Source organism: Narcine bancroftii, chromosome 3 (assembly GCF_036971445.1).
Source record: "Narcine bancroftii isolate sNarBan1 chromosome 3, sNarBan1.hap1, whole genome shotgun sequence".
In the NCBI taxonomy this organism is placed as follows: domain Eukaryota; kingdom Metazoa; phylum Chordata; class Chondrichthyes; order Torpediniformes; family Narcinidae; genus Narcine; species Narcine bancroftii.
In genome coordinates, this window is record NC_091471.1 from 325,582,063 (window position 1) to 325,723,408 (window position 141,346).

Consider the following 141,346-nt stretch of genomic DNA (forward strand, 5'->3'; position numbering starts at 1 on the left):
AGGGGAGTGATGTCAGCGCAATTCCTAAAGGGGAGTGATGTCAGCGCGATCCATAAAGGAGAGTAATGTCAGTGCGATTAATAAAGGAAGTTATGTCAGCGCAATTCATATAGGGGAGTGATGTAAGCACGATTCCTAAAGGGGAGAGATGTCAGTGCGATTCTTAAAGGGGAGTGATGTCAGCGCGATCCTTAAAGGAAAATAAAGTCAGTGCGATTAATAAAGGAAGTGATGTCAGCGCAATTCATAAAGTGGAGTGATGTCAGCACAATTCTTAAAGGGGAGTGATGTCAGCGCAATTCCTAAAGGGGAGTGATGTCAGCGCGATCCATAAAGGAGAGTAAAGTCAGTGCGATTAATAAAGGTAGTGATGTCAGCGCAATTCATAAAGGGGAGTGATGTCAGCACAATCAATTACTTCAATACCTGAGCATGTAGCTAATAATAAAGAACGATCAGATAATAATCTACTTTTATATTCAGCATGAATAAATCGACCTTGTAGTTGCGCAGAAACCAAAAATAAATCAATTCTAGAAAAAGAATTATGTCGAACCGTATAAAAAGAGAAGACTTTTTCAGTTGGATTTAACTTCCTCCATATCTCAACTAAGTTCAAACCCCTCATTATTTCAAGCATTCTTTTTGCCATTTTAGTTCTTTTCACAGTTTTTTGGAGATTTGTCCAACAATGGATCTGGACAACAATTAAAATCTTCCCCAACCACAACATTTTCATTTGATTGATTCAAACTTAGAAAAACATCAGTAATAAATACTTCATTATCTTCATTTGGTGCATATACATTCATTAATATCCAACTAATAGAAAAAAAAATTATAATTTACCTTCAAAACTCTTCTGCATTGGCAGAGAAAGAATCTAAATCAAAAGGCACTTTTTTTATTTCCCAAAATTGCAACCCCTCTAGTTTTTTAATTAAAAGAAGAAGCAATAACAGTCCTACCCAATCCCTCTTCAATTTCAAATGTTCTTTCTCTGTCAAATGGGTCTTCTGCAAAAATACAATATCCACATTCAACTTAATATAATCTGAAACACGTTTCCACTTTATCAGATGATTTAATCCCTTAACATTGAAAGTTTTAGAATTTAAATTATTCATTGTATCTTATCGAGTGGCACCCTTATACTAAATGTGGCTCCTTCCTAACAATAACCCTAAAAAGAACTAAAAAAAAGAGAAAAACCCTCCCAAAAAAAAAACTGCAGTAGCAGTACTTCCCCTCTATTAACCCGGTGCGGTTAACTATTTATCATTGGAGATTTAATGAAATGTTGTTAAAAAGATCTGTTAAATGTATAAGAGATCAAATTATTTTTTATTTACAAATGAATGAAGGTTCAGTACAGAATAAATTTGTTTTATGGGATGCCTTAAAAGCATACTTGAGAGGTCAGATTATTAGCTATACTGCAAAGATTAAGAAGCAATATTTATTAGACAGTCAAAATTTGGAGAAGGAAATTGAAGGGTTAGAAAAGAAATTTCAGAAAAATTCTACTGAAGATGACAAGATACAATTATCCAAATTGAAGCTACGTTACAATACTTTGCAAACATAAATATGAAAAAATGATTTTGCAATCTAAACAATGTTAATATGAATTGGGGAGAGGGTGCATAAAGTTTTAGCATGGCAATTGAAAACTGAGCAAGTATCGAGATTAATGCAATTAGAAAGAATGCAAAGATTACATATAAATGAGAGGATATTAATGAGGAATTTTTAAAATTTTATCAAAGTTTAAATACAGCAGAGGGTAATCAAGAAACAGATCAGATTGATTCCTCTTTATCTAACTTAAATTTACCATTATTGAGTGAGATGGATATTAAAGATCTAGATAGTTCATTTACTGAATTAGAGTTAAAGAAAGCATTGCAGTCGATACCTAGCGGGAAATCTGCAGGAGAAAATGGATTTACAACAGAATTTTATAAAGCATTTAATGATTTATTATTTCCATTATATATAGATGTATTGAAACAAGCAACTGAAACTGGTTTATTTCTGGAATCTTTTTCAAGAGCATTGATTACTGTTATTCCGAAAAAAGATAGAGATCCTTTAAAAGTGGCTTCATATAGACCAATATCATTGTTAAATGTGGATTATAAGATTGTGGTGAAAATATTAGCTCATTGGTTAGCATATTTTTTGCTAAAATTGGTACATATTGATCAAGTAGGTTTTCTTAGAGGTAGATATTCTGCAGATAACATCATCAAATTGACTTCATTAGTAAATGTCGCTAGACAACAGGTTAATCAGCCAATGGTGGTAGCGTTAGATGCAGAAAAAGTGTTTGATCAAGTTGAATGGAAATTTTTATTTAAAGTATTAGAAAAATTTAATTTTGGTCCATTGTTTATTGGTTGGGTTAAAGCTTTATATACGGTCCTACAGCAAGAGTGATGACAAATGGTCAAATTTCAAAATCTTTTAATTTGTCTTGTTCAATTAGACAGGGTTGTCCCTTTTCTCCCACTTTGTTTGCTTTGGTAATAGAACCTTTGGCTCAAGCTATACAGCAGGATTTTAGTATTAAAGGAATTACAGTAGGAGAACAGGAATATAAAATTAGTTTGTTTGCAGATGATGTGTTATATATTTGACATATCCTAAAGATTTGTTAAAGTCTTTGCAAAACTTGTTAAATAGATTTGGAATGTTATCAGGCTATAAAGTTAATTGGGAAAAAAGTGAGATGTTACCTATACCTGCTGAAGACTATGTAGAATGTAGGCAAATTATTAGATTTAAATGGTCTAGTAAAATAAAGTATTTGGGAGTTGTGGTGAATAAAGAATATCAAGATTTATATATTTTAAATTATATACCATTATTGGATCAGATTAAAGCTGATTTAAGTAGGTGGAAAGATTTACCATTGACTTTTCAATATTCAATATCAAAGAATTTTTAAAGGAAATAAATAAGGTAATTCAGATATTTTTATGGAAAGGTAAATTGTCAAGAGTTTCTATGCAAAACTTAACCTGGAATTATGAATTAAGTGGTTTACAATTGCCAAATTTTCAAAATCATTATGAAGCTGTGCAATTCAAATTCATTAATAGGCTACTTGATACTGAGCAATCCCCAAGATGGGCTAAAATTGAGATGGATCCGATTTCTGAAAATAATATTAGTCATTTTATCTATAGTTGGAATCCTTCATTGTTACAAATGTTTAGGTTATCTGTGTTACGACATATGACTATTTGGTACAAACAAAATCAACTTATAGGTTTTAAAGGGAAAATATCTATAAAATCACCATTATATCAAAATAAATTAATTCCTTTCTCTTTACATAATTCTTATTTGAAAGATTTGGAAATGAAAGAAAAATTGTAGATAAAGGGAAGGGGTTTATTTTAGATACGTATAGGCTGTTGCAGGACAAAATGGAGAAAGTTGATATATATAAAATGAAGGAGAAATGGGAGAAAGATTTAGACATTGTTTTGTCATGGGAAGAATGATCAAATATGTGTTCTGATAGTGTTACAAAATTACTTAATGTAAGGTTAATGTATGGTTAATTATAATTTTATGCATCAACTATATTTAACCCCAGAAAATTGAAGAAATATGGATTTAGTATAACAGATTTATGTTTTAGATGTAGGGAGCAGAAAGGTACTTTTGTACATTCAGTTTGATTGTGTAAGAAAATTAAATATTTTTGGGAGGAGATTATAAAATATTTGAGAGATTTGTTTAAAATGGATATTCAATTGTATCCAAAGTTATGTTTGTTGGGTTATGTTAATGCTTCATTTGTTGACTCAAAAATACCTAAATCATATTTGGCTTTTCTAAGATTAGGGTTAGCAGTAGCAAGAAAATGTACAGCTGTTCCATGGAGGAATGATGTACAATTAAATTTACATAGAGGGCAAATGAACTGAAGTTTTATTCATGTTTAGAAAAACTAACATATAATGTAATAAATAATTACTCTTTTTCTATTGATATGTGGGGCTTATATTTGAAATATATGGCTATAAAAATTAAGAAATAGTGGTAAGGTTGGCACTCAATCAGGGAATATTTGATATATTTTTGTAAGGTTTTGGGAAGGGGGTTTGGGGAGGTTTTTTTTTCCTTTTGATTCTTGGGTTTTTTATATTATAGGGGGGGTATAGTTATAGTTACTTTATATGCATTTGATTTTTTATGTAATTAGAAAATATTAAATAAAAAGGGGAGTGATGCCAGAGTGCCTCATATAGGAGAGAGATGTCAGTGCTTCGTAAAGTGGAGGGATGTCAGCACCTAATAAGTGTGAGAGATGTCAGCGCATCGTAAGGGGGAGAGATGTCAGTGCGATTCAAAAAGGAGAGAGATGTCAGCGCTCCTTATAAAGTGGAGAGATGTCAGCGCCTTCTAAAGGGGAGAGATGTCAGAGCCTTCTAAAGGGGAGAGATCTCAGCGCCTTCTAAAGGGGAGATATGTCAACGCCTCATAAAGGGGAGAGATGTCAGCACCTTGTAAAGGAAAGAGTTTTCAGCCCCTCATAAAGGGGAAAGATGTCAACACCATTCATAAAGGGGAGAGATGTCAGCGCTTCATAAAGGGGAGGGATGTCAGCGTGATTCATAAAGGAGAATGATGTCAGCCCCTCAGAAAGGGGAGAGCGTGATTCATAAGGGGCAGAGATATCAGAGGGCCTCACAAAGGGGAGTGAAGTTAGTGCGCTGCCGAATCATTGTCTCTCTGGAAACATGCCAGCAATATGCTTGTCAACCCACGCATGTCTTCAAAAGTGGGCTTCTCCTGGGCAAAGATGGGGAAATTGCATCATTCTTTGCCGGCCACTTTGTGTAGCAATTCTGCCTGTCCAGCTGCGAAGACCAAAAATTACATTTTTTACAACATTGCAAATTCAACATCATGAAAGGGCAATCAACTATCACATTATCCTTGCCTTTAATATGAGTTTGTTGTGGTGTGAGCAGAGAGACAGACACAGCCACCACGTTGAGGGTCGTTAACGACAGTCTTTATTCAAATTCAGCACACCTCTTTAAGGGCAGCATGAGCTCAGTCACCTGGTGCATTGTGACATCATAATCGCTGCCCAGGGTGCGCAGGCTGGAAGGGATACTGGAGTCAGAGAGAAACCTCTGACGATGCCATTTCCCCATGAATTCTCCAGACTCCAGGAGTTGGGCATCATTCAGTGGTCAGACAGCGCTTGGGCGGCACCTTTGCACATGGTCCCGAAGTCGTCAGGGGGTTGGAGGCCCTGCAGAGACTACAGATGGCTAAATGATGCCATGACTCCAGACAGGTACCCGGTCCCCCATATCCAGGACTTCACGGCCAACCTCCATGGCGCACGGTTCTTTTCAAAAGTCGATCTGGTGCTCGGATACCACTTGACCCCGGTCCACCCCGATGACATTGGAAAGACCGCCATTATCACCCCTTTCGGTTTGTTCGAATTCCTCCGGATGCCATTCGGGTTGAAAAACGTGGCCCAGATGTTCCAGCACCTCATGGACACAGTTGGTAGGGATTTGGACTTGTCTTTATCTAGCTAGATGACATCCTGGTAGCCAGCCACAGCTGCAAAGAGCACAAGGCCCATCACCGTACCCTGTTCACCCAGCTGGCAGAATTCGGCCTCACGGTCAACAAGGCACAAGGCCATGCTTTAACATGTATTTAATTTCTTGATCTATCAGTTTACACTTTTCAACCTTCATTCTACCTGGATGTTGTTCAATAGGTTTTGCATCTCCAACCAACATCATGAGAAGCCATTGACATTCTCTGTGACACATCTGGAAACAAATTTCTACAGTTTAAAGTTAACTGTTACATTTGTTCCTTTTCCTGAGACTGTAAATGAACCAACTTTTCCTCCAAGTTTTTTCAAAATATTCGAATTAGACAGTTTTAAGTGACCCTCCCAGGAATCAGCTTGTAATGTTTCATAATCCTCAAACTCTTCAGTTTTCAACACCTCTGAATAAGGTTTTAACATGTTGACATAGCCACTCTGCATTTTATGTCTCCGATCAGGAGTTTTATTCTTCATTTACCTTCGATTCTATCTCATGCAGTCATAATAATTTTGCTCTGAGGATTAGACTTTATTGGGAAGAGAATTTACACTGTATCCCCAGTTTAAAAATTCTGTCACATGCCTTTTTATTGTACCAGACTTTCATTTTGTCTTGAGTCATTTTCAAATTCTCCTCAGCTATTTACATACCCTTCTTCAAAAGATCTTTGTAACATAATCTAACAAATTCAATTACACATCCTTATTAACCCAGTCTTCCTTCAACAACATTAAATGTCCTCTAACTTCATGTCCAAATACCAACTCAAAATGACTAAAACCTAATGATTCTTGTACAGTCTCTCACTGCAAACAAGAGCAAATGGACCCCCTCATCCCAATCCTTCTCATTCTCAAAATAACAGATTCTCATCATGGTTTTTAGGGTTGAATGGAATCTCTCCAAAGCCCATTGAGATTCTGGTTAATATGCAGATGACAAAATCTGTTTAGCTCTCGATTTATAAACTGACGGCTGAAACAATCCTGACATAAAATTACCTCCCTGGTCTGTGAATTTATTTAGGCAGTCCAATTAAAGTGAAACATTTCACAAGAGCACTTAACACAGTCTTAGCTTTAATATTTTTTAAGTGGTATGGCTTCTGGAAACTTAGAAGCTGTACACATGATAGTTAACAAGCACTTAGGCAATGGGCCAACACAATCCACAATAACTTCAGAAAAAGGTTCTCCAAAAGCAGGAATGGGTTTTAAATGGGCCACTGTGGGACCTTGATTAGGTTTTCAGGCAACCTGACAAGTGTGACAGGTCTGAAAAAAAATGTCATAATGTGATGCTTCTGCGAAAATGTCATAATGTGATGCTTGCAGAAGCTGAAGGAAATCACAGCCACCACGTTGAGGGTCGTTAACCACTGTTGTTATTCAAATTCAGCCCGGCCCTTTAAGGGCAGCAGGAGCTCAGTCACCTGGTGCATTGTGACATCATAATCACTGCCCAGGGTGCGCAGGCTGGAAGGGATGCTGGAGTCAGAGAGAAACCTCTGATGACGCCATTTCCCCAAGGCTGCCCCGACACGTGGCAATAAAAGCGGAGCCAGTTCGCCATGAGGATGTGCACTGCCACACACCCCCACCCCCAGAACTGACTACACATCCTGTCATTTTGGCAGCCAGCCCCATCGCTTGGGCTTGGTCATCTGCACCAGCTGTGATAAGTCCAAATGAGCAGCTTTTAAGCGGTCCACGGTTCTTCCCTGCCCCCACATCTAAAGTAAAAATCCCACCCGACCGTCGGAGAACCTTGTATGGCCCTTCGTATGGGTGCTGCAGCAGGGCCCTATGTGGTCCTCTCCAGACGAACACAAATTGTGTCACATCCAGATCTTTTGGTCACTGGTATGGTTGGAGGTGGCAGGGTTAGGTTGCCCAGTTGTTTATGGAGGTCCACGAGCCGCTCACCTTCGTTGTGCATCGTCTCAGCCTCCAGGCTGAAGATTTCGCCTGGCAGGGAGAATGGCGCGCCGTAAACTATTTCTGCTGATGAGAATTGCAGGTCCTCCTTGGGCAACGTCCTAATCACAAGGAGTACCCAGGGCAACTCGTCCACCCAGTCGGGGCCGGAAAGTCTTGCCATCAGAGCGGACTTTAGGTGTCGGTGGAACCTCTCTACCAACCCGTTAGACTGTGGGTGGTAAGCCGTGGTGTGGTGCAGTGTTACCCCTAAAAGCCTTGCCAGCTGCAACCATAGTGTGGATGTAAATTGGGCACCTCTGTCACGCGTGATATGCGCCAGCACGCCAAAACGAGCAATCCACTGGCTGACCAGGGCTCTAGCACAGGTCTCCGCTGATGCCTCACGGACCAGGATGGCTTCTGGCCACCTGGTTGCTCTGTCCACTATGCTAAACAGGTACCACGACTCCCTGGACGGGACCCACAACATCCATGTGGATGTGCTGGAACCTCCGTGTTGCCGAGTCGAAATGTTGAACAGGGGCCTGCATGTACCTGTGGACTTTAGACGTCTGGCACCTGATGCAGTTCTGGGTTAGTGATGCCACCTCCTTCATGAGGCCATGCCAGACGAATCGATGCACCACCATACGCATGGTAGCTTTTACTGAGGGGTGGGCAAGATCATGGATAGAGCTGATGACCCTTGTCCTCCCCTCCTGTGGGATTATCGGGCGCGGTGAGCCAGTTGAGGTGTCACAGAGCAGTGGCTGGGCGGAGTCAGGAAGCTGGATATCCTCGAGCTGGAGACCTGAGATGGGAGTTCAGAGAGCTTGAGTTTCGGCGTTGTGCTGCTGGGCCTGCGTTAGTTGTGCGTAGTCGAGCCAGGAGCTAGCGTGCTGATGGCCAGGCGGGAGAGCACATCTGCGACCACATTGTCCTTGCCCATCCGGTGCCAGATGTCTGTCATGAATTCGGACACGTAGGACAGGTGGCACTGTTGCCTGGCCAACCACAGGTCCTTGGCCATAGCCAGTGAGGGGCTTTGATCAGTAAAAACGGTGAAAGTTCTGCCCTCCAAGATGTATCAGAAGTGGCGGATAGCCAGGTAGAGTGCCAAGAGCTCCTGGTCAAACACACTATATTTAAGCACCGGCAGCCACAACTGCTGACTGAAAAAGGCCAGTGGGCACCAATGTCTGTCCATCCACTGTTCCAGTACTCCCCTGACCGCCGTGGTGGAAGCGTGAACTGAGAGCGCTGTGTGTGCTTCCGGGCGTGGGTGCACCAACAAAGTCTCCTCTGTGAGGGCCTGTTTCGTTGCAGCGAAGGCCTCGACCACCTCCTCCGACCAGGCCAGGGTCTTCTCTTTCATTGCGATCAGCACGAAAAGAGGATGCATGATGCGGGTGGTGTTGGGGATGAATCTATGGTAAAAATTTACCATTCCCACAAATTCCTGCAGGCCCTTGAGGGAAGAGGGTTTGAGAAAACACTGGACGGCTGCCAATTTCTCCAGTGGCGGAGCTGCCTCAGACACTAAGATGGTGTGCCCCAGGAAATGCAATGTCTGTTTCCCAAAATGGCATTTGGCCTTGTAGACCGTAAGGCCGAATTCTGCCAGATGGGCAGCACTTGTGAGCTGTCACTCCCCAGCACTGGTGATAAAAGCACTATGTTGACTGGGTTTCCTCCAATTTGTGCTTGGGGGTATCCTGTGGATGGCGGGGCCCCGGCTTGGAGACTTAGCTGAGGGCTGTTTCGTTCTCTGGTTTTGCGTGCCAGAGGGCATCTGCCTGGGCTGCAGCCTTGCGGGGGTCAAAAAAGTCCTCTTCGGACAGATGGAGCTGGATATCTTTTGACATCTGTTCAAGTAATATCTGACAGAAGAGGAAACACAACTCATGATCCTCCACCAGGGCCAGCATTTCGTCCATGAGGGCTGAGGGGCTGCAATCCCCCAACCCATCCAAGTGTAAGAGCCTGGAAACACGCTGCTGGTGAGTGAGGCCAAACTGCCCCAAGAGTAGGTTTTTGAGGGTGGTGTACTTGTCCACTGCTGGTGGCCGGTGAATGATGGCATCCACCCTCGCCGCCGTGTCCTGGCCAAGCACGCCCACAATGTGGTAAAATTTTGTGATGTCGGCTTAGATGTTGCATAGGTGGAATTGTGCCTCCACCTGCCTGAACCACATACGTGGACAATGGGGCCAGAATGGGGGGAAGTTTGAGGGCTACAGCATTCACCTCGGCTGCATCCATCATTCACTGGGTCCAGATAGACATCTGGGTCCGTCGGGGTCGCCAATGTGGCGGTTGCAGGAGCTAAAGGAAATCACAGCTACTACACCAATGGTCGTTAATGACTGTTTTTATTCAAATTCAGCATGCCCCTATAAGGGCAGCATGAGCTCAGTCACTTGGTGCATTGTGACGTCATAATCGCTGCCCAGGGCACCCGCTGGAAGGGATGCTGGAGTCAGAGAGAAACCTCTGATGACGCCATTTCCCCGTGGCTGCCCCAGCATGTGGTGATACAAGCGGGGCCGGTTCGTCATGAGGATGTTCACTGCCACAATAACATTTTTTCTTAAACTTGCATTTCGAACTCCCGTTTCGTAAAATGGGATTATCACTTTAAGAGATAGTATAGACAGGAGGAATGAATGGTCATATTAACATTCCACATAAGCACATCACAAGTAGGTCACAGTCCAATAACAATTCTATACATTGAAAGAACTGAGGGAAGGTTTGTCACAGTTTGTTCCAGATTCAATGCATTTGCAAAGACACTGATTCTATGAGAGAGGATCATTCTGACTTCAGGAGAGAGAGTAGTTTTTGACGCAGTTCTTGTGGCCAGACATTTTTGTGCAATTCTTTATATTTTGAAAATTTTATTTATTAAATCATGATGGATATGTTGAACATACAATTAATTATTGCAACTTTAAAAGAAATACAAAATACATATATGATATTTTTAAAAATAAATGAATCCCCTACAACCCCCCACCCCTTCCCTAACCCAGCCACCCCTTCCCACCCCACTCTAATCTACACCCAAAGAGAAGAAAGGAAGAAAGAAAGAGGAGATCACATAAGATAAAATTTGTCAATTAATTACCACGCTTCGGAGCAACACCACTAACGTGCGGAAAGGGGATTTAATAATTCAAGGCTATAGAATCAAAATACAGGCTCCAAGTTTCACAAAAAAGGAATAATTATTGTGAAATTTTGTCATCTTTTCCAATGGAATCCAAGATCTCATCTCCATATGCCATCTCATTTTTCCTAATTGCCAAACCAAAAAAACAATTTGAAATCTATTTAATTTCAATTCTCAGATAATCCTCTTAATATTACCCAACAAGAACACTACAAGATCTAATGAAAATTCACTTTCAAAATTCCTTGAGTTTATTCTAAAAGGGTTTCACCATCTCACATAACCAAGTAGAATGTAGAAAAGAACCTACATCCTTATGACATCTAAAACATAAATCCAAAAAAATATATTTATATTTCCTTAATTTCTCCAGCGTTAAATATAATTGATGAATAAAATTATAATGAACCAATTGATACCTTACATTTACAATTTTAGTCATAAATTCATCTAATCATTTTGAGAAATACATATACTTAAATCTATGTCACATTTTAATCTAGATTTATGACTATCTGGCTTAAGCATTTTATCCTGTAATAAAGTGTACATCTCAGATATAAATTCCTTCTTGCCACCTTCAGTAAGTAAAATTTCAAACTTAGATTGTCTAGGTAACCGTAAATATGTCCAAAATTATCCAATGGTAAGGCTTTAATTTGATAATAAGAAAAAAGAGTATACGAAAATATATCATATTTCTCTTTCATTCTTTGAAAAGAAATAAAATATTCTGCACCAATTTAATACACTTTGAGTCCCATAACTTCAAAAGTTGATTATTAAGTGCAAAAGGTAGAAGCTTATTTTGATACTAAAGAGTTTTACCTGAAATCTTACCTTGAGTACCTATGACTTATTTTTTTTATATACCATAAATCCATTAAGTCTTTCAAAACAGATAAATTATAAATTACTTAATAACTTAGGATTCCATCTATAAATGATCTGATCCATCTTCTTTTCACCAAACTGAGATAATTCAATATTACCCCAATCAAAGGTTTATCCACTTCAAACATCCTATTAATAAATTTTAACTGAGCTGATTCATCATAATTTAGAAAATTAGGAGGTTGCAAACTTCCTTCCAAGTTAATCTCGGTAATGATACCCTTACCATTTTATCTTTCCATAAAAATTCCCTCACCAATGCATTTAAATCCTTAAAAAAATTTTGAGGAATCTTACAAGGAATAGACTTAAAAAAAATTTGAATTTGAGGGCAAATATTCATTTTATTAAAATTAACTCATCCTATTAATGTAATCGGCAAATCTTTCCACCAATTCAAATCATATTTAATTTTAGACAATAAAGGCAAATAATTCAATTCATATAAATGACTAAATACACCTAAATTTCATCACTGACCATTTAAATTTCACAATGTGCCAATGCAAAGAATAATCCATTTCAGCTAAAGGCATAATCTCACACTTTTCCCAATTAATTTTATAACCTGATATTTCACCATACTGCTCCAATCTATCATGTAAATTCCTCAAAGAATTCAGAGGTTTTGTTAAATATATAAAAACATAATCTCCAAACAAATTTATTTTAAATTAATCGGATTTCACGTTAATACCTTTAATATTACTATCTTGTCCAATCACCTGAGCCAAAGGTTCAATAACTGATGTAAATAGAACTGGTGATAAAGGGCAGCCTTACTTAGTCGATCTAGTGTAGATACCTGTCCATTTGTCATGACTAGCAGTAAGACTTTTATATAAAGCCTTAATCCAACCAATAACAAAAGAGCCAAATTTAAATTTCTCTGAAACTTTAAATAAAAATCTCCACTCTACTCTATCAAAGCCCTTTTCAGCATTGAACAAAATAAGCATTGGTAGGTTAGATTCCTCCTGAGAAACATTAATGAAAGAAATCAACTTCACAATATTATCTGCCGAATACCGATTTTTAATAAAACCCACCTGATCCAAATATAAAAATATTTAGCTAACCTATTAGCCAGATCCTTCACACAATTTTATAATCAACATTTAATAAAGAAATAGACCCTATAAGATCCTGCTTTCAATGGATCCCTATCTTTCTTAAAAATAACTGAAATAATTGCTTTAGAAAAGGAATCCGGAAAAGAATGAACCTTTGTTACCTGCTTCAGTACATCCATCAATAAAGGAATTAATAAATCCTGAAATTCTTTATAAAACTCAAAAATAAAACCATCATCCCCTGAAGACTTCCAACTAGGCACAGATCGAAGTGCTTCCAACACTTCTTTGGCAGTAAAAGAGGCATCCAAATCCCTAATATTCTTATCACTCAAAAAAGGTAAATCCAAATCAGATTTTAAAAATTATCAATTTTAGCCTCATCTTCCAATACTTTTGAAGTAATCATATCTAATAGCATGTGGCGGCTCACCACAAGGCATGCTAACCGGCCCCACTTTAAGCCACGTGGCAGGGCAGTCGGCAAAAATTGCGCCGTCGGGGGTTTACCTTCCTTCCAGCACAGGGCTCAGAAACCCGTGGTGACACCCAGATGACATCAGCGCCCTCCAGCACGTTTCTCATCCAGGTCCGGGCTGGGAGTATAAGTGCAGCCCAGCAGCCTGCAATAAACCAGTCTGCTCACTGAGCTCAACCCATCTGGTTGTGTGTGTTATTGCAGGAACAGTGTAGCTGCTGCTAAAATTGGTGACCCCAACTGGTTCAAATCTCTTTGAACCCATCATGAGCAAGCCTGGGATCAGCCCTATAGCTGTGAAACTGCCTGAATTCTGGGTTCAGGAGCTGGAGACCTGGTTTGGCCATGTGGAGGCTCAGTTTCACCTCTGCCACATTTCGTCCGACACGACCAAATTCTACCATGTGGTCGCTGCCCTGGACCAAGCCACCGCCAGATGCATGCTGCACCTTGTTCAGCGCCCACCCACCGAGGACAAATATGAGACCATCAAGTGAGTGCTTACCGGGTCCCTCGGACTATCCAGACACTAGTGTGCCACTTGGATGCTGCACCTGTGTCATTGGCCGGCCACTGTTAATGGCTGTGGTGGCTGGCCAATGATACAGCCTCCTCTACCTGCAGGATTCAATCAGCCACCAGCAGTTCCTCATTGACACTGGAGCCCAGATCAGCGTCAACCTGGCCATGGCCGTCGAATCCAGAAACCGACCTCGTGGACTTCCCCTCCATGCAGCCAAAGCAATGGCAATCTGGGCATATAGAGACAAGACAGTCTACTTACAGATCGGCCAACGGAATTTCGCATGGAGGTTCACCGTCTCGCCTCTCCCAACTGCCATTCTGGGTGCAGCCTTCCTCCTCGCACATGGGCTTCTGGTGGACATTGGAGATAGGCGCCTGATGGATGCCCGTACCTTCCAGGCCATTCACCTCGATGCCTCCCACTCAGAACAATCGCAGATGGCCACGATCAGCATGCTCAGAGACGAGTTCCAGCGAATCCTGGATGAATTCCCGACATTCCTCAAGCCACAGTTCTCCACTGCCTTGCCGCACCACGGGGTGTTCCACCACATTCCCACCCAGGGCTCACCAGTTCACGCCAAGTCATGCCGGCTCTCACCTGACAAGCTCCAGGTAGCGAAGGTGTTTTCTCACCTTTTGGAGCTGGGGATCATTCAGCGGTCCGACAGCCCATGGGCCTCGCTGCTCCACCTGGTCCTGAAAGCCTCCGGCAGCTGGCATCCCTGCAGAGACTATCAACAGCTCAATGAGGCAACCGTTCCTGACCATTACACCATCCCTCACATCCAAGACTTTACGGCCAACCTGCATGGGGCAAGGGTTTTCTGCAAGGTTGACCTGGTGCGCGGATATCACCAGATCCCGGTGCATCCTGAGGACATACCCAAGATGGCCATCATCACCCCCTTTAGCTTGTTCGAATTCCTGCACATGCCATTCGGGCTCAAGAACGCCACTCAGAACTTCCAACGCCTCATGCACTCTGTGGGCAGGGACTTGGATTTCGTCTTGAGATTTGTCTAATAATGGATCCAAACAACAATTAAAATAATCTCCTTCCATAATTTTATCATATGCCTGATTTAAATTAAGAAAAGAATCCAACATAAATTCCTCAGCATAAACATTCATTAGTCCAACACTCAGAAAGAATTTTTACAATTAACAATCAAAAGCCTACCAACTGACTCAATAATTGATTCCAATTTTTTTATTAATCAAAATAGCCACACCTCTTGCTTTTGAGTTAAACAAAGACACTATAACTTGTCCAACCCAATCTCTTTAATTTCTGATGTTTCTTCTCAGTCAAGTGTGTCTCTTGCAAAAAAGCAACATCAACCTTCAATTTTTAAAATATACACCAACACTCTTTTTCTCTTAATCAGATTGTTAAGCCTATTAACATTAAAAGTAGAATGAGTCCACCTGCAAATTGGAGGAACACCTCACCTTCCAACTGGGCCCCCTCCAACCGGATGATATTTATGTTGACTTTCCCTTCCTCACACCTCTAATTCTCCCCCTCACCTTCACCCCCTCCCTTTTTCCTCTGTCACCTTTCACAGAGCCAAAGTCTATTCTCACCTCTCCCCTGATCATATCCTTTTGTTGGTGTGGGCTGCTCCCCAGCCAGCACTGTCTCTATTCTCAGATTTCCTATTGCCTGCTTATTTTTAGCTTCGACCTTGAAGAAGGGCTAAGGCTTGAAACGTCAATCATGTAGTTTTACCTCCTGTGGATGCTGCAAGTTCCACCAGCATCTCGGTGTGTTTCTACCCCCATTTGTGGCCCCAACCACCCTCCAATCCGAGCTCGACACCCCGACCATGTTCTGTCTCCAAGGACCTGACCTCCCTCCCATCCAAGCTCCCACCAACTGCCACCCACCCCCCACCCCCCAACCTCACATGTGAGCTCCCGATGTCCTGGCCTCCCTCCCATTCAAGCTGCCCAGTCCCCAAATGATGCTGCAGTCACTAGTAGTTTGTATGTAATAGTCGAAACCCTCCCCCCCCCCACTAAAGTTTACACTAAAAACAATTGGTCCACAAAATGCAACTATTACACGTGTTGATACGTAAATCACTTTTCGTCCTCTGGGGTTCCACACAGAAAAGCCCCCAACTTGGTTGACCTTGCCTCGTAATACACGTTCTCCAATCCTCGTGAGTCTTCTCTGCACCCCTCTCTAATGCTTCCCCATCCTTCCTGTAATGAGGAGACCAGAACCAAGCTGCAGTCTGGCCCAAGTTTTACAGAGTTGCGACTGTACCTGATGGCTCTTGAACTGGTTGGCGCGATGCTGTTTCCAGCACCAGTGATCGGGACCAAGGTTCAAATCCAGCGCTGTCTGTAAGGAGTTTGTACATTCTCTCCATGTCTGTGTGGGATTTCCCTGGGGGCTCCGGTTTCCTCCCACCCATCAGAATCGTATGGGGGCCTGTTACCATGCTGTATGGCTAAAATTTATATGCCTGTACAAAATTCAAGATTCCTTAATTGTCATTTAATAGCTCAGAACCTGTCTTCTTTTCTTTCTTTGGCTTGGCTTCGCGGACGAAGATTTATGGAGGGGTATGTCCACGTCTGCTGCAGGCTCGTTGGTGACTGACAAGTCCGATGCGGGACAGGCAGGCACAGTTGCAGCGGTTGCAAGGGAAAATTGGTTGGTTGGTGTTGGGTGTTGGGTCTTTCCTCCTTTGTCTTTTGTCGGTGAGGTGGGCTCTGCAGTCTTCTTCAAAGGAGGTTGCTGCCCGCCGAACTGTGAGGCGACAAGATGCACGATTGGAGGCGATATCAGCCCACTGGCGGTGGTCAATGTGGCAGGCACCAAGAGATTTCTTTAAGCAGTCCTTGAACCTCTTCTTTGGTGCACCTCTGTCTTGGTGGCCAGTGGAGAGCTTGCCATAGAACATGATCTTGGGAGGGCGATGGTCCTCCATTCTGGAGACGTGACCCACCCAGCGCAGTTGGGTCTTCAGCAGCATGGATTCGATGCTTGCAGACTCTGCCAGCTCAAGTACTTCGATGTTGGTGATGAAGTCATTCCAATGAATGTTGAGGATGGAGCGGAGACAGCGCTGATGGAAGCGTTCTAGGAGCCGTAGGTGATGCCGGAAGAGGACCCATGATTCGGGGCCGAACAGGAGCGTGGGTATGACAACGGCTCTGTACACGCTGATCTTTTTGTGTTTTTTCAGGTGGTTGTTTTTCCAGAGTCTTTTGTGTAGTCTTCCAAAGGCACTATTTGCCTTGGCGAGTCTGTTGTCTATCTCTTTGTCGATCCTTGGATCAGATGAAATGGTGCAGCCGAGGTAGGTAAACTGGTTGACCGTTTTGAGTTCAGTGTGCCCGATGGAGATGGGAAGGAGGGTGCTGGTGGTCATGGTGGGGAGCTGGCTGATGGAGGACCTCAGTTTTTTTCAGGCTGACTTCCAGGCCAAACATTTTGGCAGTTTCCGCAAAACAGGATGTCATGCGCTGGAGAGCTGGCACTGAATGGGCAACTAAAGCGGCATCGTCTGGAAAGATAGTTCATGGACAAGTTGCTCTTGTGTCTTGGTGTGAGCTTGCAGGTGCTGCAGATTGAGGATGTAAACAGCGTCTTCATTGTTGAGGTCTTTCATGGCTTGTTTCAGCATCATGCTGAAGAAGATAGTAAAGAGGGTTGGTGCGAGGACGCAGCCTTGCTTCACGCTGTGCAGAGAACAAAACAAAGGACTCTACATCACCTTTGTTGACCTCACCAAAGCCTTTGACACCGTGAGCAGGAAAGGGCTTTGGCAAACACAGAACCTGTAATATTACACAAAACCACCTCTCCCTGCTGCACGGCAGACAAAGAGTCACCATTAGTGTCACTCGGCGCCTCTTACAAAATCAAGAGTCCCTTCAGTCACTGAGTGTCCGTGGATTCACCTCCAGCGCTCCCACCCCCACAGACTCCTGTCCAATTAATCGGCCACCCTTCCTCTCCCCCTCCTTCCTTCCTCTCCCCTCTCTCCTCCCACCCCATAGACTCCAATCCATCCACCACCCTCCCTCCTCCCATCCCCACAGACTCCCGTCCACTCCATTGGCCACCTTTCATCTCCCTCCTCCCACCCCCACAGACTCCCATCCAATCCATCGGCCACCCTCCCCTCCCTCCCTCCCCCCCACCCCCACAGACTCCCATCCAATCCATCGGCCACCCTCCCCTCCCTCCCTCCCCCCCACCCCCACAGACTCCCATCCAATCCATCGGCCACCCTCCCCTCCCTCCCTCCCCCCCACCCCCACAGACCCCCGTCCAATCCATCAGCCACCCTCCCTCCTCCCACCCCCACAGACTCCCGTCCATTCCATTGGCCACCCTTCATCTCCCTCCTCCTACACCCATAGACTCCCGTCCAATCCATCGGCCACCCTTTATCTCCATCTCTCCCTCCCTCCTCCCACCCCCACAGACTCCCGTCCACTCCATCGGCCACCATCTCCCTCCTCTCACCCCCACAGACTCCCATCCAATCCATCGGCCACCCTCCCTCCTCCCACCCCCACAGACTCCCGTCCAATCCATCGGCCACCCTCCCTCCTCCCACCCCCACAGACTCCCGTCCAATCCATCGGCCACCCTCCCCTCCCTCCCTCCCCCCCACCCCCACAGACTCCCGTCCAATCCATCGGCCACCCTCCCCTCCCTCCCTCCCCCCCCACCTCCAGACTCCCGTCCAATCCATCGGCCACCCTCCCCTCCCTCCCTCCCCCCCCACCCCCACAGACTCCCGTCCATTCCATCGGCCACCCTTCCCCTCCCTCCCTCCTCCCACCCCACAGACTCCCGTCCAATCCATCGGCCACACTTCCTCTCCCCCTCCCTCCTCCCACCCCCACAGACTCCCGTCCAATCCATCATCCACCCTCCCCTCCCGTCCAATCCATCGGCCACCCTTCCCACCCCCACAGACTTCAGTCCAATCCATCGGCCATCCTTCCCTCTCTCCCTCCTCCCACCCCCATAGACTCCCGTCCAATGCATCGGCCACCCTTCCTCTCCATCCCTCCTTCCTTTCTCATCCCTTGCTCTCTCCCTCCTTCATTTCTTCCTCTCTCCCTCTCCCTTTTTCCTGCTCCCTCTCCCCTCCCTACCTCCCTCTGATCCTCTCTCCTCCTTCTTTCCTGTCCCACCCTTTTTCCCTTCCCCTCCCCTCCCTCCGATCCTCCCACTGTCTCGCTCCTTCCTTTCTTTCCCCTCCTCCCTCCTTCCTCTCCCCTCCTTCCCATTCCATCCTCCTCTCCCTCCCTCCTCACCCACTCATCCCAATTAAGACGCTCCTGATAGACCCCTGTCTTGCTACTCTTTCTCCTCCACCCCCACCTCCCCTTACCCCCTCATCCCAATTAACACACTCCTGATAGGCCCGTCTGGCTACTATAGAAACATAGAAACATAGAAGATAGGAGCAGGAGTAGGTCATTCGACCCTTCGAGCCTGCTCCGCCATTCAACGAGATCATGGCTGATCTTAAAGTTCAGTACCCCGTCCCCGCCTTCTCTCCGTAACCTTTAATACCCTTATACTGAAGAAATAGATCTAATTCCCTCTTAAATAGATTTAATGAACCTGCCTCTACTGCCCTCTGTGGCAATGAATTCCACAGATTCACCACCCTCTGGGTATAGAAATTCCTCCTCATCTCGGTCCTAAATGGTTTGCCTATTATCCTCAAACCATGGCCCCGGGTTCTGGATTTTCCCATCATTGGAAACATCCCATCTGCATCCATTCTGTCCAGTCCTGCCAGAATTTTATATGTCTCTATGAGATCCCCGCTCAATCTTCTAAACTCCAGGGAGTACAATCCCAATTTGCGCAATCTTTCCTCATAAGTCATTCCTGCCATTCCAGGTATCAGCCTGGTGAATCGCCTCTGCACTCCCTCCATTGCAAGAAAATGCTTCCTTAGATAAGGTGACCAAAACTGCACACAATACTCCAGGTTGGGTCTCACCAAGGCCCTGTACAGCTGCAGTAAGGTATCCTTGTTCCTATACTCAAACCCTCTTGATATGAAGGCCAACATACCATTTGCCTTTTTAACCGCCTGCTGTACCTGCATGCTCGCCTTCAGAGACTGATGTACAAGTACCCCTAGGTCTCTCTGCACTTCCCCATCTCTTAATCTATTGCCATTCAAATAGTAATCTCCCCTCCGGTTTGTATTACCAAAGTGGATAACCTCACATTTATCCACATTGTAGTGCATTTGCCATGTATCTGCCCAGTCCCTCAATTTATCCAAATCACACTGGAGCTTCCTGACCCCCTCTTCCGTGCACACAACCCCTCCTAGCTTAGTGTCATCTGCAAATTTGGAGATATTACATCCAATCCCCTCATCCAGATCGTTAATGTAAATTGTGAACAGCTGGGGTCCTAGTTCAGATCTCTGTGGTTTCCCACTGGTCACCGCCTGCCACTCAGAAAACGAGCCATTTATCCCAACTCTCTGTCTTCTACCTGCCAGCCAGTTCTCAATCCACATCAATACTTTGCCCCCAATCCCAATCCCTCCACCCCCACCTCCCCTTACCCCCTCTCACCCCCCCCCCCCCCGCCACATCAGTGCCGACTAATGTGCTTCTGGTTCCCCACAGGTCACCTCACCGCCCCCGATGTCCTTAACCCCAAACCCCAGATGGGCTGTGGGTGGGCAGACCAGATTCAGCTTCTGGGCAGAGCAACGAGTGGAACCCACCCCAAGGTGTGAGAGCGCCGGTCTGTTCAAGTGGCAGGTAAGATGTTCATCCAGAATGGGTGAGATGGGCCAGTGTCCGTTCTGTTCCGTTTGAAGCAGGGTTCATGCTGGAATGGGTAGCAGACTGAAGGGGCTGTTTCTGAGTTCAAATAGCAACAGGGGGAATGGGGTAATGTTCTGAGAAGGGGAATGGGCTAGGAGAAAGGAGGGATTGAAGGGCATTGAGTGTTCTGAGAGGCAGAGTTTGTGGGCCAGCATTCTGGAGGGTTCGAAGGGCACTGTGGTTTTCTGGGAAGAGTGAGCTAGCAGTCACAGGATGGGCCAAAGGGTTTGATAGTGTTCTGAGATGAGCAGGCTAGCAGAAAACTGGGGAAGTGGATGAATGGGTAGCATACAGGAGGGGTAGTGTTCAGAGGAAGGAGGGCTGGCAGATATGATGGGCTGAATGGAATTGTAGTATTCAGAGATGGCATATCAGACTAACGGACACTACAATGTTCTGACTGGGTGCGGGCTGGCAGATCAGAGGAGCCGAATGGCACCACAGATTTGAGTGGTGGAAATGTGCTAGCAGTATAGAAGGGCCGAATGGCACAGACAAACCTTCCCGTGGCAGCAGATGCCCAAAGGCAGTGGCAGGGAGATGTGTGAGGGAGATGGGGGGGGGGGGGGGGGGGGGGGGGGGGGGAGAGGGGTGAAAGGGTCAGGGTGGGGCTGTATGAGGGAGATTAAGGCAGAGGGGTGAGGGGTCAGGGTGGGGATGTGTGAGGCAGATGAGTGGAGTGAGGTGAGGGGTCAGGGTGGGGACGTGTGAGGGAGATGAGGTAGGGGAGAGGGGTGAGGGGGTCAGGGTGGGAATCTGTGAGGAACACAGTAACAAATCCGTCCCCACCAGTACTATACCCCAGTTATACAGTGACAGACCCATCCCCACCATTACCTAACCCCAGTGTTATACAGTGACAAACCCATTCCCACCAGTACTGTCCCCCAATGTTACAGTGACAGACCTGTCCCCACCATTACCTTACCCCAGTGTTATACAGTGATAGACTCGTCCCCACCGGTACTGTACCCATTACACAGTGACAGACACGTCCCCACCAGTACTGTACCCGTTACACAGTGACAGACCCTTCCCCACCAGTACTGTACCCGTTACACAGTGACAGACCCTTCCCCACCAGTACTGTACCCATTACACAGTGACAGACCCGTCCCCACCAGTACTGTCCCACAATGTTACAGTGACAGACCTGTCCCCACCATTACCTTACCCCAGTGTTACACAGTGACAGACCCTTCCCCACCAGTACTGTACCCGTTACACAGTGACAGACCCTTCCCCACCAGTACTGTACCCATTACACAGTGACAGACCCATCCCCACCATTACCTAACCCCAGTGTTATACAGTGACAAACCCATTCCCACCAGTACTGTCCCCCAATGTTACAGTGACAGACCTGTCCCCACCATTACCTTACCCCAGTGTTATACAGTGATAGACTCGTCCCCACCGGTACTGTACCCGTTACACAGTGACAGACACGTCCCCACCAGTACTGTACCCGTTACACAGTGACAGACCCTTCCCCACCAGTACTGTACCCGTTACACAGTGACAGACCCTTCCCCACCAGTACTGTACCCATTACACAGTGACAGACCCGTCCCCACCAGTACTGTCCCACAATGTTACAGTGACAGACCTGTCCCCACCATTACCTTACCCCAGTGTTATACAGTGATAGACTCGTCCCCACCAGTACTGTACTCGTTACACAGTGACAGACCCGTCCCCACCAGTACTGTACCCGTTACACAGTGACAGACCCTTCCCCACCAGTACTGTACCCGTTACACAGTGACAGACCCGTCCCCACCAGTACTGTACCCATTACACAGTGACAGACCCTTCCCCACCAGTACTGTACCCGTTACACAGTGACAGACCCTTCCCCACCAGTACTGTACCCATTACACAGTGACAGACCCGTCCCCACCAGTACTGTCCCACAATGTTACAGTGACAGACCTGTCCCCACCATTACCTTACCCCAGTGTTATAGTGATAGACCCATCCCCACCAGTACTGTACCCGTTACACAGTGACAGACCCGTCCCCACCAGTACTGTACCCGTTACACAGTGACAGACCCGTCCCCACCAGTACAGTACCCAGGTGTTATACAATGATAGACCCATTACCACCAGTTCTGTTCACCATTTATCAATTCTCTCTCAATTTTTTAAAGGGATAATTCATTTTTAATATAAGGGAATTTCCAAATTGGGAGACTGTTATGATGATAATAATAGATTGATGTCTTTTGATCAGTTAATGGTTAAATATAATATTATCAGTTATTGAAGAGAGAAATTAGGAGTAGACTGATTTTAAAAGACATCAAATTTGGAACTAATTATGGTTGATGGAATGATTAAAAAGTTTATTTCAACTGTATATATATCATTGCAAAAACAGATGGCTAAAATAGGTTTGTTCAATTCAAAATAAAAATGGGAATGAGGTTTAGATATCAGCAAAGAATGGCAAAATTTGTGTACAGAAGTTATGACAAATACTATTAATGTACGATTATAGATGACTTCATTATAATTTTTTTACATCAATTGTATAATACTCCTCAGAAATTAAATAGACAGAAACCAAATTTATCAGATCAATGTTTTAGATGTGGATTAGAAATTCTAACTTTTTTTCATTCCACATGGTCTTGTATAAAGATTAATACTTTTTGGATTTCTATTCATAAACTTGGACAATGGGGGTGGATTTTCCTTTAAACCCTGGATTATTTTTTCGTAGGTAATTTTGAAAGTGTCACCCCTGAATCGTCATTATCAGATTCTGAATTGAAATTTAAGTTGGCTTTAGTAATAGGAAGGAAATGTGTGGCTGCAACATGGAAATCTGATGTCTCATTAAATTTAGAGAGGTGGCAAACTGAAATTCTGTTACATTCCATTAGAGAAAAATTACGTATTATTTGAGGAATAAATACTCATTATTTTTTTCAAATTTGATGTCCATGTGCTAGATTTATAAAGTTATAAAATTCATATTTACTTTTATATTTTTCCTGTTCAATGAAGTTTTCCCTGAATAAATAAAATTATGATTTTGTGAGGTTTTTGAAATTTCTGAGTGTCACCTGATGCAATCCTAATTAATTAATTAATTAATGGATTGGGATGGGGTTTCAGTTTTTTTAACTTTTTATATATATAGTTTCAGCATATATTTGTTAGCAATTATTATGTAACTTCCTAGATTATTCTCCCTGTTGCTATTTGATCTTACATGTGTTGATTAAATAAAATATAATAAGTTGGATCGATACATGGGTGGAAGAGGCCTGGAGGGTTATGGAATGGGAGCAGGTCAGTGGGACTAGGGAGATGATGGTCAGCACAGACGAGAGGGGCTGAATGGCCTTTTTAATTGTGCTGAAGCATTCTATGGTTGTTAGTGACAGACGTCCCCACCAGTACTCTCTCCCCTTCCCTTTTCACCTTCCCCCTCTCCCTTCTGTTCCTCCTTTCCCCTTCCCATCTTTTCATTTAATTTCCCCACTCCCCCTTCCCACTTCCCCTCTCCCCATTCCCCTCTCCCCTTCCCTTTCCCCTCTCCCCTTCCCTTTCCCCTCTCCCCTTCCCCTCTCCCCTTCCCTTACCCTCTTCCTTCCCTGTCCCCTCTCTCCCTTCCCTTTCCTTCCCCTCCTCCTTCCCTTCCCCCTCTCCCCTTTGCCCTCTCTCTTCCCTTTCCCCTCACTTCCCTTCCCCTCTCCCACTCTCTCTTCCCCCTCCCCTTTCCTTCTCCCTCTCCCATTTCCCCCTCACTCTCCCCTTCCCTCTCTCCCCTTTACTCCCTCACTCTCCCTCTTGTCTCTCTCACACACACACACTGACACACTGAGTGAACTGTAAAATCATGTTTAATGTGGACTTCTCAGGCTGGTGGGGCATTGAGTCCGACGCAGTCCGTGACTGGGGCAGTCTGTGTGCAGTGACCATCTGCTGGGGGTGGGGGGGTGCAGATTTCACCCCTCCTGTCATGGACCAGCACTGCAGCGTGGGGGAGGGATGGGGACGAGACTCTCCACAGCTCTGCCCCCTCCCAGTATATTGACCTGTCCCCGTCACAAGGCACCAGCATCAGCCCCCGTATGAACTCCCCCACTTCTCTCGGTGGGGGAGAGAGGGTAGTGACATGTCTCTGGCTGGAACTGTGGGGGACAAAGGTCTGCACACCTCGTGGTGGTGGGTATGGAGAGGAGTGAGCTTACTGAGGGAGGGGCAAGGCACGAAACACCCCCAGAACGAGGGCAAGGCATAAAGTGCCCCTGGAACGAGGGGCCAGATATGGTGCTCCCTGGAGTGAGGAGCCCAACGGTGCTCCCGAGAGCGAGGGGCCAGACACGGTGCTCCCTGGAGTGAGGAGCCAGACAGTGTCCCTTGGAGCAAGGGGCAAGGCACGAAGCGCCCCCTGGAGCGAGGGGCAAAGCACGAAACACCCCCTGCCCCTGGAGCGAGGGGCAAGACACAAAGCGTCCCTGGAGCGAGGGGCAAGGCACAAAGCGCCCCCCTGGAGCGAGGGGCAAGGCACAAAGAAAAACCTGCAGCAAGGGGGCAGGAATGAAGGGGGTAGACACAAAGCCCCTCCTGCAGTGAGGGGACAGGCACAAAGTGCCCCCGGAGTAGGGGCCAGGCACAAAGCGCATCCTGGAGCGAGGGGCCAGGAACGAAGCGCCTCTTGGAGCAAGGGACGAAGCACATCCTGGAGTAAGGGGCCAGGTACAGAACCTCCTGGAGCGAAGGGCCAGATACAGAGCCACCTGAGCAAGGGGCAAGACATGAAGCATCTCGAAGAGTTAGGGACCAGAGATGAATGGTCTCTGAGAGTGAGGGGCCAGGTACAAAGTGCCTCTGGAGCAAGAGTCCAAATTTTAAGAGAGGAGAGGGGACCAGCATGGAAGGTCCTCCTGGGGTCAGGGGTCTGATCTGAAGACCCTCAAAGAGGAGGAGGGGCCATAGGTGAAGCTCCTCCAGTGGAGAAGACGATGGGAATGGCATGGAAGGGAAGAGATGGGGGAGCGGTTAGCAAGGCACAAGGCGAGAGGTGGTGAGCAGGAAGGGGTTCACATCGTCTGACTGAACTGCCCGGTGGAGGGAGGGCTCAGAGGCGCTGCGTTCGATCTTCGGCAGGGACCACTGCACCATCTCGATGGAGGCCAGTATCTGTGTGGGGGAAATGAGGGTAGGGTTACATCCATGTGATCAAAGCCAACTGGTCGCTGAGACCCCTCCCTGTCTCTGTAAACCCTTTCAGTATCCTACTCCCCTCACTGTCACTGTAACCCTCTCCAGTCCCCTACACTCCTCCCTGTCTCTGTAACCCCTCCAGTCCGCTACACCTCTCTCCGTAAGCCCTCTGTTCCCCTACACACCTTCCTATCTCTCCAACCCCCTCCAGTCCCCTACACCCTTCCCCGCCTCTGTAACCCCCTGTAGTCACCTACAGCCTTCCCTGTCTCTGTAACCCCCTGTAGTCACCTATAGCCTTCCCTGTCTCTGTAACCCCCTCATCCTCTACACCCCTCCCTAACTCTGTAACACCCTCCGTTCTCCTGCACCCCTATCTCTCTAACCCCCTCCTGTCCCCAACACCCCTCCCTGCCTCTTCAACCCCCCCAGAGTCACCGACAGACCTCCCTGTATGACATTTCTCCTTTTCCCTGTTCCCATCCAACTGAGCCCCACCTTGACCTGTTCCTCTGACACCTCGATCCATAAGCTCATAATTCTGTGTATGGTAGGGTAGGGGTCCAATTTAATGTGAAATAAATTCCCCTTCAAATCTTCCCCATCTCACCTTCAACATGCACCATCAGGATTGAGACTCAGACCCTGGAGATCCACAACCCAGGTCTTCCCAACCCTCATCTGCCTGTGTCCCACTGTCAGGGAACAATGTCCCTGTAAACCCCCCCCCCCAGGTCTCTCTGTTCTACAACACTCCCCACCCCCTATCTACCTGTGTCCCCACTGTCAGGGAACAATGCCCCTGTACCCCCAGGTTTCTGTTCTACAACACCTCCACCCCCTGTCCACCTGTGTCCCCACTGTCAGGGAACAATGTCCCTATACCCCCAGGTTTCTGTTCTACAACACTCCCCACCCCCTTGTGTCCCCACCATCAGGGAACAATGCCCCTGTACCCCAGGTTCCTGTCCTACAACACTCCCCTCACCTGTATGAAGAGGGGCCTTTCTTCGCGTTTGACCTTGGTACAATCAGCGATGAGCCGCTTCATGGCCTTGGGACAGGTGCTGTGGACCTTGCTGAGGTCGGGGCTGAGGTAACCCCGGCCCACCATGAAGATGATCTGGAAGGGATAAAGGAGGAGGAGAGGGAAGGAAAAGGTGTTGGAGGGGGGGAAGGGGGTGAGGAGAGGAAGGTACAGTGGCTGCTACCATTCAACATTCCCTCCCCTCCCTCCCCACCCCAGCTCAAACTACTCCCCTCCCCATCCAATCTGCCCGCACCATTCCGCATCCTTCTCTCACCAACCCCCTCCCCTCCTGCACACCCCCTCCTCTCCCTCCCTACCCTCACCCCCTCCATTCCCTCCCACCCCCACCACATTCCCCAATTCCCATCCCTCTACCCCACCCTCGTCTGTCCCTGCAATTTCCCCCTCATCCACCCCTGCTGGTTCTCCCTCTCCACGGTCCATTCCTGCTGGTTCTCTCTCCCTGGTCCATCCCTGCAGGTTCCCCCCTCCTTGGTCCATCCCTGCTGTTTCCCCCTCTTCCCGGTCCACCTCTCCCACGTCCGTCCCTGAAGGATATCCCCTCCACAGTCCTTCCCTGCTGTTCCCAATTCCACTGGTTCATCCCTGCAGTTTCCCCCCTCCGCGGTCCATTCCTGCTGGTTTCCCCTCTCCATGGTCCGTCCCTCCATGTTCTCCTTTCCCTCCCCCCGGTCTGCCGTTTCTCAGGTTCCCCCTTCCGACTGGTCCATCCTTCCACGTTTCTACTTCCACCAGTCACTCCCTGCAGCAGGTTCCCCCTTCACTCCAGCCGTTGCTACCGTTCTCCGTTGCACCCCCCCCCCACCTCCGGTCTGCACCTGCAGTTTCCCTTTTCCCTCCATTCCGTTCCCGGATGCCTTCCTCTGTTCCTGGTAAGCTGAGGTACCTGGTCCCGGTTGTTGATGTGGGAATAGGGCAGGGTGCCAGACATGATCTCGTAGAGCACAATTCCGTAGGAATAGACGTCGGACTGGAAGCTGTAGGGGTTGTTGTCCTGCATTCGGATAACCTCCGGGGCCTGGGAGACAAGTGCATGAAGAGCGGGCTGGGTGGGTGTGGGGCAATGTACACAATGATAACTGACTGTGCCCTGGGAGCCCCTCTCCACTCCACCCACCGAACACTCCCCAAGACCCTGTCTAACTCCTGTACACTCCCTGGGACCTTGTTTCCTACCCTGTACACTCCCCAAGATGCAGTCTACACAACTGTACTCTCCCTGGGAACATGTCTCCCACCCCCCTCCTTGGGACACCATCTCATATCTCACCCCTATACTCTCTAGGACCTTGTCTCTCTCCCCAGAAATTCACCAGGACCCCGTCTTCCCCCGTACACTCCCTAGCAACCCCATCACCCACCCATAAACTCCCTGGCAATCCTGTCTCCCTGCCATACACTCCCCGGACGGGGACGGGGAGTTTGAGTGGGGACGGGGACAGGGAGTGGGGATGGGGAGCTGGGATGGAGAGAGAGGATGGGGAGTGGGGACAAGGACGATGAGTGGGGACGGGGAAGGGGAGAGGGGACGGGGAAGTGCAGAGGGAGTGGGTAGGATGTAGCAGTGGGGACGGGGAGTGGGAGCGAGGATGGGGAGGGGGACAGGGTCGGAGAGTGGGGGTGGTGATGGGGAGTGAGGATGAGGATGGGGACAGACAGTGGGGATGAGGAGCTGGGATAGGGAGTCGGGATGAGGACGGTGAGTGGGGACGGGGAAGGGGAGAGTGGATGGGGACAGGGAGTGGGTGTGGGGACGGGGAGTGGGAACAAGGACGGGGAGTGGGGGTGGGGATGGGGAGTAGGGACGGGGAAGGGGACAGGGTGTGGGGATGGGAAGTGAGGATGGGGACGGGGATTGGGGTCAAGGACAGGGAATGGGAATGGGGATGTGGATGGAGAGTGGGAACAGGGATGGGGTGTGGGGATGGGGAGTGGGAACGGTGAGTGGGGAGTGGGGACAGGGAGTGGGAGTGGTGATGGGGAGGGAGAGAGGGGATGGGATGTGGAGATGGGGAAGGGGAATGGGTGCGAGGATGAGGAGTGTGGATGGGGATGGGAGAGGGAGAGGGAGAGGGAATGGGGACATGAAGTGGGAGTGGGGACATGGACGGGGAGTGGGAGTGGGGACATGGACGGGGAGTGGGGACATGGACGGGGAGTGGGGATTAGGAGTGTGAGTGGGGACGTGGATGGAGAGTGGGGATGGGAACGGGGAGTGTGGACAGGGAGTGAGGACGGGGAGTGGGAGTGGGGACGGGTAGTGGAGCCAGGGAGTGAGAGTGGGTTTGGGGATGGTGTGTGGGTGTGGGTATGGGAAGAGAGGATGGAGAGTGAGGAGAGATAGTGGGAGTGGGGATGGGAGTGGGAGTGGGGATGGGGACGGGGAGTGGGAACAGGGACAGGGAGTGGCAACAGGGACATGGAGTGGCAACAGGGTCAGGGATGGGGAGTGGGAGTGGGGACAGGGAGAGGAAGTCAGAAGAGGGATGGGGACTGGGAGTAGAGTTGGGGATGGGGAGTGGTGACGGGGACATGGAGTGGGAGTGGGAACGGGGACAGGGAGTGAGGATGGGGAGTAGGAACGGGGATGGGGAATGGGGGTGGTAAGTGGAAATGGGTCGGGAAGTAGGGACAGGGACGGGGAGTGGGGACGGGGATGGGGCCAGGATGTTACCTGGACCCGTGGTCCCCTCCATCCCCTCACTCACCATCCACAGGATGGAACCACTGGGCTGCTCCACCTGCTGGGATCCACTCCACCGCGATTTCACTGTTGCCAGGCCAAAGTCACCAATCTTCACCGTTAGCCCCTCGTGCAAGAAGATGTCTGGGGGTGGGGGTAAAGGAAACAGTTCTGGGACCAGCAAGGCCCCTTCATCCCACCCCTCCCTTCCCCCCATCCTCTTCCTCCCCACCTCATCCTTGCCCATACTACGCAATCGTCTCCTTCACTCTCTCCCCCTAACTCCTCCTTCTATCTCCATCTCCACTCCCTGTCATTCCTGTCTCCCATCCCCTCCTGTCTCCCCTACCCCACCCTCTTCCATCTAAATCCTCCCCTTCCCCCTTCCCACTCCATTCAAACCCCCTCTCTGGTCCTCCATTCCTTTTCTCCTCCCTCTCCGGTCTCCTTCCCCTTCTACTCTACCTTCATATTCTAACCCTCCCCGTCCTCCCTCTTCCCCTTCCACCTCCAACACCTCCCATCCCATCCCTTTACACTCACACATCCCCCTCTCCCATCCTCCTCCTCCTCCTACCCATCTCCCCAACTCTCCTCCCCCTCCCTCCCGTCTCCCCACCTCCCCATCCTCCTCCAACATTCTCCCCTCCTGCCCTCTCCACACGCTGTGCTTTCCCCACCCTCTTCCATCTACTCTTCCCACTCCCCACATTCCCCTGCCTATCTCTGCTAGGGGAAGAGGTATGGTGGAATGGGGGTGGGAAGGAGAGAAGTATGGGTACAGGGAGTTGGGGGTGAGTGGAGAGACATCTGGGGACAGGCAGTTGGGGGATGGAGAGAAGAGACGTCTGTGTACAGTAGGTTAGGAGGTGAGGAAAGGAGAAGAGGAGAGGTCTGGGTACAAGGAGTTGGGGGGTTGGGAGAGGTGAGTCATCGGTACAGGGAATTGGGGGGCGGGAAGAGGAGAGACGTCTGATACAGGGAGTTGGAGGGCTTGGGAGAGATGTCTGGGTACAGGGAGTTGGGAGGTGGGGAAAGAGGGCGTTTGGGTACAGGGAGTTGGGAGAAAGACATCTTGAACAGGGAGTTGGGGTTGGTGAGAGGAGAGATGTTTGGGTACAGGGAGTTGGGGAGAGGAGAGACATCTGGGTACGGTGAGTGGGGGAAGAGAGGAGAGGCGTGTGGGTACATGGAGTTGGGGGAGAGAAGAGGCGTCTGGGTACAGGGATTGGGGAGAAGAGAGATGTCTGGGTACAGGGAGTAGAGGGGAGAGGAGAGATGTCTTGGTACAGGGAGTGGGGGGCGTGGGGTGAGGTGAGGCACCTGGGTACAGGGAGTTAGGGGGGTTGAAAGAGGAGAGATGTCTGGGGAGAGAAGGGGGCGTCTGGGTACAGGGAGTTGGGGATGTTGGGAAAGGAGAGATGTCTGGGTACAGGGAGTGGGGGGAGAGGAGACATGTCTGGGTACAGGGAGTTGGGGGCGTGAGGAGGAGAGATGTCTGGGTACAGGGGTTGGGGGTGGGGAGAGGAGAGGCATCTGGGTACAGGGTGTGCGGGGAGAGGAGTGGCGTCTGGGTACAGGGAGTTGGGAGTGGAGAGAAGAGAGATGTCTGGGTAAAAGGAGTGGGGGAGAGAGGAGAGGCGTGTGGGTACAGGGAGTCGGGGGAGAGGAGAGGCGTCTGGGTACAGGGAGTTGGGAGTGGAGAGAAGAGAGATGTCTGGGTAAAGGGAGTGGGGGGAAGAGGAGAGATGTCTTTGTACAGGGAGTGGACGGCAGAGGTGACACGTCTGGGTACATGGAGTGGTGGCGTGGCCCTGTACCCAGACGTATCTCCTCTCCCCCCCACTCCCTGTACCCAGACATCGCTCCTTTCCCAACCTCCCCAACTCCCTGTACCCAGATGCCCCTCCTCTTCCCCCTACTCCCTGTACCCAGACATCTCACCTCTCCCCCAACTCCCTGTACCCAAACATCTCTCCTCTCCCAACACCAACTCCCTGCACCCAGACGTCACACCTCTCCCCCCACTCCCTGTACCCAGATGCCTCTCCTCTCCCCACGCCCCTACTCCCTGTACCCAGACATGTATCCTCTACCCCCGCACTCCCTGTACCCAGACATCTCTCCTCTCCCAATCCCCCTAACTCCCTGTTCGGAGACGTCTCCTCTCCCCACTCCAAACTCCCTGTACCAAGATGCCTCACCATTCCCCACACACCCAACTCCCTGTACCCAGACATCTCTCCTTTCCCCACTCCAACTCCCTGTATCCAGACGACCCTCCTCTCCCCTCCCTGTATACAGATGCCTCTCCTCTCCCCATGCCCCCCCAGTCCGTACCCAGACATCTCTTCTCTCCCAATGCCCCCCCAGTTCCTGTACCCAGACATTCCTCCTCTCCCAACCCCCTAACTCCCTGTCCCCAGACATCTCTCTCCCCAACCGCATCTCCATGTACCAAGACGTCAATCTTCTCCCCACTCCCAACTCCCTGTACTCAGACGCCTCTCCTCTCCCCACCCAATTCCCTGTTCTCAGACATCTCTCCTCTCCTCTCCCCACCCCACAACTCCCTCTACCCAAATGTCTCTCTAATCTCCCCAACCCCAAGTCCCTGTACCCAGACATCGCTCTTCTCCCCACTCCCAACTCCCTGTACCCAGACATCTCTCCTCTCTCGAGCCCCCCAACTCCCTGTATTCACACATCTCTCCTCTCCCCAACTCCAACTCCCTGTACCAAGGTAGAGGGAGTCAGGGTTGAGGAGAGGCGTCTGGGTACAGGGAGTTGGGGGCATTGGGAGAGGAGAGGCGTCTGGGTACAGGTTGGGGGCGTGGGGAGAGGAGAAGCGTCTGGTTACAGAGAGTTGTGGGGTGGGGAGAGGAGAGATGTCTGGGAACAGGGAGTTGGGGGCGTGGGGAGAGGAGAGATGTTTGGGTACAGGGAGTTGGGGAGTGGGGAAAGGAGGCGTCTGGGTACAGGGAGTTGGGAGAAGAGACATTTTGGTACAGGAAATTGGGGTTGGGGAGAGGAGAGGTGTCTGGGAACGGAGTTGGGGGCGTGGGGAGAGGAGAGATGTCTAGGACAGGGAGTTGGGAGTGGGGAGAAGAGAGACGTCTTGGTACAGGGAGATGCGGTTGGGGAGAGGAGAGGCGTCTGGGGACAGGGGGTTGGGAGTGGAGAGATGTCTGGGAACAGGGAGTCGGGGGTGAGGAGAGGCGTGTCGGTACAGGGAGTTGGGAGTGGGGAGAAGAGAGATGTCTGGGTACAGGGAGTGACGGGGAGAGGAGAGATGTCTTGGTCCAAGGAGTGGGGGGCGTGGGGTGAGTTGAAGCGTCTGGGTACAGGGAGTTTGGAGTGGGGAGAAGAGAGATGTCTGGGTACAGGGAGTGGCGGGCGTGGGATGAGTTGAAGCATCTGGGTACAGGGAGTTGGGAGTGGGGAGAGGAGACGTCTCCGTACAGGGAGTTGGCGGGTTGGGAGAGGAGAGATGTCTGGGAACAGGGAGAGGGGGGGAGAGGAGACTTGTCAGTACAGGGAGTGGGGGTGTGGGGAGAGGAGAGGCGTCTGGGTACTGGGAGTTGGGGAGAGGAGAGATGTCTTGGTACAGGGAGTAGGGGGGAGAGGAGACTTGTCAGTACAGGGAGTGGGGGTGTGGGGAGAGGAGAGGCGTCAGGGTGCTGGGAGTTGGGGAGAGGAGAGATGTCTTGGTACAGGGAGTAGGGGGGAGAGGAGACACTTCTGGGTACAGGGAGTTGGTGAGGTTGGGAAAGGAGAGATGTCTGGGTACAGGGTCACGCCCCCACTCCCTGTACCCAGAGGCCTCTCCACTCCCCACACCCCCACTCCCTGTACTGACAAGTCTCCTCTCCCCCCCACACCCTGTTCCCAGACATCTCTCCTCTCCCAACCCGCCAACTCCCTGTACGGAAAGGTCTCCTCTCCCCACTCCCAACGCCCTGTACCCAGAAGCTTCAACTCACCCCACACCCCCCACTCCCTGGACCAAGACATCTCTCCTCTCCCCGCCACTCCCTGTACCCAGACATCTCTCTTCTCCCCACTCCCAACTCCCTGTACCCAGACGCTTCAACTCACCCCACGCCTCCCACTCCCTGGACCAAGACATCTCTCCTCTCCCCGCCACTCCCTGTACCCAGACATCTCTCTTCTCCCCACTCCCAACTCCCTGTACCCACACGCCTCTCCTCACCCCCGAGTCCCTCTACCCACACGCCTCTCCTCACCCCCGAGTCCCTCTACCCACACGCCTCTCCTCTCTCCCCCCCCCACTTGGTACAGGGAATTGGGATGTCTGAATACAGCGAGTTGGGGGACTCGGGAGAGGAGAGATGTCTGGGTACAGGGAATTGTGGGCTAGAGAGAGGAGAGATGTCTGGGTACAGGAAGTGGGGGGAGAGGAGACATCTGGGTACAGGGAGTGGGGGAGAGGAGACGTCTGGGTACAGGGAGTTGGGGGAGAGGAGAGGTTTTGGTGCAGGGAGTAGGGGGGAGAGGAGGGGCGTCTGGGTACAGGGAATTGGGGAGGTTGGAAAAGGAGAGATGTCTGGGTACAGGGAGTGGGCGGCAGAGGTGACACGTCTGGGTACAGGGAGTTGGGGGCGTGGGGAGAGGATAGATGTCCGGGTACAGGGAGTTGGGAGTGGGGAGAAGAGAGGCATCTGGGTACAGGGAGTGCTGGGAGAGGAGTGGCATCTGGGTGCAGGGAGTTGGGGGTGTTGGGAGAGGAGAGATGACAGGGTACAGGGAGTTGGGGGAGAGGAGAGATGTCTGGGTACAGGGAGTACGGGAAGAGAAGGGGGCGTCTGGGTACAGGGAGTTGGGGGGGTGTTGGGTGTGGAGAGATGTCTGGGTACAGGGAGTTGTGGGTTGGGGCGAGGTGAGACGTCTGGTTACAGGGAGTTGGGGATGGTGTTGGGTGAGGAGAGATGTCTGGGTACAGGGAATTGGGGTTGGGGAGAGGTGAGATGTCTGTGGACAGGGTGTTGTGGGGTGGAGTGAGGAGAGATGTCTGGATACTGAGAGTGGGGAGAGAGGAGTGATGTCTTATCACAGGGAGTGGGGGCGTGGCCCTGTACCCAGACATCTCTCCTTTCCCAACCTCGCCAACTCCCTGTACCCAGAAGTGTCTCCACTCCCCTCTACTCCCTGTACCCAGACATCTCTCTTCTCCTCACTCTCCCCAACTCCCTGTACCCAGACATCTCTCCTCTCCAAACACCCCAAACTCCCTGCACCAAGAAATCTCTCCTTTCCCAACCACCCCAACTCCCTGTACCCAGACGCCCCTCCTCTTCCCCTACTCCCTGTACCCAGACATCTCTCCTCTCCCCCAACTCCCTGTACTGACATCTCTCCTCTCCCAACACCCCCAACTCCCTGCACCCAGACGTCACTCCTCTCCACCCACTCCCTGTACCCAGATGCCTCTCCTCTCCCCACACCCCCACTCCCTATACCCAGACATGTCTCCTCTCCCACCCCACTCTCTGCACCCAGACATCTCTCCTCTCTCAATCCCCCTAACTCCCTGTACCCAGACGACGCTCCTCTCCCCACACCCCCACTCCCTGTACCGACATAACTCCTCTCACCCCACTCCCTGTACCAAGACATCTCTCCTCTCCCTGCAACTCCCTGTACCCAGACAACGCCCCACTCCCAACTCCCTGTACCCAGACGCCTCTTTTCCCCGACTCCCTGTACCCACACGCCTGTCATCTCTCACCCCACTCCCTGTACCCAGATGTCTCTTCTCTCCCCCAACTCCCTGTACCCAGACATCTCTCCACTCCCCAACCCCAACTCCCTGTGCCCAGATGCCTCACCATTCCCCACACACCCAACTCCCTGTATCCAGACCACCCTCCTCTCCTCTCCCTGTACACATACGCCTCACCTCTTCCCATGCCCCCCCAGACCCTGTACCCAGATATCTCTTCTCTCCCCATGCCCCCCCAGTCCCTCTACCCAGATATCTCTCCTCTCCCAACCCCCTAACTCCCTGTCCCCAGACATCTCTCTTCCCAACCGCATCTCCCTGTACCAAGACGTCTCTCTTCTCCCCACTCCCAACTCCCTGTCCTCAGACATCTCTCCCCTCCTCTCCCCACCCCACAACTCCCTCGACCCAAATGTCTCTCACATCTCCCCAACCCCAAGTCCTTGTACCCAGACATCGCTCTTCTCCCCACTACAAACTCCCTGTACCCAGACATCTCTCCTCTCCCGAGCTCCACAACTCCCTGTATTCAGACATCTCTCCTCTCCCCAACTCCAACTCCCTGTACCAAAATAGAGGGAGTCAGGGGTGAGGAGAGGCGTCTGGGTACAGGGAGTTGGGGGGCATTGGGAGAGGAAAGGCGTCTGGGTACAGGGAGTTGGGGGCGTGGGGAGAGGAGAGGCGTCTGGGTACAGAGAGTTGTGGGGTGGGTAGAGGAGAGATGTCTGGGAACAGGGAGTTGGGGCGTGGGGAGAGGAGAGATGTTTGGGAACAGGGAGTTGGGGTGTGGGGAAAGGAGGCGTCTGGGTACAGGGAGTTGGGAGAAGAGAGACATTTTGGTACAGGAAATTGGGGTTGGGGAGATGAGAGGTGTCTGGGAACGGAGTTGGGGTCCGTGGGGAGAGGAGAGACGTCTGGGTACAGGGAGTTGGGGTGGGTGTTGGGTGAGGAGAGATGTCTGGGTACAGGGAGTTGGGGTTGGGAAGAGTTGAGATGTCTGTGGACAGGGAGTTGTGGGATGGAGCGAGGAGATATGTCTGGATACAGGGAGTGGGTAGAGAGGAGTGATGTCTTATAACAGGGAGTGGGGGAGTGAGGAGAGATGAGGCGTCTGAGTATAAGGAATGGGGGGAGAGGAGGGGTGTCTGGGTAAAGGGAGTTGGGGAGAGGAGAAATGTCTGGGTACAGGGAGTTGGGGAGGTTGGGAAAGGAGAGATGTCTGGGTACAGGGAGTGGGGGGAGGGGAGTCACATCTGGGTACAGGGAGTTGGGGGGAGAGGAGACACGTCTGGGTACAGGGAGTTGGGGGCGTGGGGAGAGGAGAGATGTCTGGGTACAGGGGTTGGGGGTGGAGAGAGGAGAGGCATCTGTGTTCAGGGAGTGGGGGAGAGGAGTGGCGACTGGGTGCAGGGAGTTGGGGGTGTTGGGAGAGGAGAGATGTCTGGGTGCAGGGAGTTGGGTGAGAGGAGGGGCGTCCGGGTACAGGGAGTTGGGGGGCTTGGGAGAGGAGAGATGTTTGGGTACAGGGGGTTGGGGGGTGGGGAAAGGAGCGTCGGGGTGCAGGGGGTTGGGAAAAGAGAGACATCTTGGTACAGGGAGTTGGGGGCGTGGGGAGAGGAGAGATGTCTGAGTACAGGGGTTGGGGTTGGAGAGAGGAGAGGCATCTGGGTTCAGGGAGTGGGGGAGAGGAGACGTCAAGGTACAGGGAGTGGGGGCGTGGGGAGGAGAGGCATCTGGGTTCGGGGAGTGGGGGAGAGGAGACATCTGGGTACAGGGAGTTCGGGGAGAGGAGACGTCTGGGCACAGGGAGTTGGGGGAGAGGAGAGGTCTGGGTACAGGGAGTAGGGGGGAGATGTAGAGCATCTGGCTACAGGGAGTTGGGGATGTTGGGAAAGGAGAGATGTCTGGGTACAGGGAGTGGGCGGCAGAGGTGACACGTCTGGGTACAGGGAGTTGGGGGGGAGACGAGACACGTCTGGGTACAGGGCCACGCCCCTACTCCCTGTACCCAGACGCCCCTCCTCTCCATCCACTCCCTGCACTCAGACATCTTTCCTTTCCCAACCTCCCCAACTCACTGTACGTAGACGCCCCTCTTCACCCCCCTACTCCCTGTACCCAGACATCTCTCCTCTCCCCCAACTCCCGGTACCCAGACATCTCTGCTCTCCCAACACCCCCAACTCCCTGCACCCAGACGTCACTCCTCTCCCCCCACTCCCTGTACCCAGATGCCACACCTCTCCCCACGCACCCACTCCCTGTACCCAGACATGTCTCCTCTCCCCCCCAACTCCCTGTACCCAGATATCTCTCCTCTCCCAATCCCCCTAAATCCCTGTACCCAGACGCTGCTCCTCTACCCACAACCCACTCCCTGTACCGACATGACTCCTCTCACCCCCACTCCCTGTACCCAGACGCCTCTCCTCTCCACCAACTCCCTGTACCCAGACATCTCTCCTCTCCCCAACCCCAACTCCCTGTACCCAGATGCCTCACCATTCCCCACACACCCAACTCCCTGTACCCAGACATCTCTCCTCTCCCAATCCGAACTACCTGAACCCAGACCCCTCTCCTTTCCCCACTGCAACTCCCTCTATCCAGACCACCCTCCTCTCCCCTCCCTGTACACAGACGCCTCTCCTCTCCCCATGGCCCCCCAGTCCCTGTACCCAGATATCTCTTGTCTCCCCATGCCCCCCCAATTCCTGTACCCAGACATCTCTCCTCTCCCAACCCCCTAACTCCCTGTACCCAGACGTCTCTCTCCCCAACCGCATCTCCCTGTACCAAGACGTCTCTCTTCTCACCACTCCCAATTCCCTGTACTCAGACGCCTCTCCTCTCCCCACCCTCCAATTCCCTGTTCTCATACATCTCTCCTCTCCTCTCCCCACCCCACAACTCCCTCTACCCAAATGTCTCTCTCATCTCCCCAACCTCAAGTCGCTGTACCCAGACATCGCTCTTCTCCCCACTCCCAACTCCCTGTACCCAGACATCTCTCCTCTCCCGAGCCGCCCAACTCCCTGGATTCAGACATCTCTCCTCTCCCCAACTCCAACTCCCTGTACCAAGGTAGAGGGAGTCAGGGGTGAGGAGAGGCGTCTGGGTACAGGGAGTTGGGGGTGTTGGGAGAGGAGAGGCGTCTGGGTACAGGGAGTTGGGGGCGTGGGAAGAGGAGAGGCGTCTGGGTACAGAGAGTTGTGGGGTGGGGAGAGGAGAGATGTCTGGGAACAGGGAGTTGGGGGCGTGGGGAGAGATGTTTGGGTACATGGAGTTGGGGGCATTGGGAGAGGAGTGGCATCTGGGTACAGGGAGTTGGGTGCATGGGAAGAGGAGAGGCGTCTGGGTACAGAGAGTTGTGGGGTGGGGAGAGGAGAGATGTCTGGGAACAGGGAGTTGGGTCGTGGGGAGAGGCGAGATGTTTGGGTACAGGGAGTTGGGGGGTGGGGAAAGGAGGCGTCTGGGTACAGGTAGTTGGGAGAAGAGAGACATTTTGGTAAAGGAAATTGGGGTTGGGGAGAGGATAGGTGTCTGGGAAGGGAGTTGGGGGCGTGGGAGAGGAGAGACGTCTGGGTACAGGGAGTTCGGGTGGGTGTTGGGTGAGGAGAGATGTCTGGGTACAGGGAGTTGGGGTTGGGGAGAGGTGAGATGTCTGTGGACAATTAGTTGTGGGGTGGAGCGAGGAGAGATGTCTGGATACAGGGAGTGGGGAGAGAGGAGTGATGTCTTATTACAGGGTGTGGGGACGTGAGGAGAGATGAGGCGTCTGAGTATAAGGAATGGTGGGGAGAGGAGGAGTGTCTGGGTGCAGGGAGTACGGGGAGAGAAGGGGGCGTCTGGGTACAGGGAGTTGGGGAGGTTGGGAAAGGAGAGATGTCTGGGTACAGGGAGTGGGGGGAGGGGAGACACATCTGGGTACAGGGAGTTGGGGGGGAGAGGAGACACGTCTGGGTACAGGGAGTTGGGGGGCGTGGGGAGAGGAGAGATGTCTGGGTACAGGGTTTGGGGGTGGGGAGAGGAGAGGCATCTGGTTTCAGGGAGTGGGGGGAGAGGAGTGGCGTCTGGGTGCAGGGAGTTGGGAGTGGAGAGAAGAGAGATGTCTGGGTAAAGGGATTGGGGGAAAGAGGAGAGATGTCTTTGTACAGGGAGTGGGGGGCGTGGGTGAAGTGAGGCGTCTGCGCACAGTTAGTTGGGGGAGTTTGGGAGAGGAGAGATGTCTGGGTACAGGGAGTGGGGGGTTAGAGGAGACGTCTGGGTACAGGGAGTGGGGGCATGGGGAGGAGAGTGACGTCTTGGTCCAGGGATTTGGGAATGGGGAGAAGAGAGACATCGGTACAGGAAGTTGGGAATGGGAAGAGGAGAGACATCTGGGTACAGGGAGTTGGGGGTATTGGGAGAGGAGAAATGTCGGTGGAGGGAGTAGAGGGGGTAGAGGAGACACGTCTGGGTACAGGGAGTGGGAGGTGTGGGAAAGGTGTGACGTCTCGGTACGGAGTTGGGGGGTGTTGGGTGAGGAGAGATGTCTGGGTACAGGGAGTTGTGGGTTGGGGCGAGGTGAGACGTCTGGGTACAGGGAGTTCGGGGGTGTTAGGTGAAGAGAGATGTCTGGGTACAGGGAGTTGTGGGTTGGGGCAAGGCGAGACGTCTGGGTACAGTGATTTGGGGGGTGTGTTGGGTGAGGAGAGATGTCTGGGTACAGGGAGTTGGGGTTTGGGAGGGTGAGAAGTCTGTGGACAGGGATTTGTGGGGTGAAGCGAGGAGAGATGTGTGGATACAGGGAGTGGGGAGAGAGGAGTGATATCTAATTACAGGGAGTGGGGGCGTGGAGAGAGGGGAGGCGTCTGATTATAAGGAATGGGGGAGAGAGGAGGGGTGTCTGGGTACAAGGATTGAGGGGAGAGGAGAGGTGTATGTGTACAGTGAGTTGGGGTGGAGAGAGGAGAGATGTCTGGTTACAGGGAGTTGGGAGGTGTTGGGTGAAAAGAGATGTCAGTACAGGGAGTGGAGAGGGAGAGGAGATACGTCCGGGTACAGAGAGTGGGGGCGTGGGGAGGAGAGGCATCTGGGTACAGTGAGTGGGGGCAGAGGAGTGGCATCTGGGTACAGGGAGTGGGGGGAGGGGAGTCACATCTGGGTACAGGGAGTTGGGGGGAGAGGAGACACGTCTGGGTACAGGGAGTTGGGGGCGTGGGGAGAGGAGAGATGTCTGGGTACAGGGGTTGGGGGTGGAGAGAGGAGAGGCATCTGTGTTCAGGGAGTGGGGGAGAGGAGTGGCGACTGGGTGCAGGGAGTTGGGGGTGTTGGGAGAGGAGAGATGTCTGGGTGCAGGGAGTTGGGTGAGAGGAGGGGCGTCCGGGTACAGGGAGTTGGGGGGCTTGGGAGAGGAGAGATGTTTGGGTACAGGGGGTTGGGGGGTGGGGAAAGGAGCGTCGGGGTGCAGGGGGTTGGGAAAAGAGAGACATCTTGGTACAGGGAGTTGGGGGCGTGGGGAGAGGAGAGATGTCTGAGTACAGGGGTTGGGGTTGGAGAGAGGAGAGGCATCTGGGTTCAGGGAGTGGGGGAGAGGAGACGTCAAGGTACAGGGAGTGGGGGCGTGGGGAGGAGAGGCATCTGGGTTCGGGGAGTGGGGGAGAGGAGACATCTGGGTACAGGGAGTTCGGGGAGAGGAGACGTCTGGGCACAGGGAGTTGGGGGAGAGGAGAGGTCTGGGTACAGGGAGTAGGGGGGAGATGTAGAGCATCTGGCTACAGGGAGTTGGGGATGTTGGGAAAGGAGAGATGTCTGGGTACAGGGAGTGGGCGGCAGAGGTGACACGTCTGGGTACAGGGAGTTGGGGGGGAGACGAGACACGTCTGGGTACAGGGCCACGCCCCTACTCCCTGTACCCAGACGCCCCTCCTCTCCATCCACTCCCTGCACTCAGACATCTTTCCTTTCCCAACCTCCCCAACTCACTGTACGCAGACGCCCCTCTTCACCCCCCTACTCCCTGTACCCAGACATCTCTCCTCTCCCCCAACTCCCGGTACCCAGACATCTCTGCTCTCCCAACACCCCCAACTCCCTGCACCCAGACGTCACTCCTCTCCCCCCACTCCCTGTACCCAGATGCCACACCTCTCCCCACGCACCCACTCCCTGTACCCAGACATGTCTCCTCTCCCCCCCAAACTCCCTGTACCCAGATATCTCTCCTCTCCCAATCCCCCTAAATCCCTGTACCCAGACGCTGCTCCTCTACCCACAACCCACTCCCTGTACCGACATGACTCCTCTCACCCCCACTCCCTGTACCCAGACGCCTCTCCTCTCCACCAACTCCCTGTACCCAGACATCTCTCCTCTCCCCAACCCCAACTCCCTGTACCCAGATGCCTCACCATTCCCCACACACCCAACTCCCTGTACCCAGACATCTCTCCTCTCCCAATCCGAACTACCTGAACCCAGACCCCTCTCCTTTCCCCACTGCAACTCCCTCTATCCAGACCACCCTCCTCTCCCCTCCCTGTACACAGACGCCTCTCCTCTCCCCATGGCCCCCCAGTCCCTGTACCCAGATATCTCTTGTCTCCCCATGCCCCCCCAATTCCTGTACCCAGACATCTCTCCTCTCCCAACCCCCTAACTCCCTGTACCCAGACGTCTCTCTCCCCAACCGCATCTCCCTGTACCAAGACGTCTCTCTTCTCACCACTCCCAATTCCCTGTACTCAGACGCCTCTCCTCTCCCCACCCTCCAATTCCCTGTTCTCATACATCTCTCCTCTCCTCTCCCCACCCCACAACTCCCTCTACCCAAATGTCTCTCTCATCTCCCCAACCTCAAGTCGCTGTACCCAGACATCGCTCTTCTCCCCACTCCCAACTCCCTGTACCCAGACATCTCTCCTCTCCCGAGCCGCCCAACTCCCTGGATTCAGACATCTCTCCTCTCCCCAACTCCAACTCCCTGTACCAAGGTAGAGGGAGTCAGGGGTGAGGAGAGGCGTCTGGGTACAGGGAGTTGGGGGTGTTGGGAGAGGAGAGGCGTCTGGGTACAGGGAGTTGGGGGCGTGGGAAGAGGAGAGGCGTCTGGGTACAGAGAGTTGTGGGGTGGGGAGAGGAGAGATGTCTGGGAACAGGGAGTTGGGGGCGTGGGGAGAGATGTTTGGGTACATGGAGTTGGGGGCATTGGGAGAGGAGTGGCATCTGGGTACAGGGAGTTGGGTGCATGGGAAGAGGAGAGGCGTCTGGGTACAGAGAGTTGTGGGGTGGGGAGAGGAGAGATGTCTGGGAACAGGGAGTTGGGTCGTGGGGAGAGGCGAGATGTTTGGGTACAGGGAGTTGGGGGGTGGGGAAAGGAGGCGTCTGGGTACAGGTAGTTGGGAGAAGAGAGACATTTTGGTAAAGGAAATTGGGGTTGGGGAGAGGATAGGTGTCTGGGAAGGGAGTTGGGGGCGTGGGAGAGGAGAGACGTCTGGGTACAGGGAGTTCGGGTGGGTGTTGGGTGAGGAGAGATGTCTGGGTACAGGGAGTTGGGGTTGGGGAGAGGTGAGATGTCTGTGGACAATTAGTTGTGGGGTGGAGCGAGGAGAGATGTCTGGATACAGGGAGTGGGGAGAGAGGAGTGATGTCTTATTACAGGGTGTGGGGACGTGAGGAGAGATGAGGCGTCTGAGTATAAGGAATGGTGGGGAGAGGAGGAGTGTCTGGGTGCAGGGAGTACGGGGAGAGAAGGGGGCGTCTGGGTACAGGGAGTTGGGGAGGTTGGGAAAGGAGAGATGTCTGGGTACAGGGAGTGGGGGGAGGGGAGACACATCTGGGTACAGGGAGTTGGGGGGGAGAGGAGACACGTCTGGGTACAGGGAGTTGGGGGGCGTGGGGAGAGGAGAGATGTCTGGGTACAGGGTTTGGGGGTGGGGAGAGGAGAGGCATCTGGTTTCAGGGAGTGGGGGGAGAGGAGTGGCGTCTGGGTGCAGGGAGTTGGGAGTGGAGAGAAGAGAGATGTCTGGGTAAAGGGATTGGGGGAAAGAGGAGAGATGTCTTTGTACAGGGAGTGGGGGGCGTGGGTGAAGTGAGGCGTCTGCGCACAGTTAGTTGGGGGAGTTTGGGAGAGGAGAGATGTCTGGGTACAGGGAGTGGGGGGTTAGAGGAGACGTCTGGGTACAGGGAGTGGGGGCATGGGGAGGAGAGTGACGTCTTGGTCCAGGGATTTGGGAATGGGGAGAAGAGAGACATCGGTACAGGAAGTTGGGAATGGGAAGAGGAGAGACATCTGGGTACAGGGAGTTGGGGGTATTGGGAGAGGAGAAATGTCGGTGGAGGGAGTAGAGGGGGTAGAGGAGACACGTCTGGGTACAGGGAGTGGGAGGTGTGGGAAAGGTGTGACGTCTCGGTACGGAGTTGGGGGGTGTTGGGTGAGGAGAGATGTCTGGGTACAGGGAGTTGTGGGTTGGGGCGAGGTGAGACGTCTGGGTACAGGGAGTTCGGGGGTGTTAGGTGAAGAGAGATGTCTGGGTACAGGGAGTTGTGGGTTGGGGCAAGGCGAGACGTCTGGGTACAGTGATTTGGGGGGTGTGTTGGGTGAGGAGAGATGTCTGGGTACAGGGAGTTGGGGTTTGGGAGGGTGAGAAGTCTGTGGACAGGGATTTGTGGGGTGAAGCGAGGAGAGATGTGTGGATACAGGGAGTGGGGAGAGAGGAGTGATATCTAATTACAGGGAGTGGGGGCGTGGAGAGAGGGGAGGCGTCTGATTATAAGGAATGGGGGAGAGAGGAGGGGTGTCTGGGTACAAGGATTGAGGGGAGAGGAGAGGTGTATGTGTACAGTGAGTTGGGGTGGAGAGAGGAGAGATGTCTGGTTACAGGGAGTTGGGAGGTGTTGGGTGAAAAGAGATGTCAGTACAGGGAGTGGAGAGGGAGAGGAGATACGTCCGGGTACAGAGAGTGGGGGCGTGGGGAGGAGAGGCATCTGGGTACAGTGAGTGGGGGCAGAGGAGTGGCATCTGGGTACAGGGAGTTGGGGGCGTGGGAAGAGGAGAGGCTTCTGGGTACAGAGAGTTGTGGGGTGGGGAGAGGAGAGATGTCTGAGATCAGGGAGTTGGGGGCGTGGGGAGAGGCGAGATGTTTAGGTACAGGGAGTTGGGGAGTGGGGAAAGGAGGCGTCTGGGTACAGGTAGTTGGGAGAAGAGAGACATTTTGGTACAGGAAATTGGGGTTGGGGAGATAGGTATCTGGGAATTGAGTTGGGGGCGTGGGGAGAGGCGAGACGTCTGGGTACAGGGAGTTCGGGTGGGTGTTGGGTGAGGAGAGATGTCTGGGTACAGGGAGTTGGGGTTGGGGAGAGGAGAGGCATCTGGTTTCAGGGAGTGGGGGGAGAGGAGTGGCGTCTGGGTGCAGGGAGTTGGGAGTGGAGAGAAGAGAGATGTCTGGGTAAAGGGATTGGGGGAAAGAGGGGAGATGTCTTTGTACAGGGAGTGGGGGGCGTGGGTGAAGTGAGGCGTCTGCGCACAGTTAGTTGGGGGAGTTTGGGAGAGGAGAGATGTCTGGGTACAGGGAGTGGGGGGTTAGAGGAGACGTCTGGGTACAGGGAGTGGGGGCATGGGGAGGAGAGTGACGTCTTGGTCCAGGGATTTGGGAATGGGGAGAAGAGAGACATCGGTACAGGAAGTTGGGAATAGGAAGAGGAGAGACATCTGGGTACAGGGAGTTGGGGGTATTGGGAGAGGAGAAATGTCGGTGGAGGGAGTAGAGGGGGTAGAGGAGACACGTCTGGGTACAGGGAGTGGGAGGTGTGGGAAAGGTGTGACGTCTCGGTACGGAGTTGGGGGGTGTTGGGTGAGGAGAGATGTCTGGGTACAGGGAGTTGTGGGTTGGGGCGAGGTGAGACGTCTGGGTACAGGGAGTTCGGGGGTGTTAGGTGAAGAGAGATGTCTGGGTACAGGGAGTTGTGGGTTGGGGCAAGGCGAGACGTCTGGGTACAGTGATTTGGGGGGTGTGTTGGGTGAGGAGAGATGTCTGGGTACAGGGAGTTGGGGTTTGGGAGGGTGAGAAGTCTGTGGACAGGGATTTGTGGGGTGAAGCGAGGAGAGATGTGTGGATACAGGGAGTGGGGAGAGAGGAGTGATATCTAATTACAGGGAGTGGGGGCGTGGAGAGAGGGGAGGCGTCTGATTATAAGGAATGGGGGAGAGAGGAGGGGTGTCTGGGTACAAGGATTGAGGGGAGAGGAGAGGTGTATGTGTACAGTGAGTTGGGGTGGAGAGAGGAGAGATGTCTGGTTACAGGGAGTTGGGAGGTGTTGGGTGAAAAGAGATGTCAGTACAGGGAGTGGAGAGGGAGAGGAGATACGTCCGGGTACAGAGAGTGGGGGCGTGGGGAGGAGAGGCATCTGGGTACAGTGAGTGGGGGCAGAGGAGTGGCATCTGGGTACAGGGAGTTGGGGGCGTGGGAAGAGGAGAGGCTTCTGGGTACAGAGAGTTGTGGGGTGGGGAGAGGAGAGATGTCTGAGATCAGGGAGTTGGGGGCGTGGGGAGAGGCAAGATGTTTAGGTACAGGGAGTTGGGGAGTGGGGAAAGGAGGCGTCTGGGTACAGGTAGTTGGGAGAAGAGAGACATTTTGGTACAGGAAATTGGGGTTGGGGAGATAGGTATCTGGGAATTGAGTTGGGGGCGTGGGTAGAGGCGAGACGTCTGGGTACAGGGAGTTCGGGTGGGTGTTGGGTGAGGAGAGATGTCTGGGTACAGGGAGTTGGGGTTGGGGAGTGGTGAGATGTCTGTGGACAGGTAGTTGTGGGGTGGAGCGAGGAGAGATGTCTGGATACAGGGAGTGGGGAGAGAGGAGTGATGTCTTATTACAGGGAGTGGGGGAGTGAGGAGAGATGAGGCGTCTGAGTATAAGGAATGGGGGAGAGGAGGGGTGTCTGGGTACAGGGAGTTGGGGAGAGGAGAAATGTCTGGGTACAGGGAGTTGGGGAGGTTGGGAAAGGAGAGATGTCTGGGTACAGGGAGTGGGGAGAGGGGAGTCACATCTGGGTACAGGGAGTTGGGGGGAGAGGAGACACGTCTGGGTACAGGGAGTTGGGGGCGTGGGGAGAGGAGAGATGTCTGGGTACAGGGGTTGGGGATGGAGAGAGGAGAGGCATCTGTGTTCAGGGAGTGGGGGAGAGGAGTGGCGACTGGGTGCAGGGAGTTGGGGGTGTTGGGAGAGGAGAGAGGTCTGGGTACAGGGAGTAGGGGGGAGATGTAGGGCATCTGGGTACAGGGAGTTGGGGAGGTTGGGAAAGGAGAGATGTCTGGGTACAGGGAGTGGGCGGCAGAGGTGACACGTCTGGGTACAGGGAGTTGGGCGGGAGACGAGACACGTTTGGGTACAGGGCCACGCCCCTACTCCCTGTACCCAGACGCCCCTCCTCTCCATCCACTCCCTGCACTCTGACATCTTTCCTTTCAACCTCCCCAACTCACTGTACCCAGACGCCCCTCTTCACCCCACTACTCCCAGTACCCAGACATCTCTCCTCTCCCCCAACTCCCAGTACCCAGACATCTCTGCTCTCCCAACACCCCCAACTCCCTGCACCCAGACGTCACTCCTCTCCCCCTACTCCCTGTACCCAGATGCCACACCTCTCCCCACGCACCCACTCCCTGTACCCAGACATGTCTCCTCTCCCCCCCCACTCCCTGTACCCAGGTATTTCTCCTCTCCCAATCCCCCTAAATCCCTGTACCCAGACGCTGCTCCTCTACCCACAACCCACTCCCTGTACCGACATGACTCCTCTCACCCCCACTCCCTGTACCCAGACGCCTCTCCTCTCCCCCAACTCCCTGTACCCAGACATCTCTCCTCTCCCCAACCCCAACTCCCTGTACCCAGATGCCTCACCATTCCCCACACACCCAACTCCCTGTACCCAGACATCTCTCCTCTCCCAATCCGAACTACCTGAACCCAGACCCCTCTCCTTTCCCTACTGCAACTCCCTCTATCCAGACCACCCTCCTCTCCCCTCCCTGTACACAGACACCTCTCCTCTCCCCATGCCCCCCCAGTCCCTGTACCCAGACATATCTTGTCTCCCCATGCCCCCCCAATTCCTGTACCCAGACATCTCTCCTCTCCCAACCCCCAACTCCCTCTACCCAGACGTCTCTCTCCCCAACCGCATCTCCCTGTACCAAGACGTCTCTCTTCTCACCACTCCCAATTCCCTGTACTCAGACGCCTCTCCTCTCCCCACCCTGCAATTCCCTGTTCTCATACATCTCTCCTCTCCTCTCCCCACCCCACAACTCCCTCTACCCAAATGTCTCTCTCATCTCCCAACCTCAAGTCGCTGTACCCAGACATCGCTCTTCTCCCCACTCCCAACTCCCTGTACCCAGACATCTCTCCTCTCCCGAGCCGCCCAACTCCCTGGATTCAGACATCTCTCCTCTCCCCAACTCCAACTCCCTGTACCAAGGTAGAGGGAGTCAGGGGTGAGGAGAGGCGTCTGGGTACAGGGAGTTGGGGGTGTTGGGAGAGGAGAGGCGTCTGGGTACAGGGAGTTGGGGGCGTGGGAAGAGGAGAGGCGTCTGGGTACAGAGAGTTGAGGGGTGGGGAGAGGAGAGATGTCTGGGAACAGGGAGTTGGGGGCATGGGGAGAGATGTTTGGGTACATGGAGTTGGGGGCATTGGGAGAGGAGTGGCATCTGGGTACAGGGAGTTGGGTGCATGGGAAGAGGAGAGGCGTCTGGGTACAGAGAGTTGTGGGGTGGGGAGAGGAGAGATGTCTGGGAACAGGGAGTTGGGTCGTGGGGAGAGGCGAGATGTTTGGGTACAGGGAGTTGGGGGGTGGGGAAAGGAGGCGTCTGGGTACAGGTAGTTGGGAGAAGAGAGACATTTTGGTACAGGAAATTGGGGTTGGGGAGAGAGTTGGGGGCGTGGGAGAGGAGAGACGTCTGGGTACAGGGAGTTCGGGTGGGTGTTGGGTGAGGAGAGATGTCTGGGTACAGGGAGTTGGGGTTGGGGAGAGGTGAGATGTCTGTGGACAATTAGTTGTGGGGTGGAGCGAGGAGAGATGTCTGGATACAGGGAGTGGGGAGAGAGGAGTGAGGTCTTATTACAGGGTGTGGGGACGTGAGGAGAGATGAGGCGTCTGAGTATAAGGAATGGGGGGGAGAGGAGGAATGTCTGGGTACAGGGAGTACGGGGAGAGTAGGGGGCGTCTGGGTACAGGGAGTTGGGGAGGTTGGGAAAGGAGAGATGTCTGGGTACAGGGAGTGGGGGGAGGGGAGACACATCTGGGTACAGGGAGTTGGGGGGGGAGAGGAGACACGTCTGGGTACAGGGAGTTGGGGGGCGTGGGGAGAGGAGAGATGTCTGGGTACAGGGGTTGGGTGTGGGGAGAGGAGAGGCATCTGGTTTCAGGGAGTGGGGGGAGAGGAGTGGCGTCTGGGTGCAGGGAGTTGGGAGTGGAGAGAAGAGAGATGTCTGGGTAAAGGGATTGGGGGAAAGAGGAGAGATGTCTTTGTACAGGGAGTGGGGGGCGTGGGTGAAGTGAGGCGTCTGCGCACAGTTAGTTGGGGGAGTTTGGGAGAGGAGTGATGTCTGGGTACAGGGAGTGGGGGCATGGGGAGGAGAGTGACGTCTTGGTCCAGGGATTTGGGAAAGGGGAGAAGAGAGACATCGGTACAGGAAGTTGGGAATTGGAAGAGGAGAGACATCTGGGTACAGGGAGTTGGGGGCATTGGGAGAGGAGAGATGTCGGTGCAGGGAGTAGAGGGGGTAGAGGAGACACGTCTGGGTACAGAGAGTGGGAGGTGTGGGAAAGGTGTGACGTCTCGGTACGGAGTTGGGGGGTGTTGGGTGAGGAGAGATGTCTGGGCACAGGGAGTTGGGGTTGGTAAGAGGAGACATGTCTAGGTACAGGGAGTGGGAGGTGTGGGAAAGGTGAGATGTCTGGGTACGGAGTTGGGGGGGTGTTGGGTGAGGAGAGATGTCTGGGTACAGGGAGTTGTGGGTTGGGGCGAGGTGAGACGTCTGGGTACAGGGAGTTCGGGGGTGTTAGGTGAGGAGAGATGTCTGGGTACAGGGAGTTGTGGGTTGGGGCAAGGCGAGACGTCTGGGTACAGTGATTTAGGGGGTGTGTTGGGTGAGGAGAGATGTCTGGGTACAGGGAGTTGGGGTTTGGGAGGGTGAGATGTCTGTGGACAGGGATTTGTGGGGTGAAGCGAGGAGAGATGTGTGGATATAGGGAGTGGGGAGAGAGGAGTGATATCTAATTACAGGGAGTGGGGGCGTGGAGAGAGGTGAGGCGTCTGAGTATAAGGAATGGGGGAGAGAGGAGGGGTGTCTGGGTACAAGGATTGAGGGGAGAGGAGAGGCGTCTGTGTACAGTGAGTTGGGGTGGAGAGAGGAGAGATGTCTGGTTACAGGGAGTTGGGAGGTGTTGGGTGAAAAGAGATGTCAGTACAGGGAGTGGAGAGGGAGAGGAGATACGTCCGGGTACAGAGAGTGGGGGCGTGGGGAGGAGAGGCATCTGGGTACAGTGAGTGGGGGCAGAGGAGTGGCATCTGGGTACATGGAGTTGGGGGCGTGGGAAGAGGAGAGGCTTCTGGGTACAGAGAGTTGTGGGGTGGGGAGAGGAGAGATGTCTGAGAACAGGGAGTTGGGGGCGTGGGGAGAGGCGAGATGTTTAGGTACAGGGAGTTGGGGAGTGGGGAAAGGAGGCGTCTGGGTACAGGTAGTTGGGAGAAGAGAGACATTTTGGTACAGGAAATTGGGGTTGGGGAGAGGATAGGTATCTGGGAACTGAGTTGGGGGCGTGCGGAGAGGAGAGACGTCATGGTACAGGGAGTTCGGGTGGGTGTTGGGTGAGGAGAGATGTCTGGGTACAGGGAGTTGGGGTTGGGGAGTGGTGAGATGTCTGTGGACATGTAGTTGTGGGGTGGAGCGAGGAGAGATGTCTGGATACAGGGAGTGGGGAGAGAGGAGTGATGTCTTATTACAGGGAGTGGGGGAGTGAGGAGAGATGAGGCGTCTGAGTATAAGGAATGGGGGGAGAGGAGGGGTGTCTGGGTACAGGGAATTGGGGAGAGGAGAAATGTCTGGGTACAGGGAGTTGGGGAGGTTGGGAAAGGAGAGATGTCTGGGTACAGGGAGTGGGGGGGAGGGGAGTCACATCTGGGTACAGGGAGTTGGGGGGAGAGGAGACACGTCTGGGTACAGGGAGTTGGGGGCGTGGGGAGAGGAGAGATGTCTGGGTACAGGGGTTGGGGGTGGAGAGAGGAGAGGCATCTGTGTTCAGGGAGTGGGGGAGAGGAGTGGCGACTGGGTGCAGGGAGTTGGGGGTGTTGGGAGAGGAGAGATGTCTGGGTGCAGGGAGTTGGGTGAGAGGAGGGGCGTCCGGGGACAGGGAGTTGGGGGGCTTGGGAGAGGAGAGATGTTTGGGTACAGGGGGTTGGCGGGTGGGGAAAGGAGCGTCGGGGTGCAGGGGGTTGGGAAAAGAGAGACATCTTGGTACAGGGAGTTGGGGGGTGGGGAGAGGAGAGATGTCTGGGTACAGGGGTTGGGGTTGGAGAGAGGAGAGGCATCTGGGTTCAGGGAGTGGGGGAGAGGAGACGTCTAGGTACAGGGAGTGGGGGCGTGGGGAGTAGAGGCATCTGGGTTCAGGGAGTGGGGGAGTGGAGACGTCTGGGTACAGGGAGTTTGGGGAGAGGAGACGTCTGGGCACAGGGAGTTGGGGGAGAGGAGAGGTCTGGGTACAGGGAGTAGGGGGGAGATGTAGGGCATCTGGGTACAGGGAGTTGGGGAGGTTGGGAAAGGAGAGATGTCTGGGTACAGGGAGTGGGCGGCAGAGGTGACACGTCTGGCTACAGGGAGTTGGGGGGGAGACGAGACACATCTGGGTACAGGGCCACGCCCCTACTCCCTGTACCCAGACGCCCCTCCTCTCCATCCACTCCCTGCACTCAGACATCTTTCCTTTCCCAACCTCCCCAACTCACTGTACCCAGACGCCCCTCTTCACCCCACTACTCCCTGTACCCAGACAACACACCTCTCCCCCAACTCCCGGTACCCAGACATCTCTGCTCTCCCAACACCCCCAACTCCATGCACCCAGACGTCACTCCTCTCCCCACACTCCCTGTACCCAGATGCCACACCTCTCCCCACGCACCCACTCCCTGTACCCAGACATGTCTCCTCTCCCCCCCCCACTCCCTGTACCCAGGTATCTCTCCTCTCCCAATCCCCCTAAATCCCTGTACCCAGACGCTGCTCCTCTACCCACAACCCACTCCCTGTACCGACATGACTCCTCTCACCCCCACTCCCTGTACCCAGACGCCTCTCCTCTCCCCCAACTCCCTGTACCCAGACATCTCTCCTCTCCCCAACCCCAACTCCCTGTACCCAGATGCCTCACCATTCCCCACACACCCAACTCCCTGTACCCAGACATCTCTCCTCTCCCAATCCGAACTACCTGAACCCAGACCCCTCTCCTTTCCCCACTGCAACTCCCTCTATCCAGACCACCCTCCTCTCCCCTCCCTGTACACAGACGCCTCTCCTCTCCCCATGCCCCCCCAGTCCCTGTACCCAGACATCTCTTGTCTCCCCATGCCCCCCCAATTCCTGTACCCAGACATCTCTCCTCTCCCAACCCCCAACTCCCTGTACCGAGACGTCTCTCTCCCCAACCGCATCTCCCTGTACCAAGACGTCTCTCTTCTCACCACTCCCAATTCCCTGTACTCAGACGCCTCTCCTCTCCCCACCCTCCAATTCCCTGTTCTCATACATCTCTCCTCTCCTCTCCCCACCCCACAACTCCCTCTACCCAATGTCTCTCTCTTCTCCCCAACCTCAAGTCGCTGTACCCAGACATCGCTCTTCTCCCCACTCCCAACTCCCTGTACCCAGACATCTCTCCTCTCCCGAGCCCCCCAACTCCCTGGATTCAGACATCTCTCCTCTCCCCAACTCCAACTCCCTGTACCAAGGTAGAGGGAGTCAGGGGTGAGGAGAGGCGTCTGGGTACAGGGAGTTGGGGTTGTTGGGAGAGGAGAGGCGTCTGGGTACAGGGAGTTGGGGGCATGGGAAGAGGAGAGGCGTCTGGGTACAGAGAGTTGTGGGGTGGGGAGAGGAGAGAAGTCTGGGAACAGGGAGTTGGGTCGTGGGGAGAGGCGAGATGTTTGGGTACAGGGAGTTGGGGAGTGGGGAAAGGAGGCGTCTGGGTACAGGTAGTTGGGAGAAGAGAGACATTTTGGTACAGGAAATTGGGGTTGGGGAGATAGGTATCTGGGAACTGAGTTGGGGGCGTGGGGAGAGGAGAGACGTCTGAGTACAGGGAGTTCGGGTGGGTGTTGGGTGAGGAGAGATGTCTGGGTACAGGGAGTTGGGGTTGGGGAGTGGTGAGATGTCTGTGGACAGGTAGTTGTGGGGTGGAGCGAGGAGAGATGTCTGGATACAGGGAGTGGGGAGAGAGGAGTGATGTCTTATTACAGGGAGTGGGGGAGTGAGGAGAGATGAGGCGTCTGAGTATAAGGAATGGGGGAGAGGAGGGGTGTCTGGGTACAGGGAGTTGGGGAGAGGAGAAATGTCTGGGTACAGGGAGTTGGGGAGAGGAGAAATGTCTGGGTACAGGGAATTGGGGAGGTTGGGAAAGGAGAGATGTCTGGGTACAGGGAGTGGGGGGAGGGGAGTCACATCTGGGTACAGGGAGTTGGGGGGAGAGGAGACACGTCTGGGTACAGGGAGTTGGGCGCGTGGGGAGAGGAGAGATGTCTGGGTACAGGGGTTGGGGATGGAGAGAGGAGAGGCATCTGTGTTCAGGGAGTGGGGGAGAGGAGTGGCGACTGGGTGCAGGGAGTTGGGGGTGTTGGGAGAGGAGAGAGGTCTGGGTACAGGGAGTAGGGGGGAGATGTAGGGCATCTGGGTACAGGGAGTTGGGGAGGTTGGGAAAGGAGAGATGTCTGGGTACAGGGAGTGGGCGGCAGAGGTGACACGTCTGGGTACAGGGAGTTGGGGGGGGAGACGAGACACGTCTGGGTACAGGGCCACGCCCCTACTCCCTGTACCCAGACGCCCCTCCTCTCCATCCACTCCCTGCACTCAGACATCTTTCCTTTCCCAACCTCCCCAACTCACTGTACCCAGACGCCCCTCTTCACCCTACTACTCGCTGTACCCAGACATCTCTCCTCTCCCCCAACTCCCAGTACCCAGACATCTCTGCTCTCCCAACACCCCCAACTCCCTGCACCCAGACGTCACTCCTCTCCCCCCACTCCCTGTACCCAGATGCCACACCTCTCCCCACGCACCCACTCCCTGTACCCAGACATGTCTCCTCTCCCCCCCCACTCCCTGTACCCAGGTATCTCTCCTCTCCCAATCCCCCTAAATCCCTGTACCCAGACGCTGCTCCTCTACCCACAACCCACTCCCTGTACCGACAAGACTCCTCTCACCCCCACTCCCTGTACCCAGACGCCTCTCCTCTCCCCCAACTCCCTGTACCCAGACATCTCTCCTCTCCCCAACCCCAACTCCCTGTACCCAGATGCCTCACCATTCCCCACACACCCAACTCCCTGTACCCAGACATCTCTCCTCTCCCAATCCGAACTACCTGAACCCAGACCCCTCTCCTTTCCCCACTGCAACTCCCTCTATCCAGACCACCCTCCTCTCCCCTCCCTGTACACAGATGCCTCTCCTCTCCCCATGCCCCCCAGGCCCTGTACCCAGACATCTCTTGTCTCCCCATGCCCCCCCATTTCCTGTACCCAGACATCTCTCCTCTCCCAACCCCCAACTCCCTGTACCCAGACGTCTCTCTCCCCAACCGCATCTCCCTGTATCAAGACGTCTCTCTTCTCACCACTCCCAATTCCCTGTACTCAGACGCCTCTCCTCTCCCCACCCTCCAATTCCCTGTTCTCATACATCTCTCCTCTCCTCTCCCCACCCCACAACTCCCTCTACCCAAATGTCTCTCTCATCTCCCCAACCTCAAGTCGCTGTACCCAGACATCGCTCTTCTCCCCACTCCCAACTCCCTGTACCCAGACCTCTCCTCTCCCGAGCCGCCCAACTCCCTGGATTCAGACATCTCTCCTCTCCCCAACTCCAACTCCCTGTACCAAGGTAGAGGGAGTCAGGGGTGAGGAGAGGCGTCTGGGTACAGGGAGTTGGGGGTGTTGGGAGAGGAGAGGCGTCTGGGTACAGGGAGTTGGGGGCGTGGGAAGAGGAGAGGCGTCTGGGTACAGAGAGTTGTGGGGTGGGGAGAGGAGAGATGTCTGGGAACAGGGAGTTGGGGGCGTGGGGAGAGGAGAGATGTTTGGGTACATGGAGTTGGGGGCATTGGGAGAGGAGTGGCATCTGGGTACAGGGAGTTGGGTGCATGGGAAGAGGTGAGGCGTCTGGGTACAGAGAGTTGTGGGGTGGGGAGAGGAGAGATGTCTGGGAACAGGGAGTTGGGTCGTGGGGAGAGGCGAGATGTTTGGGTACAGGGAGTTGGGGGGTGGGGAAAGGAGGCGTCTGGGTACAGGTAGTTGGGAGAAGAGAGACATTTTGGTACAGGAAATTGGGGTTGGGGAGAGAGTTGGGGGCGTGGGAGAGGAGAGACGTCTGGGTACAGGGAGTTCGGGTGGGTGTTGGGTGAGGAGAGATGTCTGGGTACAGGGAGTTGGGGTTGGGGAGAGGTGAGATGTCTGTGGACAATTAGTTGTGGGGTGGAGCGAGGAGAGATGTCTGGATACAGGGAGTGGGGAGAGAGGAGTGAGGTCTTATTACAGGGTGTGGGGACGTGAGGAGAGATGAGGCGTCTGAGTATAAGGAATGGGGGGGAGAGGAGGAATGTCTGGGTACAGGGAGTACGGGGAGAGAAGGGGGCGTCTGGGTACAGGGAGTTGGGGAGGTTGGGAAAGGAGAGATGTCTGGGTACAGGGAGTGGGGGGAGGGGAGACACATCTGGGTACAGGGAGTTGGGGGGGAGAGGAGACACGTCTGGGTACAGGGAGTTGGGGGGCGTGGGGAGAGGAGAGATGTCTGGGTACAGGGGTTGGGTGTGGGGAGAGGAGAGGCATCTGGTTTCAGGGAGTGGGGGGAGAGGAGTGGCGTCTGGGTGCAGGGAGTTGGGAGTGGAGAGAAGAGAGATGTCTGGGTAAAGGGATTGGGGGAAAGAGGAGAGATGTCTTTGTACAGGGAGTGGGGGGCGTGGGTGAAGTGAGGCGTCTGCGCACAGTTAGTTGGGGGAGTTTGGGAGAGGAGAGATGTCTGGGTACAGGGAGTGGGGGGTTAGAGGAGACGTCTGGGTACAGGGAGTGGGGGCATGGGGAGGAGAGTGACGTCTTGGTCCAGGGATTTGGGAATGGGGAGAAGAGAGACATCGGTACAGGAAGTTGGGAATTGGAAGAGGAGAGACATCTGGGTACAGGGAGTTGGGGGCATTGGGAGAGGAGAGATGTCGGTGCAGGGAGTAGAGGGGGTAGAGGAGACACGTCTGGGTACAGGGAGTGGGAGGTGTGGGAAAGGTGTGACGTCTCGGTACGGAGTTGGGGGGTGTTGGGTGAGGAGAGATGTCTGGGCACAGGGAGTTGGGGTTGGTAAGAGGAGACATGTCTAGGTACAGGGAGTGGGAGGTGTGGGAAAGGTGAGATGTCTGGGTACGGAGTTGGGGGGGTGTTGGGTGAGGAGAGATGTCTGGGTACAGGGAGTTGTGGGTTGGGGCGAGGTGAGACGTCTGGGTACAGGGAGTTCGGGGGTGTTAGGTGAGGAGAGATGTCTGGGTACAGGGAGTTGTGGGTTGGGGTGAGGTGAGACGTCTGGGTACAGGGAGTTGGGCGGAGCTGGGAGAGGAGTGATGTCAGTACAGGGAGTGGTGGGGGAGAGGAGACACGTCTGGGTACAAGGAGTTGGGGGGTGTTGGGTGAGGAGAGATGTCTGGGTACAGGGAGTTGGGGTTGGGGAGAGGTGAGATGACTGTGTACAGGGAGTTGTGGGGTGGAGCGAGGAGAGATGTCTGGATACAGGGAGTGGGAAGAGAGGAGTGATTTCTTATTACAGGGAGTGGGGGCGTGGGGAGAGGTGAGGCGTCTGAGTATAAGGAATGGGCGGGAGAGGAGGGATGTCTGGGTACAAGGATTGACGGGAGAGGAGAGGCGTCTGGGGACAGTGAGTTGGGGGGAGTGGAGACATGTCTGGGTCCAGGGAGTGGTAGCATGGGGAGAGGAGAGGCGTCCAGGTACAGGAAGTGGGGGGGAGAGGAGTGGCGTCTGTGTGCAAAGAGGAGAGATGTCTGTGTCCAGGGAGTTATGTGAGATGAAAGATGTCTTGGGACAGGGAGTAGGGGGGGAGATGAGGGGCGTTTGGGTACAGGGAGTTAGGGGGCTTGGGAGAGATGTTTAGGTACAGGGAGTTGGGGGTGGGGAAAGGAGGCGTCTGGGTACAGGGAGTTGGGAGAAGAGAGACATCTTGGTACAGGGAGTTGGGGTTGGGGAGAGGAGAGATGTCTGTGTACAGGGAGTTGGTGGAGAGGAGAGACATCTGGGTACAGGGAGTGGGAGGTGTGGGAAAGGTGAGATGTCCAGATACAGGGCGTTGGGAGGTGTTGGGTGAGGTGATCTCAGTACAGAGAGTTGGGGGGGGGGGGGGAGAGGAGACACGTCTGGGCACAGGGAGTGGGGGGTGTGGGAAAGGTGAGGTCTGGGTACAGGGAGTTGGCGGGTGCTGGGTGAGGAGAGATGACTGGGTACAGGGAGTTGTGGATTGGTGCGAGGTGTGATGTCTGGGTACAGGGAGTTGGGGGGTGTTGGGTGAGGAGAGATGTCTGGGTACAGGGAATTGGGGTTGGGGAGAGGTGAGGTGTCTGCGTGCAGGGATGGGGAGAGGAGTGATGTCTTGGTACAGGGATTTGGGAGTGGGGAGAAGAGAGACATTGGTACAGGAAGTTGGGGATGGGGAGAGGAGAGACGTCTGGGTACAGGGAGTTGGGGGGTGTTAGGTGAGGAGAGATGTCTGGGTACAGGGAGTTGTGGGTTGGGGTGAGGTGAGACGTCTGGGTACAGGGAGTTGGGCGGGGCTGGGAGAGGAATGATGTCAGTACAGGGAGTGGTGGGGGAGAGGAGACACGTCTGGGTACAAGGAGTTGGGGGGTGTTGGGTGAGGAGAGATGTCTGGGTACAGGGAGTTGTGGGTTGGGGCGAGGTGAGACATCTGGGTACAGGGAGTTGGGGGGGTGTTGCGTGAGTAGAGATGTCTGGGTACAGGGAGTTGGGGTTGGGGAGAGGTGAGATGACTGTGTACAGGGAGTTGTGGGGTGGAGCGAGGAGAGATGTCTGGATACAGGGAGTGGGAAGAGAGGAGAGATGTATTATTACAGGGAGTGGGGGGGTGGGGAGAGGTGAGGCGTCTGAGTATAAGGAATGGGCGGGATAGGAGGGATGTCTGGGTACAAGGATTGACTGGAGAGGAGAGGCATCTGGAGACAGTGAGTTGGGGGGAGTGGAGACATGTCTAGGTCCAGGGAGTGGGAGCATGGGGAGAGGAGGCGTCCAGGTACAGGAAGTGGGGGGGAGAGGAGTGGCGTCTGTGTGCAGAGAGGAGAGATGTCTGTGTCCAGGGAGTTGGGTGAGAGGAAAGATGTCTTGGGACAGGGAGTAGGGGGGGGAGATGAGGGGCGTTTGGGTACAGGGAGTTAGGGGGCTTGGGAGAGATGTTTGGGTACAGGGAGTTGGGGGTGGGGAAAGGAGGCGTCAGGGTACAGGGAGTTGGGAGAAGAGAGACATCTTGGTACAGGGAGTTGGGGTTGGGGAGAGGAGAGATGTCTGTGTACAGGGAGTTGGTGGAGAGGAGAGACATCTGGGTACAGGAAGTGGGTGGAGAGAGGAGAGGCGTGTTGGTAGAGGGCCACGCCCCCACTCCGTGTACCCAGACGCCTCTCCTCTCCCCCACGCTCCCAACTCCATGTACCCAGACGCCCCTCCACTCCGCCCTACTCCCTGTACCAAGACATCTCTCCTCTCCCCCAACTCCCTGTACCCAGATGTCTCTCTCATCTCCCCAACACCAACTCCCTGTACCCAGACACCTCTCCTCTCCCCACCCCAAACCCCCTCTACCCAGAAATCTCTCCTCTCCCCATGCCTCCCAACTTCCTGTACCCAGACGCCTCTCGTCTCCCCACCGCCAAGCCCCTGTACCCAGACATCTCTCCTCTTCCCAACACCCCGAACTCCCTGCACCCAGACATCACTCCTCTCCTGCCACTCCCTGTACCCAGATGCCTCTCCTTTCCCCAACCCCCGACTCCCTGTACCCAGACATGTCTCCTCTCCCACCCACTCCGTGTACCCAGACATCTCTCCTCTCCCAACCCCCTTAACTCCCTGTACCCAGACACCTCTCCTATCCCCAAGCCCCCACTCCCTGTACCAACATGTCTCCTTTCCCCCCCACTCCCTGGGTACAGGGAGTTGAGGGTTGGGGTGAGGTGAGTCGTCTGGGTACTGAGAGTTGGTGTTGGGGAGAGGTGAGGTGTCTGGGTACAGGGAGTTGGGGAAGAGGAGAGACATCTGGGTACAGGGAGTGGGGGGGAGAGAGGATAGACGTGTGGGTACAGGGAGTCGGGGAGAGGAGAGGCGTCTGGTTACAGGGAGTTGGGAGTGGAGAGAAGAGAGATGTCTGGGTAAAGGGAGTGGGGTGGTAGAGGAGAGATGTCTTGGTACAGGGAGTAGGGGGCGTGGGGTGAGGTGAGGCATCTGCGCACAGTGAGTTGGGGGGGTTGGGAGAGGAGATATGTCTGGGTACAGGAAGTGGAGGTGAGACGATACATATCTGGGTATAGGAAGTGGGGGCATGGGGAGGAGAGTCATCTGGGTACAGGGAGTGGGGGAGAGGAGTGGCATCTGGGTGCAGGGAGTTGGGGGTGTTGGGAGAGGAGAGATGTCTGGGTACAGGGAGTTGGGGGAGAGGAGGGTCGTCTGGGTACAGGGAGTTGGGGAGTTTGGGAAAGGAGAGATATCTGGATACAGGGAGTGGGGGGCAGAGGTGACACGTCTGGGTACAGGGAGTTGGGGGAGTGAGGAGATGTCTGGGTATAGAGAGTTGGAGGTGGGGAGAGGAGAGGCATCTGGGTACAGCGAGTGCGGGGAGAGGAGTGGTATCTGGGAGCAGGGAGTTGGGGGTGTTGGGAGAGGAGATATGTCTGCGTACAGGGTGTTGGGGGAGAGTAGAGATGTCTTGGTACAGGGAGTAGGGGGGAGAGGAGGGGCGACTGGGTACAGGGAGTTGGTGAGGTTGGGAGAGATGTCTGGGTACAGAGAGTGGGGGGGAGAGGAGACACGTATGGATACAGGGCCACGCCCCCACTCCCTGTACACAGACGCCTCTCTTCTCCCCACGCCCCCAACTCCATCTACCCAGATGCCCCTCCACTCCCCCCTACTATCTGTACCAAGACATCTCTCCTCTCCCCCAACTCCCTGTACCCAGAAATCTCTCCTCTACCCAACCGCATCTCCCTGTACCAAGACGTCTCTCTTCTTCCCACTACCAACACCCTGTTCACAGACATCTCTCCTCTCCCCACGCCCCCAATTCCCTATTCCCAAACATCTCTCCTCTCCCCACCCCACTCCATGTACCCAGATGTCTCTCTCATATCCCCAACCCCAACTCCCTGTACCGAAGCCTCTCCTCTCCCCACCCCAAACACCTTGTACCCAGACATCTCTCCTCTCCCCACGCTTCCCAACTTCCTGTACTCAGACGCCTCTCCTCTCCCCACCGCAAACCCCCTGTACCCAGACATCTCTCCTCTCCCCAACTCACTGCACCCAGACGTCACTCCTCTCCTCCACTCCCTGTACCCAGATGACTCTCCTCTCCCAACCCCCCTAGCTCCCTGTACCCAGACGCCACTCCTCTCCCCACGCCCCCACTCCCTGTACCAACATGTCTCCTCTCCCCCCCACGCCCTGTACCCAGACATCTCTCCTCTCCCAACCCCCCATCTCCCTGCACGGAGACATCTCCTCTCCCCACTTCTAACTCCCTGTACCCAGACTCTTCACCTCACCCCACGCCCCCCCACTCCCTGTACCAAGACATTCTCCTCTCCCTGCCACTCCCTGTACCCAGACATCTCTCTTCTCCCCACTCCAAACTCCCTGTACTCAGACGCCTCTCCTCTTCCCACCTTCCAACTCCGTTCTCAGACATCTCTCCTCTCCCCACCCCACAACTCCCTGTACCCAGATGTCTCTCTCATCTCCCCACTCCCAACTCCCTGTACCCAGACATCTCTGCTCTCCCAAGCCCCCCAACTCCCTGTAATCAGACATCTCTCCTCTCCCGAACTCCAACTCCCTGTACCAAGGTAGAGGGAGTGAGGGGTGAGGAGATGCGTCTGGGTACAGGGAGTTGGGAGTGGAGAGAAGAGCGATGTCTGGTTACAGGGACGGGGTTGGGGAGATGAGAGAGACATCTGGGTATAGGGAGTTGTGGGGAGGGGAGAGGAGAGATGTCTGGGAACAGGGAATTGGGGGCGTGGGGAGAGGAGAGATGTCTGGGAACAGGTAGTTGGGAGTGGGGAGAAGAGAGACGGTACAGGGAGATGCGGTTGGGGAGAGGAGAGACGTCTGGGAACAGGGAGTTAGGGGGTTGGGAGAGGAGAGATGTCTGTGTACAGGGAGTTGGTGGAGAGGAGAGACATCTGGGTACAGGGAGTGGGTGGAGAGAGGAGGGGCGTGTGGGTAGAGGGCCACACCCACACTACTTGTACCCAGACGCCCCTCCTCTCCCCCACGCCCCCAACTCCCTGTACCCAGACGCCCCTCCACTCCACCCTATTCCCTGTACCAAGACATCTCTCCTCTCCCCCAACTCCCTGTACCCAGATGTCTCTCATCTCCCCAACCCCAACTCCCTGTACCCAGACGCTTCTCCTCTCCCCACCCCAAACCCTCTACCCAGAAATCTCTCCTCTCCCCACGCCTCCCAACTTCCTGTACCCAGACACCTCTCCTCTCCCCACCCCAAAGCCCCTGTACCCAGACATCTCTCTTCTCCCCAACACCCCCAACTCCCTGCACCCAGACGTCACTCCTCTCCCCCCACTCCCTGTTCCTAGATGCCTCTCCTCTCCCCACCCCCCACTCCCTGTTCCCAGACATGTCTCCTCTCCCACCCACTCCCTGTACCCAGACATCTCTCCTATCCCCACGCCCCCACTCCCTGTACCGACATGTTCTCTCTCGCCCCCACTCCCTGGGTACAGGGAGTAGGGGGCATGGGATGAGGTGAGGCGTCTGCGCACAGTGAGTTGGGGGGGTTGGGAGAGGAGAGATGTCTGGGTACAGGGAGTGGGGGTGAGAGGAAACATGTCTGGGTATAGGGAGTGTGGGCGTGGGGAGGAGAGGCATCTGGGTACAGGGAGTGGGGGAGAGGAGTGGCGTCTGGGTGCAGGGAGTTGGGGGTGTTGGGAGAGGAGGGTCGTCTGGGTACAGGGAGTTGTGGTTGGGAAAGGAGAGATGTCTGGATACAGGGAGTGGGGGGCAGAGGTGACACGTCTGGGTACAGGGAGTTGGGGGGAGTGAGGAGGAGAGATGTCTGGGTACAGGGAGTTGGGGGTGGGGAGGGGAGAGGCATCTGGGTACAGCGAGTGCGGGGAGAGGAGTGGCATCTGGGAGCAGGGAGTTGGGGGTGTTGGGAGAGGAGAGATTTCTGGGTACAGGGTGTTGGGGGAGAGTAGAGATGTCTTGGTACAGGGAGTAGGGGGTAGAGGAGGGGCGACTGGGTACAGGGAGTTGGTGAGGTTGGGAAAGGAGAGGTATCTGGGTACAGGGAGTGGGGGGGAGAGGAAACACGTCTGGGTACAGGGCCATGCCCCCACTGCCTGTAAACAGACGCCAACTCCGTCTACCCAGACGCCAACTCTATCTACCCAGACGCCAACTCCGTCTACCCAGACGCCCCTCAACTACCCCCTACTCAACTCAGTAGAATTTCTGGTGTATTTTTGTTGAATGACAACATTGTCTAACTGAATTAATGCAACCTAGATTGTATAACTAAAATGGATGAGAGGGGGGAGGGATGGGGGGGTGGCTTGGGAGGAGGGAGGGGGGAGGGAGAAAAAGACACTGTAAATGTGTGGAAAAGAAAAAGTGTATATCATGGCTATTGTGATTTATGGTGTGAAAAATAAAAAATTTAAAAAAAAAAAAAAAAAAAAAACTACCCCCTACTCCCTGTACCGACATCTATCTCCCCCAGCTCCCTGTACCCAGAAATCTCTCCTCTACCCAACCGCATCTCCCTGTCCCAAGACGTCTCTCTTCTCCCCACTCCCAACTCCCTGTTCCCAGACATCCCTCCTCTCCCCACGCCCCCAATTCCCTGTTCCCAAACATCTCTCCTCTCCCCACCCCACAAATCCCTGTACCCAGATGTCTCTCTCATCTCCCCAACCCCAACTCCCTTTACCGAAGCCTCTCCTCTCTCCACCCCAAACCCCTTGTACCCAGACATCTCCCTCTCCCCAACACCCCCAACTCCCTGCACCCAGGCGTCACTCCTCCCCTCCACTCCCTGTACCCAGATGACTCTCCTCTCCCAAACCCCCTCCCTGTACCCAGACGCCTGTCCTCTCCCCAAGCCCCCACTCCCTGTACCCTGTACCGACATGTCTCCTCTCCCCCCCACTCCCTGTACCCAGACATCTCTCCTCTCCAAACCCCCCAACTCCCTGCACGGAGACATCTCCTCTCCCCACTCCCAACTCCCTGTACCCCGACTCCTCACCTCACCCCATGCCCCGCCACTCCCTGTACCCAGACATCTCTCTTCTCCCCACTCCCAACTCCCTGTACTCAGACGCCTCTCCACTTCCCACCCTCCAACTCCCTGTTCTCAGACATCTCTCCTCTCCCCACCCCACAACTCCCTGTACCCAGATGTCTCTCTCATCTCCCCACTTCCAACTCCCTGTACCCAGACATCTCTCCTCTCCTCACGCCCCCCAACTCCCTGTCCCCAGTCGCCTCTCCTCTCCACACCCCAAACCCCCAGTACCCAGACATCTCTCCTCTCGCCACGCCCCCCAACTCACTGTACCCAGACGTGTCTCCTCTCCCCCCCACTCCCTGTACCCAGACATATCCCCTTACCCAACCTCCCCAACTCCCTGAACCCAGACACCTCACCTCACGCCCCCCCACTCCCTGTACCAAGACATCTCTCCTCTTCCCCCCACTCCCTGTATCCAGACATCTCTCTTCTACCCACTCCCAACTGTACCCAGACGCCTCTCCTCTCCCCCGACTCCCTGTACCCACACGCCTCTCATCTCTCCCCCCACTCCCTGTACCCAGATGTCTCTTCTCTCCCCCAACTCCCTGTACCAAGACATTTCTCCTCTCTCCAACCCCAACTCCCTGTACCCAGATGCCTCACCATTCCCCACACACCCAACTCCCTGTACCCAGACATCTCTCCTCACCCAACCCTCAACTTCCTGTATCCAGACGCCCCTCCTTTCCCCTCCCAGTACACAGACGTCTCTCTTCTCCCCACGGCCCCCAGTCCCTGTATCCAGACATCTATCCTCTCCCAACTCCCTAACTCCCTGTCCCCAGACTTCTCTCCTCTCCCCAACCGCATCTCCCTGTACCCAGACGCCTCTCCTCACCCCCGACTCCCTCTACCCACACGCCTCTCTTCTCCCCCCCACCCCCTTTGGTGCTGGGAGTTAGAATTGGGATGTCTGAACACAGGGAGTTGGAGGTCTCGGGAAAGGTGTAACGTCTGGGTACAGGGAGTTGGGGGGTTTTGGGTGAGGAGAGATGTCTGGGTACAGGGAGTTGTGGGTTGGGATGAGGTGAGACGTCTGGGTACAGGGAGTTGGGGGGGTTGGGAGAGGAGTGATGTCAGTACAGGGAGTGGGGGTGTAGAGGAGACGTCTGGGTACAGGGAGTGGGGGGTGTGGGAAAAGTGAGATGTCTGTGTACAGGGAGTTGGGGGGTGTTGGGTGAGGAGAGATGTCTGGGTACAGGGAGTTGTGGTTGGGGAGAGGTGAGGTGTCTAGGTACAGGGAGTTGGGGGTGGTGAGAAGAGAGACATCGGTACAGGAAGTTGGGGATGGGGAGAGGAGAGACGTCTGGGTACAGGGAGTTGGCAGCGTTGGGAGAGGAGAGATGTCTGGGTACAGGGAGTTGTGGGTTTGGGCGAGGTGAGACTTCTGGGTACAGGGAGTAGAGGTTGGGGAGAGGTGAGATGTCTGTGTACAGGGAGTTGTTGGGTGGAGTGAGGAGAGATGTCTGGGTACAGGTGGTTGTTGGTTGGGGGAAGGTGAGACGTCTGGGTACAAGGATTTGGGGGGTTGGGAGAGGAGTGATGTCAGTACAGGGAGTGGGGTGGGGAGAGGAGACATGTCTGGGTACAGGGAGTGGGGTTGTGGGAAAGGTAAGATGTCTGAGTAAGATATCTGGGTACAGGGAGTTGGGGGGTGTTGGGTGAGGAGAGATGTCTGGGTACAGGGAGTTGTGGGTTGGGGCGAGGTGAGATGTCTGTACAGGGAGTTGTTGGGTGGAGTGAGGAGAGATGTCTGGATACAGGGATTGGGGAGAGAGGAGTGATGTCTTATTACAGGGAATGGGGGTGTGGCGAGAGGTGAGGCCTCTGAGTACAAGGAATGGGGGGAGAGAGGAGGGGTGTCTGGGTACAAGGATTGAGGGGAGAGGAGAGGCGTCTGGGTACAGTGAGTTGGGGGTGAGGAGAGGAGAGACATCTGGGTACAGGGAGTTGGGGTGGGGAGAGGAGATATGTATGGGAACAGGGAGTTCATGGGTAGGGAGAAGAGAAACATCGGGTACTGGGAGTTTTGGGTGGGTGGGTGAAGGGGGCCAGGTCGCCACCAGACACAAGATACTGTTGGACTTCAGGTCCCTGTGGATGATGTTCTTGGCGTGAAGATAACTGGAAGATGAGGAAAGGCAAGGTTAAAAGGTGTTCCATCACCATCCCCCCCCCACTCCTCTCTCCCCCTCACCCGCCCCCTTTCACCCGTCCTGCTCTCTCCCACGTCCCCACTCTCCACCCGTGCCCTTTTCTCCCCATCCCCCTCTCTCCTTCCGTCCCCATCCCCATTTTCCCCTAATCCCCGTCTCCCCATCCCCACTTTCCCCTAACCCCCCTCTCCCCATCCCCTCTCTTCCCCATCCCCATCTCTCCCCGTCTCCCTCTTTCCGTCCCCTACACCCCGTCCCCCTATCCCTCTCTCACTGTCGCTCTCCCCCTCCCTCTTTTCCCATCCCGCCCACACTCCCGTACTCCCTTAACATGTCCCCGCACTCCCCGTCCCCCTCCCAATCCCCCTTCTCTCCCATTCTCCTTCTCTCCCTGACCCCCCCTCATTCCCCCATCTCTCCCTGACCGCCCTGTCTCCCACTCCCCCATCCCTCACTCTAACCCTGTCCCCCTCTCCCTGGACCATCTCTCCCTGTCCCCCCATCTCTCCCCTCATCCCCCTCTCTCCCCTGTCCCACCTCTTTCCCCATCCCCACTTCCCTGTTCCCTCTCTTCCATCCCCCTCTCCCCGTCTCCTCACTCCCTGCCCCCACTTTCCCCCGTTCCCCATCTCCCCATCCCCCTCTCCGGGTCCCCCCTCTCTCTCCATCCCCCGTCACTCTCCCCCTCCCACCCTCCCTCCTCCTCTCACCCCCGCCCCTCACTCTACCCCAGGAACCCCTTCCCATCATCCTCCACCTTCTCTCCCACTCTCACCCTGTTCCCCACCCCTCATCACCCCCCTCTCTCCCTGTCCCTACCTCGTCTTCCTCCACCCTCCTCCCTCTCTCCCCCTTTCCCCATCCCCGCTCCCCCTCCCCTCTCCCGCCAACCCCACTCTTCCCGTTCCACTCTCTTTCCATCCCCCCTCCCTGTTGCTCTCCCCCTCTCCCACCCCATTACCCCCTACCCCAGGTCCCTCTCCCTGTCCCCCTCTCTCACCAAGGTCCCTCTATCCCCATTCCCCCTCTCTTCCATCGCCCTCCCACTCTCACCTTGTCCCCCTCTCCCCATCCCTCCCTCCCTCTGTCCCGCTACCCCCCTCTCCCCAGGTCCCTCTCTCTCCGTCCCCATCTCTCCCCGTCCCACCTCTCTGTTCCCCTCTCTCCCTGTCCCCCTCTCTCCAACCCCATACCCCTCCACTCCTCTCTGTCACCCTTTCCCCAACTCCCCATCCCACTCTTCCCCTCCTCCTCTCCCCATCCCCTCCCCATCCCCCTCACTGTCGCTCTCCCCCTCCCCTTCTTCCCCATCTCTTACCCTGTCCCTCCATTCCCCATTCTCCTCTCCCCGCCCCTCCACATCCCCCATCCTCCCTCTCTCCCCATTCCCCCTACCCGACCCCACCTCCCCATCCCCGCTCTCCCCTGTCCCACCTCTCTCCCCATCCCCTTCTCTCCCCGCCTCCTTTCCCCCACATCCCCTTCCTATGCCTTGCTCCCAGACAGACTCACTCCATGCCCTGTGCTGTCTGCCGAGCCACGTCGATGAGCTGCAGGGTGTCAAAGCGGGTCTCTAGGACGTGGATATGTCGGTACAGGCTGCTGCCCTCACACCACTGTGTGACGATGGCCATGCGGGGTTTCGACATGAAGCCCATGAACAGCAGGATGTTTACGTGCCGGGTCTTTCTGGGGTGGGAGGGAGGCAGGTGGAAGGGGTCAGAGTTGATGGTGCTCACAACACAGCTTCAAACTCCCCGCACATACCCATCATGCGCACGCTCCCGTCACCCACACACATTCCCGTCACCCACACGCTCCTGTCACCCACACACAGACCGCAGTCTCCCACACACATTCCTGTCACCCACACACATGCTCCTGTCACCCACACACACACTCCTGTCACCCACACACACACTCCTGTCACCCACACACACACTCCTGTCACCCACACACACACTCCTGTCACCCACACACACACTCCTGTCACCCACACACACACTCCTGTCACCCACACACTCCTGTCACCCACACACACTCCTGTCATCCACACTCCCGTCACCCACATGCACTCTCACACACCCTTATGTATACTCTCACACAAATTTTCACACTCACGCTCAATCTCGCACACGCATACACACACACACTCTCTCTTTCTCTCACTCACACCCTTTATTCCCCCCTCTCCAGAGGGCCGGAGTGATGACCACGTTCCTCCATTCCTACCTCAGCACTTGGACTTCATTTTTGAACGCGTGAAACTGCTCGGGGGTGGCACAGATCACCTTCAGAATCTTTATGGCCACGTCTCCTGGGAGAAGAACGTAGGTCAGAGGTCACATGTCCAGCAGCGAGGGTGGAGAGAGAGAGAGAGATGGTGGGAGTGAGAGGATGGAGAGAGAAGGGTGTGGGAGATGGGGTGAGAGGGAAGAAAGGAGAGGGAGGAGGGAAGAAATGGGGAGGAGGGGGAGAGAAAGTGTGGAGAGAGGGTGGAGAGAGGGGTGAGGGGGAGGGGGAGGGTAGCGGGAATGAGTGGAGGGGGAAGAGAGATAAGGGGGGGAGGAGAGGGGGAAAGAACAGAGGACCCCACCGTGCCATTTGGCTTTGTAGACGGTGCCGAAGGATCCAGATCCGATCCTCTTCTGGATGTTGATCTCACTGTTGGGGATCTCCCAGTAGATGCTGGAGTCTCGGTGAGCCCTCACCCTCTGTAACACAGAGACGATCACGGGATGACCCCGTCCCTCATCCCCTCAACCCGCTCACCCCCACCTCTCCTCACCTACCCAACCCCATCCCCGCTCACCCCTACAACCTCTCACCCACCACCCAACCCCAACCTCGCTCACATCCAGAATCCCACCTCCTCACACCCACCCACCCCCATTCAACCTCCTCCCCACTGAGCTCACCCCCACTCCCTGATGGCCACAGTCCTCAACCCCACAGACCCCAGGAGATGTGGGATGAAGGAGGAAAGGGGGGCGAAATTTGAAATGGTGGAGGGAGAAAAGGGGATAAGGGGCCAAGGGAGTGAAGCAGGGTGATTGAGGGAGGCAGAATGAAGGAGGGATGTGAGGAAGGGGCAACAGGGTGGGGGAGGGAAGGAAAGGGGAGTGTGAGAAAGGTGGAGGGAGAGAGAAAGGGGTGGAGGGAGAGAGGGTGGAGGGGAGGGGAGGGGAGGGTAGGGGAGGGGAGGTGAGGGAGGGTTAGTTAATTCCCCCCCTGCCCTGGAGGTTTATATCCCCTCCCAAGGCCTTACCTGGAGAGGATGGAACTCCCGGGACCCTGGCCCCCTGGCTGGGGGGCTCCTGTCCTCCTGTGTGAGAGTCTTCCTCTCCCGGACCCCCGGCTGAGGATGTACATCCAGGGAGGCTGGACTGAGCGAGTGGGGCCCTGTGGGGGAGTGGAGTGGGGTGGGGGGGGGGAGAAGGGGTCAGTCCCTGGCCAGTGTGAGACCCTCCCCTCATCCCATATCCTCCCCTCCATCTCCCAGGCCTTTCTCCCTCCCCAGACCCTGGCCCCCTCCCCCAGTCCCAGACTCTCCATCTTTTTCCAAACCCTCCCCTCACTCTCCCAGGAAACCATCCATCATTCCCCTCCCTGAAATCCTCTCTCCCCAATCTTTCTCTCCCCCTCTCTATCCCCCTCCCCCTCTTCTCCCTCTCACTCTCTTTTCCCCCTTCCTCTTTCTTCCCCCTCTGTCTCCTCCACTCTCTCTCTCTCTCGTCACCCCCTTCTCTCTCTCTCTTCCTCTTCACTCTCTCACTCTTCCCCCTTCAAATCCATTCCCTTCCACTTCCCGGAAACCTCTCCCCCCAATCTTCCTCTCCCCTCCCATTTGCCAAAGCCTAGCGACTTTCACCTCCTGACGTAAATCCAGCTCCTCCAAACCTAGCCCCTCCCCCCGAAACCCACACCTGCTCCCACTCATCCCCCTCTGCTCCTCTCCCTGCTCCCTTCCTCCTTCCAAATCCCCAAGCAAACCCCTCCCTCCGCATTCCAGAGGTCAAATTCTGGTGCGGGGGGTGAGATAAACTGGTGGGGGATAAGATGGGAAGAGGAGGGGTGACTGAGTGGGATGGAGAGGGAGAGAAAGAGAGGGGAGGGAGGAGACCTAGAGAGAGAGTGAGACAAGAAGTTAGGGGGACGAAGGTGAAAATGGAGGCAAAGGAGAGAGGGGAGGGGAGGGAGAGAGGGAGAGGCTGATGGCGGAGGGAAGGAGGGTGAGGCTGGTGGGGGGAGTGAAAGGAGGAGAGGCTGGTGGGAGGGGAGGAGGGAGAGGTTGATGGGAGAGAAGGGGAGGGAGAGGCTGGTGGGAGGGGAAGGGAGGGAGTTGCCAGTGGGAGAGGGGGGGGGGGAGGCTGGTGGGAGGGGAAGGCTGCTGAGGGGGGGGGAGGGAGAGAGGAGGAGAATAGAGAGGGAGAAGGAAGGAGAGGGAGAAGGAAGGAGAGATAGACTCACCAGAGCCAGCCTGAGATTTCAAGGCATCCTGCAGAAATTAAGATGAAATCTGTCAGAATGGCTCTCTGCCACCTTGCACCTACACCCCATAACCCACTATTCCTCTCCCCTAACCCCCCAAATACCAGCTGATTCTCCCCCTCCCCTACCTGTCCTGAACCCTGCATGCTCATCCCATCACCTCCCAGAGGCACTCTTCTCATCGAAGGTTGGTCACGACGCAGAGAGGGGCAGAGAGTAGCATTGTTTCATGAGGGCGGGGTTCATTCAGAAGGTTGATTACAGCACCGTTTCACTGGGGTAGGTGTTATTCAGGAGTTTGACAACAGCACCATTTCACTGATGTGGGGATCATTCAGGAGCCTGATAACAGCACCGTTTCACGGGATGGGGAGTATTGATGAGTCTGATAACAGCATATTTTCACTTTGGGTGGGGAATATTCAGGAGCCCGACAACAGCATTATTTAACTGGGCGTGGGGATTATTCAAGACCCTGACAACCGCATTGTTTCTCTGGAGTGCCAGTATGTAGGTGGTGGGGGATGGAAGAGGTAAGTTCTTCACTCAGAGAGCAGTGGGTGTAGGAATGCACAGCCAGCATCAGAGGTGGAGGGAAGGGCAACAGGATTGTTTAAGAGACGACGAGATATGTACGTTGGACGGACAGAAATGGAGGCTAATACCATCTATGAGTTTGCCAATGACACGACAATTATTGATAGAATCACGAACGACAATGAGGAAGTGTACAGGAGGGAGGTAGATCAGTTCATTGAATGGTGTAACAACAAACTCGCGCTCAGCTCAGCAAAATCAAGGAGCATATTATGGACTTCAGGAGAAAGTCAGGGGAACACGACCCAATGCACAACATCTCTGAGGATCTGTCCTGGAGCCTCAACGTTGATGCAATCACAAAGAAAACTCGCCAGGAGTTATACTTTGTGAGGTGTCTGAAGAGATTTAGTCCGTCACCGAAAACTCCCATAAACTTCTACAGGTGTACCATGGAGAGCATTCTGGCTGGCTGGTATGGATGTACCAACTCTCAGGACAAGAACAAACTCCAGAAGGTTGTTAACGGTCTGCAACATCACAGACACCAGACTTCATTCCATCAAGGACAGACATGAGGCAGTGTCTTCAAAAAGCAGGCTCTATCCTCAAAGACCACACCCCCCCCCCCCCCCCCCCAACACCACCCCAGGCCATGCCTTCTTCACTCTGCTACCATCGGGAAAGGTACAGGAGCCTGAAGACAAGCACTCAGTGGCACAAGGGCGGCTTCTTCCCCGCTGCCCTCAGATTCCTTGTAGCAGGATCAAAATTGAGTTCTCCGGTTTCCTTTAAACCCCATCTCTCTCTCTTTTCCCTTTTCCCTCTTCTCAAGAGCCAATTAACACCTTTTGGCTGTAGTGTGGACTCCACCCCTCCCATTCTTTCCCCTTTCTTTCAAGATTCAATCCAATATAATAAAAGCAGTGTCCTATTACACAAAATCACCTTGTGCCTGCTGTAAGACACAGATTTTTCATGAAGTGCCTCTCACAGTGGGCCCTTTCAGGTGGACCCTCCACCTTGAGGGCAGCAGCAGGAGGGAATTTTGACTTGCAGACTCCTCCTCCAGCCCCATGCCTTCATGGCCCCCGCCGACCGCCCATCCCCAGTGGGGTAGGGACTGTCAGGCAGCAGGGCGGGGAGGCGGCTGTCAGGCAGCGGGAAGGAAGGCTCTCAGACAGTGGGGAATTGGGTCACCGGCTGATAGGTTCATCAGCCAGTCCCCCAGGCAGCCGCTTACAGTGGCTGCACATTCAGGTGCCTCGGCAGATCCCAGCACTCTGCCGATTATCCCTCCCTGAGGAGGATTGGCATCGGCATCTTGGAGGTGCTTCTAAAGGGGGAGATTATGTGGCGTTACACTGGAGTGTTCAGGCCACTTGAAAGGGGCCTAGTCAGTGAAAGTGAAGCAAAAGAGGGTTCCCCCGGAATCACCGAGTGTCTGTGAATTCGCCTCCAGTGCTCCCACAACTACATGGAGCCCAGTCCAAACCACTGGCAGCCAGAGCTCCAGATCCGGCAACCCTTGACCTTCAGTGCCCTTGGCACCCTTTCAGCTAGTTTTGAGCCGGTCTCCAGCAGCCTACAGCCCGTTGTGAGCCCCTTGATCACAGTCGCCCACAGCCTGTGTGGGTTCTTTGCCTCAAATCACCGCTGCATGTGCGGTTCCTTCAGTCGCAGACCCCCTCACTGCTCCACCGCCATATTCACCATCCCGTGGGTCATCTCTGCTTCTTCTCAGATGTGGGGGGGGGGGGTGTTCTCCCCATTTTTGGTGCCCTGTGCCAGTCCTCTGCTGCCCCAGAGTCTGCAACACTGCTAATCAAAAGTGCAACCTTCTTGGGCCCAGACCCCGTGGTCGCAGGATTTTAAATAAAACATCGACAGCTCCTTAAATGGGCATTTAAAGCTGACGGCAGTCGAACTGGGCGGTTGGACCCCACAGGAATGCTCTGTCTCCACAGATCCGGCAGCATCGTCTTTATCCTTTTTTTTGTTTCTACCTTGAGGAAGGGCTCAGGCCCAAAACGTCAGTAATATATCTTTACCTGTCATAGACATTGTGAGGCTGGCTGAGTTCCTCCATCATTTCTGCAATGTTTTCACTCACCCACCCTGCCCGGCCTTCTCTCCATAACTGATCAGTCTCTGCCCGAAATACATTTATTGAGAGGGACGGTGGAAATGGTGACCTCAGCTGAGCTGAGAGATCAGGATGATCAGACCTCGATAACATTCACCCATCACCAATCCCCCCCCCACCCCCCACCCCCCACTCAGCCTCCAGGGGAGAAAGGTCCTAGAAACCAGAGTCCTTACCCTATAGTCCCATTCCACTCCCGGACCTCACTCACCTCGATGGCTCCGGGGTTAACAGGGGTTACCGTGCCTGACATGTGGACGTTTGGGGTGGACGTCGATCGCTCGCGTTGTAGCTGTCCATCGGAGAGGGGGGGTGGGAAGGCGAAGGTAGGAGGTGCCAGCCTGCTGTGAGGGGAGGGCGAGAGAGTGAGAGAGAGAGAGAGGGGGAGGATGAACATTCAGGCCATGTAGTGGGATAGAGAGAATAGGGGAGAGAGGGGGAAAGGGAAGGAGAGAGCTGGAGGATTGGGGAGAGAAGGGGGGAGAGAGGGGGAGAGAAGGGGGGAGGGTGAGGGAGAGATAGAGGCAAAGGAGGAGAGAGGGGGTGAGAAAGGGAACGAGAGTGAGAGGAAGGTGAGAATGGAGAGGGTTGATAGAGAGGGGAGGGAGAGTAGAGGGCAGGAGGGAAGAGGGGGAGAGAGGTATGAGTGGAGAGGGAGGAGTGAGTGGGGAGAGAGGGGTTAGAGATGTGGGAGACAATAGAAAGAGAGGGGATGGGTGGTGAGAGGGTGAGAGGGAGGAGGAGAGAGAGGTGGGGAGAGAGAAAACACACAAATGCTGAAAAAACTCAGCAGGTTAAACAGTGCCTTTATATAGCAAAGGTAAAGATACAGAACCAACGTTTCAGGGGCCTTTCATCAAACTGTGGGGGAACATCAGAGGTGAGGGAGAGAGGTGTGGGGAGAGGCAGGGGATAGAGATGGAGAGTGAGGGGAGGGAGAGATGAGGAATGGGATGAACAGAGGGGCACTCACCTGGGCTGTGGTGTGTGGACATCGGGAGGAATTGGTGAAAAAGACGGCTCATCATACAGTCCTGGAGAGGTAGGGCTATATCCAAAGGTACGATTCCAGTGATAAATATTGGGGAAATGTTGTAGCAAGACAGGACCAAACCCCCCACCATCCTCCAACACCCCTCATCCCCACTTGTACCCATCCTCCAACATCCCCCACACCCATCCTCCAACAACCCCCACCACCATCTGTACCCATCCTCCAACACCACCCAGCCCTGCCTGCACCCATCCTCCAACTCCCCATGACTCCCATCTGCACCCATCCTCCAACAACCCACCATGCCAGCCTGCACCCATCCTCCAACACCCAGCCCCGCCTGCACCCATCCTCAGCCTGCACACATCCTCAAACGCCAACCCCACCCCACCTGCACCCATTCTTCAAACCCCCATCCCCACCTTAACCCATCCTCAAATATCACCACCCTGCCTGCACCCATCCTCCAACCCCTCACACTGATTGCACCCACCCTCAAGCTTCCCCACCCCCAGCTGCACCATACCTCCAACACCCCCACCCCTGCCTTTACCCATTCTCTAACACCCATCACCCCTGTCTGCACCCGTCCTCAAACAACCCCTCCCTACCTGCACCCATCCTCCAAATCCCACCTCCCCTGCCTGCACTCATTCTCAATTACACCCTACCGCCTGCACCCATCCTCCAACACCCCAGCTCCGCCTGTATCCATTCTCCAACACCACCACCCAAGCCTGCTCCCATCCTCCCACACCCCTACCCCGCCTGCACCCATTCTCCAACTCCCCTAACCCCCACCTGCACCCATCCTCCAACTCCCTCCAACCCCCGCCTGCACCCATCCTCCAACTCCCTCCAACCCCCGCCTGCACCCATCCTCCAACTCCCCCTAAACCCCGCCTGCACCCATCCTCCCACACCCCTACCCCGCTTGCACCCATCCTCCAACTCCCCTAACCCCCACCTGCACCCATCCTCCAACCCCTGCCTGCGCCCATCCTCCAACCCCTGCCTGCGCCCATCCTCCAACTCCCTCCAACCCCCGTCTGCACCCATCCTCAAATTCCCCCTAACCCCCGCCTGCACCCATCCTCCCACACCCCTACCCCTGCCTGCACCCATCCTCCAGCTCCCTCCAACCCCCGTCTGCACCCATCCTCAAATTCCCCCTAACCCCCGCCTGCACCCATCCTCCCACACCCCTACCCCTGCCTGCACCCATCCTCCAGCTCCCTCCAACCCCCGTCTGCACCCATCCTCAAATTCCCCCTAACCCCTGCCTGCACCCATCCTCCAACTCCCAACCTGACCTGCACCCATCCTCCAACTCCCCCCACCCCTGCCTGCACCCATCTTGCATTTCCCCCAACCCCCACCTGCACCCATCCTTCAACTCCTCCCAACCCCCACCTGCACCCATCCTCCAACTCCCCCTAAACCCGCCTGCACCCATCCTCCAACACCCTCACCTGCATCCATCCTCCAACTTCCCCTCAACCCCCGCCTGCACCCATCCTCTAACGCACCCATCCTCTAACACCCCCACCCCCCACCTGCATCCATCCTCCAACTCCCCCCCTAACCCCTGCCTGCACCTATCCTGCAACATCCTGATCCTCAACTCAAGGGCACTTCTCTCTTGAGCCTTATCCAATGCCCATCCTCCTCCAATCTCTCACCCCCCCCCCCACCATCACCGCCTCTCTCTCCATCTCTCTACCCCCTCTCTTCCTCCTTCTCCTTTACCCCCTCTCTCTTTCTCCCCCATTCTCTCTCCCCCATTTCCCTCCTCCCATGCTCCCTGGACACTCACTATTTGCCCAGGTCCAGACACACGGTGGGAACCTTGCTGCTGCAGTGCTCGTGAAACTTGTGGCCACAGGTTTGGCAGCGGAAGCCCTGGAACAGGAACTTCAGGCAAAAGTCGCAGAAGGCCAGGTTGAAGAAGGTCTTGCGCACCTGTCCGGAGGGAGAGCACTGTCAGTGAGTGAGTTCTGTTATAGGATGGAGGAGAAAGAGAGAGTGGGAGGGAGAGAGAAAGAGAGAGAGAGTGGGAGAGGGGTTGAGTATCAGTGAGGGAGAGAGTGAAAGGGGAAGAGGGTGGGAGGAGAGAGTGAGGGTGAAGGTAGAAAGAGAGAGAGGAAGAGATGGGTGAGGGTGATTGAGGGTGGGAAAGGGAGAAGACAAGACAGTGGGAGAGGGAGGGAGGGAGAGATAGAGGGTGGGAGGGGGACGAGAGTGAGAGAGAGAGTGGGAGGGAGAGGGGAGGATAGAGCGAGGGGTGAAGGGGAGAAAGAGGATCAAAGAGGGAGAGAGAAAATACGGAGTGAGGGTGGAGAGGTTTGGAGGGGAGAAGTGGAGACAGGGAGAGGGAGAGAGGGAAGGACAGACAGGTGAGGGTAGGAGAGGGTGGGAGGGGGAGACAGGGTTGGAGAGGGAGAGAAAATGGGGAGAAATGGGGAAGAGGGGAAAAAGCAAGAGGAAACCAGAGAGAAATGAGGGGGAAGAAGGAAGGGTGGGGTAAGGGGAAAGGTGGGAAGAGAAGAACTTACAAAGTTGTGCATGGACAGTGGCACCTCATCCAACACCTCCACCATCAGCTCCTCACCCACTAAGGGAGCGATGTCTGTGTACCAATGGGTCAGCTTCTTGTGTCTGGCAATGGGGGGGGGGGAAGGGAGGAATGGTCAGTAACACATACACCACAGGCCCTGCTGTACACTGCACCCCCTCAATACTACTGACCCAATGCACCATCCCACTGTAAGCCCTACACACCGTCACTCAGTACAACACACACACCTTCCCTCTGTACAACACACTCCCCAGATATTGTCCATCCGTACGACACACACTCACCACACATCGTCCCTCTGTATGACACACAAAGACATCATGCACTAGCACTCACTCGATACACATTTCCTGCACACCGTCCCTCTGTACAACACTCCCCACACACCATTCCTCTGTACGATACACACTCCCCACACAACATCAGTCTGTACGACACACACTCCCTATACCCCGTTCCTCTATACGATACACACTGCCTACACTCTGTCCCTCTGTACAACACACACCCCACACATGCTCCCTCTGTACGATACACACTCCACACACACCATCCCTCTGTACAACACACACACACACCACACACCGTCCCTCTCTACGACAAACATTCCTCACACACTGTCCTTCTGTAGTACACCCACATCATCCCTCTGTACGACAGACTCTCCACACACCATCCCTCTGACGACACACACTCTCCACACACCATCCCTCTGTACAACATACAAACCACACACCGTCCACCTGAATGACACACACTTCCAACATACCATCCATCTGTACAACACACACTCCCCACACACCCTCCCTCTGTATAACACACTCCCAACACACCATCCCTCTGTACGATACACACTGCCCACACACTGTCCCTCAGTACAACACACATCCCTCTGTATGACACACATCCCACGTACCATCCCTCTGTATGACACACACCCCCCCAAACACCGTCCCTCTGTTCATCACACACTCCCCACATACTGTCCCTTTGTAAAACACACTACCACACACCCTCCCTCTATACAATACACAGACCATCCCTCTGGACGACACACATTCCTCACACATTGTCCCTCTGTATGACACACACACACCCCACACACAGTCCTTCACAACGACACACACACTGTCCCTCAGTACAACACACATCAACCCTCTGTATGATACACTCCCTACATACCATCCTTCTGTATGACACACACTCCCCAAACACCGTCCCTCTGTTCGTCACAACTCCCCACATACCGTCCCTCTGTAAAACACACTACCCACACACCCTCCCTCTGTACAACATACAGACTATCCCCCTGGACGACACATAGTCCTCACACACCGTCCTTCTGTATGACACACACACCCACACACAGTCCCTCTGTACGACACACACCCCACGTAGTCCCTCTGTAAGATGCACATTCCCCACACATCGTCCATCTGTATGACACACACTTCTCACACACCGTCCCTCTGTACCTCACACACACACTGTCCCTCTGTAGAACACACTCCCCCACACACTTACCCACTATATGCACATTCCGCACAGATAATCCTTCTGTATGACATAAACCACGTCCCTCTGTATGACACACACACACACACCCTACTTCAGTCTCCAATAACCCTTGCAGCCACTTCTTGCTGACAAATACATCTCTCCAAAATCTCCCACTGAGACATGCCTGCTCCTCACCCGTCAATGAACCTGTAGACTGCACAGCACTTCTGTGACAGGCCCCGCACCTTCAGCGCTTTGTCCAGGCTGTCGTACACCGTCATCCCTGGCCGCACATGGACCTGTGGACGTCACAGTGCAGGTCAGGTCCCTGCACACCACAATCAGTCTTCCCCTCACTTCCTCATCCCTCTCACCCCTTTCCTCCCTTCCCTCATCCCCTGCTCCTCCCCTCCTTCCACCCCTTGCCCCTTCCCTCCCTCTCCTTTCCACCCTCCCCTCTTTCCACCCCATGCCCCTTCCCTCCCTCCCATTTCCACCCTCTCCTCCTCCTTCGACCTCACTCCTCACCCCACCACCACCCCATCCCTTCCCACCTTCCCCTCCTCCTAGTCCCCTCCTCTTCCTCGCTCGCCCTGACCACTCCCTCTATCCCTCATCCCCTGCTCCTCCCCTCCCTCCACCGCATTCCTCCTTTCCTTCCTCCCTTCCTTTCGCTGCTGCTTACTCCCCTTCCCACCTCCCACTCCCTCCCTTCCTTCACACCTTCCACATTTCCCACATGCACCGCCCCCACCACTCTTTGATCACCACCTTCCCCCTCGTCTCCTCCCTCCATTTTTCTCCCTCTACTCATTCCCCCACTTCCCTTTCACATCATCCCATCCCCCTGCTGCCCCATTGACTCCTCCATCTCTGTCTATCACAACCCCGTCTTTCTCTCTCCCACCCTCCTTCCGTCTCTCTCACTCCCTCTCCCTGCACTCCCCCTCCCAAATCCCTTCCTCCAAGCTCCCCCTCCCTGCGCTCCCCCTTTCCCTCCTGCTCCCCCCTCTCCCTCCTGCTCCCCCCTCTCCCTCCTGCTCCCCCCTCTTCCCCACTCCCCTTCACCCCCACTCCCTTACCCCCAATCTCTCTCTCTGCACCGCACTTCGTCTCTCCCCACTCCCTCCTCCCCTCGCAATCCCTCTCTCCCTGCGCTCCCTCTTCCCCTGCACTCCCTCTCCCCTCGCACTCCCTCTCCCCTCGCACTCCCTCCTCCCCTTGCACTCCCTCCTCCCCTTGCACTCCCTATCTCCCCGCACTTTCTCCTCCCCCGCACTTCCTCCTCCCCGCACTCCCTTTCCCCCACACTCCCTCTCTGTGGTGAATGTCTGCCAAGCTGCCTGTCTCCCCTCTGGCAAGCCTTGCTGTACTAACATTGGCTGTGCATTATCTCTACTGTTAAGGACACTCCCCTTGGATATAACTGTATATGCATCTATTGTCTTTCATTATTGTACCATGAGTTTCTGCTAATAAAAGCCTTGATTATTGTTTGACCGCATCGTCTTTATCTACTTCATCAACTGGCACTTCAATTTTATTAGCAGAAATGGATGCAGCCCTCAAGCCAGAGCGGCTGATAATCGACCCGTCTGCCCCGAGGGCCAGAGAAATTTTCAACCACTGAATTGCTTGTTTCAATTACTACATGGCTCAAAACAATGTGGTTGATGAGGCGATATCGTGGGGCATCCTGAACTCTCTGCTGAGTGAGGTCCCTTTCACCGTAACGCAAGGAGCTACCACTCTGGCTATAGCCCAGGAACGTCTGACTGATTACTATGCGGCGCCACGGAATGTGGTGCTTGCTCAACACCAGTTGCTGGCTAGACGCCAGAAACCCAGGGAAAGTGATGCTGCCTATGCATTGGCCCTCGACTCGCAGGCAAACGAATGTGATGTCAGGGCAGTCAATGTGCAACAACACTGCAATTCCTTAAAGCTGGATGCTTTAGTCAACAGAATTGACTCCAGTTACATCTGACAGAGGCTGCTGGAGACGGAACCTTTAACCTACGACCGGGCAGTTACTCTAGCCAAAACACTGAGAAGTGCCATGCGGTCCAATGAAATGCTAGAAACCGAAAAGGAAACATCCAGGAGTGCTGGAACCCCGAAGGAAAGAAAAAGACGAACTCCTGAAAAATGCTACTTCTGTGGTAAGAGCTGGCACCCCAGACAGAAGTGCCCAGCTCGATTTGCTACCTGCAGCTATTGTGGGAAACTTGGCCACTTCGCTCAAGCATTTAAAGCGAAAAGTACTCCCACTGACAAGAAGAAGAAAAGCACCAAGAAGATGCGTCCTGGAGCTCCAGGAATGGAAGACAACTGTGAAAAGGGGGAAATCTTCAGACGAGCAGGCTGCATTGACTTCAAGTGACGGCGAGGTGAGATCCCCTGCAATAGCTCAATTGACTCCAAAGCTTGGGGGATGTTATGGACTGAAACGGTCGACTATGAAGGGGGAGGTGAATGGTGAGACTCTTGATTATCTAATAGACTCGGGGAGTGCTGACAGCTACATCCACGAGAAAGTTGCCAGAGCCTTAAATTTGCGGAGATATCCAGCGAACCGAAAGATAGCGATGGCTTGTAGTGAACTTATAAAAACTGTACAGGACAAGTGTAAAGTTACTTTAAATTTGCAGGGACATTGCCTGGCTGATGTGTGGCTCTTTATTATGCCGGAGCTCTGCACCCCTGTGGTACTGGGGTTAAATATTCAATCTCAGATGAATAGTGTAGTGTTAAATTTTGGTGGGCCACTACCCACACTTACCACAGTTATTGCGGTCTGTCCACATTAAAGATCCAAGCTCTCTCCCTTTTCAGTGATTGATCCCCGAGTATCGACCGATTGCCACTAAGAGCCGTTCTTACAGCAAAGAGATTGTGAGTTTATCAAAGCTGAGACCCAGAGATTGCTTAAAGAGGGAGTAATTGAACCCAGTAAGAGTCCGTGGTGAGCCCAGGTGGTAGTTGTGAAAAATCACAGTAAGAAATGACTGGCTATTGACGACAGCCAGACAATCAACCGTTACACTAACCTGGATGCCTACCCCCTGCCACATATCAATGAAATGATTAATCAGATAGCACAATACAAAGTGTACTGTACTATCGACCTCAAAGCAGCTTATCACCAAATCCCCATTAAAAAAGAGGAACGACCCTATACAGCCTTTGAGGCTGATTGGGGGGGGGTTATACCAGTTTAAAAGGATAACTTTTGGAGTCACTAATGGTGTGTCAGTGTTTCAGAGGGAAATTGTTAGGACATATGAGTTACAGGGTATGTTTCCTATCTGGATATTGTCACTATCTGTGGGAAAACACAGGCTGAGCACGATAACAACGTAAAGAAATTTTTAGCAACAGCTAAAGAACTCAACCTTACATTTAACGAGAGCAAATGTGTGTTCAACGCGACAGAACTACCCATTCTGGGCTACATTGTCCGCAAGGGCGAAATCCTCCCCAACCCAGAAAGAATGCCCCCCCTTAAGAAGTTACCATCCCCAGACTCAGCAAAAGCCCTTAAAAGGTGTATGGGATTCTTTTTCTACTACTGCAAATAGGTTCGGGACTACGCTACGAAGGCACACGCTCTGTTTGACACTAAATCTTTTCCTCTCTCTCCAACGGCCTTGAAGGCTTTCAAGAGAATTAAAGCTGATATTGCCAAATCTGCACTCTTGTCCATTGACGAGGATGTCCCATTCCAAGTGGAAACTGATGCCTCAATTTGTGCCTTGCCAGGAACTCTTAATCAAAAGAGCAGACCTGTGGCATTCTTCTCCCGCACAGACCTGAACTTAAACATCCTGCCATTGAAAAAGAAGCCCAGGCTATTATTGAAGCTGTTCGCTACTGGAGACACTTTCTAGCCAGCAGAAAACTTACTCTTGTCACTGATCAGAAATCTGTAGCCTACATGTTCAGTGCTGAACACAAAAGTAAAATCAAGAACGATAAGATGGCACATTGGTGAATAAAACTCTCAACTTATAATTATGAGATCCAGTACAGATCGGGCAGGTTAAATGATCCCTCTGACGCATTGTCACGATCTGCTGCTGGTGCTCAGATGGAGGGGCTAAAAGAGATCCATAGCAGACTGTGCCACCCAGGAGTCTTCCACTACATAAGGGCTAACAACCTTCCTTACTCTCTGGAAGAAGTCAGGAGACTGACTAAAAGCTGTCCCGTTTGGGCAGAATGCAAACCGCAATACTTCAAAGCTCCGGAGAGCACTCTCTTCAAGGCAACCCGACCTTTTTAGAGGATTAGCTTAGATTTTAAAGGGCCGTTACCTTTCAACAACAAAAATGTATATTTCCTTACTGTAATTGACGAATATTCCAGGTTTCCCTTTGCGATACCCTGCCCTGACATCCTGTCAGCGTCCTGTCATTAAGTCACTTGACAGAATTTTCAGCATTTTTGGTTTTCCCAATTACATTCATACCGACAGAGGCTCAGCATTCATGGAGCACTGAACTGCAGCGAGCCCTGCTACGAAAAGGGATTGCCACAGCCGTACCATGAGCTACAACCCACAGGGCAATGGGCAGCTGAAAGGGCTAATGCTACAGTCTGAAAAACTGTTAATCTTGCTTTAAAAACACATTGTTACCCTGTAACCCGGTGGCAGGAGGTGCTGCCTGAGGCACTACATTCTATTCAGTCTTTATTGTGCACTGCAACAAATCAAACACCTCATAAACGTATGTTATTGCCTTTCGTAGGAAATCTCACAATTCACCTCCCCCTTCATAGTCGACCGTTCCAGTCGTAATATCCTCCAAGCTTTGGAGTCAATTGAGCTATCGCAGGGGATCTCACCTCGCCATCACTTGAAATCGATTCAGCCTGCTCATCTGAAGACTCTCCTCCACACTCCCTCCTCCCCCGCACTCCTCTCTCCCCGCACTCCTCCTCCCCTGCATTCCCCTGCCCTCCTGCTTCCCTCGCACTCCCTCTCCCCTCCCCACTACCTTTCCCTGCACTCCCCTCTTCCCCACACTCCCTCCTTCCATGCACTCCCTCTCCCCCCACTCCCTCTCCCCTGTACTACCTCCTCCCCCACTCCCTCTCCTTGCACTCCCTCGCCCCCCCACTCCCCCAACCACACACTCCCTCTCTTCCCCCACTCCCTCCTCCCCTTCCACTCCCTCCTCCCCCACATTCCCCTCCCCTCCCCCACATTCCCTCCTCCCCACATTTCCCTCCCTCCCCTCATTCCCCTTCCTCCCCTCTTGCACTTACCCCGTACACTCCCACTTCCATCTCTCCTCTCACAATCTCTCCTCTCTCCATTCTCTCATTCCCTCTCCCCATTCCCTTTCACCCTCTCCCTACTCTCTCCCCCTTTCTCTCACTCGCTCTCACACCCACCCCCTTCCTTCCCCTGTTTCTCACTCCTCTCTCTTACTCCTCCCCCACTCTCTCTTTCCCCTTTCTCTCCCTCTCATCCCCATTTTCTCTCTCTCCCTCTCACCCCCCCCATTTTTCTCTCTCCCCTTCCCTCCTCTCTTTTTCTCACCTTCATTCTCTCTCTATCTTCCTCTCCCCTCATATCCTTCTTCCCCTCTCTCACACATAGTGGAGGAAGCGGGAATCGAACCTACGTCTCCATGGCCTCGAGGCAGTGCCTCTACAGCACTTGGCCAGGAATCCACACAGCGCTCTGGCCGCTGAGTCCCACCGCTCCTGCTGACTGAAGCTCCCTCAACCATGGCTCCCCGCTACCCCATCCCAACTCACCACGGTACGCTGCTTGTTGGGCAGGTAGACACGGACGGTGGAGGTGGCCCGGGACCCGTCCCCTGGGCTCGCCCCCTCTGCCAATGAGACGTAGCCGTTGCCGAACGACGGGGAGGAGGCGGAGGCTCGCTTCATCAGTCCGGCCCGGGGGGTGGGGTGTAAACCTCGATGGGATGGAACCTGCAGGGTGGAACAGTTCGGGGTGAGTCACTTAGGCCCATCTTGTGACTGCTAGCACCTCCCCCCCATCCCCCCGGGATCAGCCTGGGGTCCATAATAGGGCAACTTAGGCCATTCAGTCCATATTCTCAGTGCTAGCCCATCTCCAACATGAACTGTGCCTGGGGGTCCAAGACTGAGGTGTGGAGGCCATACCGCCCACCCTATTTCTGCTAGCCCCATTTTCCCACATCAGGATGAGAGCCTGGGTTTCCATGGGTTTAGAGTGACGTGAGCACATGGGACCAGTGTGGTTGGGACAGATCGACAGATGGGACAGCTTCAGAGGGGACGTGGGTAGGTGGGACCAGTGTGGGTGGGACGGATCCACAGATGGGATGGGTAGGTGGGACCAGTGTGGGTGGGATGGATCCATGGATGGATTAGATTTAGAGGGACATGGGGCAGGTGGGGACCAGTGTGGGTGGAACTGATCCACAGATGGGATGAGGTTTAGAGGGACCAGTGTGGGTGGGGGACATCTTTGTTTGCTGTTAAACTCTGTGCCTCTAATATCAGTATTCACCTCCCCACCGCCCCCCCATCAAACCCACATCACTGGTGCTGCTGGGATCTCCGTGTCCACGAAGCCGAACACCAACCTCCCCACCCCCACCCCCCGCATTCACCTGGTCAGGAGACTCGCCAATTTTTAACAGCTGGCAAGGAAACAACGCGAAGCTCCCTCTCCACACTACCCCATACCTTCCCCCAACACCCTTTATCCCTCCCCCACTGCAGAGGACTCACCTGGGCAGTCCAGGGGTTCCGGATATGGGAAGGGGGTCTTCACCAGAAAGCGGGGTGTCAGGATGTCAAGTTGCGGTTCCTGCTGGGTTCAAGGAGAGAGGGGAACCACTTCAGCCTCGATTCGATGTCACATGCCCTGACTTCGGAGGTATCGTCCGTGGTGAATAGTGCAGTGGGGGGAGTGGAAAAGAGAGTCAGGCCCAGGGGGCCAGAGGGGGACTGTGCTCCTTCTGGGGTGATGAAATTAAGGTATAACATTTATACACCTCACTCACACTCTCTCTCTCTCTCTCTCTCTCTCCCTCCCTCTGCCACTGTCTCTAACTCACACTCCTCTCTCCCCCAGTGCCATGCTCACACTCTCTCTCTCACACACACCCTCTCTTACACTCACTCTCTCATACACTCCCTCTCACACTCCCTCTCGCTTGGCAGAACATTTGCTCAGCAGCTGTGAGAGGAACGAAAGGCAGACAGGACTGGTGAAATCAGGGGAAGGATATGGCCAGTGCACAAGGTGAGAACCTTGGCAATCGACTCAAGGTGACATTCCTCCAAGAACAGGTAAGAACAGAACTCAACACTGACACAGCCACCTGCAATCTGACCCCACCACCAGACACATCATCCTCTCCCTTCTCTCTGCAGGGACCACTCCCTCGTCCACTCTGCCCTCTCCACCAATTGCCCCCCGCCATGACCGCAGGAAATGCTCCACTTGCGCCCACTGTCTCCTCCCTCGCACCCATTCGGGGCCCCAGACTGTCCTTCCAAATGAAGCAAGACTTCACTTGGCTATGCTGACTATCCCTGAGTAGACTGGACTTCTCCAAATGCTCACAGGTTCCTATCCTTGAATCCTCTCCAAAGGTTTGCACACCACTGATTCCCAGGATTCTCCCTGTTAAGAGGAAAGATGAGAATTGATTTTGGCTCTGTGAATGGAGACAAGGAAGAGAAAGAGGGAGAGAGAGAGAGCTGGGAGAAAGGCAACGGGGAGGAAGGGGAGGGGATTTAACAGAAACTGTGGGGAAGTCGAGCGTTAATGCCATCCAGTTGGAGGGTGCCAAGGTGGAAGATGAGGTGCTGTTCCTCCCTATTTGAGTTGTGAACTCAGCCTGCGACATCACGGGCACCAGACTTCACTCCATCAAGGACATCTACAAGAGGCGGCATCTCAAGAAAGCAGCCTCCATCCTCAAAGACCCCCACCCCTCCAGGCCGTGCCCTCTTCACTCTGCTACCATCGGGGAAGAGGTCCAGGAGCCTGAAGATGAGCACTCAGTGACACAAGGACTGCTTCTTCCCCTCCGCCATCAGACACAGAACGGAGAATGAACCTCAGACATGGCCTCACTTCCTTTTACATTGCACTACCTTTTACATTGTGAATTTACAGAACTGTTAATTTCAGCAAAGCTGCCCCAAACTAGTTTCACGTCAGGTTCATGACACAAATTCTGATTCTGAAGCACACGGATGCAAGACAAATTGCGGGTTCTAGGTGTGAGGGAGGGAAGGTGAGAGATTGTGGAGCAGGTTTAAATAGGTTGGCCCAACATTGTGAGCTGAAAAGCCTGGACTATGCTGGAATATTCTTTGTTCCTATGTCAACATGATAAATCAGGAATGTGCAATATAAACAAACAGAGCTGTCGCCACCAGTTTAAACAGAAAGGCTGCAGACGCTAGGGTTTAATTGCAATTCACAAATAGTGCTGGAGAAACTCAGCAGGTCAAGCACCACCCACTGGAAGCAGAGGATCAAGTTTCGGGCTTTTGAGTCCTTCATATGAGCAAACAGGCAGTGACTCAAGAAAGCAGCCTCTCTCCTCAAAGACCCTCCCACTCCCCCCCCCCCCCCCCCCCCCCACCCCAGGCAGGCCCTCCACTCTGCTACCATCGGGGGAAGAGTCCAGGAGCCTGAAGACGAGCTTTCATTGGCACAAGGATAGCTTCCCCCCCTCCGCCATCAGATTCCTGAAGGATCAATGAACCACAGACTTTTGACTTTTCCTGCATAATAAATATTTCTATTTATTGTTGTCAGGTGGTTATGTGAATGTTCGCTCTGTATGCTACCGCAGAACAATGAATTTTGGGACATTCATGACAATAAATTCTGTGGAGGGAGAGGAGGAAGGGACAGGGGAGGAAAGGAGGGAGGAAGGGGCAGGGGAAGGAGGAGAGAGGGAGAGGCAGGGGAGGAAATGAGGAAGGGACAGGAGGAGGAGGGTGGAAGGGGGAGGAGGAGGGAGAAGAAGGGGAGAAGGACAGGAGGAAGGGGCAGGGGAGGAGAAGGGGCAGGTGGAGGGAGGATAGGAGGGAGGAGGAGGGAAGGAAGAAGTAGGGGAGGAGAGGAGGAAGGGGCAGGGGAGAGGAGGAAGGGGCAGGGGGGAGAGGAGGAAGGGACAGGGGAGGAGGAGGGAGGAAGGGGGAGGAGGAGAGGAGGAAAGGGGAGGGGAGGAGGAGAGGAGGAAGGAAGGGGCAGGGGGAGGAGGAGAGGAGGGAGGGAGAGGAGTGAGGGGAGGAGAGGAGGGAGGAAGGGCCTGCTGTGGACACAGTATCGATGTGTGGATGGGATGAGTGGACTTTGCTACCAACTTCCACCCTGACGCCAAATTCACTTGGTCTATCTCTTGCAACACTCTCTTTTCCCTTGATCTCTCTGTCTCCATCTCAGATATCTTCAACAAACCAATAACACACCTACCTTTTTCATTCTCTCAATTCTTCTGTCTTACCTGCACCCAGGTTGAGGACTTCCATGCCAGATCATCAGAGATGTCCTCCTTCTTCAAACTACATGGCTTTGCCTCTACCAGCATCAACTCGGCCCTCACTCGCAGATCCTCCATAACCTGTACATCTGCCCTGGCCCCCTCCACCTCCAGGGACAGGATTCTTCTTGGCCCCTCCAACCTCCTCCACCATTTCTGCCATATACTACATGCTCCCACCACTGGACACATATTCCCCTCTCCGCCTTTTGCAGGGACCGCTCCCTCTGTGACTCCCTTGTCCACTCCTCCCCCACCCCCACCCATGACTGCAGGAGTTGCTCATCTTGCACCCACTGCCCCTCCCTCAACACCCCAAACAGCCCTTCCAAAGTGAAGCAGCATTTCCCTTGTGAGTCTGCAGTAGCCTCTTCTACACTGGAGGGACTGGGCGATTGCTTTGTCCGCTGCAGTAACATGGTCTCCCATTTCAGTTCCCCGACCCATTCCTTTGCTGACTTGGCTGTCCAGTGGTCTCATGCACGGCCACTGGCATCTCTAGCGGGGTGCGGACCTCACTGGGTATCATCATTAGAGGTGGTGACACCAAAATAACTGTTTATAAAGTTTTCTGCAGTGCTTCAGCAGAAATTTATTATTTTTTATAAAAACATCCCTGGCATTTGTTATAACAAGATCATTTTTCATCAGCCCATCTGACATGAACCAATTCTCCGACAGGGCTAAATCTCGATGCTCATTTACTTTTATAACCTTCTAATGTGCTCCAGTCAGAGTCGCCATAACTCCCCACCCTCCCATCTAGCACCACCGCAATCCCCTCCACCATACATCAGCACCTCCGCAACCCCCTCCACCCCCATCCAGCACCACTGCGACCCCTTCCCCCCATCCATACCATCACAACCCTGCTCTCCCCCACCCAGCACCACCATAACCCCCCATCCAGCACCGCCACAATCCCCCCACATCAGCACCACAGCAACCTCCTCTCCCCGTCCAGCAGCACTGCAACCCCCCTCCCCATTCAGCACCACCGCAACCCCCTCCACCTCATCCTGCACCACTGCAACCCCCTCCCCATCCAGCACCAGTGCAAACCCCTCCTCGTCCAGCACTGCCACAACCCTCTCCCCATCCATGCAAACCCCTCCAACTCTGTCCACCACAACCCCCATCCAGCACCACCGCAACCCCCTCCCTGTCCAGTACCACCACAACTCCCATTCAGCACCTCCACAACCCCCTCCCCATCCAGCACCGCCACAACCCCTTCCCCCAGTCCATTACCACAACTCCTTACCCTGTCCAGCACCACCACAACCCTCACCCCATCCAGCACCGCCTCAACACCCTTCCCCCAGTCCATTACCACCACAACCCCCTTTCCCCAGTCCAGTTCCAACACAACCCCTCCCCCAACATACAAAGAACACACACCTCTTTCTTTGCCGCTCCGTCCACACTTTCGTCTCAACTTTTTAAAAGGCCAAAGCCAGCATGGCGGCCAACAAGGCCAGCCCTCCTAAGAGGTTGGCCACCCCTGCAACAGGCGCTAGTTTCCATAGATGCACCCCTGGGGGAGTTACCCCTCTGGGAAGCACCAACCCTAGCGATGCCTCTGTGCACACCCAGATTGAGACCAACCACAAATTGGGAGGAACAGCATCTCATCTTCCACCTGGGCGTCCTCCAACCGGATGGCACTAACATAATCTTCTCTGGCTTTTGTTTAAAGCCCCCTTAACAGCCCCTCCCCCCACCCCAGTCACCTTCCCCCAGCTCTGTCTCTCCCTTCCCTGTCTCCCTTCTCACATCTTTGTGTTGGCCTGGATTCCTGCCCCAGCCAGCACTGCCTGAATTCTGAGATTTCCTGCATCTGGCTCATTCTACGTATCCCCTGAGGAAGGGCTCAGGCCTGAAACGTTGGCAATATATCTTTGCTTTTTTATGGGTGCTGAAAGACTTGCTGAGTTCCCCCAATGTTTCAATGTGTTTTTACTTTCGGTCCATGAGCCCGTGCCATCCAAATACGCCAATTAACTGACAAACCCCGGTACATTTTGAACAGTGGGAGAACGTACAAACTCCTTACAGACAGCGCTAGATTCGAACCCAGGTCCTGACTGCTGGCGCTGCAATGGCGTTGCACGAAATGTGCCGCCCACAACGAGGGAGTTCTGGAGAAAGCAGTCCCTGCGGAAAGCAGAGAGAGAAATGTGCCCAAAGTGGTGTGGGTCATCCACATCTCCTCTGGAGCCCTCCACCCCAATTCCCGACAAGGATTCCCCTCCACCTCACCCACCACCCCTACGGCCTCTGCGTCCAAACATCACCCTCCGTAGGTTCCAGGTCTGACAACCAGATCCAAACCCATTTCCAGGGTAGTTCCCCCGCACCGGATATACTTGTGCAATGGTGTGTTAGTTCACCCAGCCCTGGGGTACATGTTACAGGATGGTTATGCCCCCAGCCCTGGGGTACTTGTGCAACAGAGTGTTAGTTCCCCCAGTCACAGGGTACATGTTATGGGGTATTTAGTCCCATTGACCCCAGGAGTGTGTTTCCCTAGTCTCAGGGTACCTGTGACTGGGGGTATTTGTTCCCCAGGCTGGGGTATGTAGTCCATAAGGTATTTCTTCCCCTGGCTCCAAGGGTATGTGGTCCGCAGGGTATTTGTTCCCCAACCTCAGAAGTATATTATCTGCGGGGATATTTGTTCCCCAAGCCTCAGGGGTATGTGGTCCGCGGGGTATTTGTTCCCCAACCCCAGGGGTATGTTATCCGCGGGGATATTGGTTCCCTGCCTCAGTGGTATGTGGTCCGTGGATTATTTGATCCCCCGTCCCCAGGGGTAGGTGGTCCGCGGGGTATCTGTTCCCCCGGTCCCAGGGGTATGTTGTCCGCAGGGTCTATGTTCCGCCGATCCCGGGGTATTTGGTCCGCGGTCGGAACGCACTGACCCGGCTCCTCCCTGTACGCCGGCTCTTTCCTAGGCGACCCCAGCCGCCTACACACCTCCGCAGCCCGGCCCAACCCGCCCCGCCGCTTCCCGTAGCTCACCTACGCCGCCGCCGCCACCGCCATCTTGTTTTTCCCTCGCCCGCCGAGCAGCGCCCACCCTCCACTCCCGCTTCCAGCCAATGGTAGCTCATCGCAGGCGGCTGTACCGCCCCTTCGGTCCGGGACCCTGTTAACATTGCTCCACGCTCCCGTCACTCAGACGCAGAGACGTCAGCGCGTCGCGGTGTTTGGCCGGGGCGCATCCGCGATCACTCTCTCTCTTCCGCAACACCCCCCCCCCCCCACCGCAGACCTGGGGGACCTGTCAATCACAAGTCAGGTAGGAGGAACCCGGAAGTGTTGCAGAGTGCAGCCAGTGGCTGTTTTTGGCCATATTTGCAGCGGCCGGCACGCATTGGGCTCAGTTCTCTGAGTGCAATGCACAGACAGACTGCAGAAAGTCCAACTGCACGGAGTCATGTGTCTAAAGTTAAACCAGGTGTGAGCTAAAGCAGTCAGGTGCCTGAAATAAAAGGAGGGGGGGGGGAAGAAGAGAGAGATTAGATGCAGAGAGGTACCGTGTGAAGGAGGAGGCGCATGAGTAAAGAAGGGGCAGAGGGAGGGAAGAGGGGGAGTGGCAAGGGGGAATGGAATGGGAGGGGGCCAGGGGGAGCAAGGGGTGAGGGAAGGATGGGTAGGGAAGGGGAGGGAAGAAGTGGCAGCTCAGAGCCCAGGCTAACCGGAAAGAGGCGATAGGTGAATGCAGGTAGAAGAGAATGAGAGGGGATCTCAAAGAAACGAATAAAATGACGAAAAGATAGAGGTTTACACTGTGGAGGAGACCAGAAGTAGGGGACATAGCCTCAAGGTCCAGCAGAGAAGATAAATCAATAAAATGCACAAGAGCCCTTCAATGAATCCCTGTTTGTTGTTGAGACGTCTGATGGAGGATGGAGGAGGGGTGGGTGGGTGGGGGAGGATGGAGGAGGGGTGGGTGGGGGAGGATGGAGGAGGGGTGGGTGGGGGAGGATGGAGGAGGGGTGGGTGGGGGAGGATGGAGGAGGGGTGGGTGGGGGAGGATGGAGGAGGGGTGGGTGGGGGAGGATGGAGGAGGGGTGGGTGGGGGAGGATGGAGGAGGGGTGGGTGGGGGAGGATGGAGGAGGGGTGGGTGGGGGAGGATGGAGGAGGGGTGGGTGGGGGAGGATGGAGGAGGGGTGGGGGAGGATGGAGGAGGGGTGGGTGGGGGAGGATGGAGGGGTGGGGGAGGATGGAGGAGGGGTGGGTGGGGGAGGAGGGGTGGGTGGGGGAGGAGGGGTGGGTGGGAGGAGTGGAGGGGAGGGGGAGGAGTGGAGGGGAGGGACTGGGGAGGTGGATGGGGAGGGACTGGGGAGGTGGATGGGGAGGGACTGGGGAGGTGGATGGGGAGGGACTGGGGAGGTGGATGGGGAGGGACTGGGGAGGTGGATGGGGAGGGACTGGGGAGGTGGATGGGGAGGGACTGGGGAGGTGGATGGGGAGGGACTGGGGAGGTGGATGGGGAGGGGAGGGACTGGGGTGGTGTCTGGGTAGGGGAGGGGTGGTGGATGGGAGGGGATGGGTGGAGTGGTTGGGGTGGGGTGGAAAGGTGGTTGGGGTGGTGGATGGGAGGGGAGGGGTGGAGTGGTGGATGGGGTGGGGTGGGCCAGGAGGGGAGGGATGGGCCAGGAGGGGAGGGGAGGGGAAGGGAGGTGAGTGGGGTGGGTGGTGGATGGGGTGGGGAGGGATGGGCTGGGGAGTGGTGAGCTGTTCCTGAGCCTGGTAGTGTGAATTTTTTTGGCTCCTGCACTTCTTTCCAAATGGCAGTCGTGAGATACATAACTCCCTCAATGTGCTGTCACAGGTGGACAGGGTCAAAAAGAGAGCTTATGGCACATTGGCCTTCATAAATCAATGATTTGACCCGAGGGTTGGGATGTGATGGTAAAGTTGTATAAGACATAGGTGAGGTCAAATTTGGAGAATTGTGTCACCAAACTACAGGAAAGATACCAATAAGAGAGCAGAGAAGATTTATTGGTAGCGATCCCCGTAGATGTTCTTGGCGGCAGAGAGGATTTTGCCTGTGACAACCTGGGCTGTGTGCACTACCTTTTGGATGGCTTTAGGCTGGGGTTGGGAGGGAGATATTGGTGTCCCCATATCAGGCGGGCAGCACACATTCCTCTGTAGAAATTTCCCAGGGTTTCCCGTGTCATACCAAACTTCTGCAAACTCCTGAGGAAGTAGCACACTGATGTACTTTCTTCTCAATGCCATTGGTGTGTTGAGTCGAGGAAAGATCCTCTAAGATAGTGACTCCCAAGAATGCAGAGAACAGTGAGGTGATGCATTTTGTAAGGTTAAACTTGAAAGCAGAGTACTAAATTCCTATTTGTCATGTTTCTTTTTTCTTTGGCTTGGCTTCGTGGACGAAGATTTATGGAGGGGGTAAAAGTCCACGTTAGCTGCAGGCTCGATTGTGGCTGACAAGTCCGATGTGGGACAGGCAGACACGGTTGCAGGGGAAAATTGGTTGGTTGGGGTTGGGTGTTGGGTTTTTCCTCCTTTGTCTTTTGTCAGTGAGGTATTACACAAAATTACCTTTAGACTGCCGCGCATTCCCTCCACCCACCCCCATTTACAGTCAGAGAAAGAAGAGTCCTTTCAGAGACAGTGAATGTCCGTGGATTTGCATCCAGCACTCCCGCAGACTCTGCAGCCGCACAGACTCCCATTCAATCCATTGGCTGCCCGAGCTCCAGATTTGAACCTCCGACACGGTCAGTGCCTGAGCCCCTTCTCATCCTCAGTGCCCTCTCGAATCCCAGCTCCAACACCTGGTCCCCACGAGCAGGTCTCCAGCAGCCTGTACATGTTCTCCCGACCGCGAGTTGCCCACAGCCAGCACAGGTCCCTAGCTGGTCCACCACCATAGTCACCTTCCTGTAGGGTCCTCTCCTCTGCTTCAATGGGGTGAGAGAGTATGCATGTGCTGTGTGAGAATAGAGCGTGTATGATGAGAATTTAATGCATGTGTGGTGTGAGTGCTGTGTATGTGTTGTGCATTGAATATAGTGTATGCAGTGCGAGTGTCATGTGTGGGCAGTGTGAGTGCAGTGTGTGGGTGGTGTGAGTGTAGTGTGTGGGCGGTGCGAGAGTAGTGTGTGGGTGGTGTGAGTGTAACGGTGCGAGTGTAGTGTGTGGGTGGTGCAAGTGTGTGTGGGCAGTCTGAGTGTAGTGTGTGCGCGGTGCGTGTAGTGTGTGCAGTGCATGTAGTGTAGTGTGTGCGGTGCATGTAGTGTAGCGTGTGCATGATGCGAGTGTGGTATGTGCGTGGTGCATGTAGTGTGTATGTGATGTGAATGTAGTGTGTGCACAGTGCAATTGTGTTTGTGCACAGTTTGAATGTAGTGTGCACGATGTGAATGTAGTGTATGTTCAGGGTGCAAGTGTAATGTGTGTGTAGTGCACATGCAGTGTTTGTGTCTGGAGTGAGTGTAGTATTGGCACTACAACTCCCAGAGGCATTGAACCGTCCATGTGACTTCAGTGCGCGATGATGTCCACGTGTGTCAGGCATGTGTTTCGGGTTTTTAGAAGGTTGTGCAGGTTATGAAGAGTAAATCCGTTTGATTCATTCTGGAAACACCTTGTGTGGTTATTTCGTCGTGTTCACTTTGATCCCAGTGGCCAGAATCCCTTCTTTTTGGGAGTGGGGGATGGGATTTGGGGAATCATATAATACAGTAATTTTAAATACTATTTAGATGATATATGTAATAATGTTCGATACAACTCTTTGAAAAATTAAAGTATTCAACAAAACAATTGTGAAAGATCAAATTTTGTATCTTGGCGTCACAATTACGAATAATCACGAGCATCTTTCTTGGGAAAATTTCTCGACTTAAGCTCCTGAAACTGCCTTTAATAAAATGGTCCCCTTTATCCTTCACTTTGATTAGTCGTGTTAATTCCATTAAAATGAGCATTCTCCTAAAATGTTCATCTCTTTCAGTCTACACCAATTTTAATTCTGAAATCACTCACTTGATTCTTTTATATCGTCTTACATGTGGCCAGGAAATTGCCCCATTTAAATACAGTTCATCTTCAAAAGTCTAAAAGCAATGGTGGCACTTCCCAACGTCAGATTTTATTACCGGGCGATGAATGTACGTGACCTGAACTTGTTCCCATTTCATCATCAAGTTTATTGTCCCACTTGGATAGAAATGGATTTAAATTCCACCAAGAATGTTTCCATCTCAGTGCTTCATGGACCCTTGCTTTCTTTCAATTCAGTTTGAGAATATCGGTGCTGTTTATAAGGTATTTTGGATTTCAAGATCACAAGATCGAGGAATAGAAATAGGCCATTCGGCCTATTTAAATACAGTTCGGCCTCTCCACCCTGAGCTAAACCGTTCTCCCACCTAGCTCAAAATTCCAGCCTTTTCCCCAGATCCCTTGATCCCCTGACTCATTAGATCACGATCAAGCTCCCCCCCCCATTAAACTCCCCCAATGATTGGGCCTCCACAGTTGTACGTGGCCACGAATTCCACAAATCCACGACCCTCTGGCTTAAGAAATTTATCCTCGTCTCTGTTTTAAATGGATCCCTTCTCATTCTAAGGCTGTGCCCTCTTGTCCTGGATTCACCCACCATGGGAAACATCTTTTTCACATCAACTCTGTCCAATTCTTCAGCATTCGAAATGTTTCTATGAGATCTCCTCTCATTGTTCTACACTCCAATGAATACAGTCCAAGAGCTGATAGACGTTCCTCATATGTTAACCCTTCCATTCCAGGAATAATCCTGGTAAATTTTCTCTGGACTCTCTCCAACATCAGTACATCCCTTCTAAGATAAGGGGGCCCAAAACTGCACACAGTTCTCCAAATGAGGTCTCACCAGTGCCTCATCAACACCTTTTTACTCTTACACACTATTCCTCTTGAAATAAAGGCCAACATAGCATTCGCTTTCTCGACTGCCAATCCAACCTGGTGGATATCCTGCACGAGGACCTCCAAATCCCTTTGCGTTTCTGAATTTTGAATTTTCTCCCCATCCAAATAATAATCTGGCTGTTTATTTCCCCTTCCAAAATGTCCAACCATACATTTCTCAACATTGGATCTCATCTGCCATTTCTTTGCCCAGTCTCCTAAACTGTCCAGGTCTCTCTGCAACCTTTCAGTTTCTTCAACACTCCCTACTCCACTATCCATCTTGGAGTCCTCTGTATCAAAGACCGCAGTCAGTATGAATCAGAAACAGTGTCTCCTCCTCACTGATCATCAACACAGGCGCACCCCAAGGATGGGTGCTTAGCCCATTGCTCCACTCGTTATACACCCACAACTGTGTGGCCAGTCACAATTCCAATGCCATCTATAAGTTTGACGATGACCCCACAGTTGTCATCAGAATCACACACGGCAATGAGGAAGTGTACAGAAGGGAGGTAGATCAGCTCGTTGAATGGTGTAACGACAACAACCTTGTGTTCAATGTCAGCAAAACCAAAGAGATGATTGTGGACTTCAGGAAGAAGTCAGGGGAACATGACCCAGTCCTCATCGAGGGCTCAGTAGTTGAGAGGGTCAAGAATTTCAAATTATTGGGTGTCAACATCTCTGAGGATCTGTCCTGGAGCCTCCACGTTGATGCAATCATGAAGAAGGCTCGCCAGCAGCTAGACTTGGTGAGGTGTCACCAAAGATTCTCATAAAGTTCTCTAGGTGTACTGTGGAGAGCATACTGGCTGGTTGCATCACTGCCTGGTACGGAGGCACCAACTCTCAGGACAGGAATCAACTTCAGAAGGTTGTTAACTCGGCCACCGACATCACAGGCACCAGACTTCACTTCATCGAGGACATGAGGCGGTGTATTAAAAAAGCAGCCTCTATCCTCAAAGACTCCCACCACCCAGGTCATTCCCTCTTCACTCTGCTACCATCGGGGAAAAGGTACAAGAGTCCACAGACAAGCACAAGGTCAACTTCTTCCCCACTGCCATCAGATTCATGAATGATCAGTGAACCAAAGACTCTGCCTGATTTTTCATGCACTGTTATTTTTATTTTTATAGTAATGTTGTAAGATGGTTGTAATATGAACGTTTGCTCTGTGACGCTGCCGTAAAATCCGGAATTTCATGACTTGTTCATGACAATAAATCCTGATTCTGAAACTTGGCTGCAAAACCATTCAACCATAATCTTAATCATCAATATACATTGTAAACGGAAGCAACCCCAACCCCGGCCCCCTGCGGAACACCAGTCACCAGCAATCCACCAGAACAGAATCCCTCTTTTCCCACCCTTTCCTTTCTGCCTGTCAGCCAATGCTCCACCCAAACCAATATCCTGTCATTCCATGGGCTCTCATTAAGCAGCCTCTTACACGGCACCAATCGAAAATCCAAATCCAAAACATCACAGCCTCTCCCTTGCCCACCCTCCTTGTGATTTCCTCAAACAATTCCAGTAGGTTGGTCAGGCATGATCTTCCCTTCATGATCCCATACTGGCTTTGACCTGTCATGTCATGCACCTCGAGGTGTTTCATAACTTCGTCCTTGAGGATCGACTCCAATAACTTTCCAACCATCGACGTCGGGCTAATAAGCCTGTATTTTCCTTTTTTCTGCCTCCCTCCTTTCTTAAACTACATTTGCAACCTTCCAATCCTCCAGAACCACGCCAGAGTCTATTGATTTCTGGAAAATCAATTCCAATGCCTCCACAATCTCCAAAGCCACCTCCTTCAGAACCCATGGGTGCCCCTCATCTGATCCAGGACGATCTTCAGTCCATTCAGTTTATTACTCTAGTAATCATGACTGTACTTAGTTCTATTCCCTGAGACCTCTATCAGGTATATTGCTATTGTCTTCCTCAGTGAAGACTGACATAAAGTACTCAATTAGTTCCTCTGCCATCTCTGTTACCCATTATAATTTCTCCAGCATCATTTTCAATCAGGCCTGTGCCTTTCACGGCTTTTCTCTTGCAAGCTCTCCCCTCTCATCCGCCCCACATTCCCCTTTCTCTCAGCCCCCTCTCTCTTACTGTAATGTGACGAGGCGTCAGGAGCCCCTGGTCCAAGTCTAACAGGACGAGGAGAGCCTGCATAGCCTGGACGATGACTCCATCTGTTGTTCCATCGGCCCCTGGGGGTGGGAATGAGTGGAGTGATCCCACCTCTGTAGCACTGGGATTGGCCACTCTGGGGCTGGCCATGCCCCGGGACCAAGGGCGCCACCTGGTGGCCTGGCAGAGCTCTTGCAGCCCATGCAGTGAGAACAGTCCTGACACCATTTCCCCAGGGCCGCAGGGAGAGTGGGGTAGTGAGATCTGTGTGGGGACCGAGACAGGGCCGTGGAAAGAGAACGGGGAAGTGGGATCAGTGTGGGGATGGACACGGAGCTGTGGGGAGAGAGTGGGGCAGTGGGATCAGTGTGGAGACCAACATGGTGCTGTGGGGAGAGAGTAGGGAAATGAGATCAGTGTGGGACTGACACGGGGCCGGAGAGAGAGCAGGGCTGTGGGATCAGTGTTGGGACTGACACGGGGCCATGGGGAGAGAGTGGGGAAGTGGAAAAGAATAAATTCAGCAAGCCTACCTGGAACCATACCCCTACAACCTCCCTCCCTCCCTCCTCCCCGTCGCACCCTCCCCCTCTCCATCCCACTTACAATGATCTCCCCACATCTCGACAGGGCCTCCTTGCCTCTGCCCTCCATTCCCCACCCCTTCACCTCCCCATCTCCCTTCCCACAGCCCCGAGACACCCACCTCCCCTCCCCCCCCACCCCAAGACCAACCAGGACACAAACTCAGAGGCAGATCCTTTATTTCCGGCTCTGTGCACCCCACTCGCCAAGGCTATTGGTACTGCCCATGAGATGGAGCCATGTCCTTGGGAGGGAGGTTCGCGGGGTCCTCGGTGAAGAGACCAGCTGTTGGGAGACAAGGTGGGGAGGGAGGACAGAGGATACTGTAGCCACAGCCCTGAAGAAAGGTCTGTCCTCCCTCTATCCCGACCCCTCACCTCCCCCACCCCTACCCCTCTCCATCCACCGCGACTCAATGTCTGTACCCACCCCTATCTTCCTCACCTCTCATTCCTCTCCCCCACTCCATTCCTTCCATCCCTTACTCTTCTCTCTGCCCACATCTCCCCCTCCCTCATTCCTTTCTTTCCCCCTTCCTTACCTCTCCTTCTTGCCCCTCTCCTCCCCCTTTCCTTCTCCCTGTTCTTCCTCTCCCTCTCTCTTGTGTCACTCTGACCTTCCTCTCTCTCATCTCTGTTCCTTCCCTGCTCCTCCCTCCCTTCTCCCTGTTCCCCTCTAACTTCCCTCCATTCTGCTACCTCTCTCGCCCATCAATCTCCCCCACCACCCCTTGGCCCAGACACTCACGGTTGTGGAACTGCTGGGCGGTGTAGCGGGTTAGCAGGATGCCAACCCCCTCAATCAGGGCCAAGAGAATGCCCCCCATCGTGGCAGAACCTACCATGGCCAGGGGTCCACCTGTGGGGGGGGGGGGGGGGAGGAGGGACAGAGTGGCAGGCGTGGGGGGGGGGACAGTGGGGAAATGCACTCCCCTCCATGTTCCTGCATCCCCTCCACCATGCCTCCCTCCCATCCCTGTCCCTATCCTCCCATCCCCATCCTCTGTCAACACTCCCCACTGTTCACCCCATACCCTGGCGTCCACTCCATACTGTTCACCCTGTACACTGGCGTCCCCTCCACACTCCCTACAGTTCACTCCATACCCCGACATCCTCTCCACACTCCCCATCGTTCACCCCATACCCCAACATCCCCTCAAAACTCCCCAACATCCCCTCCACACTCTCCATTGTGCACCCTGTACCCTGACGTCTTCTCCACACTCTTCCCCCCCTTTCTATCCGTACCCCCACGTCCCCTCCACACTCTCCACCATTCACCCTGTAGCCTGACGTCCCCTCCACACTCCCTCCCCCGTTCAATCCATACCCCGGAGTCCCCTCCACACTTCCCACCATTCATCCCCGTACCCCGACGTCCCCTCCACACTCTCAACCATTCACCCCATGACTTGACGTCTCCTCCACACTCTCCACCATTCAACATGCACCCTGACGTCCCCTCCACACTCCCCACCAAACGTCCCCATTCCCCGACATCCCCTCCACACTCCCCACTGTTCACCCTCAAAACCCAACATCCCCTCCACTCTCCCCACCGTTTAACCCCATACCCCAACGTCCCCTCCACACTCCCCACCGTTCATCCCGAATCCCAACATCCCCTTCACATTTCCCACCGTTCACCCCGTACCTCAATGTCATCTCCACAATCCCCATCATTCACCCCGTACCCCGTCCCCTCCAAACTCTCTGTCTCCTCCACACTCCCCATCATTCATCCCCGTACCCCGACGCCTCCTCCAAACTCCCCAACATCTCCTCCACACTCCCCACCATTCAAGCCCGTACCCCAACATGCCCTCCAAGCTCCCCGTCTCCTCCACACTCCCCACCGTTCACCCCCATACCCCACTATCCTCTCCACACGCCCTACCATTCATCCCATACCCAGGTCCCTCCGGCCCTCGACACGCCCCCACCATTCACCCCAGGAGCCGGATTGGACAGGTCACTCACTGCGGGAGGCCAACACTGCCCCGGTCAGGGCCCCACTGCAGATGGAGTTCCAGGGATCCTCCCGCCCACGCATCTTCATTAGACTGCAGTCGATGGTGGAGAACAGGCCACCCCACACAGCAAAGCTGCCTGCAACACAACCAGTGTCTCCCTTTAGGCACGGGAGGGGTCAGAAGTCACAGGCAAGCCACAGATCGGGCCAGAGACACAGGCGTGTTGGAAGTCAGGGGTGTGTCAGAGGCTGCAGGTGCTTTGGGTCCCAGGTCACAGCCAGGATCTGAGATCATGGCCAAGTCAGAGGTCAGGGCCGGATCAGCACCAGGCACCACTGGTTGAGGTCAAGGGCTGCAGGTGGGTGAGGGCAAAGTTCGGATACTGGTGTCTTGGAGAAGGGGCAGAGGTCAGATACTGCACCAAGCCATGGGGGTTAGAGGACAGGCCCAAGAGGCACTGAGAGGTCAGATTCGGTAGTATTTGGAGAAGAGGTCAGATCCTGGGCGACAGGGTGAGAGGTCAGGACCTGGGGGGGCAGAGTGAGGTCAGAGGACAACTACTGGGTTGGGGGAAGGTGGGGCCCAGGAAGTCACAGGTCAGAGTTTGGACCTGTGGGATCATGCAGGGAGGTTAGGCTCTGGGGAGCACAAGGAGCGGTCAGAAGTCAGGCCCTGGTGAGGACAAGGAGAAAGTTCAGAGGTCATGCACTGTAGGGGGGGGGGGGATGAGAAAAGGTTGGGCCCTGTTGGGGAAAGGAGAGGTCAGAGGTTGTGCACTGCTACTGGGGTTAGAGGTTACAAGATCACATAGATAAAGCGGGCACCACATTTCCTACCTCCAATCTGAGGGGCACGGACCTTGACAGCGTTGACACTCCCTCTCAGCCTGTGGCCCAGACCCTGGGGGGGAGAACGATGTTTGGGGGTCAGTATGGGGGGAGGTCAGTATGGGTGGAGAGTACCGGGGAGAGCAAAGGAGGGAGGAGGGGTGGGGGAGAAGGGCAGAGGTAGAAGGGGGGAGGAGAGGAGAACAGAACAGAGAGCCCTGGGGGTCAGGGAAGAGTGGGGACACAGGTAGATGTGGGGGGGGGGGATAGGGTGGGGTGGGGAGTGTTGTAGAACAGAGAGATCTGGGGGTGGGCTGGTGGAGTTCAGGGACATTGTTCCCTGATAATGGGGACGAGAGGGAAGGTGATTGGAATCCAGATGTGATGTAGGCAGGTGGAATGGGAGGATCAAGTTGGGCACTCACAACTGGCGCATTCCTGAAGCCTTTCATGAACTGGAAAATGCCTCCTCCGATGGCTCCCATGGTGAACGCCCCGCCACAGTCATCCACGATCCGCCAGGGACTTGGGGCAGGTGAGGGAGCGGGGGGGGGGGGGGGGAGTAGGGGGAAGGGCAAAGTGAGGGGAAGTGGTAGGAGGATGAAAAAGGGGAAGGATGGAATAGGTGGGATGAGGAGGGCAGGAAAGAAGTGTGGGCGTAGACGGGTTGGTGGGAGTAGAGGCAGGAGGAGAGACGGTGGAGGTCATCAAGAAGAGGGGAGGGGCCGGGGAGAATGGGGCAGGGAGAAGGAGGTAGGAGGGAGGGGCAGGAAGGGGTGAAAGAGGAAAGGGGAGGGGGAGAGGGGGAAAGGGGGAGAGAAGTGGAGGGGGAAGGAGGAAGGGTTGGGGTTGGAATGGGAGAGAGAGGGAAAGGGGAGGAAGGGATAAGGAGGGGGTAAGGGGAGAGAGGAAGAGGAGAGGGATAAGGAGAGAGGGGAAGAGGGAGGGAAGAAAAGGGGAGAGGAAAAGAGGGAGAAGGGGAGAGAGGAAAAGAAGAGGGGGAAGGGGAGAGAGGGAAGAAGGGGAAAGGGAGGGGAAACAAGAGACAAGAAGGGGATAGAAGGGCAAGGGGAGTGAAAGGGGAGAGGGAAAAGGAGAGAGCAGGTTAGTGAGAGTGGGGAACAGGGAAGAGGGCAGGAGGAGAATGGAGGGTTGAGGGGTGGGGGAGGCAGGGAAGGGAGGGTGGGTGCAGAATCGGAGACCTGTCAGTCCACGGCCCCAACATGCCCCCCCCCCCCTCACTGCCTCAAAGACCAACCAACAACCCAACCCACAGCAAGATGGGCAGTGTCCACAGGGAGGGGGTCTCTCTCTTACCTCTTCGGCTTCCAATGATTTCCCCTCCTCCTCCTCCTCCCCCTCCATGCCCTTGGCCTCCCCTCTACCCCTTCTTCATCCCCTTCCCTCCATCTCCCCTTCCCCTCCCCCTTCTCTCCCTCTATCCCCTCTCCCCGTTTTTTTTTTCCCCTCGGATCTTAGCATCTGTGGGTTGTTGTTACAAGTAAAACACGAAAGTGCCCCCTCCCTTCTCTCCATTCCCCCTTCTCTCCTTCTAGCCCATCCCCCTTCCTCTCAGTCTCCCCCCTCTTCCTTTTCCTCTCCCCCCTGGTTTTTTTCTTGGACCTTAGCATCTGTGGGTTGTTGTGAGGAATAAAACAAGAGTCTGCAGACACCATTGACTGAAGTGGAAACACATAATGCTAGATAAACTTGGCAGGCCAAACAGTGTCCTTTATACAATGAAGGTAGAGATACAGGACTGACGATTCAGGCTTGAGCCCTTCCTCAAGGTGTTGAGCAAACTGCCGGCAAGATGGTTGAGAGAGGCAGGGGGAGGAGCGCGGTCCCACAGGGAGGAGGTAATGAGTGGACGGGGGACAGCTTTGTGAATGGAGAGGGTAGGGGATGAAGAGCTGGAGGGAAGCGGCACGGTTGCCGTTGCGGTTAGCGCCACGCCATTACAGCGCCAATGATCGACACTGGGATTTTAATCCTGCGCTGTCTGTAAGGAGTTTGTACATTCTCCTCGTGTTTGTGTGGGTTTTCCCCGGGGACTCCCACCGTTCAAAATGTACCGAGGGTTGTAGGTTAATGGGGTGTAATTGGGCAGTATGGGCCGAATTAGCCTGTTACCGCGCTGTACGTCTATACTTGGTGTGGAGTTTGAGGAGATTCAGTCTGTCACCATAAATTCTTGTAAACTTCTACAGGTATACCATGGAGTGTCCTGGCTGGTTGCATTACTGCCTGGTATGGAGGCACCAACTCTCAGGACAAACTCCAGAGGGTCGTTAACATGGGCTCCAGACTTCACTCCATCGAGGACATCGACATGAGGCGGTGTCTTAAAAAAGCACCCTCTATCCTCGAAGATCCCCCATCACCCAGGCCATGCCCTCTTCATTATGCTATCATTGGGGGAAAGGTCCAGGAGCCTGAAGATGAGCACTCAGCAGCACAAGGACAGCTTCCTCCCCATTGCCATCAGATTCCTGAATGATCAATGAACCAAAGACATGGCCTTACTTTGACCTTTTGTGCACTATTTTTATTTATTGTTGTAAGGTGGTTTTTGTGAATGTTCGCTCTGTGATACTGCCACAAAATAATGAATTCTGATTTCAGATTTATTGTCAGATTACATACACATCACATACAACCCTGAGATTCTTTTTCCTGCGGGACAGATTTAGCACTTATTGGCAGTGCAAAATATAAACTGTACACAGCATAAACACATAAACAAATAAAAAATTGTAAACAAATGTAAACAAACTGACTGTGCAATACAGAGAGAACAAAGAAAATCAATAAATTGTACGTGTCCTTAAATGAGTTCCTGATTGAGTTTGTTGTTGAGGAGTCTGATGGTAGAGGGGTAAGAGCTGTTCCTAAACTGGTGGTGCGAGTCTTATTTCCTGATGGTAGTAGCAAAAACAGAGCACATGCTGGGTGGTGTGGATCCTTGATGATTGCTGCTGCTCTCCGACGGCAGTGTTCCCTGTAGATGTTCTTGATGGTGGGGAAGGTTTTGCCTGTGATATCCTGGGCTGTGCCCACTACCTTTTGCAGGGCTTTACGCCCAGGGGTATTGGTGTTCCTGACCATGATGCAGCCAGTCAGCGCACTTTCCACCGCACCTCTGTAGGAATTTGCCAGTTTCTGGTGTCGTTCCAAACCTCCACAAACTCCTGAGGAAGTAGAGGCACTGACGTGCTTTCTTCACAATACCATTAGTTTGTTGGGTCCAGGAAAGATCCTCCGAGATAGTGACTCCCAAGAACCAAAATGCACTCACCCTCTCCACCTCTGATCCCCCAATGATCACCGGATCGTACACCTTTGGTTTTCCTTCCCTCAAGTCAACCTTGGTTTTGGGTACGTTGTTGTTGGCGCACAGTTCAGCCAAGTTTTCAATCTCCATCCTGTACGCTGCCTCATCCCCTTCCTTTATACAAACCACTACCGTGATATCATTGGTAGATGGTGTTATTGTCATACCAAGCCACGCAGTTGTAGGTGTAAAATTAGTAGAGCAGAGGGCTAAGAACTCAGCCCTGTGGTGCTCCGGTGATGGAGATTGTGGAAGTGTTATATACTAAACCAGCAACAATGAGAATTCACTAAGACAATGGAATTTTCATAACAATTTTTTTTATTATTAACTAAACATTTCTTAACTCGAACTTAACCCCACTATGTGCAAATGTACATGTGTGTGTGCATGCAACCGCACAGTTGGTCAAACCATTCCAATTCAGGTAAAATTCTGAAGAGATAATTTTAAACTTCAATCTCAGAAAGCTTTTGTGTTGAAACTCAGAGCCTTTAAATTGTTGCTCAAAAGAGGTTATCATCAGGCCTCTTTAAAACTCATGAATCTCTTGATGAGTTGTTCTCAGAGCAACATTCATACAAGTGATTTTTTCACAAATCCCTCCTCTTTTGCATGGAGGTTTCAGGATTTGGGTTTCCCACAATATTTCACAAACCCAGGCAAGGGTTACAGGAAGTGATCATGTAGAAATAGACACAGCAAGACTGTCAGAAGTGGTCATTCCCTTCCTTGACCAGGAGTAAATTGTAACAGTACTTTTCTGGTTACTGTATTTCAAGTCTTACAGGATGGGCAAGCAACTCCTTCAATCCTGTGTTACCTACAGGATGGTAAGGTGACTTCTGCCTTCAGTTTGAAATTACAGGACAACTCCGATTATCTGAAATCAGATTATCTGAAATCCTCAGTTATCAAAAATTTTTTTTTGGACCCGGAAGCTCTCAAAAAAAATTTCGGATAATTGAAGATTTCAGAAAAATCAGAAACCCTCATTTATCCAAAAAATTTTGAAGCCGAAATGACATCATTTCGCCTCCAAAAAATTTCGGACAAATAAGGATATCTGAAACAATCAGAAATCCTCAGTTACTTGAAATTTTTTTTCGGAGCCAAATTGACATCATGGGTTGAAAAAATTTTGGAAAAACCCCCGAGTAGAATTTTGATTTTTTGGTGTTGGTTTTTTTTGGTGAGAATTAAAAATTATTTTAATGCTTAAAAAGCCTTTCCTTGTTGTTTGTTGTTGTTTAAACACTGTTACACATGATTTGCTGTTGCTCCTGGGCTATTTTTAAAAAAATAACCAGTTATCCGAAAATATCATTTATCCGAAGTAGGCCCGGTCCTGTCCATTGTTGGATAATCGGAGTTGTACCTTAAAATGTTTTCTGTCTTATTGAAGAATCTTTACCACGTGTCTTTTGAAGTTTCTTCCAAAGTTACTTCGCATCTATATGCTAAAGGTATATGACTTTATCTCTTCCAAAGGTTTTATGAGCCAATGCCTCCGATCTGACTACTGACTACAAATAAAAGCCTGTTTTTGTTTTAACAGATACCATCTGAGTCTCAATTTGAACAACTGAGGTAAACAAGCAAAGAGCCTTTTGTCACAAGATCACAAGAAGCAGGCCATTCGGTCCATTGACTCCATCCTGAGCTAAACTGTTCTCCCATCGAGCTCCAAGTTCCAGCCTTTTCCACATATCCCTTGATACACTATCCCTTAGATAGCAATCAATCTCCCCCAACCACTGGGTCTCCCCAGCTGAATGTGGCCACGAATTCCACAAATCTAGGACCCTCTGACTAAAGAAATTTCTTTTCCTGAGCAACCCCATTGTCTGAGATATTCCAATGAACAAACACTTCCAGTTTTAGTGAGGGTGGCTTACCAGACTTCTAAGTGCCATTGTGTGTGTCTGGGTGACCCATAAAATAGCGTTACTAAAATTGTATATAGAATTTTCTATACCTAAATATTAATAACACAATTCCATCACAGGAGGAGACGTGCACCTGCTGCAGAGGTGAGGAAACCCAGGATCCAGTTACACTTGGGGTGTCGAGGGCGAATTTTGTGACTTGTTCACGAATCTCAAGCCCGAGAAGTGGGTTTTGCCTATTTGCCTTTGATTTAGAAAGGACACTGGGTGACCTGAGTTTCCCCAGCATTGTGTGTTTACCGCACACTCCTCCCCGCCGGGTTTTATCTCAGACAGTCGACAGTCAGACCCGGCTGCCGAGCCGGGTCACATGACCAGAGTCACCGAGGTACTCATCCCGCACAGGCGCACTCCGCCCGCGGCCGCTTTCCTTCCCGCTTCCCTGACTTCGACCGCCAACCTCTCCCCCACTCTCCGCACCAAAAACCAATTTCCCCCCCCCCCCCCACCATGGGGTGCGGGGGACATCCTCCTTCCGCGCAGCCACCTTCCCGTCCGCCCCTCCGTACCACGGTTCGCGGGCATATTCCTCCATGGCTCTCCACAGCCGTCGGACGCTCACCGCCGCAGCCGCCACCCCCTCCCGTGACGTCAGCGTGCCACCAGGCCAAACCTCGCTTGTCCGTGATGTCAGCGCGCTGGGACGTCCACACCGATGTGTCGCCCACAGCGTGCGCTGCGTGATTACGTCAAACCCATTTTAGTCGTCGGACGTTCCTTCCTGAAGGACGGAAACTCAACCCAAAATAAATCGACAGTAATATTATTCGATGTGCGGAGATCTGTGATTGAATGGCGTCGCTGTTACTCAAGGTTTCCATCCTGCCTCCTAATACGTCATGTCCTGTGGGCGTCCGCCAGTTGAGCCTGACGTCATTTCCGCAGGGATTGACTCGGATCGTCCTGACACAGCCTCCAGACGGTTCGCCCGGCGCGCCGCTGATTGGTCAACACCGGGAAAGACCACCTGGCTGTGACTTCACGTAACCACGCATTGCCCGTGACACCGTTGGAGCGCCTGCCGCCGAGGGGCTGCTGCTCGGTGCTGGTGAGTGACACCCCCGGGACTGGCCGACCGACTTCTGACCCCTGCTCTGTGTCTGAACCCTGATCTCGTAGCAATGAGCCCCATTCTTTTGCCTGAGCCTGAACTTTGACCCCGGCCCTGAGCCTGATCCCTGCTCTCAGTGCGATGAACCCTGGCCCAGAGCCTGACCCTTAACCCCGACCTGGAGCTTGAACCCTGATCCCGGCGCCTGACCATTAAACCACGGCGCAGAACGTGAACCCTGACCCTCAGCGGTGACCATCCCCCTTGTTATAGATAGAGAATTTAGGTTAAAAAGGGCTTAAGTTAAAATGTGATGATTAATCATAAAAGGGGAAGCCAGAATAGACAGGGAGCTTACCATAAAAGTTTAGCTGGACAATGTTATAACAAACAGAGATCTTTCATGGTCACAGAGAGACATGTAGGAGCCAAAGATTGATAAAAGAGTGAAAAACAGAATTTAGTGTGTGCAGAGTTCGTAGTGTACGTGACTAACATGATAATTACAAATGCAAGTGTACTTAGAATGATTTTGCAAAAACTAACCAATTAAAACAGTGTTAAAGAGGAGGGGAAGGACAAGCAAAAAAGGTATAAAAATCAATGCACTGTATGTATCAGGGCTTGACTTGGTGAGAAGCCAGTTGAGTCCAACTCTGCAGACTTGTAAATAAAGCTTGTCGTGTCACCGACTTTAAAGAGACTCATGTGTGAGAATTTGTACTTCTGACACCCCTAACATGCAGACATTTGACCTGCATCTCGGGCTGCGTGTGTGACCTTTGAACTCAGTTCCCCCAACCTGCTGACTCTCAGAGGCATGGACGACCTCTCCCTCCCCCTCCCGTGTCGCCAGTCACAAACAGAATGTTGTTGCGGTGGGTCAGAGAAGCAGGAAAAGGCAGGAGGTTCCCGGACTGGGAGGGAGGGTGGGGATTTGATTTAGAAGGGGTTGGGAGAGGGGGATCAACCTCTGCCTTAAACACACCCAATGACCCGGCTTCCACATCCACCTGTGGCAACAAATTCCACTATTTCACCGCCCTGTGGCTGTAGAAATCCCTCCGCATCTCTGTGCACTTCAACCCTGAAGTTGTGCCCTCTTGTCCTAGTCTCTCCCACTGTGGGGAAACAACCTTGCTACATCTCCTCTGTCCACACCTTTCAACATGCAAAGTGTTTCAATGAGATCTCCCCTCATTCTCCTAAATTCCAACGAGTCCAGGCCAAGAGTTGACAAATGCTTCTCGTGTTCCCGAAATCAACCTTGTGAATCTCCTCTCCATTATCAGCACATCCTTTCTTTTTTTTAAAAAAAAAGTCCCCCACAAAAAACCCCAATCAAAATCTAACAAACAAAAAAAATCCAAAAAAAACCACTCAATTTAAAAAAAGAAACAAACAACCCCCGTAAAGACCCTCTCATTTGCACGGGTGCGGCCAATGCCACCAGTGGCAGATGACTTCGGAAGCCACTAGATTGTCCACCTCCCCCCAAACCAAACACTATTACAATGAATCATATTATTCATGGTCGGCCGGTTGCCTTCAATATATGGTTCATTTGATCATCAATTTCAATCAACTGTAAAGATTCTCTTTTTTTTTCCCATTTTTCGTCCCATTTTTCAATTGCGAAAGCTTCACCAATGGTTTGTTTGTGACGTCCTGACTTGACCTATTATCAGGCAAGGAATTAGCAAAAGTTAATGCATCGCAGTTAAGAGGAGGTTGGATGAGTACATGGGTGTGAGGGGGTTGGAGGGACATGGCCAGGGAGCAGGTAGGTGGAACTAGTGGAGTTAACATAAATCGGTGCGGACTAGAAGGGCCAATATGGCCTGTTTCCGTACTGTAATTGTTATATGGTTATAATCATTTTCAAAAAACTGAGTTTGGTAATGCCCATAAAATACTTTCAATACTACTGGTTATCGTAAACCAAAATGATAACCTTTTTTTGCACAATATCAATTTAGCTGAATTAAATTCTTTCAGCTGCTTAATTACATCCTGACTCAGATCCACATAAAAAAACCCCAATTCCCCTGTACCATTAATGGACCCTGATTTGCCCGAGCATTTTGTACTGCAAGGTCCAGGATCATCTCTCTGTCCTGATAAGGTAAACATCGAATTAAAACTGCCTGCAGGGTTTTTTCCACAATGCCCGGTGCGCTCTGTCCAATTCCAAACCATCTGGAAACGCTTCAATTCCCAGCACTTCCAGAATCTGTTTCCGAAACAATTTAACTGGTTCTGACCCTTCAATATCCTCAGGAAGACCCCAATGTTGCGTCGACTCTGATTTTCCAACGTATCATGAATTATGAGAGTCTCATGACTGACAAATGAGCAGAACGAGATATTCTTTGCATTTGACTAAATATATTCCAGGGTTTCATTTGCCATTTCTCTGCCCAGTTTCCTAATCTTTTGAGGGCCTTCTGCAGCCTCCCTGTCTCCTCAACCCTACCTGCTCCTTCATATCATCTACAAACTTAAACACAAAGCCATTTATTCAAACATCTAAATATAACATAAAATGCAACATGTTGAATATGTGCAACAAACCCTGTTCCACACCAAATCTGGTACTGCTCACCAACTCTTATCTCTACTGCATTGATGACTGTGTCGTAGAGTCCTTTGCATTGGTGAGGCCAATCACTGATTGGTCCTTACCTGGAACATTATCCCCTTTTACACTGGCACCTTATCTTACTAATTAACGGCCAATGTTACCGATTAAATGGCCAGTGTGAGTACTCACTAATCAACACGCAGGCATCAAATCACCCCAGGGATGGACTGCCTAGGTAGGGTGTATCATCCCTGGGTTTATCTGACACCCTTCTATCATTTAAGAGAAGATTGGATGTGTACATGGAGGTGAGGGGGTTGGAGGATTGAGCTAGTGGAGTTGTTCTAGTGAACCGGTGCAGATTCAAAAGGCCGACATGGCCTGTTTCCGCTCTGTAAATGGTTATATGGTATCAATCTTCTTCAACAATTCCTTCTTTTGAATCTCTCAACCAATTTGATTCATTTGTTCCATATATTGACTCACTTGTTCTTTATATTCTGAAAAAAATCCTTCTTCAAGCTTCATAAATTTGTCTTGCACTTTATCAACAGTCTTTAATCATTTATTAAAGTCCGACTTCACAGCTGAAAGTTCATCACTCATTTTCCCTTTCATGTCAACAAATTGTTCATTAAATGTTGCAAATCCCTGATTTACCTGCAAAACCAGATTTTGTCATTGTTTAGCAATGTCCATTAAAAAAGGGCTAGTGGCTTCATGTCCAACAGACAAAGACTTTAAAACTTGAGGCCTACCTTCCAGTAGCCTTGCTGCTTTTCTTCCATCAGGGCAGGACTTTCCTCTATGCCTTCACCTGCCAGCAGTCATTGGGCAGCCTGGCTACAGGTCTGGACCACGCCCACCCACCGCCGGCCCAATGAGATTCCCCCTCATTCTCCTAAATTCAGGCCAAGAACTGACAAATGCTCCTCATATTCCCGAAATCAACCTTGTGAACCTCCTCTGAACCTTCTCCATCATCAGCATATCCTTTCTTAAACTAGGAACCCAAAACCTCCACAAGAGGTCTCATCAGGGCCTTATAAAACCTCAACATCATGTCCCCACTCTTATATTCAATTCCTCTTAAAATGAACGCATTTTACCTTCTTCACCACCGACTCATCCTCCAGGTTGACCTGCACAAGGACCGTCAGGACCCTTTGCATCTGGGGATTTTCAGTTTTCTCCCATTTCGAAAATAAGCTGCCCTTTTACTTCTTCCACCAAAGTGCACGACCAACATTGTATTTCATTGCCACTTCTTGTCCATTCTCCAAATCGGTCCATGTCCTTCTGCAGCCTCCCTGGTCCCTCAACACTATCTGGTCCTTCAGATCATCTTCCTATCCAGATAAATGTGAGGTGATACATTTTGGAAGGACAAACCAGAAGCCTGAGTACAGGTTGGGGTCCAGATCCATACATCTCTCAAGGTCGCTGCACGGTTTAAGAAGGACTATGGGATGCTAGGATTCATTAACAAGGGGATTGAGTTGAGGAGTAGAAAGGTCATATTGCAACTCTACAAATCTCTGGTGAAACCACACGTGGAGTCTTGTGTTCAGTTCTAGTCACCTCATTACAGGAAGGATGTGGAAGATGTGGAGAGGGGGCAGAGGAAATTGACCAGGACGTTGCCTGGATTGGAACAGAGCTGGGAATTTTGGTTCAATGAGGGGGTTAAGGTTGGCATAGCAGTCAGCGCAACGCCACCTCTCTTCTTTGGCTTGGCTTCGCGGACGAAGATTTATGGAGGGGGTAAAAAGTCCACGTCAGCTGCAGGCTCGTTTGTGGCTGACAAGTCCGATGCGGGACAGGCAGACACGGTTGCAGCGGCTGCAGGGGAAAATTGGTTGGTTGGGGTTGGGTGTTGGGTTTTTCCTCCTTTGCCTTTTGTCAGTGAGGTGGGCTCTGCGGTCTTCTTCAAAGGAGGTTGCTGCCCGCCAAACTGTGAGGCGCCAAGATGCACGGTTTGAGGCGTTATCAGCCCACTGGCGGTGGTCAATGTGGCAGGCACCAAGAGATTTCTTTAGGCAGTCCTTGTACCTTTTCTTTGGTGCACCTCTGTCACGGTGGCCAGTGGAGAGCTCGCCATATAACACGATCTTGGGAAGGCGATGGTCCTCCATTCTGGAGACGTGACCCATCCAGCGCAGCTGGATCTTCAGCAGCGTGGACTCAATGCTGTAGACCTCTGCCATCTCGAGTACTTCGACGTTAGGGATGTAAGCGCTCCAATGGATGTTGAGGATGGAGCGGAGACAACGCTGGTGGAAGCGTTCTAGGAGCCGTAGGTGGTGCTGGTAGAGGACCCATGATTCGGAGCCGAACAGGAGTGTGGGTATGACAACGGCTCTGTATACGCTTATCTTTGTGAGGTTTTTCAGTTGGTTGTTTTTCCAGACTCTTTTGTGTAGTCTTCCAAAGGCGCTATTTGCCTTGGCGAGTCTGTTGTCTATCTCATTGTCGATCCTTGCATCTGATGAAATGGTGCAGCCGAGATAGGTAAACTGGTTGACCGTTTTGAGTTTTGTGTGCCCGATGGAGATATGGGGGGGCTGGTAATCATGGTGGGGAGCTGGCTGATGGAGGACCTCAGTTTTCTTCAGGCTGACTTCCAGGCCAAACATTTTGGCAGTTTCCGCAAAGCAGGACGTCAAGCGCTGAAGAGCTGGCTCTGAATGGGCAACTAAAGCGGCATCGTCTGCAAAGAGTAGTTCACGGACAAGTTTCTCTTGTGTCTTGGTGTGAGCTTGCAGGCGCCTCAGATTGAAGAGACTGCCATCCGTGCGGTACCAGATGTAAACAGCGTCTTCATTGTTGGGGTCTTTCATGGCTTGGTTCAGCATCATGCTGAAGAAGATTGAAAAGAGGGTTGGTGCGAGAACACAGCCTTGCTTCACGCCATTGTTAATGGAGAAGGGTTGAGAGAGCTCATTGCTGTATCTGACCCGACCTTGTTGGTTTTCGTGCAACGCCACCACAGCAAGAGTAACTGGTTTGAATCCTGCACTGTCTGTAAGGAATTTGCACATTCTCCCCGTATCTGCTTGGGTTTTCCCCAAGGGCTCTGGTTTCCTTCCACCCTACAAAACGTACTGGGGGTTGGAGTTCAATTGGGTGGCACGGGCTTATAGGCCTGTTTCTGTGCTGTAGATCTACATTTTTAAAAAAAACTAAATTTAAATCCTTAGGAAGTAGAAGGTAACCAGCGTTTTGGGCCTGAGAGCAAAAAGCAGTCAAACACGACAATCTGTGATTGTAGTAAAAATTCAGAGATGCTGGAGGAACTCAGCCTGTCCCGTAGCGTCCACAGGAGGAAAAGATAGGCAGGGATTGATCAGGGGCCCCCAGCATGGGTTTGTGAAGGGAAAGTCATGTTTGACGAATCTTGTTGAGTTTTTTGAAGAGGTGACAAGAAAAGTGGATGAAGGTAGGGCGGTTGACATAACCTATTTGGACTTTAGTAAGACTTTTGATAAGGTTCCGCATGAAAAGTTAATAAGGAAGGTTCAGTCACTAGGGATTAATAGAGAGATAGGTTCAGAGGTGGCTGGAAGATAGACAGCAGAGAGTCATGGTGGACAACTGTCTGTCAGGATGGAACCCTGTGACGAGCAGTGTGCCTCTGGGATCGGTGCTGGGTCCCTTGTTGTTTATTATTTTTATTAATGATTTGGAGGAGGGGATGGTTAACTGGGTAAGCAAATATGCAGACGATACGAAAATAGGGGGAGTGATGGATAGTGAGGAAGGTTTTGGTTTGTTTGGAAAAGTGGGCTGAACGATGGCAGATGGAATTCAATGTAGACAAGTGTGAGGTGCTGCATTTCAGAAAAAATAACCAAAATAGAAAATATGCAGTTAAGGGGAGGGCATTGAGGCACGCAGAGGGACCTGGGGGTTATGGTACAGAGCTCATTGAAGGTGGATTCCCATGTAGACAGGGTGGTTAAGAAGGCATATTGGTATACTGGCCTTCATAAATCAGAGCATAAGAGTATAGGAGCTGGGAAGTGATGCTGCGATTGTTTAAGGCATTGGTGAGGCCAGGTTTGGAGTATTGTGTTCAGTTCTGGTCTCCAAATTATAGGAAGGATATAGATCAGGTGGAGAGGGTGCAGAGAAGGTTTACAAGGATGTTGCCTGGCCTACTACAATATCTAGAGTACAGAGAAAGTTTAAAGAGACTGGGACTTTATTCCTTGGAACATAGATGGTTGAGAGCGGATTTGATAGAGGTATTTAAAATTATGAAGGGAATAGATTAGACTAGTCATTGGGGAAAACCCACACAGACGTGGGGAGAACATGCAGACTCCTTACACTGACCATTAAGCCAGCCATGCTGGCCGAAGGACAGATTGGGGCCCCAAATTGTGGGGAGGGAGGAGGTGCGGGCACAATTGGAGCATCTCCTGCGTTCATGGGTGGGGGTGGAGGTGAGGACAAGGAAGTGACGGAGGGAGCAGTCCCTGCGGAAGGTGGAGAGGGGAGGCTGGGTCCAGTGGCGGAAATGGCGGAGGAGGATGTGGAGGGTGGTAGGTGCGAACGAGGAATCCTGTCCTTGTTGCTTGTAGGGGCGGAGGGGACCAGGGCAGATATACGGGTAATGGAGGATGCTGCTTCTCTTCCCCACAGTTTGGTCAGTGGCCAGCCTGCCTCAATCAGAGACCCAGCTGGCTGTACTAGGACAAAATGCCTCTCCCCCTGGCGCTCCAGGCCCGTCTGGCCAAACGGGGGATCCTGAAGCATGTGGAACCAGGTACGTAGACCCCTTCCTTCCATTGGCGAGTGGAAACACTCCTCTGCTGGCAAGCGAAGCCCCCACCTACTCCCTCCTCACCCTTCCTCCCCCTCCTCACCCTTCCTCCCCCTCCTCACCGTTCCTCCCCCTCCTCACCCCTTCTTTCCCCTCCTCAGCCCTTCCTCCCCCCTCCACTGGCAAGAGCAAAACCCCCTCCTCATCCCTCCTCTTTGCCCCCATCCACCCCCTCTTCTGGCAAGAGCAAAGCCCTCTCGACCTCTCCTTGCACCCCTTCCTCACATTCCTCCTCATCCCTTCCTCACCCCCTCTGCTGGCGAGCAAGGCCCACTCCTCAACCTCCCCTCGATCCCCATCCCCCCTCACCCATTGCTCATTCCATCCCGACTAGCAAGAGCCCCCAATGAATCGACCCCAATACCCCCACTCCTTTCCATGAGGGATAGAGGGGAATGTGGGTTCCATCCTGAGTTGTGTGTCTGTGTCTGTCCATGCGCATGCGTATGTCTGTGTGAGCACGTGTCTGTGTGCTTGTATCTGTGCATGTGTGTGTCCATGTCTGTGCATGTCTGCGCGCATGTGCCTGCATGCGCGTCTTAAAGTGTGCACATGCCTGTGTATGTGTGCGTGGTTGACTGTGTATATGAGGAAGGGGAACTGTTTTATTCAGCCAAGTGTGAGTTTTACAAGTGACAAGGGTGATGGAATGATGTGTGTGTGGGTTTGCACAGCCTCGATGGTCTGAATGGTCTCCATCTGCCACCAAACCTCTGTGACGTCACACTTCACCATCAGCCCTTTTATCCGTCCCTCTCACCCTCGACCCCCTTTCTCTACAGAGCCCAACGAGGAGATCATCGCCGAGGATTACGATGACGATCTTGTTGATTATGAGGCCACGCGACTAGAGAATCTGCCGCCCAACTGGTACAAGGTCTTCGAACCCAGCAGGTCAGGCTCCCACCCCCCCCTCAACTCTCTCCCTCCCCCTCCCTCACGCTTCTCTTCCCCCCTCATCTCTCCCCGCCTCTCCCCCGCTCCATCTCTCCCCTCGTCTCTCTCCCCCCCCCGTCATCTTCACCCCCCCCCGCCCCCCGTCTCTACCCCAACTCTCTCCCCATCCTCTTTCTCCCCTGCCCCTCCCCCCAGTCTGTCTCCATGTTAGGAGGAGATAGGATAGAGGAACGGGACAGGAGGAGGGTGATGGAACTGGATGGGGGAGACTGAATGGTGGGGAATGAATGAGGGATGTGTCGGAGTTACGGGAAATGAGACAGTGGGAAGGGACGCTAAGACGAGATGGGGAGGACTGGGGGGTGGGACATGGGGACAGGATGAGAATGTGACAGCGGGATGGGATAGGAATGGGACAGTGCGATGGGACGAGTGGATGGGACAGGGTGTCAATGCTAACCCTCCCTCCTTCTACCACCCTCACCCCCCCCACAAAGTGGCCTGCCGTACTACTGGGACATGGAGACAGATCTGGTGTCGTGGCTCCCACCAACCGACCCGGCCGCCATCATCGCCAAACCCGCGCGCAGGCTGAAAGGTGATTGGCTGCCTGGCACCTCCCATACCAGCCTCTCCCCCATCCCAGCGCCTACCCCACCCCCTCACTGCCCCTCATTCTCCTCAGCCCACACTACCATCCCTCTCCCCTTGCCCCCTCCTACCTGTCTCCGACCCTTCAACCCCCAACAACCACCCTCTTCCTTCACTCCCCCTTGATCCTTCCTACCTCGCCCTCATGCCCCCTCCCCCTTCCCTCTCACACCCCCTCCCCTCCCCCACCACGCCCCCTCCCCTTTCGCCCCCTCCCCTCTCGTCCCTCTTGCCTCCTCCCCTCACCCCCCTCCCCCTCTCCACCTTGTGCCCCACCAACCCTCTCATCAACCCCCCACCTGCCTCCACCTCACCCTCCTCCCCCCTCAACCCCTCCCTCCTCCCCTCCACACCACCTCACCCCCTCCCTCCTCACCACCACTCGCCACCTTCCCCCAACCTTTACATGTCCTCCCCCTCACTGACTCCCCCCTGTATTGACCCCCGCTACCGATGCCTCCCACCAACCCCACCCCGTACCGACCAAACCCCCCCCCCGTGCCAACGAACCCCCAGTGTCGACAACACCCACTGTGCCAAAGAACCCCCCCCCACCGTACTGACCCCCCTCCCTGTTATTGACCCCCACCCACAGAGCAGGAAGAGATGACGGGCGAGCGGAGTGACCGGAGCGAGCGGGAGGAGACAAGGGAGCAGTGGCACCAACGTCGGGAGGAGGGTCACCGACATGGACGGGGCAAGAAGGGTGAGGTGGTGGGTGGGTGTAGGTATGAGAGGGAGTGAGAACATGCAGTGGGAAGAGCATGCAGATGGGAATGGAGATGGTGCAGAGGTGGAGAGGGGAGAGGATGCTAAGGGGAGAGGAGGGAGAGAGGATGTGGAAGGGTTAGAGGAGGGAGAGAGGATGTGGAGGGGTTAGAGGAGGGAGGGAAAGGATGCGGAGGGGAGTGGAGGAGGGAGGGAGAAGATGCGGAGGAGGAGAGAAGGGAAGGAGAGGATGTGGAGGAGGAGAGGAGGGAGGGAAAGGATGTGGAGGAGGGAGGGAGAAGATGCGGAGGAGGGAAGGAGAGGATGTGGAGGAGAGGCGGGAGGGAGTGGATGTGGAGGGGAGAAGAGGGAGGGAGAGGTGGATGGCAGAGGAGGGTGGGAGAGGATAGGGAGAGGGAACAGGGAGGAGGGAGGGAGGGTAAGGGGAAGTGCGGGAGAGGGAGGGGGATAGTAGGGCCAGGGATGAGAGTGGGAGGGTATGTGGGGTGAGGTAAGGAAGGGAGGGGGAAAGGAGAAGGATGAGGCAGAGGGTTGAGGGAGGGGAGGAGTAGCTGGGGGCAATGGGGTAACGGGGCAAATGTAACTGGGTTTCCCATATCTTCCCTCAGGAAGAGAGCGCAAGGACGAGAGTGTGGACCCCATGGACCCCAGCGCCTACTCTGATGCTCCTCGGTGAGTATTAGCCCCCCTCCAAACCACTCCCCCTCACTGACCACCCCCAACCCACCTCTACCCCAATCTCCACTCCCTACCTCCTCACATCCTTCCCTTCTCCATCCCCAATGACCCCGACTCCAACTCCTTAATCCCTGCTCCCTCCCTCCTTCCGCGCATTGACCACTCCTCACCATCCCTCCTCTTTCCCTTCTCTCTCCCCTTCTCTCCCCCTCCCTCTCTCCCTCTCCCTGTTCCCCCTCCCCACTCTCCCCTTCCCTTCTCCACCTCACCTCTCTCCCCTTCTCTTCTCCCCCTTCCCCCTCTCTCCTCCACCCAACATACCCTGACTCACCTTCACCCTTATTGACAGGGGTTCCTGGTCCACGGGCCTACCCAAGAGGAATGAGGCGAAGACGGGAGCAGACACGACAGCGGCTGGCCCTCTCTTCCAGCAACGCCCCTACCCCAGCCCTGGGGCTGTGCTGCGGGCCAATGCAGAGGCATCCCGGGGAAAATGAGGCCCCTTCCCCACCTCCCACCCATCCTGCAAGGTTGCGGGCGGAGGTCAGGTGGGGTGTGTACATCTCTCCTTCCCTTTCTTCTTCCTGTCCTTCCCTATCTCTCTCTTCCCTTCTCCTCTCCTCCACCTCCCTCTTCTCCCCACTCTCACCCTCTCGTATTCCCCTTCCCCTACTCTCCCTCTCACCCCTTTTCTCTTTTTCCTTCCCTCTTCTCTCCCCTCTCACTCTCCTTCCCTATCCATCCTCACTCGCTTTCCCTCTGTCCTCTCTCTCCTTCCTTTCTCACTCCCTCCTCTCTCTTTCTCCTCTCACTGTCCCTCTCCCTCACTCTCTCTATTTCCTCTCTTCCCCCTCCCGTGCTCTCTGTCTCTATCTCTCTCCCTCCCTGCCGCTGCTTGGGTTGTGGGGAACCTTTATCTCAGCCCAGCCCTCCCCTCTCCGTCTGTATTGGACCCACCCCCCCCCCACCCATGGATGCCTCCCCATCGCAGTGAGTCTGGAGTCAGATAGAATGGTTTCCCAGGCGCAGTGGCTTCTGGGTAGCCCAGACTCCATTGGTCGCCGTTACACAACTTCTGCGGACGTTGAAGCTGATATTAAAGAGCGACGTTTTTTAGCAGAAATGGATCCGTAGTTTGTTTATCAGTTCCCATGTGGCCGATTGGTCCCAAAATGGTGGGTGAGGGGGGTTTAGAGGGCATGTTTTAATTCAGGCCCCTGCCTGATTCTCTGTGCCGCTCACAAAGATCTCAGTGCTTCAATACTCCCCATGAATTCAGTGTAACTTGCTGAGTTTCTGCAGCCATGCTGTCTGCTGCGATTGTTGGGACATGGGAACCTGTGGGGGGGGGGGGGGGGGGGGGGGGGGTGGGGGGGGAAAAGAAGGGTCAATTTCCCCATCTGGACAGAAACTGTCTCACCCACACTGGTCTCACCTGCCCATATGCCTCTAAACCTGTCCCACCCACACTGATCTCACCTGCCCCACATCCCTCTAAACCTGCCCACGTCCCTCTGAACCTGCCCCATCCATGGATCCGTCCCACCCACAGTGGTCCCACCTGCCCCATGTCTCTCTAAACTCATCCCATCTGTGGATCCGTCCCACCCACATTGGTCCCACCTCCCCCACGCCCCTCTAAACCCGTCCCACCCATACTGGTCCCACCTGCCCACAAACCATAAATTATTACAGCACACAAACAGGCCCCTTTGGCCCATTCTAGTCCCTGCCAAGCTATTATTTTACCTGGTCCCACTGACATGCACCCACTCCATACCCCTCCCTCCCATCCTTGTACCTGTCCAAATTCATCTTAAATGTTAAAGTTAAGCCTGCATTCATCACTTCAGCTTGTTCCACACCCCCCCACCACCCTCTGTGGGAAGAAGTACCCCCTCACGTTCCCCCTAAACTTTTCCCCTTTCACCTTTAACCCATGTCCTCTGGTTTGTATCTCACCTACACTCTGGGGAAAAGCTGACCTACATTTACTCTGTCTATCCCCCTCATCTTAAATACCTTGATCAGATCTCCCCTCATTCTTCTACGCTCCAGCGAATAAAGTCCAAACCTGTTTAACCTGTCCCTGGAACTCAGTTCTTGAAGTCAAGGCAACATCCAAGTAAATCTTCTCTACCCTCTTTCTATCTTATTGATATCTTTCCTGTCGTTCAGTGACCAAAATTGCACACAATTCTCCAAATTCAGCCTCACCCATGTCTTGTACATTCCAACTCCTGGACTCAATACTTTGATTTATGAAGGCCAATATGCCAAGAGCACTCTCGGTCGCTCTCCCCTTCCCTCCCTCCCCCCCCCCCCCCCCCCGCCCCAACAAGGCAGAATCTTTGTTAAGCCACTTTCAGGTGCTCAGATGCAGGGACGTTCAGGTGACCACGGAGAAGATGCCTTTCTGTCACCTGAATGTGCCGGCCGAAGGAGAGCCACGTCTGAGCAAACGCTGCTCCTGTGGACTGTGGCCATTGTCACTGCTGCATTCCCTTCCCCTCTCCAATCCCTGTATCTCTTGAGATATCTTCAGACCTTTAATTTTTACCTCTTATTTATGTCACCATTTAATTGGGCCAACTTTGGCAGCCCTGCCTTCAGTTGTCAAGGTTCTGCGTTTTGGAAGCGATGAACTATTTTTTTACTGAGTTTTTGGTTATGTATCTAATGCTCCAAAGTAGATTTTTTTAAAAACCGAATAAATGCTTTGCGACGTTAAGGTCACTAACTAAACGTAAGGCGCTGTGGTTAAATTGTTACCTACCTGATGGCAAGAGAAACAATACTTAATAGGATATTAAATCTTATATTAAATATCTTAGAAGGATTGTGTCTTGGGCTGCATTCACGCTGCTGAGTTCAGGTGCAACGGGGGATGCTCCGAGCCGGAGAATATACCTACCCAAGGAGGGTTAGGTTAGTGCTCCTCGGGGCTGGGTTCTCCACTTTCAGTTGGCAACCCGACAGCCGCATTGACAGCTTTACAGTCAGGTATTCTGGCCCCCCAGAATAGTGTCACCCAGTGCCCTTTGCAGATCCACAAGGATCTGATTGGCCCTCTGCTGTTATGTGAGGTTCTGATTGGCTCTCTGCTGTTGTAGAAAGCTGAGATTAGTCTGCAAGATGCCATTAGTCCTCCGTGGGTGTGTGAGTTGCTGATTGGCTCTCCACTGGGGTGTGAGAAGTGATTGGGCCTTCACAGGTGTGTCTGACACTGATTGGCTGCTCACCTTCAGCTGAGATACTCATTGAAAGGTAAACAGTAGGGTCAGTGGGGAGACATTCACATGTACACACACCCAGGCACACGAGTGCATACACACAGAGTCACATGCGCACACAATTGCATGCACACACTGACATGCACGGACACATGCACCCACCCACACAAGCACATTCACAAACACTGACAGACATGCACACCTACATGCACACAGTCTCATGCATATACACAGGCAAATATACATACACATAGACACACAGTCACTCATGCATACACATGGTCTCAAATACATGCGCACACAGATATACACAGGCACACATGCATGCACGTACATACACAGACAAACACAAACACAGAAACACACTCAGCACACATGCAGTCATGCACGTACACAGGCACATAGCCACAGATGCACATATAGAAACATTACACACACACAATCAGAATCAAGATTTATTGCATTGAACAAGTCATGAAATTTTGGGTTTTGCGGCAGTGTCACAGAGCAAACGTTCATATTATAACCATCTTACAACACTTATTATAAAAAATAAAAATAACAGGGCACGAAAAGTCAGGCCGTGTCTGTGGATCATTGATTATTCAGGAATCTTGGCAGCAGGGAAGAAGCTGTCCTTGTGCCACTGAGAGCTCATCTTTAGGCTCCTGTACATTTTTCCCAATGGTAGTAGAGTGAAGAGGGCATGGCTTGGGTGTTGAGGGTCCTTGAGGAGAGAGATTGCCTCATGTCGATTTCCTCGATGGAGTGAAGTCTGGTGTCTGCGATGTTGCAGGCTGAGTTAACAATCCACTGGAATTTAATCTTGTCCTGAGAAATGATGCCTCCGTACCAGACAGAATGCTCTCCATGGTCCATCTGTAGAGGTTTACAGGAGTTTTCATGATGTATTGAATATCCTCAGACACCTTACGAGGTCTAGCTGCTGCGAGCCTTCTTCATGATACTCATTCAGGACGGATCCTCGGAGATGTTAACCCCCAGGAATTTGAGGTTCTTGACCCTCTCCACTACTGAGCTCTCGAAGACTGAGTCGTGTTCCTCTGACTTCCTCTTGAAGTCCACAATCATCTCCTTGGTTTTGCTGACGTTGAGCACAAAGTTGTGGTTACACCATTCAATGAGCGGATCTACCTCCTGTACACTTCCTCATTGCCATTTGTGATTCTGCCGACAACTGTTGTGACATTGGCAAACTTTTAGATGGCGTTGGAATTGTATTTGGCCACACGGTCATGGGTATATAACGAGGCAAGCAGTGGAGAGTTTGTCATGCACACAGTCAAAAAGTACATTCATACATACCCTTCCCCTCTCTCTCTTTCCCATCTCCCCATTTCTCTTCCCTCTCTCACCCACAACAGCATTGTCAAATCGAGCTCCAACAGTATCATCTGGTTTGTAGATGACACGACAGTCATTGGCCCCATCAGCAACAACGATGAGTTGCTCGTCAGAGAAGAGGTGGAAAATCTCATGAAACAGTACTTGAGTAGCAACCTGAGCCTTGTCGTGGACAAATCGATCATGGACTTCAGGAGGATGAAGAATGGGTAACCTCCATGACACAGTGGAGAGCACCAAGTTCCTTGGATTTCACTTAACTGGTGACCTATTGTGGACACTCAACATATCACTTGTCAGGAAGCTGTGACTGCAAGGCCACCAGCCACCTTCCTGTCAACTTTCTGCAGGAGCTTCATCAAGAGGGTCTGACCATCTGCATCACAATCTTGTTCGTTTGTTGCAGATAAATGGATTGGAGGTCAAGATTCAAGATTCAATCCATTGTCATGTAATAAAACAGGGTCCTATTACACAAAATCACCTTTAGCCTGCTGTAGGGCAGACAAATTCACTATCGGCAGGAATTACCTGAAGCGCCTCTTCCAGTCATAGAAGCAAAAGAGAGTGTCCCCACCTCACCAAGTGTCCGTAGATTTGCCTCCACTGCTCCACAGCCCCACAGAGTCCAGTCCAAACCCAAGCAGATCCAAACCTCCAACATGGTCAGGGACCCTTAAGCGCCCTCAGCGTTGCCCCTTGCATCCCGGTTCCGATACCCGGTACCCTTCAGCCAGTTTCGAGCTGGTCTCCAGCAGCCTCTGCGAGATCCTCACCTTAAGTTGCCAGCAGCTCCACTGCGTGCACTGGTCCCTCAGCTGCAGAGCCCCCTCGCTGGTCCACCACCATAGTCACCTCCCCCATGGATCGTCTCCTCTGCTTCTCCTCCACATACGGGGGGGGGGGGTGGTCTCTCTGTTGTCTGGTGCCCTCAGCCAGCCCCTCCACTCTCCTGGAGTCTGCCATCCCTCATGGCCATTGCCGAACTCAGCCGCCACCATCTTGGGCACAGACCCCACGGGATTTTAAATAAGGCGACCGCCGCCTCCTTTAATGGGCCGTTCAAAGCCTGTGGGGAGCTGACGGCAGTCAACTGGGCGGTTGGACACTGCAGAAGGACTGTATCTCCCGCTCCCTGCGGGTCTGCACCAGTGGCAATGCTGTAAATAATGCCATTATGCTCACTGGGCGCAAAATGTTTGCCCACCCAGACCTGCCCCCTGACCTGTCTGGTTCCCTAATAGGAGATCCAGGACTGCATCCCCTCTACTGATAAGAAAACTTTCTTGAACACATTTCACAAACTCCAAGACAACCAACCCTTTTACAGCATGGAGTTGACTTAACTTGTGATCTATCATTGAATGCTGCAGGTCATTCAGCCTCTCCATTCTGTGCCAACTATCACCTTCCTCATCCCACTGACCTGCTCCTGTTCCACAACCCTCCAGAGCTCTCCCATCCATGTCCCAACCCAATCAATTCATTGAGCCTGCATTCACCACCCAGTGGACACTCAACATCTCCTCACTTGTCAGGAAGGCACTTCCTGAGAAGACTAAAGAGGGTGAGGCCACCGGCCACCATCACACAAACCTTCTACAGGAGCTCCATTGATAGTGTCCTTGCCGTCTGCATTACAGTGTGGATACAGTCGCTGCAGGGAAATGGATCAGAGGAGTCTCCCTCCCCCCTCCCCCCCCCCCCCCCCCCACCATTGATGTGATCTACCGGGATAGTTGAGTCAAAATCATTGAGGACCCCTTCTACCCTGCACATAGCATCTTCCAGCTACTCCCATCAGGGAAGAGATCCAGGAGGATCAGAGCCAGCACCACCAGGCTGCGGAACAGCTTCTTCCCACAGGCAGTGAGAATACTGAACGACCAAAGGAACTGCTCACACCACCACCCAAGACTCTTGTATTCGCAAAACTATTTATTTATTTTTACAGGTTAAGTAGTTGACCTACCTGTATATTGTTTGTTGGTGTGTGTGTGTGTGTGTTTTGCACTGAGAACCGGAAAACGCTGTTTCCCCAACCTGTACATGTACAATCAGATGCCAATAAACATGATTCCCCCCATGTGATAGTACAGATTGTAGTGTAGGATGACTGTGATTGGCTGAGAGGTCATTCTGGACTGGTCGACCTATTTGTGATATGATTTTAGTTAATAAAAGCCTTGGTTTGGATCAACAAGTCTTTGGTTCTTTGGACATGCTCTACACCCCCACTTCCTCTCCCTTCTCCCTCCCCTCTTCCCCCTTCCTCTCCCTCCCCTCAACCTCCCCCTCCTTTCCTCCCTCTTCTTCAATCTTCCCTCCCCTACTTCCTGCACCCCCTTAATCCTCCCCATTGCTTTCCCACCCCATCTTCTCTCACCCTCCATCCACTCCGCCTCTCCCCATCACCCCCTCTATCACCTTTCTCCTCCATCACCCCTCTCCCCTTCTCTCTCCTCCATCACCCCTCTCCCCCTCCCTCTTATCACCCCTCCACTCCCCACTCTCTCCTCTCCAACCCCTCTCTCCCTCTCCCCTCTCTCCCTTTTATCCCTTTCCTCCCTCTCTCCCATTCCCCTCCCCCCTTTCTCTCCCCCTCCCCTCTCTCCGAGCCTGAGCTCCACCTTTAACCTGCGCAAGCAGGAATGTGCGGAATCCAGGTCACGGCTCCAGGAAGTTGGCGGCTTGGAGCTGAGGGCGAGAGAGGGAGAAAAACAGAGAGAGAGAGAGAGAGAGAGAGAAGGGGGGTGGGGGGCAGAGATGAGAGAGAGGAGAGAGTGAGAGGGACAGGGAGAGGAGAGGGAGAGGGGGGGGCAGAGACCAGAGAGAGGAGAGAGTGAGAGGGACAGGGAGAGAGAAAAAGGGACAAGGGGAGAGAAGAGAGAGACAGGAGGAGAGAGTGAGAGGGACAAGGAGAGAGAGACCGAGACCGAGAGGAAGGACGAGAGAGCGAGAGGAGGAGAGGGGAGGAGAGGGGAGGGGAGGGGAGAAGCTGAGGACGAAGGAAAGCGGAGGACATCGTGTGCTGGGTCACCCCCACCCCCCCACTCCTCCTCCGGACGGGTTGGAGCTGATTCCCCGGTGCCGGCAGAGCGGAGCTCCCCGTCCCCGTCCCCAACCGCCTGGAGCCGCGGAGGGACAGAGGTGAGGATGGGACTCGGGACAGAGTCCGGCAGGGAGGGGAGGGGGAGGGAGTATGAGAGAGAGAGAGAGTGTGTGTGTGAGAGTGAGAAAGTGAGAGAGAAAGTAAAGAGGGAGAGAGAGGTAGGGACAATGGGAGAGAGAGAATGTGGGAGAGTGAGTGCGAGAGGGAGGGGAGTAGGGAGGGAGTGAGTGAGGGAGAGTGCAGAGGAGAGAGTGGGAGGGAAGGGGGTGAGAGTGTGAGAAAGAACGAGAGAGAGGCTAAGAGAATGGGACAGTTACTCTCACATCCCTCAGTGACCCCTCTCCCCCCCCCCCCCAGGGTCGCTGACGTTAATCCCCCCTCTCTCAGTGACCCCTCTCCCCCCACGGTCACTGACATTAATCCCCCTCCCTCGGTGACATCCCACTCCCCCCAGTGGTCGCTGATGTTAATCCCCCCTCCCTCAGTGACCCCTCTTCCCCCAGAGTCACTGACGTTAATCCCCCCTCCTTCACTGATGCCTCTCCCCCTGGGGTCAATGACATTAACACCCTCTCATCCTTCTAAATTCCAGTGAGCGAGTCCCAAATTCCTCAATCTCTCCTCACAGGCCAACCCCCTCATCTCGGGAATCGACCTGGTGAACCCTCTCTGCTCCATCTCCAAAGCCAGTATGGCCTTCCTCAAGTGCAGAGACCACAACTGCCTGCAGTTCTCCGGGTGCAGCCCCACCAGGACCTTGCACAGATGCAGCAGAGCCTCACTGCCTCCTGAATCCAAATCCTCCAGCCATGAAGGCCAATCTGCCTTCTCGACAGCCCGCTGCACCCGCAAACCAATCTTTAGCAATTCATGCACTAGCATTCCCAAGTCCTGCGTGGCAGCAGTTGTCTCTACTTCAGTCCAGTCCCTTCTACTCCAGTCCAGTATGTTTCTCTCTGCTTCAGTCTAGTTGTCTCTTATCCAGTCCAGTCCAGTCTCATTGACTCCACTCAGGTTGTCTACTCTAGTCTGGTCTGGCCCCATCTACTCCAGTCCTGTCTGCTTCTCTCTGATTAAGTCTTTTAGCTGGTCTGGTCCCATCAACTCCGGTCTAGTCTCATCTACTCCACTCCAGTTGCATACTCTAGTCCAGTCTAGCCCTCTCTACTCCAGGCCAGTTGTCTCTACTCCAGTCTAGTCCCATCTACTCCATTCTGGTCTGCTTCTCTCTGGTTCAGTCCGGTTGTCTGTTACCCAGTCCAGTCCTGTCAACTCCGGTCCGGTCTCATCTACTCCGTTTGCCTACTCCAGTCCAGTCCCACCTGCTCCAGTCCGGTCTGCCTTCTCTCTGCTTCAATCGGGTTGTCTATTGTCCGGTTTATTTTGGTCTACTCCAGTCCAGCCCTGTGAATTCCATTCCAGTCCAGTGAAGTCCTTTCCAATCTTGTGAACTCCAGTCCACTTCACTCCAGTCCGGTCTCATCGACTCCGGTCCAGTCCTGTAAACACTATTCTGGTCTCATGAATTCCGACCAGTTCACTCATGTCCAGTCCGGTGAAGTCCGTTCCAGACTTGTCAAGTTCGATGCACTTCACTTCAGTGAATTTCGTTCCGGACTCATGAACTCTGGTGCGTTTCACTCCATTCCAGTCCTGACTACTCCAGTCCGGTGTCATAAACTACAGTCCATTTCACTCTAGTCCGGTCCTGTGAACTCTGTTCCAGTCTCTGAACTCTGGTCCACTCCTGTACAGTTCACTGAGGTTTGGTCCTTCCATGGGAAGTCCATTCTGATTTAGTCCACACCAGCCTGCTGGTTCAAACCGATTCTTGCCCAGCGCAGTACAGATGGATTCCCCACCCTCCCCAGGGCTGGGGGGTACATTCCCTGGGTTTGTGTGCCACACCTTGCCTCCCCTCTCAGGGTACTTCAACAAACTGAGAGCAGTATCATATCGTTTCCCTGTCTGCCTTCAGTCCAGGCCAGGACAACCGGCAAAATCGCTGACATCAGCCTGTCTGTTCCACAACCGCCTCTGGAAGGATGAGATAAACTCTGTGACTGAGAACGGGCAGGTACGATTACCCCATTAATCATGGCACAGGCTGAGATGGTGTGGGTGAAAGACGGGAAAAATTTCCCTCTGCACTGTCCCATCACATACTCCCCGGGGGGTGGGACAGAGTGAAGCTCCCTCCACATTGTCCTGTCATGCACTCCCCAGGGGTGGGACACAGAATGAAACTCCCTCCACACCATCCTGTCACACACTCCCTGGGGGTGGGACACAGCGAAGCTCCCTCCGCACCGTCCCGTCAGGCACTCCCCGGGGTTGGACACAGTGAAGCTCCCTCCACACCTTCCTGTCACACACTCCCCGGGGTGGGACACAGAGTGAAGCTCCCTCCGCACCATCCCAGGAAATATTGGGATCTGGACCTTCTGTTGCCAGCCCCTGACGATCTTCCTTCTGCCCACTGCACCCCCCCCCACCCCGTGTTGTATCCAGGAGGGCGACTGCATCCACCCACCCAACCCCATTCATGGAGGTCGAAGGTGAAGTGGTGACCATGACAACTGGCGATCTTGGCACTCCGGGTAGGTAACACTGTGGGTCAGGGGTCGGGTGTTGGGGATCTTTCTCTCGCTGGCTTTTGCATTTGGAACCAGGTTGGAAGTGGGCTGGCGAGACCGGACCAGAGAAGACCAGGGTCAGAGATGATGCTGAACTGGATCTGGACCTGGACCGGGTTGCATCTGACCAGAGTGATCTGGGCTTGCATCAGGATGGACGGAGCTGGAGTGGACTAAACCTGGACCCAAGTAGTGTAAACCTGGACTCGGTGGAGTAAATCTGAATCAATATTGACTAAACCCGGACTGGAGAAAACCAAGACTAGAGTGGAGTAAACCCAGACCAAGATGGAGTAAACCTGGAATGGAATGGAGTAAACCAAGACTGGAGTATACTAAACCTGCACCAGAGTGGACTGAATCCAGACTGGAGTGGAGTAAACCCAGACTGGGATTAACTAAACCTAGAGCAGGGTGGACTAAACCCAGACAGGGTGAAGTAAATCTGAACCAATATTGACTAAACCTGGACCAGAGTGGAGTAAACCCGGACCGAAGTGGAGTAAACCTCAATTGGAATGGAGTAAACCCAGACCAGAGTGGACTAAACCCGGACCAGGTGGAGTAAACCCAGACCAGGTGGAGTAAACCTCGACTGGAATGGAGTAAACCCAGACCAGAGTGGAGTAAACTCAGTGGAGTGAACTCAGACTCGGGTGGACTAAGCCTGGACCTGGTTGGAGCGAACCCAGACCAGAGTGAACTGGAATAATCGCAGACTGGATGGAATTGATTGAATCTGGAATGGGTGGGAGGAAGTTGTCGAGGTGGACCGTAGCAGATCTGTGTGGACCAATCTAAATCAGTCTGTGATCAGTTTGTGATCAGTCTGGATTGGAGTAGGTTGTTGAGTTAAACTGGACTGGAGCGGGTTGTCAAGTTGGACTGGACCTGACCAGTCTGGACTGGAGCAGATTGTGGAGCTGGACTGGCCCAGATCAGCGTTGACTGGAACAGGTTGTTGAGCTGGACTGGACCTGACCAACCTGGACTGGAGCAGATCAATGTTGATCAGTTTGGATTGGACTGGATCAATGTGGACTGGAGTGGGTTGTTGAGATGGACTGGACCAGATCAGTCTGCATTGGACTGGGTTATTGAGCTAGATTGGACCAGATAAGTCTAGAATGGAGCGGATTGTCAAGCTGAACTGGATTGGGTTAGTCTGGACTGGAGTGATTGTTGAGGTGGACTGGAGCGTGTTGTTGAGCTGGAATGGACGGGATCAGTCAGGACTGGAGTGGGTTGTAGGTTGTCGAGCTGGACTGGACCGGATCAGTCTAGACTGGAGCGGATTTTCATACTGGACTGGAGCGGATCAGTTTGGACTGGAGTGGGTTGTCAAAATGGACTGGAATGGGTTGTTGAACTGGACTGGAGCAGGTTGTCAATCTGGACTGGATCAGTCTGGACTGGAGCAGTTTGTCGAGCTGGACTGGACCGGATCAGTCTGGACTGGAACAAGTTGTTGAACTGGACTGGAGCAGGTTGTCAAGCTGGACAGGAGTGGGCTGTCAAGCTGGACTGGACCAGATCAGTCTGGACTGGAGCAGGTTGTCAAGCTGAACTGGATTGGGTTAGTCAGGACTGAAGCAATTGTTGAGCTGGACTGGACGGGATCAGTCTGGACTGGAGTGGTTTGTCAAGCTGGACTGGACCAGATCAGTCTGGACTGGAGCGAGTTGCTGAGCTGGACTGGACTGGAACATGTTGTCGAGCTGGACTGGACGGAATCAATCTGGACTGGAGCGAGTTGCTGAGCTGGACTGAACTAGAGGTGGTCTGGATGAAAGTGGATTGTTGAGCTGGTCTGGACCAGATCAGACTGGACTGGATCAGATCAGTCTGGACTGGAGCGGGTTGTCGAACTGGACTGGACCAGATCGGTCAAGACTGGAGCAGGTTGTTGAGCTTGACTAGACTGGGTCCGTCTGGACTGGGGTGAGCCAGGGCCCCATGGGAATGCCCACCCTCTCACCACATCCCTCCGATGGCACAGGGTGGCAGCGACACCGCATAGTGCTGCAGGCCAAGGCGGAGCGGAGGCTGGAGCTGGTGCGACGGAGGCAGAGGGTGGAGGAAGTTCTGCGGAGGAAGATCAGTGAGCTGAGGGAGCTGTGTCTGCAGGAGGCCGTGAGTCCGGGGGTGGGGGCTGGGACAGGGTGGGAACTGAAGGGGAGGGTAGGGGGCTGAGAATAGGGGCAGGGTGGGGGTCGGGGATGTGGGAGTAGAAACAATAGAGATGTGGGGTGGGGGGACGGGTGGGATGAGCATATGAGGGGAGTGGGGCCATTTCAACTGATTGTGGCAAACAGAACCCGGCCTCTTTCAGACCTCTCCCTTAGTCACCTCCTCCCTCAGCCCCATCCCCTCCCTTAGAATTGTCCCCTCCCTCAAACCCATCCCCACCTTCAGATATCCCCTTCCTCAGTCCAATTCCCACCCTCAGACCTGTCCCCTCCCTTATACCCATTCCCTTCCTCAGTCTTGTCCTCTCACTCATTCTCTTCCCCTCCCTCAGACCCGTCCCCTCCCATACCCATCCCCACCCTCAGACCTGACCCCTTCCTCACACCCATCCCCGCTCTCAGACTCCACCCCAACTGATTCTGCTCCTCCCTTAATCCCTGCCCTCAGGGTCCAACGCTGTCCTCAGAACATGCCTCTCATCTTCAGACTTCACCCCCACCCATCAACTCCACCCCCACCCACAGACATCACTCTTCACTCAGACCATGCCCTTACCTTCAGGCCCCTCCCCAATCCTCAGACTTCACTCCCATCTACAGTAATCACCCCTCCCTCACTGACAGGCCCTGCCCCTGCTCATAGACTCCGCCCCCAAAAGAAGATGCAGGAACAGGAAAGGGGCCACTCTTCCCTTTTCCATCATGCTAGATCCCGGGGATATCCCGCCAGATCTCAGCACATTTCCTGCCATTGTTCTAATGGTGAAGGGTGTTAAACCCGCGGCAAGTGTGGGACCACAGCAGATTGAACCCCATCACCCTCTCCCCATCCTGTCTTCCACTCCAGTGGAGAATTAGTTCAATTTCTCCCCTCCCCTCTTTGACAGGAGTTGACAGGACTCCTTCCGAAACAGTACCCCCTGGAAGTGGGTGAGGAACCACCGACAGTCAGTCGGAGGCCGTGGAGAGGGAGACAGACACTACAACCCCACCAGGGACAGGTAGGTACGCTGGGGTCCGATCTCTGGGTTTATAGACAGAATAAACCTTTCCCGGGAGTGAGGTACAGAGACATCGTTCCCTGACAGTTGGGTCACAGGTAGACAGGGGAGTGGGGAGTGTTGAAGAACAGAGAGACCTATGGATACAAGGACCATTCCCTGATAGTGGGGACACAGGTAGAAAGTGGCATGGATTGGGGGTACTGAATTCAGGAGCTGAGATGTCCCATTACGAATTGTACATGAAGACAGCTGAGAACGTCAGCTGGCCGTCTGTGCCAGAGGTGGGAAAGGCGGGGAGTGGAACTGATCCGCTGTGATGTTCCCAGGACTGGGGTGAGTGAGGGAGGGTCTCGAGCGACTGGGAGGCATCTGCCACATCTCTCTCTCTGGGCCGTTGTTCACTGAGATGGGAACTTCTGAGGAGCCTGGGGTTTCCAACATCAGGGACAGTCTCTCTCTGGCTCGGGAATGGAGGGGGTGAAACAAGGGGAGGGGGGGATTTAAAGGGGCATGGGTGGGGGGTGCATGACCACGGGAAGGAGACACCTTCGGGGAGAGGGGGACGTTAAAAGGTTGGGGAATTTGGTCTGGGGGCTAGCCTGAAGGTGATGGGTAGAATGGCCTTCCATGCTATCGGGGGTGGAGGAGATTTCCCCACTCACCTCCTCCCTTTTCTCACATCTTGTCCCTCCCCACACACCTCTCTGCAACCCCCTCTCCGACTCCAGTGGCAGAACATGGAGACTTACTTCCACGTCCGGCGAACATCTGAGGGGATCGCGCGTGGGTACATGCGGCAGCAGAAACACAGGATGGAGGAGGCGGCGTTGCAGATGTCCCAGAACACAGGTACTGGCGGGGGGGAGAGGGGTCACTGAGGGAGGGGTATTAATGTCAGTGATCCCGGGGGGAGAGGAGTCACTGAGGGAGGGGGGATTAATGTCGGTTACCCTGGAGGGAGAGGGGTAACTGAGGAAGGGGGATTAACGTCAGGACCCCGGGGGAGCTGAGTCACTGAGGGAGGGGGATTAATATTAGTGACCCCCACCCCTGGGCAATGGGTGACAGGTTAGTGCGAAAGGAGCTGAACACTGTCCGACCTCCTGCTCTTTCTCCCCCACCCATCCCTAACCCTCAACCTCACCCCATTTGTTCTCGTTTCTGTTCAGACGGACGGGGAGACGGCCAGACTATCGGCTGTGGAAACAGCTGGACTCTCCTGCCTGGAGAACTCTACCAGGGCCGACGGACAGGAACCTGCCTCACTAGTCCAATTAGGTGAGTGGGGATTGACGGAGGGAGGGGGGAAATCAAATCTTCACAAGATCGCTGTCCCGTCTGTATGGAACATTCCAGAGCACGTCAATGCTCAGCCTGCTCCCACCCCTCCTCACCCCTTGTAGTCTTCCACCCTCTCCTCTCTCCCCCTCTACCAAGCCTCCTCTCCTATCTCTCCCATTCCTCTCTCTCCTCCTCCCCCCTTTTCCGTCCCCTGCCGTGCCGTGTTACCATCAGTGACTTGCCCCCGTGCTGTGTTGCCGAGCAGTGACGTGCCCCCCATGCCATGTTGTCGGTCAGTGACACTCCCCCCGTGCCATGTTGCTGGGCAGTGACATGCCCCCATGCTGTGTTGCCGAGCAGTGACATGCCCCCATGCTGTGTTGCCGGGCAGTGACACTCCCCCGTGCCGTGTTGCTGGGCAGTTTCGTGCCCCCTGACACCATGTTGCTGGCAGTGAAGTTTCCCCATGCCGTGTTGGCGGGCATTGTCATGCCCCTCGTGCCGTGTTGCCGGGCAATGACGCACCCCCCTGACGCTGGGTTGCTGGGCAGTTTCGTGCCCCCCGACACCGTGTTGCTGGGTAGTACCTCCCTTCTCTTCTCTCTCCAGGCTGCTGCAGAGGAGTGTGTCAGGGGCCAGCAGAAGCAACGGATCTCTGTCTCCCGCGGTGTGCAGGGACAGGGCAGGAAGGTTCAGGTGAGGCGAGCAGGCAAAGGGTGGAAGAAGCAAGGAGGAGAGTGGAGGAGTGGGGGGAGTTTCAGTGTACCAAGGGGTTGGGGGTCCAAGGGGGAGGGTTGATGAGATCTGGTATACAAATTCATGAGGGGTTCATGTAATGGTTCTTAATTCACATCATTCCCTTTCTCCCTCTCACCCCAACTCTCATCTCACCCCACCCTCACCCACTCTTCCCCCTCTCTCACTCCTCCCTCCCCCACTCTTCCCCCTCTCTCATCTCTCGCCCCTCGCTCCCCCTCTCTCTCACCCCTCTCTCCCCCTTTCCTCTCCCCCTCTCTCCTCCACTCTTCCCCCTCTCCCCCACTTACTTCCTCCTCTCTCCACCTCTTTCCCCCATTCTTCCCCGTATCATCTCTCCTCCCTCTCCCACTCACCCTCTCTCCCTCCCTCCCCATCCCTCCACCTCCCTACTACCTCTACCCTCCTCCCCTCTATCATCCTCTCCACCCCTACCCTCTCTCTATCTCCACACTACCCCTACCTTCCTCCCCTCTCTCATCCCCATCCACACCTCTACCCTCTCTCCCTCCATCTCCACACTACTCCTCCCCTCCTCTCCCTCTCTTTCTTCCCTCCCTCCTTTCCCATCCCTCCCACTGTCTCCTTCCTTGCCCCTCCCACTCTCCCGCCCTCTCCCTTCCCACCCCCAGGTACCCTATCCTGGTCCCGGGTAGGGGACAACGTGCAGATGGCTGCAACCCCTCGCTGGAGCCCCGGGGTGATGTAGGAGCAGAGCCGCAGCCCCGCACCCGGAGGAGCAGCAGTTCTGAGGTCCCTGGGCTGGGTGGCGGGACTCCGCGGAGTCGCGCCGGGCGCTCGGCCTTCCGATTGGCTGGCAGCCGGTGCCCAGAGTGGCAGCAGCAGGCGGCAGAGGGGCCCCAGGGTCCATGCGCCCATAGACGGCCGGTCCCCACTGCCCTCCTCGACCGGGAGATCCACCGGGCGCTGGCGCTGGAGGGGCTGCGGGACTGGTACGTCCGGTCTGCAACCTCAGGGCCTCCCCGGGACCCAGTGGCTGGGGGGCACCACCACCGGCTTTATACAGGTAAGGGCCTTGGTCCAGCCACTCAGCCCATCCGGCCAGGGTAGCATCGGGACATTCAGCCCATCCCGAGACAGGAGATAGGAGCCCGGATATCCTGGTCGGGTCCAAAGTGGGAATAGGCAACAGCCCTTCAGTCCCTCAGTGAAGGATAGGATAGGGGGACAGGAGATGACATGACTCATCAGCCCCTTAGTAGGGGTATAGGAGATAGCCGTTGTCCCTTGATGGGGGATGGGAGATATCCCTTCAGCCCCTCTGTGTGGGTTAGGATATGGCCCTTCAGCCCCTTGGTGGAGGGATAGGCTATGGGCATTTAGCCCCTCAATAGGGGGGCAGGATTCAGCCCTTCATCCACTTAATGGGGGGATAGGAGATGGCCCTTCATCCCCTCGGTGGGTAGAGTTGGCCATTCGGCCCTCAGAGATACCCCTGATCATTAGGGGTACATGGTGTACAATGTACCTTGGTTGAGGGGAGGGGTTGGAGAGATGGAGGTAGTAACAGTGGGGAACCAGTCTGCAGCTGACCTTTCGGCCTGTAGAGACTGTGCTGACCCAATGTGAACGAGTGGTTGCCCGAGTCCTGACCACTGCACTATGGGGGGGAGGTGTTTCGAGTGATTTACTCTCCTCACCCCTCTGATTCCTCTCCTCCTCTTCTCTTCCCCAACCATCTGTCCCTCCCCCACCACCTCTCCTCTCCCATCCCTTCCCCCACCTCCTCTACAACCCCCACCACCTCTCCTCCCTCCCCCCCATTCCCCCTGTCTCTCCCTGCAGAATCCATGTTGTCCACCTGCACCCCCCGCTCTGGAACAAGACGGGACCTGGAGACCTGGCGGAGCCGCCGCTGATCGGATGATGCAGCTGGAGGGGGTGCGGTACTATTGAGCCAGAGTCTCTGATTGGAAGATAGATCCACGGGGAGTTGGGGGGTGGGGTGGGGCTGTAGATCTGGAGCTGCTGATTGGACAATGGAAGCAGAGTGGGGACGAGCTGGCTGGAAACGCTGTTGGTGATTGGACAAAGGACCCCTGACTCCGCCTTGTCTCTCTTCCCAACCAATGGTGCTGGTCGTGATTGGCTGATGCCCCGCCCCCTCGAAATACATCCCCGACCTCCTTGTTAACTCCCTCCCTGGTTACCTCTTTCCCGACCTCTTCATTAACTCCCTCCCTGACTCCCTCATTACCCCTGCCCCGACCTCCTTGTTACCCCCTATTCCTCCTTCTGACCCCCTCATTATCCCCAAGTTACCCTTTCCCTCATTTCCCCACAAATACTCCCTGACTCCCTCCCACTCCCCTCATTACCTCTCCCCATTGCCTCCCATCCCCCCATCCCTCCCTGATCATTAAACCATCCCCCATTACCCTCAAAAGCACCCTCAGGCTTCCCCCTCTCACCCCGTTGCCCCCTCCCTGTTATCCCGCCCCTCCCACCCACTTAACCCTTCATCTGACTAACACCCCCCTCCAACCTGCCCTCGATTGAGGGAATGTCATGGTCGGCTGGCAAACGGGTGAATCCAGCCCCTTCCTATTTCAATCCATCACCCCCCCAACCCCTTGTGAACAAGCCCCAGGTAGCCTTGTCTGCACCAGACTCTGATAAATACTGAACTGTGATTAGAGATCACAAGATATTAGAACAGAGAACACTGCAGCACAGTAAAGGCCTTTCGGTCCTCGATCTGGTGCTGACCCATATATTCCATTAAAAAAGTACTAAACCCTCCCTACTCCTTAACCCTCCTTCCATCCATGTGTCTGTCGAAGAGTCTCTTAAATGCCCCCAATGTTCCAGCCTCCACCACCACCCCGTCGAGGCATTCCAAGCCCCCACAATCCCTGTGTGTAAAAAAAAACACCCCTGAACTTCCCTCCCTCCACTTTGTACAGACATCCTCTGGTGTTTGCTGATCCTGGCCTGGGAAACAGGCACTGGCCGTCCACCCGATCTATGCCTCTCATAATCTTGTTGACCTCGATCGAGTCTCCTCTCATCCTTCTACACTCCAAAGGGAAACGTCCCGGCTCTGCTAACCTTGCCTTGTAAGACATGTTCTCTGATCCAGGCAACATCCTGGTGAATCTCCTCTGCCCCCTCTCCACATCCTTCCTATAATGAGGTGACCAGGACTGAACACAATACCCCATATGTGGTCTCACCATGTTGCAACATGAGCAACAGTGGGCCGATCAACCCATCCAGTCTTCCCTGCCTTTCTTATCATGAGCTGATCCATCCACCCACTCCCCAGCTTTCTCCCCGTAACCCTTGATGCCCTAACTAAGTGAATACTAAGTGATCTCTGCCATCGACCTATTTCCACGGCCACCCAAGTTCCACTCACTCACAACCCACTGATTATAGAAATTTCTCCACATCCCCTTTTAACTTGATGTCCTCTATCCTGACCTTGTGCCCTCTTGTCTTAGACTCCCCTACCATGGGAAACCTCCCTGCCACATCGACTGTGCAGGCCTTTCAGCATTTGAAATGCCTCAATGAGGAACCCCTCATCCCTCTGCCCTCTGACGCTTACAGTCCAAGAGCCGACAATCGTTCCTCATACTAATCTTTTCGTTGCTGGTATCATTTCAGTAAATGAGAAATGTGATTGTCTCCAAATGCTGTATACTGGCTTCTTTCTTCCCTCACGTGGAACGTTAGATCATTCCAAGGATAAACGGCAGTGCTGCTGCTGTCCTGGACCCAGGGAGAGTGGGGAGCAGAGGCACAGCACTGCTCCACAGGGTCCAACCACCCAGTTCTGATGCCAGAGGCTTTAAATGGCCTGTTTAAGGAGTTTGTCAGTAAAAGCCTGCACCCATGGAGGTCGGTACAAAGATGGCAGCGCCTGTGACCAGCAGAGGGCACAGCGGAGGTTGCAGATTCTGGGGTGGGAGGGACAGACTGGCGCAGGGGACCAGAAAGCTGGGAGATTGTGCCAGGGCTGCGGGATGCTGGAGATTGGTCAAGGGACTGCTGGAGACTGGCTGAAGGGGTACCGGGTATCAGAACCAGGAAGCGAGAGCCGAGGTGCTGAAAGTTCAGATCTGGGGCTCAGGTTGCCGGTGGATTGAACGGGAGTCTGTGTGGCTCCAGGAGCGTTGGAGGTGAATCCACGGACACTCGATGACTTGGTGGGGGGGTCCTCTCATTTGCTTCTCTTTCTCCAACTAAGGGGTGCCAGGCAATTTCTGCCAGTGGCGAATCTGTCCACCTTACTGCAGGCAAAGCAAGTTTCGTGTATGTGACACTTTTAATACAGGACAATAAAGAAAAGCTGGATCTTGTAAGGAAATGGCTGGTGTGGACCAGGAGAGCAGAACATGAAGACACAGCACCGGATTCAACCGCCCAGTCCTGATGACGGCTGCCCTGTACAGGCTTTGAAGGGTTAGACCCAAAATGTCATTGATGTTCTTCCTCCTGTGGATGCTGCGAGATCAGCTGAGCTCTCCCCAGCGTCTGCAATGGTGTGGATCTCCCAGCGTCCGCCCATTCCATGGCCGACATGTCTGTCTGTGGTCTCATGCACTCACGGCCAGGCTGAGAAACATTACACCTTGTCTTCCAACTGGGCCCAGCTAACCAGATAACATTAACATCAACCTGTTTCTGTTAGAAAACCCTCCACACCCTCATCTATCCCCATGTCTCCTTTCCTCTAGCTCCCTCTCTCATAGAACACAACCGACAGGCCCTTTGGCCCTCGATGTTGTGCTAACCCATATATTCCATAAAACATACTAAACCCTCCCTGCCCTGTAAACCTCTATTTTTCTCCCGTCCCTGTGTCAATGCCCCCAATGTTCCATCCTCCACCACCACCCCTGGCAAGCCATAAACAAACTTACCACTGATGTCTCCCCTAAACTTCCCTCCCTTCACTTTGTACACATCCTCTGGTGTTTGCTGATACTGCCCTGGGAAACAGGGGTTGGCTGTCCATCCGATCTACGCCTCTCATAATCTTGTAGACCTCTATCAAATCTCTCACCCTTCTACGCTCCAAAGAGAAAAGTCCCAGCTCTGCAAACCTTCCCTCATGTGCCATGTCCTGGTGAATCTCTGCACCCTCTCCACAGGCAACCAGAACTGAACACAATAAGTGGGGTCCCACCAGAGATTTGTAGAGTTACACCATGACCTCTCTACTGAACACAATCCCCTGACTAATGAAGCCCAGCATCCCATAGGCCTTCTTAACTATCCTATCAACCTTTGCGGTGACCTTAAGGTTGATAGGATAGTTTCAATTCCTCCCCAAGGTTCCTCTGTTCATCCACTCTTTCACCCTAAATTATCTCACCATTAACCCTGGACTCAGCCTCCTGGTTTGTCCTAAAATTGATTTCTCTCTTCCCTTTTCCCTCTATCACAGGCCAAAATTCTCTCTCTTATCCGTGTATCATATCCAATTAACACCTTTTGTCTGTTTTTCAGGACTCCCCCCCCCCCCACCCCCCAACCACCTTTCTTTCCACAGCCTTTAAATACAGACGCCTGTCTTTTCAGAATCAGGACTTAATGTCATGAACAAGTCATGAAATTCATGATTTTGCGGCAGCGTCACAGAGCAAGCGTTCATATTACAACCATCTTATAATATTACTATAAAAATAAAAATAACTGCACGAAAATACAGGTCATGCCTTTGGTTCATTGATCCTTCAGGAATCTGCTGGCAGAGGGGAAGAAGCTATCCTTTTGCCACTGAGTGCTCGTCTTCAGGCTCCTGAATCTTTTCCCCGATGGTAGCAGAAGCCCATTTCTTGTCAGGACTCTGCCTTGAGGCCGGCTGCAGGAGTGGATGGAAAACTAAGCACTTACCTTTTAGACAGCAGCCCTAAAAGGCTGCTCCAGTGATCCATTCATATCCAGAGGCACCTTGTCGTGCCCTCCAGACCCAATGGAGGTGACTGGTGCCATCGTGCCACCTGTCATAAATACACAGCAGAGCAATGGCTGTCTTCCTTACCCTTAATCCTGCACACAGTTGGAACTGCTGTGGATCTTCCAAAACAGTTCCAGCTGCGAGGGGGATTATGGTTAGATTATGGAAGACGGCCATTGCCCTGCCCCGAAGACTGAAGCACCCAGTGAGGAGCTGAAGCTGCCAGCGGGGCTGTCACAGCCTGCACCTGCCACCCTCAGACATCCCCTGCTCCGGCGGCCACCCCTGGCCTGGTGGTCCCCACTGGCTGTCCATTCAGATAGATTAGTGGAGTGCTGCACTCTGCTCATTATCCCTCTGCGAGAGGAGTTGGATTATGCAGCTTGGAGGCGGCCGTCACACATTTAGAGAGGTAAGTGGTTGTGTGATTTTGCGGAGGTTCTCTGTCTTTTCATTTGGACTTTTGCCCTATCTGAAAGGCGCTAGAGTGAAGAGGAGTGGAGTGAAGTCTTGGGCCTGTGATGTCGCAGGCCGAGCGAACTATCCTCTGGAGTTTATTCTTGTCCTGAGATTTGGCGCCTCCGTTCCAACCGGCCAGAATGCTCCTCGCAGTCCTCACCTGTAGACGTTTATGGGAGATTTCGGTGACGTACTGAATCTACTCAGACACCTCACAAAGTATAGCTGCTGGTGAGCCTTCTTCATGATGGCATCGACGTGGAGGCTTCAGGACAGATCCTCGGAGACGTTGACCCCCAGGAATTTGAAGTTCTTGACCCTCTCCGCCACTGAGCCCTCAATGAGGACTGAGCTGTGTTCCCCTGGCTTCCTTGTGAAGTCCACAGTCAGCTCCTTGGTTTTGCTGCTCATAACTTGAGGAAGGTCTCAGGCCCGAAACGTCCGTAATGTATCTACCTCCTATGGGCGCAGTGAGACCAGCTGAATTCCTCCAGCATTTCTGTGGTTTTGATCTTTTAATGTCTGAGGCGCCTGCAAGCTCACACCAAGACACAAGAGAAACTTGTCCGTGAACTACTCTTTGCAGACGATGCCGCTTTAGTTGCCCATTCAGAACCAGCTCTTCAGCGCTTGACGTCCTGCTTTGCGGAAACTGCCAAAATGTTTGGCCTGGAAGTCAGCCTGAAGAAAACTGAGGTTCTCCATCAGCCAGCTCCCCACCATGACTACCAGCCCCCCCACATCTCCATCGGGCACACAAAACTCAAAACGGTCAACCAGTTTACCTATCTCGGCTGCACCATTTCATCAGATGCAAGGATCAACAATGAGATAGACAACAGACTCGCCAAGGCAAATAGCGCCTTTGGAAGACTACACAAAAGAGTCTGGAAAAACAACCAACTGAAAAACCTCACAAAGATAAGCGTATACAGAGCCGTTGTCATACCCACACTCCTGTTCGGCTCCGAATCATGGGTCCTCTACTGGCACCACCTACAGCTCCTAGAACGCTTCCACCAGCGTTGTCTCCGCTCCATCCTCAACATCCATTGGAGCGCTTTCATCCCTAACGTCGAAGTACTCGAGATGGCAGAGGTCGACAGCATCGAGTCCACGCTGCTGAAGATCCAGCTGCGCTGGATGGGTCACGTCTCCAGAATGGAGGACCATCGCCTTCCCAAGATCGTGTTATATGGCGAGCTCTCCACTGGCCACCGTGACAGAGGTGCACCAAAGAAAAGGTACAAGGACTGCCTAAAGAAATCTCTTGGTGCCTGCCACATTGACCACCGCCAGTGGGCTGATATCGCCTCAAACCGTGCATCTTGGCGCCTCACAGTTTGGCGGGCAGCAACCTCCTTTGAAGAAGACCGCAGAGCCCACCTCACTGACAAAAGGCAAAGGAGGAAAAACCCAACACCCAACCCCAACCAACCAATTTTCCCCTGCAACCGCTGCAACCGTGTCTGCCTGTCCCGCATCGGACTTGTCAGCCACAAACGAGCCTGCAGCTAACGTGGACTTTTTACCCCCTCCATAAATCTTCGTCCGCGAAGCCAAGCCAAAGAAAAGAAAGAAAGGAAACGACCATGTTTGTAAGTAAAATCCTGGGACTGTGGGGGTTCTGTGCCCAAGATGGTGCTGCCTGTGTTTGGGAGCAACCATGAGGGGTATCAAATTCCAGAGTGGGGGGTGGGGAGCAGCAGACCGGCGTAGGGAACTGGAAACGGGTAGAACACCCCGTGAAGGAGATGCAGAGGAGATGACCCTACAGGGCCGGTGACCACAGTGGTGGACCAGTGAAGGACTCAGCAGTGACCCACATGGGCTGCTGGAGTCGGGTGTCGGAGCAGGGATTTAAAAGGCTGCTGAGGGCGCAAAGGGGCCTCGGGCGCTGAGTGGGTTGGTTCTGGATCTGCGGGCCAGGCGGCCGACGAGTGGGATGAGAGTTTGTGGGGCTTCAGAGGCCACGGGAACGTTGGAGGCGAATCCACAGACAGTCGGTAACCCTGAAGGGACTTTTTTTTCTCAAACTGTAAGGGGTGCCGGGCAACACTAACGGAGACCCTTTGTCTGCAGTATAGCAGGGGAGAAGGTAATGTATATCATGTATGTTACATTTTAAATATATTATTATGACAACAAAGAAACCTTGAATAAACCAGAGAACATTACAGCGCAGAAACAGGCCAGCCCTTCTAGTCTGTGCTAAACTATCATTCTACCTGGTTCCACTGAC

The 141,346-nt window shown here is 53.5% G+C and overlaps 4 protein-coding genes across 10 annotated transcripts; 2 read left to right on the forward strand and 2 right to left on the reverse strand.

The window, feature by feature from the left end:
• Positions 1-24,363: 24,363 nt before the first annotated feature.
• On the reverse strand, positions 24,364-90,065 carry LOC138759111 (serine/threonine-protein kinase A-Raf-like). Of its 7 annotated transcripts, none has more exons than XM_069929043.1 (18): positions 89,978-90,065; positions 84,174-84,255; positions 83,205-83,384; positions 77,631-77,734; positions 75,913-76,015; positions 75,174-75,319; positions 73,337-73,411; positions 72,575-72,707; positions 69,660-69,687; positions 68,458-68,591; positions 67,786-67,903; positions 67,422-67,506; positions 66,702-66,878; positions 65,111-65,157; positions 29,468-29,586; positions 27,646-27,777; positions 26,697-26,831; positions 24,364-25,684 (listed from the first exon to the last, which is right to left on the reverse strand). In XM_069929043.1, exons 3-18 carry the CDS (start codon positions 83,337-83,339, stop codon positions 25,544-25,546), a joined length of 1,812 nt encoding a protein of 603 aa, XP_069785144.1. In that variant the 5' UTR covers positions 83,340-83,384; positions 84,174-84,255; positions 89,978-90,065; the 3' UTR covers positions 24,364-25,543. The 7 variants fall into 7 exon arrangements, with proteins under 7 accessions (XP_069785144.1, XP_069785147.1, XP_069785143.1 ...); XM_069929046.1 differs by having other exon boundaries at positions 72,575-72,704; positions 84,174-84,252; positions 89,978-90,040; XM_069929042.1 differs by having other exon boundaries at positions 84,174-84,252; positions 89,978-90,040.
• A 7,731-nt stretch (positions 90,066-97,796) lies between these two features.
• timm17b (translocase of inner mitochondrial membrane 17 homolog B (yeast)) lies at positions 97,797-106,412 on the reverse strand. The gene is made up of 6 exons (XM_069929051.1): positions 106,229-106,412; positions 100,862-100,961; positions 100,446-100,509; positions 99,617-99,745; positions 98,382-98,492; positions 97,797-97,919 (listed from the first exon to the last, which is right to left on the reverse strand). The coding sequence occupies exons 1-6, from the start codon at positions 106,252-106,254 to the stop codon at positions 97,846-97,848; spliced, it is 504 nt and encodes a 167-aa protein (XP_069785152.1). The 5' UTR covers positions 106,255-106,412; the 3' UTR covers positions 97,797-97,845.
• A 169-nt stretch (positions 106,413-106,581) lies between these two features.
• On the forward strand, positions 106,582-118,260 carry pqbp1 (polyglutamine binding protein 1). The gene is made up of 7 exons (XM_069929050.1): positions 106,582-106,767; positions 114,002-114,125; positions 114,965-115,076; positions 115,577-115,677; positions 116,326-116,436; positions 117,068-117,131; positions 117,487-118,260. The coding sequence occupies exons 2-7, from the start codon at positions 114,059-114,061 to the stop codon at positions 117,632-117,634; spliced, it is 603 nt and encodes a 200-aa protein (XP_069785151.1). The 5' UTR covers positions 106,582-106,767; positions 114,002-114,058; the 3' UTR covers positions 117,635-118,260.
• A 6,268-nt stretch (positions 118,261-124,528) lies between these two features.
• Positions 124,529-136,373, forward strand: LOC138759113 (uncharacterized). The gene is made up of 9 exons (XM_069929049.1): positions 124,529-124,885; positions 127,359-127,447; positions 129,483-129,616; positions 130,560-130,673; positions 131,405-131,525; positions 131,846-131,954; positions 132,567-132,653; positions 133,346-133,740; positions 134,520-136,373. The coding sequence occupies exons 2-9, from the start codon at positions 127,393-127,395 to the stop codon at positions 134,591-134,593; spliced, it is 1,089 nt and encodes a 362-aa protein (XP_069785150.1). The 5' UTR covers positions 124,529-124,885; positions 127,359-127,392; the 3' UTR covers positions 134,594-136,373.
• Positions 136,374-141,346: the final 4,973 nt, after the last annotated feature.

Bases quoted from the DNA above. Each gene is read 5' to 3' on its own strand.
- LOC138759111 (XM_069929043.1), bottom strand. From the start codon at position 83,339: ATGAAGCGAGCCTCCGCCTCCTCCCCGTCGTTCGGCAACGGCTACGTC. The intron at 65,158-66,701 runs GTGAGTCTGTCT...CTCATCTTCCAG, and splicing joins CAGACAGCACAGGGCATGGA to TTATCTTCACGCCAAGAACA. The intron at 29,587-65,110 runs GTATCTTGTGTC...CCCCACCCCCAG, and splicing joins CAGGGACCTGAAGTCCAACA to ACATCTTCTTGCACGAGGGG.
- timm17b (XM_069929051.1), bottom strand. From the start codon at position 106,254: ATGGAGGAATATGCCCGCGAACCGTG. The intron at 100,510-100,861 runs GTGAGTGCCCAA...TCTCCCCCCCAG, and splicing joins GCTTCAGGAATGCGCCAGTT to GGTCTGGGCCACAGGCTGAG. The intron at 99,746-100,445 runs GTAGGAAATGTG...GTTGTGTTGCAG, and splicing joins CCGTGCCCCTCAGATTGGAG to GCAGCTTTGCTGTGTGGGGT.
- pqbp1 (XM_069929050.1), top strand. From the start codon at position 114,059: ATGCCTCTCCCCCTGGCGCTCCAGGCCCGTCTGGCCAAACGGGGGATC. The intron at 116,437-117,067 runs GTGAGGTGGTGG...ATCTTCCCTCAG, and splicing joins ACATGGACGGGGCAAGAAGG to GAAGAGAGCGCAAGGACGAG. The intron at 117,132-117,486 runs GTGAGTATTAGC...CCTTATTGACAG, and splicing joins GCCTACTCTGATGCTCCTCG to GGGTTCCTGGTCCACGGGCC.
- LOC138759113 (XM_069929049.1), top strand. From the start codon at position 127,393: ATGGAGGTCGAAGGTGAAGTGGTGACCATGACAACTGGCGATCTTGGC. The intron at 132,654-133,345 runs GTGAGGCGAGCA...TCCCACCCCCAG, and splicing joins GACAGGGCAGGAAGGTTCAG to GTACCCTATCCTGGTCCCGG. The intron at 133,741-134,519 runs GTAAGGGCCTTG...CTCTCCCTGCAG, and splicing joins CCACCACCGGCTTTATACAG to AATCCATGTTGTCCACCTGC.